At 34.1% G+C, this 118,079-nt stretch overlaps 7 protein-coding genes and 1 long non-coding RNA gene across 12 annotated transcripts; 6 read left to right on the forward strand and 2 right to left on the reverse strand.

The window, feature by feature from the left end:
• Positions 1–30,088: 30,088 nt before the first annotated feature.
• On the forward strand, positions 30,089–31,068 carry LOC108471438 (uncharacterized). Its single transcript, XM_017773054.1, has 2 exons — positions 30,089–30,571; positions 30,682–31,068. Exons 1-2 carry the CDS (start codon positions 30,089–30,091, stop codon positions 31,066–31,068), a joined length of 870 nt encoding a protein of 289 aa, XP_017628543.1.
• A 3,869-nt stretch (positions 31,069–34,937) lies between these two features.
• Positions 34,938–36,312, forward strand: LOC108471439 (receptor-like protein kinase FERONIA). The gene is made up of 3 exons (XM_017773056.1): positions 34,938–35,431; positions 35,522–35,956; positions 36,225–36,312. Exons 1-3 carry the CDS (start codon positions 34,938–34,940, stop codon positions 36,310–36,312), a joined length of 1,017 nt encoding a protein of 338 aa, XP_017628545.1.
• A 515-nt stretch (positions 36,313–36,827) lies between these two features.
• On the reverse strand, positions 36,828–40,428 carry LOC108471440 (cytochrome b561 domain-containing protein At4g18260-like). Of its 3 annotated transcripts, none has more exons than XM_053022340.1 (4): positions 40,184–40,422; positions 39,925–40,089; positions 37,949–38,097; positions 36,828–37,480 (listed from the first exon to the last, which is right to left on the reverse strand). In XM_053022340.1, exons 1-4 carry the CDS (start codon positions 40,313–40,315, stop codon positions 37,180–37,182), a joined length of 747 nt encoding a protein of 248 aa, XP_052878300.1. In that variant the 5' UTR covers positions 40,316–40,422; the 3' UTR covers positions 36,828–37,179. The 3 variants fall into 3 exon arrangements, with proteins under 3 accessions (XP_052878300.1, XP_052878302.1, XP_052878301.1); XM_053022342.1 differs by having other exon boundaries at positions 37,175–37,289; positions 40,184–40,427; XM_053022341.1 differs by having other exon boundaries at positions 37,322–37,391; positions 40,184–40,428.
• An 8,601-nt stretch (positions 40,429–49,029) lies between these two features.
• Positions 49,030–49,910, forward strand: LOC108473152 (uncharacterized). Its single transcript, XR_001869667.2, has 2 exons — positions 49,030–49,231; positions 49,514–49,910. It is a non-coding gene; the product is annotated as an uncharacterized LOC108473152 (long non-coding RNA).
• Positions 49,911–70,617: 20,707 nt separating this feature from the next.
• LOC108471441 (receptor-like protein kinase FERONIA) lies at positions 70,618–71,121 on the forward strand. The gene has a single exon (XM_017773058.1). The coding sequence runs from the start codon at positions 70,618–70,620 to the stop codon at positions 71,119–71,121; it is 504 nt and encodes a 167-aa protein (XP_017628547.1).
• A 9,573-nt stretch (positions 71,122–80,694) lies between these two features.
• LOC108474178 (plant-specific TFIIB-related protein PTF2) lies at positions 80,695–83,112 on the forward strand. Its single transcript, XM_017776100.2, has one exon. It carries the CDS (start codon positions 80,856–80,858, stop codon positions 82,434–82,436), a length of 1,581 nt encoding a protein of 526 aa, XP_017631589.1. The 5' UTR covers positions 80,695–80,855; the 3' UTR covers positions 82,437–83,112.
• On the reverse strand, positions 82,823–84,588 carry LOC108474179 (60S ribosomal protein L18a-like). Its single transcript, XM_017776102.2, has 4 exons — positions 84,421–84,588; positions 84,202–84,317; positions 84,056–84,119; positions 82,823–83,379 (listed from the first exon to the last, which is right to left on the reverse strand). The coding sequence occupies exons 1-4, from the start codon at positions 84,433–84,435 to the stop codon at positions 83,038–83,040; spliced, it is 537 nt and encodes a 178-aa protein (XP_017631591.1). The 5' UTR covers positions 84,436–84,588; the 3' UTR covers positions 82,823–83,037.
• Positions 84,589–90,390: 5,802 nt separating this feature from the next.
• On the forward strand, positions 90,391–103,226 carry LOC108473931 (rRNA (cytosine-C(5))-methyltransferase NOP2C). 3 transcript variants are annotated; one of them, XM_017775756.2, is made up of 13 exons: positions 90,391–90,680; positions 90,783–90,904; positions 91,215–91,566; positions 91,849–91,996; positions 92,762–92,899; positions 93,025–93,087; positions 94,514–94,635; positions 99,874–100,111; positions 101,002–101,213; positions 102,113–102,213; positions 102,435–102,516; positions 102,719–102,780; positions 102,916–103,226. In XM_017775756.2, exons 1-13 carry the CDS (start codon positions 90,588–90,590, stop codon positions 103,031–103,033), a joined length of 1,851 nt encoding a protein of 616 aa, XP_017631245.1. In that variant the 5' UTR covers positions 90,391–90,587; the 3' UTR covers positions 103,034–103,226. The 3 variants fall into 3 exon arrangements, with proteins under 3 accessions (XP_017631245.1, XP_017631244.1, XP_017631246.1); XM_017775755.2 differs by having other exon boundaries at positions 90,394–90,680; positions 90,777–90,904; XM_017775757.2 differs by lacking the exon at positions 90,391–90,680 and having other exon boundaries at positions 90,781–90,904; positions 91,258–91,566.
• Positions 103,227–118,079: the final 14,853 nt, after the last annotated feature.

The raw sequence follows: 118,079 nt of genomic DNA on the forward strand, positions 1-118,079 counted from the left end.
AAGTTGAAGGACTAACAGTGCAAATATTTTAAGGGTGGAATGATCTAGAAACTAATAAAAATGGATGAATTAGGATTAAATTGAATAGGAAAAGAATTATGAGGGACTAAATCGTAATTTTACCAAATTATGTGATGATTCAATGATGGAATTTTAAAAGATCACAAACGGCAAAATGGTCAATTGGAAGAGAGAAATCTAGAAAATAATGATGATGTTGATGATATTTTATAATTATTAATTACATAGATATTTTTTTATTTATATTTTCTAAGATATTTTATTATTTAATTATTATTTATTAAGTATAAAAGGATGGAAAGATGAAGAATTTTCATCATCTTTCCCATGAAAACCAACGTGAGAAGAAGAGAGAAAGAAAGAAAGTTTTCCTTTCTTTACAATTTGGTCCTTTCACCAAAAATCCACCATTTTCACCTAGAAATCAAAAGAATTTCTATAGCCATCAAGAGAGAAAGATCACAAGGAGACTATGGGGAGCTAGAATATTAAGTTATATTCAAGAAATAGAAGCTGGAGGAGAGTGAAAATCAAGTTAAAGATTGAAATCAATGGGATAAGGTAAGAACATCAAGATTTTAATATATTTTTAAGATTAATATTATTGAAAAAGAGTGGAAATGATGTTAATGTAGAGTTTTCTTATATATGGTTTTATGTTCTTGATATATTAGTGAAGAGAAAATAAGAGAAAGTAATGAGAAATAGTGTAGAGAAATAAAATAAGGGTGTTATAAATATGGTAAAGAAACATCTTGCACTAAAATAGTTTTGGACAACAGCAATAGGCTAACTTTGAAAACTCACCATAAATTGTGGAAATCGAATTAGAGAATTAATAAAATATGGAATTAAATCTTATTGAGTCTAGTTTCTTATAGAAGAAACTGTGTAAGCAATAGAACTTTTAATTCTGAGATATAATAAATTTAATGAGACAAGGTTAGAATAATTTCGGGTTCCCCTGTTCTGACTTTGGAAAATCATAAACAATTGGATAAAAATAATTAACGGCTTAAATTTATATGTTTAAAATCCTTAATGAGTATACTTTCAAGAGAAATAAGCAAGAACATCATCCAAATCTCGTACGATGAGATAATTAGTTTTTAGTGAAGAAGGGTTGGAACTGTCAGGCAACAGAACAGGGATAACTTTAAAGAATAAACTGTACTTATTGGCTAAACCAAAAATTTTGAAAATTTTATGTTAAGAAGATATGTGAGTCTAGTTTTAGGAAAAATTATCAAATCATAATTTGGAGTTCTTTATCTTAAGATAAAAATAATTTAGTGACTATGACACGGTTGGATAGCTTTGAATATACATATAAGTCAATAGTGAAATTATAGACAATGTTACTTATAAGCATGATATATACATCAAGGATGTGGAATGGAGAGGTGGAGGAGGAAAATATATATGAATATTCAGCTAGCATGGCTAATTTGCATGTTTTCGGCTCAGAGACTAAATTGAGTAAAAGTAAAACTTTATGAGAAATTTTGTAAAAATGTCAGAAGTGACCAAATTGCATGAAATGGATTATCTTATTATTTAAATTACAAAATTGAATGAAATTATTAATTTAGATCAAGATCGGGTGAAAACATGTTTTAGGGATTAAATTGAAAAGTGTTAAAATTACGGAAAATTTTGTTCTTTTACAGAATTCATGGACTGTTATCAATAAATAAGAATAATTAGGCTCGAAACAAGGATTAAATTACAAGAAATTTATTTTTCTGAGCCTAAGGATGAAATCGTCATTAATCAAAAGTTCAGGGGTAAAGTGGTAATCTTGCCTAGAGCATTAATTGAATGTATCAGAATATGAAACAAATTAAAATGAAGATCAAATTTATTTATAAAGGTCCAGGCTGCTCAAATATGAGACTTGAACGTGAAAAAGAAAAGTTTTCGGATTAGTGAAATTATAAACACAAACAAGCAACAAAGTAAGTTTGTGCAGCTTGAATTGAATTATTGAATGTTTGAATTGTAAATTTATGTGACATGAATGTGAATTGAATGTTTAATGTATGTTTTGGGCTTCGAGGGCCCAATTGAAGGACGTTATGATTATTTTCAAATATATGAATATTAAATTATTTGGAATTATCTGAAAATGTTCAGTAAACTCCGGTAATGTCTCGTACCCTATTTTGGTAATGGATACGGGTAGCAGGTGTTACAGTATTAGTTGTTAATTACTATTATAAGTTGCGTTCAATGAAATTCTCTATGTTTAATACTGATTAAATCTATGTTTGACTTGAAAGGATTATTAAATTCTGAACGAACTTACTAAGCTTCATTAAAACTTCCCTGTATTTTGCTTATTTTGTATATTACGTTTTGAAGGCTAAAACATCGGGTAAACGTTAGGAACCACACTATTTAGGAATCTTGGTAGACTTAATTTATCAGTTTTGGTATATGGCATGTACTAGGATCCTATGTATAGTTATGTCAAATACTTTGTTTTGAGTAACATGTTATGTTATGTTGTGCACTTGGATGATTTGTGATTTCCTACTTGTTACCTAAATGTGTTTTAAAGGTTATGATATGAAGTAATATGCTATGAGTTAACTTAAGCTTGTAATGGTATGGATGTTTGTTGTGGAAATAAAGATGTGTTTATGGTTACAAAGTTAGGAAGCAATGTTTGTGAATTTCATTAAGGTATTGATGATGATAAATGTATGATACATTGAATGAATATATGTGATCATGTTTGAGTGTGTTTTGAAGTTGAATTTCACTTTCTAAATGTGTATTTGAAAGTGTATAGGTACTTATGGAATAAGGGAGTGAAATTGAGCAAGGAATGGATCATTTTGGGTACACACGGCCTGAGACACGGGCGGATGACTTAGCCATATGCGGCACACGACCTTGCAACAAGGTCGTGTGTCATCTGAGAGTTCTTTTGTATGCAAGTCAGTGAGTTACAAGGCCTAACAAACAGCCTGGCTCACGAGTATATGGCACGGCCGTATGACACTAATCAGAGAGTTACATGGGTGAGGACACAGGCTAGGACATGGCTGTGTGTCCTTTTTTCGAAAGTTACATGGCCTAGGGAGGTTCCACACGGCCTGGCCACACAGGCGTGTGTCCCTTGTTTTTAAATTTTGCTTCTTTTTTCTAAACTTCATGTTTTCTTTCAAATTAGTCTCAAATTGCTCCCAAGCTAATTTTAGAGCCTCGAGGGCTCAATTTAGGGATGAAATGTATGAGAATGAATGGTTTATGATATTTTTGAATTTATCGAATGTTATGATGTTTAAAGATTTTAGTTGATCGGTAATACTCTAGAACCCTAATTCTGCAACAGATACAAGTTAGAGGTGTTACAATTACCAATCCTCACCTTAAGATCGCATTTTCTATCAATTTTTCTGAAGATACTTTCATTTGAGGTCATGTGGCTGGTACATCCACTATCTCCATCAACCTTTTGCGACTCTGTTTTTTTATGCAAAACTTGTGGCTGTAAACACTTGCTCCTTCTGAATGTGACCTCTCTTAGCTGCTTGAGCTTGCACATTCTGTTGAGGGGTTCCCCCTATTTTCTTGCATACCTTTTCCATGTAGCCAAATTGTTTACAGCTTCTACATTGAATATTTGGCTTGAACCAGCAATACCTTTCCAAGTTATAGAAGCCCAAATAACCCTAACCCACTAAACTAACCTAACTACCCACCCCATTACATCAGCCCAACCAAACCCTAGCCCAAGCAAAATCAGAAAAATAAAAAAAACCCTAGCTTTCCCCCCTAGGTGTGCTGCCCCTACCACTGCCACCACCACCTGCTCCACCTGCTCCACCGCCTGCAGCACCACCCTTGTCCCATCAGCAAGTTGCACCTGCAAGAAAAGAAAGGAAGTGACAACAAATAATAAACAAAAAACATGTACATGGCTATAAAAGCCAAATCAAAAAGTCAATGTAAGGGTTGACAATTTCTTGATAAAATACAGATACGAAATATTCAAAATAGGGATACAAACAACAAAAACACAGAGATTACATACAAAAGAATCAAATCAAAGTGTTAAAAGAGGTGGTTTTATTTTTTTTCCTATTTTCGATTCTGTTCTTTACTTCCCTTTTATTTTTTTTCGTTTCCTTTAAATATATTACATATATATATACTATTAAAAAGAAAAAAACTAAAAAAAATCTGACCTTTTTCGATTTTCCGACCACCGTGTACGGTGGTCGGCTGCGGCCGGCGACGGTCAGGTGACCGGCCCTGGTGCCGGAAATCTCCTCTCCCTCTCCCCTCTCTCCTTTTTTTTTTCTTTGCCCTGCACAAAATGAAGTTTTTTTGAAGATTTTTTTCCCTTTTATAGCCTTCCAAAACGACGTCGTTTTGGGGGCTGCTCTTTAACCCCAAACCGAGGTCGTTTTGACTTGGACCGGATCGACCCGACTGACTCGCCTAGGATTCGCATGTTTTTTCATTGGAAGGGCTAATTGCACTTTTAGCCCTTCCGCTTTTTTATGGTTTCGCAATCAGATTTATTGTGCTTTTAATTTGGCCCTACAATTTGTTGCGCTTTCCAATTCGGTCCCCAATGCTGCTGCGCGTTTTGGTTGGAGGGGTTTATTTCATTTTTTAGTCCCTCAACTTTTTGTGCGCGCTAAAATTGGCCCTTCCCTTCTTTATTTATTTTCAAATTGCCCCCAAACTTCCATTTTAGTTTCGATTTGGTCCTTTTTCGCCACAATTTGTCTATTATTATTATTATTTTTTTATTTATATTACTATTTATTATTATTATTATATACATATATATGTTTTTTACCATCGTTATTTGCATACATATATTATTATTTATATTATTATCATTATTATTACTATTTCTTTCATGTCTATTTTTATAATACTATTATTATTATCTTATTTTATTATTATCATTCTTATTAATACATTATTATTATTTTATCATATTATTATATATTACTGCTGTTATTAACATACTATTATTATTATACTTGTTAATAATATTAATAGTACTAATATTGACTTTCACTTAATATTTATAGGTGTATATACATGTACATATTTATGTAGTGTGTTAATAGTCTTTTTTATATTATTATCATTTCTAAAATATATATATATGTTTTATATATATTATGTATATGTTTTAATATTATTAGTTATATTTTTATATACTATTTCGTGTATATATTTTATCCTTATTATTATTAATATTATTATATGTTTTATCATATGTATATATCTTTAATATATATGTACATCTTTATGTAATATTATTGATAGTTGTTTTTCTTAACATTATTATTTCTAATATGTATATACTATGTAAATATTTTAATACTATATTATGTATACATTGTATATATATTATGTATATATATTTTAATATCATCCCATGTAAATACTTTCAATATTATATTATGCATATATTTTTGTCTATATATATACTTTTAATACTCAATACTATTATTATGAATATATTTTTGGTATATGTATATATATATATTTTCTTTTATTATATTATCATTATTTTTCTTCTTTATATTATATTATTTTTACGTATATATTTTTTATCTAGTATTACATATTTTATATATACATGTTCACTACTATTTCATGTTTATATTATTACTATTATTATCATGTTTAATACCATATGCATTATTATTGCTTTATCTTTGTTATCGCATTATTATCATGTTTTATATATTATTTGCTTCAGATATTCTTAACCTTTTATTATTATTTGTATGCATTTGAATTTAGCATATTAGTTCGCATCATATTTCAACATCAATACCAGTTTTCTTTTACTTTTATTTTTTTTATCTAGAAATAATTTCATTCATGTTTTTTTAAATTAATTTCAATAAATAAGGCAACGCACCGATTTAACATTAAGTCATCGATTTCATCGCTATGTTGAGTGAATATCAATCGGCTTGTGTTAAAAACGGAACGCCCTTCTCAAAAGAAATTGAAATTATAAAAATTCTCGTATTTTGATCGGATCATGATTAAATGTTACATTGAACTTGCATTTTTGAAAATTAAGACAACACATGTTTAAAGAGATACCAATTTTGGGCGTCGCGAGGGTGCTAAAACCTTCCTTGCACGTAACCAACTCCCGAACCCTGTTTTTCTCTGGATTTTCGCATAGACCCAAACTAGGCCTTCATATTTGTTCAAGAATAAGTTTTCTTTTCTAAAAAAGATAATTTATTAGGTGTCTGATCACACCTAGAAAAAAAGATCGGTGGCGACTCCCCTTTTTTTAATAAAATCGAAAGTCAGTTTTTAAATTTTCAATAAATCGACTCAATTAGCGACCGAAAACAAAATTTTTATGTTGCTACACAAGTGATTTGTCTTTTTTTAATGAGAGCATGGTGGGTTTTCTTCCTTGCCACCATCTCTCCATCTATCATCTTTCTTCTCTATCCAACCTTTCTTCCCTTTATGTTTCTGGGGTTCGCATCATCAATACTTAGGGCTCATAGTGCTTCTTCTTCTGTGCGCTCCCAATGCCTTGATGCTTTTCTTTGCTCTTAAGCATATAAGGCATTTATTAACTTTAAAAGAGAGATCGTCGAAAGATCCCTTAAGTCTTTGGGTGATGAAATCTTAGATTGATACCTCCTAAGAAGGGTTGTTATGACCTTTTCAACGACCTTGCTATTTGTGAACTCTTTCCCAAGTAACCTCATGTTATTTACTACTGTCATAATCCTATCTGCATACTGCTTTACTATTTCAATCATTCATCTTCAAATTCTTAAAATATTTTCTGACATTAATGAGTTATTATTGTCTGATTTTATCAAAACCTCGAAACTCCTCCTTTAACTTATCTCAAGCTTCTTTTGGAGTTTCATAGGACATAATACGTGTGAATATGACATATGAGATGCCATTCTTTATACAGGAGATTGCCTTGTATCTTTTAGCTCGCTCGTCATTGTGGTGTTTAATTTGAATGACTGTAACATTCTCCTTTAATGGTGCTAGCTCAATATTTGTATTCACAACCTCCCATAAGTTATAAGCTTGTAGGTAGATTTTCATCTTAACAGCCCATATATGATAGTTTTCGCCATTGAAAACAAACAGTGAAGATGGTGAAGAACTCACGAAAGCCATTTATAACACAGAAAAAACAACAATGACCCTTAAAAAAATAACTCTGCTACCACTTGTTGAAATTTCAATACTAAGGAAGAAAGAATTGCAAAGAAGGAACGAGAAAAATTTTAGCAACAAAATTGTTTGCTAAGGTTTTTATTATTTTTCACTCATCTATATTGAACAATGTAACATGGGTATTTATAACAAGAAAAAAATGCTAAATATGGAAAGAAATAACTAAGGTATTATGCTAATATATTATACTAATATATGCTAAATATATTATACTAATAAATACTAAATCTTTTAGAAATAAAATATATTTTGTTTAACTTGACTTGCAAGCAATCTATTTAAATTCAATTCATATTTTTAGTTTACCAAAGTAATGAGTTCGCCACTTTTTGTGAGTTCGCATCTTTTCATTCAATGTTCGTCATTGCATGGATGGCCACTTTCAAACAATTTCCCTATAGGTGGAAGTTGATCACATTTTCCACAACCTAATAACAAGATTTCAACAAGGTTTGGTAGAAGCAGATTCATCATCCAATATGGAAACTGAACACCTTGATAATATTTTATGCATAAGTTCTTCAAACTTTAATGAGGTCGGAGAAATCAAGAATCTCTTTATAATTTTCGTGTTGATGGTAAGAGCTTTCCTTCCTCTTTAGTTGCCAAGAAAAGGTTAACGAGCTTAAATTTGTTTCTTTATCAAATTAGCTTCGATTGAACTCTTCACGTTGCATAGTCTTGTGATGCTTAGTTCCCCCTCTAGGGCTTACTTTTTTAACTCATCAATGCCCCCACAACCATTACCCTTTCCCACAACAAACATGCTAAGCTTGTGTAAGCATGTTAATTATCCGAATCCAACACACATACAAGATACTGATTCGCAATTTCTGAGGTCCACATACCTAATATTTTTCAAGTGTTTCATACCTTTTGGTAACATTCGAATATTGTAACAAGATTGGAGATTTAACATTCGAATATTGTAACAAGATTGGAGATTTAGTGTTTGCAAGTTATGAAGGGAGCTTGTTGATTGAGGTGGAGTTTACGAAGATCATGAAGGCATAGATACCTCCGCTGTTTCAATTTTTCAAATGCAATATTGCTAAAACCGTAACCAAAATCCAACACCTTCAGATATTTTTGTTTACTAATCAAATGAGAATGATTAGAATGGTTACTAATACCATGATGGGTGAACTTGTTGCTGAGGATCAAAGAATGCAACGATTGTAAATTTCGATAAGTCCATAATGTTTCTTGATGAACTACTATTATGAATAAACAAGCGGCGAGTAGTTTTCAGTATTTTCGACGTTACGTTGGGTTCAATCATGTAGCATTCCTATCCCATAATTGATTTTGCAACGTCATGGATTAAATCATGCATTTTACATGTAACAATTCCATTAAAATCCTCTTTGACCTTTTGGAAAAAGAACCTTCGAGTCAATTCAAAGAATATTTCACAACTTGTATCATGCAAATCCAACGGTCCTTCAGAAGGGATAAATCCATTTGCTATCTATAGTCCTATAAGCTTGCCCTTTTTCATGACATAATCTTTTGGATATATTGTGCAAAATGAAAAACATTGCTTCATCTTTGGTGGAAGGTGCTCAAAACTCAAGTTCAACAAATCTAAGATTCTTTTTGCATCGTCTTGTAAATCACAAATCTCGCTGTCTTTGCAACGTAACCATTCACTTTCTTGAGTTTTAAAACACAGAATGCTTTCTATGGTCTTAATTGCCAATGGTACTCCTCCGCATCTCTGCACAATCTGCCTCTCAATCATTTCCAAGTTCATATACATTTATTCGTTCTCATTCCAAAGGCTTTTTGCTCAAACAAGGACCAAGAATCATCATCTAACAAGCATTCTGAGTGATGACAAGAAACTGTAGCCGTCCTAAGAGTAACTTTCTCTAGTTGAGTAGTGATAATGACTACACTTCCTCTCTATCCACTCTGTAGTATTTGCTTTAGTTTATCACATTTGTCATATTATTCATTCCATACATCATCTAATATAAGTAAAAATCGTTTTCCAACAAGCTTATCCACTAAGTGTGGTTGTAGAGGATCTAGCTCTTGCATATCACATGGGCTCCCTTGATTGGATTCCACAATGAATTTAGTCAACCTTTTTATATCAAAATCATCATATACGCACACCTAAGCTCTCAAATCAAAGGCCTTTTCCACATTTTTGTTGTTGTAAACCAATTGAGCAGTTGTGGTTTTCCCAAGACCTCCCATGCTGCATATTGCATGAACAGAAAGGCCACCGTGGTGACTCACATGGCCAAGTAATATACTATCTTCTCCTTCTCACTTGTTCTGCCTAATACTTCCAATTCTTTCACAAGGGAGTTGGTTTGCCTGTCTTCATTCCACTCAATTTCAGCTTCTCCCATGCCCTTTCTCAGGTGGGACTTGCTTTTCTCTCCAGTAATGGCATCTAATTTCTCTCTTGCATTCTTAAATTTATGTGCCATATTTGAGCAAAACACAAGTGGCTTCTTCTGTTGGGTTTTTGACACACTTTAACCGGGTAAAGTAAGAATTTCAAACAGAGCACCAGCAGCAACGTATTATACCCGGATAAAATATGAAGGAAAAATGCTTCAAGTTCAAGCTTTTAGCTATTGTTGGGGATTTTGACAGAGAGAACGGAGTAGAGGAAGAAATACGAGACGAGAACAAGGTAGTATTTTTACTTGCTCACAAATGTGCAGCAAGGGAGCTATGGCTTCAGCTCATTTAGCTCATTCATTCAATTAGAAAAACAATACATTTATAGATAAAACAAATTACCAAATACTACCTACTCCCACTTAGTAGCCTAGGGACTTGCTAAGCATTACTTGTACACATCAATAAGCTGAATTATCAGCTCAATCATCACCTAAACCCATCAAAACATCAATAACTAAGTTCATTTTCAACCAAACTAAACTAAATTGCAACTTCTAGCAGTCAACATGTTGTTGCGGCATGCAAACATGCATACAAGCCGTATGCACTCAACAAAAACATAACAAAGACATGGATGGCCAATTTTCAACACTCCTCCTTGGACTCCATGCTGCAAATGTCATTCATTCATCAAGTTTTTGAACTTGGCAGTCCTTAGATGCTTTCTTTCAAGCTGACCCTGCACAAGCACTTCATTTTCAACCTTGGCAAATGGAGTCTTCTCCTCCTTCACAGCCTTGGTTGACAACACATCTTGCCTTGTTCCCTATTACAGTCCTGCTTCTTCTTGCATAAACAGCTTGCAAGTATAGTTTGCTTGCCTTCAATCTGCCATTTTTGGCTTGCACCCACTCGGGCTTACATTTTGCTGCTCGCAACTATATACCTTTGACAGGCTCGCTTTTTTGCTTACTGTCTTCAACAGGTGTCTTCAACTTTGCTGCTTGCAACCATACACCTTTGACAGGCTCGCACTTTGGCTTACTGTCTTCAGTTGGTGTCTTCAATAGGCTCGCAACTACACTTCTTGCTAAGCTTGCAGCTTTGACATCTTGCTAAGCTTGCAGCTTGCACATTGGAAAGCTCACATTCTTTCCTTGAAACTCCTCCTTCAGTCTATCCCAGGCTTGTTTTGGTGTCTTCATTTTAACCACCCATATGTGATAGCCTTCTCCATTGGAGACTGGTGGTGCAGCTGGTGAGAAGCCTGATGAAGCCATCGTTTTTTTTTTAAAGTTTGCTAGAATAGGTCCCTTAAGAATGCAGCTCTAGATACCAATTGTTGGGTTTTTGACACACTTTAACCGGTAAAGTAAGAATTTCAAAGCGAGCACCAAGAAGAACGTATTATACCGGATAAAATATGAAGGAAAAATGCTTGAAGTTTAAGCTTTTAGCTATTGTTGGGGATTTTGACAAAGAGAGGAACGAGAGCAGAGGAAGAAATACAGATGAGAACAAGGCAATATTTTTACTTGCTCACAAATGTGCAGCAAGGGAGCTATGGCTTCAGCTCATTTAGCTCATTCATTCAATTAGAAAAACAATACATTTATAGATAAAACACATTACCAAATACTACCTACTCCCACTTAGTAGACTAGGGACTTGCTAAGCATTACTTGTACGCATCAATAAGCTGAATTATCAGCTCAATCATCACCTAAACCCATCAAAACATCAATAACTAAGTTCATTTTCAACCAAACTAAACTAAATTGCAACTACAACAGTCAACATGTTGCTGCAGCATGCAGCATGCATACAAGCCGTACGCACTCAACAAAAACATAACAGCAGCATGGATGGCCAATTTCCAACATCTTCTTTGAAATCATTAAGCACATCTTCCATATCATAAGCTGTTTGTTTGAGCTTTCCAAGCCAATTCTTGATAGCTTCACCCTTCCACTGCTTCTCCTCAGCATCTTGGAGAACAAATTAGATGGTAGTAAGAGTACTTTCTAAACCCTTGAGTTCTATTTTTAGGCTCCTAGCAAGGCCGATCTCCTCCAAGGAGAAGGAGTCCAAGTTGGCCAAGATGGTACTCATAAGAGCTGAAACAAATGTGTCTGCCATTTCCACACTCTTCTAAAATTTACATATACAGAAGAGGGGATATATACATATATTAGAGATAGAAGCAAAATGATGTTGCTATTTCAATCAAGTAATAGACAAGGCCAACCGTAGAAGGCAGACCATCAAAATCTGAAAGCAAAACCCATCAATTCTAAGGACTTTCAGCCTTGTTCTTATAGCAACAAACACCTTAAGTTGAATCTGATTCAACCAAAAGACCCTTTCGGCACCTCTTTTGGTCCAAGGTGCTGATTCAAACGCTGCAATTAGGATCAGAAGCCCTACTTATCAGATCTTGTTGGCAACAGAGCTAAAATTATACGCAAATAATATGAAAAATAATAAAAATATAAAATGAATATTACATGTAATGCATGAAAAGCAACGTAAAAATCTGAAATAAATTCATAATAATTTAGATATATAAAAAAACAATAACAACATATTTTTCTTTAAATCGAATACTATAATAATTTATACAAAATATAAGTCAAAATAAAACACGACATGGAAACATAAAATTGAATTTTCTTTTCTTGGATGTCCGATATTTTGAGATTGCTTTAATAGATAAATTTTAATGTACTTGTCATTATTCACCTTAGATTCTTGGATAAAATGAAGAATCGGTTTCAATCTATAAGCATAAGTAAAGTTGTGAATTTCAGATCAATTTTACCTTTTGTTTTCTTAAATGTCAAAATTATTATCTTTCTTTTACTATATTTATATTTGTTATTTTATTGTTCTTGACATGATTTATTTTCAATATTTTAAGTTTTATATTGTATGAATTCAATATATAATTTACCTATTTTTATTGGGTGAATTACATTAGTAATCACTTAATTATTAGTAAATTGCTTCTCCTTTTTTTTGTCACTCATGATAAGTTAAAATATGATCACTCAACTATTCAATTTTATCTTTTTGGTCATTGGTTGTCTAATGGTGACTACTTTTTAAATTGGCATAATAGCAAGTTTATCCTTCAACATTTATAAATTATGTCAATTTAGTCTTAATTCTAAAAAAAATTAACCCGCAACATTTACACATTAGGTATTTTGGTCTTTTCTTTTCTTTTCTTTGTGACATAGAATGTTAATTTTAAATGAACGAGATAAGGTGAAAATTATTATCTTGGATTTTTCGGTGTTTCTGTTTTTTGTATATTTTCAATCAAATTTAGCTAATAAATTTATTTTTGTAACTTTTTAGGTGAAAGGATCACAAAGAAAAGCAAAACTATAAGAAAAATTAAATTAAATTACATAAAGTGTAAATGTTGAGGGTTAGACTTTTCTGAATCAAGATTAAATTGACATGATGTGTAAATTTTAAGGGTTAAATTTGCTATTATGTCAATTTTAAAAGTTGCTAAATTAGTTAGTTGGTGACTAAAAAGAGAAAATTGAATAGTTAGATTACCATTTATGTAACTTTTATAATTGAGTGACCAAAATAGAAATTTACTAATAATTGAGTGACCATTTTTAACCTTTTATAATTGGGGAAAAAATTAATAATTTAGTTACTATTAATATATTTATTTTTTTATTTTGGTTAAATGTTGAAAGTGGTATCACTATTTTTCTTTTCTAAAAATAATACCAGTTACGAAAGAGAAGTTGAAAAGTTTGAAAAATAACTAAAGAAATGAAATGGAAAAAACTAAAGAAATTGAAAAAAATTTAGGCTAAATTACACCATTACTCACTAAACTATGGATAAGTTTTCGTTTTGATCTCTTACTAAAAAAGTTGCAATTTGATCACTAAATTATTCAATTTCATTTAAGTCATATGCTATTAAAATTGATGCTATATGACTCTCTCTATTCGGGTTACTTACACCAATCGAAAGCTCACTTTCCCATTCTCTTCTCCAGTTCAGTTCTATTTATGAAAAAATTTTGGACGTCATGAATTTACGAACTAAAATTCAAACAACTTTTTTCTTTTATCTCTAACATTGATCATTAGACCAACTTACCCATAGTTACCCATAGTTAAATGACCAAAACAAAAACTTACCCATAGTTTAGTGACTAGTTGTGAATTTATCCAAAATAAAAGAACTCTTTAGTTCTATCCTTAGATTACGCAAAGAAATCCAACAAGGTTTTGTCTAAATTCATCGAAACTCCATGAATAGTTGTATATCGGAAGATTTATGATGAAAAAATAACATGCAATCCATTCTCGCTATGAGATCATCGCCTTTCGAAGCATTCCATAGTCATTTTCGATTGCTAAGTGCTCAATCTGGAGGGTCTACTCCACTGCGGCCAACCTTAAGTGCGATAGCAAGTCTGGCGAAGCTTCCTCCATCTAGTAAGTATTCTCGTTTACCGTGAGTCCTTTCTTTGCTAGTAAATGAACTACAGTGTTTCCAAATATTTGAATATATGAGAACTTAAAGTATGAAATTGTCTGGAAATAATTTTCCCATCAATATGATATAAGCACTGGTTAAGGATCTATTATTTTCTACAGCTTTCGACTTCTGTAGAATTGTCAAGCTCTCTCTCTCTCTCTCTGTCTCTCTTTCTCTCTCGAGTTCAGCGTAATTGAAATCCATCGGAAGCAAACTGGAGCACTTGAATTCCTACTAAATCTGTTGCTGCAAAAAAACCCAATACGTTGCTATTTTTCAACGCACAAGCTACCATAACTAGTCATTCATGATTTTTAGATACAATCCTTATGAAAAATAAAATAAAATAAAATAAAGAACACACAAATTTTACGTGGAAACCCTTTCGGGAAAAAACCACGGGCAGAGGAGAAGAAAATTCACTATGTCGAAAAATTTGAATCAAATACAAGAGGAATAGACTATGTCTATTTATAGGCTTGCAAAGCCATATTCTAGTAGGATTGAAACACCTTATCCTAATCAATATAAAATAGATGGAGTTTAATAAGGTTTAAAAACCTTATTCTAAAATAAAATAAAAGAAGTCTAGTTCTATATGGATTTTACTTTTATTTTATTTTCCATCGTATTTTATTTAAATAAGAACTTGGGTCACTTAATTCTAACAATCTCCATCTTGACACAAATTCTCAATGAACAAGTTCTTCATCGCGAACTTTCAATAAACAAGTTCTCCACCTCTTCCATAAAACCCCTTAAGGGTTTAACTTCAACAATGAACACCAACCAAGTCTAAACAATGCTCAAACTTGGTTATAGGAAGTGACTTAGTCATCATATCTGCAGGATTTTCATGAGTACTAATTTTGCTCACAACAATATCACTACGAGCAATAATATCACGAACAAAATGATACCGAATATCAATGTGTTTTGTTCTCTCATGAAACATTTGATCTTTTGTAAGAAAGATGGCACTGATTGTCACAAAATCTTGTCTGATTTGAAGGTCTTCATTGAGTTCACTAAATAGTCCCTTCAACCAAATAGCTTCTTTACAAGCCTCAGTAATCGCCATGTACTCAGCTTCAATGGTAGACAAAGCGACTGTGGTTTGGAAAGTGGCTTTCCAACTAATTGTACAACCTCGATTGTAAAGACGTAACTCGTGAGAGATCTTCTTCTATCAAGGTCTCCAAGCAAAATCAGCATCAACATACCCTATAACTCCATCTTTAGTTCTTCCAAAGCTGTAAGCAAACATCAAGTAGTGCCTCGTCGGTATCTTAAAATCCATCGAATCGCTTTCCAATGTTCTTTACCGGATTTGCCATATATCGCTAATCGACCGTTGCATATGATAAATCTGGACGTGAACAAACCATAGCATACATGAGAGATCCCACTGCACTAGAGTATGGAACATGTGACATGTATTCAATCTCATCATCTGATTAAGGAGACAAAGCCGATGAAAGTCTGAAATGGGCTGCTAAAGGAGTACTAACAGGCTTAGCACCTGCATATTGAACCTGCAAAGAACTTTCTCAATGTACCCCTTCTGACTTAGGCACAATTTACTTGCTTTTCTATCTCTGAGAATCTCTATACCAAGTATCTTCTTTGCTGGTCCTAAATCTTTCATCTCAAATTCTTCACTTAATTGGGCTTTAACCTTTTTTATCTCTCCTTTATCTTTTGCTGCTATCAACATGTCATCAAATAAAGAAGTAGATACACAAAAGAACCATCACAGTTTTTCTTAAAGTAAACACAACTGTCTAAACTGCTTCTTTTGAAATCATGAGAAGTCATAAAGGAATCAAACCTCTTGTACCCTTGTCTTGGTGATTTGTTTCAAACCGTAAAGAGACTTTCTCGACAAGCAAACATAGTCCTCTTTTTCGAGACTATAAAACCCTCTCGTTGTTGCATGTAAATATCTTCCTCAAGTTCTCCATGCGAAATGCGTTTTACATCTAACCGCTCAAGCTCCAAATCATGCATGGCCACAATACCAAGCAAAGCTCGAATCGAACTATGCTTAACAACTAGAGAGAACACATCTGTGAAGTCCACTCCTGGAATTTGACTGTAACCCTTTGCAACAAGCCTTGCTTTATATCTGGGTTCTTCAACTCCTAGAGTCCCGTCTTTCTTTTTAAACACCCATTTACAACGAATAACCTTTTTACCTTTAGGAAGTTTTACAAGGTCCCATGTTCTGTTTTTGTTGAGTGATTCCATCTCTTATTGCATAGCAAACATCCACTTTTCTGAGTCTTCATAGCTAACCGCCTCAGAATAATTAGATGGCTTTTGATTCGCATCTATATCTTCAGCCACATTTAAAGCATAAGCAACTAGATCAACCTCAGTATACTTCTTTGGAGGTTTAATTTCTCTTCTAGTTCTGTTTTTGGCGATAGAGTATTGTGGTGAAGAAACAACTCTATTCTTAATTTTTGTTCTGGCTTGAGGAGTTGACTCTGTATTAATCTGATGTTCCACCTGCGTTTGATTTTCTTTATTGGAAGATTCTTTAAGAGATAAGTTAGGTAGCATAGCAGTTTCATCAAAAACAACATCTCTGCTAATCACAACTTTTCTATTTTCAGGACACCATAACTTATACCCTTTTACACCAGCTTTATAACCAAGAAAAATGCATTTAATAAATCTCGGTTCCAATTTTCCATTATCAACATGAGCATCGCAGACACCCAAAAATCTTTAAATCGAATAATTAGCGGGATTACGGACCATACCTCTTGTGGAGTCTTTTTCTCAATGGCAACGGATGGAGATCGGTTGATCAAAAAACATGCAGTAGAGGCCGCTTCTACCCAAAATGCCTTCGGTAAGTTGGCATTTGACAACATACATCGAACCTTCTCCATGATCATTCTGTTCATTTGTTCTGCAACACCGTTTTGCTGTGGAGTATGACGAATTGTCAAGTGTCTCATGATCCCTTCTGACTTGCACAATCTATTAAACTCATCAGAACAAAACTCTAAGCCATTGTCTGTGCGGAGGTATTTTATCTGTTTTTCCTTCTGTTTTTCAATCATAATTTTCCAAGACTTAAATACGGAAAACACATCGCTTTTCTGCTTCAGGAAAAACGCCCAAACTTTTCTAGAAAAATCATTAATAAAGGTTAGCATATAATTAGCTCCACCTCTCGAAGGCACTCTGGATGGCCCCCATAGATCAGAATGAATATACTCCAACATTCCCTTCGTGTTATGGATTCCTCTAGTGAATCAAACTTTCTTTTGCTTCCCAAAAACACAGTGCTCACAGAAATTCAGTTTGCAAATTCCTTCCCCATTAAGAAGTCCTCTTTTGCTTAATTCTGCCATGCCATTCTCACTCATATGCCCTAGGCGCATATGCCAAAGTTTAGTAATATCATCATTTGACAAGGAAGAGGAAGCAACAATTGCATCACCGATGTGATGAGAACCACATAAAACATATAACTTGGCAATCTTTCTCGCCCTTTCATCACAACAAGGGACCCTTTGAAATCTTTAAAACCCCACTTTCGGTGTGTGTATCATGCCCTTTTAAATCAAGAGTACTCAACGAAATTAAATTTCTTTTCAATTCTGGAACATGCCGCACGTCACTAAGTGTTCTGACAACTCCATCAAACATCTTAAATTTAATTGTTCCAACACCTACGATTTTACATGAAGCATTATTTCCCATCAAAACAACACCTTCAGATACTGTTTCGTAAGTTGTAAACCAATCCCGATTGGGACTCATGTGAAAGGTGCAGCCTGAATCAAGTATCCATTCCTCGTTTAATTTAGAATCATTGACAGAAGTGACTAGAAGTTCACAATCGCTGTAGTCTTCTACAACATCAGCTTCACCGGAATTTTTTGGTTGTTTTCCCTTTTAATTCGCAGCCTCCCTTTTAATCTTATTTTGTAGCTTATAGCACTCAGATTTAATGTGCCCTTTCTTCTTGCAGAAGTTGCAAGTTTTACCTTTGTTTGAAGACTTCGATCTACCCTTAGATTTACCACGAGGATTCTGTTCCTGTGTCCTACCACGATCATCATCAACATTCCGATCTTGTCTCCCACGAACAATAAGACCCTCTCCCCGAGAGTTGGGTTAAACCACAAGATGCTTCATCTTATCATACGAGGTTAAAGAATCATAAACCTCATCAACTGTGAGAGACTCGCGGCTATATAAAATCGTGTCTTTAAAGGTTGAATAAGACGGGGGCAACGAACAAAGTAGAATCAACCCTAGATCTTCCTTATCATACTGAACCTCCATGGCCTCCAAGTTTGAGAGAATTTCTTTAAACACTGTTAAGTGTTCGTGTCTGACGCACCTTCCTCCAAGCGATGAGCATAAAACGACGCTTCATATGCAACTTGCTTGTTAGAGTTTTCGACATACATATTTGTTCTAGCCTCTTCCATAATGCAGCGGTAGTTTTCTCTTTCATCACATCTTGCAAAATTTCGTTGGACAAATGCAGATGTAATTGTGTTAATGCCTTTCGATCCTTACGCTTCTTCTCTTCATTTGTTAATGTCGAAGGTATCTTATCTATCCCTAGCAGGGCATCCTCCAGATCCATCTGTGCAAGAACTGCTTGCATCTTAATTTACCACAACGCAAATCTGGTGTTACGATCCAACAGCGGAATTTCATACTTCAAAGACGCCATTACCATGATCGAGATGAATAACCCGAAAGCTCTGATACCAATTTGTGAAAAATAAAATAAAATAAAATAAAATAAAATAAAGAACACACAAATTTTACGTGGAAACCCTTTCGGGAAAAAACCACGGGCAGAGGAGAAGAAAATTCACTATGTCGAAAAATTTGAATCAAATACAAGAGGAATAGACTATATCTATTTATAGGCTTGCAAAGCCATATTCTAGTAGGATTGAAACACCTTATCCTAATCAATATAAAATAGATGGAGTTTAATAAGGATTAAAAACCTTATTCTAAAATAAAATAAAAGGAGTCTAGTTCTATATGGATTTTACTTTTATTTTATTTTCCATCGTATTTTATTTAAATAAGAATTTGGGTCACTTAATTCTAACAATCCTGATAAATTTGTTACAAGCTGAAATCCAACATCAAAATTATTTTTAACACAAGGGGCCACAAGGAGGGTTCTAACTCACAGTCCGAAGAGATGCAGAGGGTAATCTGAAATTGGTCAGTGCCTTGAGTTCCATCAGATAAGATTTAATGTTGAAGTTAGCCTCCATGCAACACATACAGTCAAGTAGTAGGCCATGATGCTCGAGCCATGCAGGCAGCTGCTTGCTGTCCATTTTGTACTTAGTTTTGTTACTATAAGTCATATTTTGTAACTTAGTTGTATTTGAACCAAGTGGTTGATGTATTAGTTGTATTTTGTTGACATTTTGAGCTGATAAATCAATTTTACAAAGAGTGCAAGTTAAATTAGCAAGTTTTAATGTAATTTAGTGGTGTTAGGTAGTTCATTAGGTGAAAACTTATTTGTATTGACCAGCTTGTCTGGTATATGTATTGGCTTATTGCCTTTGTTCATTAATTAATGAAAATTATCAGTTTTTCTGTAACACCCCCTTTACCCGAGACCATCTCCGGAGTCGAGCACGAGGCATTACTAAACTTATTTGAGCACTTAAACAAATTCAAACAATTTATATCACACTTTCCAGACAAGCTGTCCAACTGCGTTATAGACGCAAAAAAAATCATATCTTGAGTTAAAAAACTCGAAAACCAAATCTGTAAATTTTCTCCTAATCTAGGCTCATATATCTACTTACTAATTTTTTTATAGAATTTTTGGTTGGGCCAATTAGTACAGTTTATTAGTTGAAGTCTCCCCTATTTTAGGGTTCGGTTGCTCTGACCCCTATGCACTACGAACCAAATTTCTCCATGTACAGAATTAAAATAACCAAGCCGTTTATTTCTCTTAAAAATAGACTCAATAAGGAATCCATACATATATAGTATGACTCCTAATTAATTTTTTTTACAATTTTTAATGATTTTTACAAATTAGAACAGGGGAGTTCAAAATCACTCTGACCTTATCTCACAAAAATTAAAATATCTCCTGATATGAATGCCTTTTGCTTACACTGTTTCTTCTATGTGAAACTAGATTCAATAAGATTTAATTTCATATTTTATTCAACCTCTAATTAGATTTTCATGATTTATGGTAAATTTTCAAACTCAAACTACTGCTACTAACCAAAAACTGTTTTAGTACAAAATGTTGTTAACTTGTCTATAACATCTTTACTTCATTTCATTTAAACTCTATACATGCCATATAAATCTTTAAACATAACACAGAAGCTACTGGAATTGATCTGGATAGTGTGCCCTGTTGTGTTGATCCGATCTACCCATTTCACTTCAAGTCAATCTACATAAAAATATTAAACACACACAAGTAAGCTTATTGAAGCTTAGTAAGTTCATAGGTTTAAAAGTAATGCTTACCAAACATAATATTTCCAAACAATACCAAAAAATTTACTAAAGTTTCTGCGATTCACAACCATTGTTATAATAATTCACGAGTTCACTCAACAAGAACAACTACTCAATCTCTTTCATTTGGATCACTTCTCTTTTATTTCTTATAATCAAATTAGGAAACGGTTTACGAAATTGAGTACGTCGTTGTTCAGTGCCACGATTCATAACTCAGTATGGTTTTCCTCATTGAAATACCATACCTACATTTTACAACTCGGTATGGGCAATGCCATACCTACATTTCTTAACTCAGTATGGATTTGATAATACCATACCTACATATCACAACTCAGTATGGATGATACCATACCTACATATCACAACTCAGTATGGATGATACCATACCTACATTTCACACTTTTCCATGGAATAACCATGGTCTTATTCGTCAATTCATCACATGTCACGATACGAACGTACTCAATCCTGCGTTTTTCCTAATTTGCATTTCCACATTTATTCTTTCATTAACAAAATTTACACAATCCCACAACAAATTCATATATAATAACACATTACTTCAATCATTCACAAATAAAAATCTAAATTCAACCATATGAACTTACCCGGCTAATTTGTAGAAGATATTGAAATTTAGGGACTATTCCGCAACTTTTTCTTTTCCTCGTTCTTCTTTGGATTCTTGATCTATAATATAAAATATTTCTACTCATTACCATTTATTTGATTTCTATTTCACTTCACAATTTATGCTATTTAAATTTTGAAATTGCACTTTTACCCTAAAATTTACAATTTTCACAATTTAGTCCCTGCTCAATTCACCCATCAATTGAACTAATTTTTCTCAATTAACACTTTATTTTATCATTATAAACTATTTCAAAACCTTTTATATTCTTAATTTCAACAGCAACCTTCAATTCACAACTTTTTCACAATTAGGTCCTAAATATCATTTCCTATCAAAATCACTTAATAAAACCACCTTAATATCAAAATTAGAACTTAAATTTCATAATAATTCATCATAAACTTCCCTTATCCATCCAGGGTAACTTCCAATTTCACCCATAAAATCAAAAACTAATGAATTCTATAAGTGGACCTAATTGTAAAAGTCATAAAAACAAAAAAATTATCAAGACAAAGCAATAATTAAACTCACATGTTGTAAAAATATGAAAAACCAGCTTTATCCAGACCTTCTATGGCGTTTTGGCTGAGAAAATATGAAGAAATGTCTAGATTTTTCAATTACATCATTATTTAACTATTAACTTTTATTCTATTTCCAATTTTGTCCCTTGTTCACATTGTTTTCTTGCTTATTTCATACCCAAACCGTCCAGCCATTAACCTTTGGGTCTAATTGCTCTTTAAATCCATCTTTTTAAATACTTAAGCTATTTACTCACAATTTAACAAATTTTGCATTATTTTCAATTTAGTCCTTTTTAATTAATTAGCTATCCAAACGTTAAAATTTTCTAACAAAATTTAATACTAACTCAATGACACTCTATAAATATTTATAAAAATATTTATAGCTCGATTTTCAATTTTAAGGTCTCGATACCTCGTTTTTGACCCATTTGACCTAATAAATTCTTTTAATTCACTAATTTCACCATTTCAAAAATTCTTCTAAATCCTTACTTGACTCATAAATATTAAATTACTATTTTTTTCAATCTTATTTGTCGGATTTAGTGATCTCAAATCACCATTTCCGACACCCTTTGAAAATTAGGTAGTTACAACTCTCCCCCTTTAAAAATTTCGTCCTCGAAATTTGTTACTAAAATAGATTTGGATCTTGTGATCTCATTGACTCCTCTGTTTCCCAGGTTTCCTCCTCCATACCATGTCGATTCCATAATACTTTAACCAATGGTACTCTTTTGTTCCGCAATTCTTTAACTTCACGAGCCAAAATCTTCATTGGTTCTTCTAAATAAGTCATATCTGGTTGAAGCTCAATTTCAGTATGGGGAATTACATGTGAAGGATCTGACCTATACCGCCTTAGCATAGACGCATGAAACACATTGCAAATCTTCTCAAGTTCCGGAGGTAAAGCCAAACGATAAGCCACAGGACCAACCCTTTCCACAATTTCATATGGCCCTATGAATCTCGGACTTAATTTTCCCTTTTTACCAAATCGTAACACCCTTTTCCATGGTGAAACTTTTAAAAATACTCGATCACCCACTGCATATTCTATGTCTCTTCATTTTAAATCCGCATATGACTTCTGACGATCTGAAGCAGCTTTTAGACTATCTCAAATAATCCGGACTTTCTCTTCGGTTTCTCGAATCAAATCAACCCCAACTATTTTTGATTCACTCAATTCAGACCAACACAATGGAGTTTTGCATTTTCTACCATAAAGAGCCTCAAATGGTGTCATTTTTATACTAGACTGATAGCTATTGTTGTAAACAAACTCAGCCAACGGTAAATACCTTTTCCAACTGTCACCAAACTCGAGTATACTACATCTTAACATATCTTCTAAAATTTGAATCACTGCGTTACATTGTCCATCTGTTTGAGGATGAAATCTTTGTACTAAAATTCAATCGGTGCCTAAAGCTTCTTGCAATTTATTCCAAAATCTTGAAGTAAACCTCGGATCCGGTCTGAAATGATAGATACTGGAACTCCATGTAGTCTCACAATCTCTGACACATACAATTTTGCTAACTTCTTAAGTGAAAAATCTGTTCTGACTGGAATAAAGTGTGCTGACTTTGTCAATCTATCAACAATCACCCATATCGAATCTTTCTTTCTTGGAGTCACAGGCAATCTTGACACAAAATCCATTGAAATATGCTCCCACTTCCATTCAAGAATCATAATGGGTTGTAATAAACCCGTTGGCACTTGATGCTCTGCTTTAACTTGCTGGCAAATCAAACATTTTGCAATAAATTCTGAAATTTCTCTTTTCATACCAGGCCACCAATATGTCTTTTTCAGATCACCATACATTTTTGTACTACCCGGATGAATAGAATACATACTATTATGTGCTTCGGAAAGAATATCATTCTTTAAATCAAAATTATTTGGAACACAAATCCTATTATGATAGCGCAATATACCTTCATCATCAATACTAAACTCTGAATCTAAATTATCCCGAACCATTTGCCGTTTCAGCACCAATTTTGGATCTTCATTCTGCAGCTTCTGGATTTGTTGAAGAAACATTGGTTTTACCTTCAATTCTACTAATACAGCACCTTCTTCATTGAGAGCCAAATGAGCATTCATTGCCCGAAGTGCAAACAAAGATGACTTTCGACTCAGTGCATCAGCAACTACATTAGCTTTCTCTGGATGATAGTCAATAACCAAATCATAGTCTTTTAGCAACTCTAACCACCGTCTCTATCTTAAGTTCAGTTCCTTCTGAGTCATTAAGTATTTCAAACTTTTGTGATCTGTATACATATAACACTTCTCGCCATATAAATAGTGCCTCCAAATTTTTAAAGCAAAAATAATTGCAGCTAACTTAAGATCATGTGTAGGGTAATTCTTTTCATGTGGTTTTAATTGCCGTGAAGCATAAGCCACCACCTTTCCCGACTGCATTAACACACAACCCAAACCACTTAAAGATGCATCATCAGTACACAAGATACGGTATACACGATTCTGGTTGAGTCAAGACTGGAGCTTCTGTTAACATTTTCTTTAACTGATCAAAGCTCTGCTGACATTCATCAGACCACACAAACTCAACATTCTTCTATAATAAACGAGTCATAGGTGAAGCAATCATGGAAAAATTCTTTACAAAACGGCGATAGTATCTTGCTAATCCCAGAAAACTTCGCACTTCAGTTACATTCTTAAGTGTTTTCCAATTCACCACTGCCGAAACTTTACTTAGATCCACACAAATTCGTTCAGCTGATATAATATGACCCAGAAATCCAACCTCATGAAGCCAAAACTCACATTTACTAAATTTCGCATATAACTGCTTTCCTCTCAAAGTCTGTAGTGTGCATGTTCGGATTCTGTCTTTGAATAGACCAATATGTCATCAATAAATACCACCACAAATCTATCCAAATAAGACTGAAAAATTCGATTCATTAAATCCATAAATGCAGCAGGGGCATTCGTTAAACCAAAAGGCATTTCCAAAAATTTGTAGTGACCATACCGAGTTTGAAAAGCAGTCTTTGGTACATCACACTCTTTAACCTTCAGCTGATAATACCCAGATCTAAGGTCTATTTTTGATAACACTGCAGCACCTTTCAGTTGATCAAACAAAAAATCCATACGAGGTAATGGATATTTATTTTTAATTGTTACCTTGTTCAACTGCCTGTAATCAATACACAATCGCAACGAACCATCTTTCTTTTTCACAAACAAGACAGGTGCGCCCCAAGATGATGTACTCGGTCTGATGAACCCTTTATCCAATAACTCTTGCAACTGTGTCTTCAACTCTTTTAACTCAGCTGGTGCCATTCTATACGGTGTTATTGATATCGGAGCTGTACCCGAAATTACATCAATTGTGAATTCAACCTCACGATCTGGAGGTAAACCAGGTAATGCCTCAGGAAATACATCAGTAAACTCATTAACAACTTACAATTGTTCCATCTTCAATTCAGAACCCCGAGTATCAAGAATATAAGCTAAGAATGTTTCATTACCTTTCTGAATCAATTTTCGAGCTGTAAAGGTTGAAATAATTGTGACATCATTCTTTTTATCCCCAAACTCAGTTGAAACTATTTCCCCTGTTTGACATTTTAAATCAATCCGTTTTTCTCTACAATTCACTATGACATCATGTTTAATCAACCAATCCATTCCAAGAATAACATCAAATTCTCGGAAAGGTAACAACATTAAATCAGCAGAGAATTTACAGCCTTGTATTTTCAGTGGACAATTCCAAAATATTAAATTAACCAACACACTTTGCCCTAGTGGATTAGTGACTTGCAATTCAAGGTCAGTGGACTCAACAGTCATTTTCTTTTCTGACACTAATGCAGTGCAAATATATGAATGTGTAGATCCAAGATCAATTAAAGCATACACAGAATCATCAAAAAGATAGAAATTACCAGCTATCACATCTGGAGCAAAAGCTTATTCCCTTGCCCGGATAGCATATGTACGTGCAGGTGCTCTTGTCTCTGATCGAGCTGCAGTATCTCTCGTTCCCGAATGAACAGTCCCAGCAGCACTACTTTGACCCGAACATTTACCTTTCTGAGGAGTATTTTCTTGCTTCTCCCCTTGTTCTCTATCTTCTTTTAATAATTGAGGACAGTCCTGAATAAAATGATCAGTTCCACCACATTTATAGCAAGCTCCGGCTCTTCCCCAACACTCACCAATATGAAATCTACCACAATTTTTACATCTAAGTCTCGGAATATTTTGCACACTACTAACACTAGTTGCTGGTTTCTTAGTTACTCTGACATTTTGTTGAGTCGTTTTACTTTTATTCGATCGTTCCGAAATTGTAACAGGTCGACTAGAATCATCTCTAAACTTTTTGGCCAGAAAAGTCGAAGTTGGTTTAGAGAAACTTCTTTTGTATACCTCTTTACCTCTTCTTTCTCTTTGCATCTTTCTGTTATACACTTCTTCCATCTTTTGAGCTCGATCAGACAGAATCACAAATTCTCGAATCTCTGTACCTCCAATCATCATTCTGATTTCATTATTAAGCCCTTCTTCAAATCTAATGCACATTTCTTCCTCTGTCGGTACAACATCCCGAGCATATCTACTGAGATACACAAATTCTCTTTCATATTCGGCCACTATTTTATTCCCTTGTCGAAGATCAAGAACTTCTCTCTTCTTCTTATCTAAATATCTCTTTCCCACATACTTATTCTTAAATTCGTTTTGGAAGAATTCCCAGGTAAGTTTATCTGTAGGTACCACTGCCTCAATGGTTTCCCACCAATTATACGCTTCTTCTTTCAATAGCGAAACTGCACATCTCAAATAGTCCTCCGAAGAACACATCATCTGTTTAAAAACTCTCTCTAAACTCTTTAACTAATACTCTGCTTTAACTGGATCATCGTCCGATCTCCCTCGAAATTCTTCAGCTCTAAACTTTCTGAGTTTTTCAATCGGTGTTCTTTTGCTAGATTCATCTGTTAAAGGAGGAGCAACCGGGGTTGTAACTGGTGGTACAGTAGGGGGAGGAGGAGGTTTTTGTGCCTGACTTCTTCCTTGTATTGTTTCATGATACCACTGATTCATTAATCCGTAAATCATATTTTTAAGTTCTTCCTCTCTCATCAAAGAAATCAGGACATTACCACTTGTTCCCTGCTCAGAAGTCTGTATTTTACTATTAACTTCCTCTTCCTGACTAGCACCATCAGGTCTATCAGACATCTTTACAATCTATAACAAAAATTAGTAATTAGATCGGATCATTCACATCACACTATCATAGATTTATATGGCATGTATTTCTAAACACTTTACACATCAAATTTGTTCCGAGAATCGACTAAACCAAAGCTCTGATACCAATAAATGTAACGCCCCATTTACCCGAGACCGTCGCTGGAGTTGAGCACTACTAAACTTATTTGAGCACTTAAACAAATTCAAACAATTTATATCACACTTTCCAAACAAGCTGTCCAACTGCATTATAGACCCAAAAAAAAAATCATATCTCGAGTTACAAAACTCAAAATCCAAATCCATAAATTTTCCCCGAATCTAGGCTCATATATCTACTTAATAATTTTTTTCTAGAATTTTTGGTTAGGCCAATTAGTACAGCTTATTAGTTGAAGTCTCCCCTATTTCAGGGTTCGGCTGCTCTAACCCCTGTGCACTACGAACCAAATTTCTCCATGTACAGAATTCAAATAACCAAGCCCTTTGTTTCTCTTAAAATAGACTTAATAAGGAATCCATACATATATAGTATGACTCCTAATTAATTTTTTACAATTTTAATAATTTTAAAAATCGAACAGGGAGTTCAAAATCACTCGACCTTGTCTCACAAAAATTCAAATATCTCCCGATATGAAAGCCTTTTGCTTACACTGTTTCTTCTATGTGAAACTAGATTCAATAAGATTTAATTTCATATTTTATTCAACCTCTAATTAGATTTTCATGATTTATGGTAAATTTTCAAACTTAAACTACGCTACTAACCAAAAAGCTGTTTTAGTACAAAATGTTGTTAACTAGTTTATAACATCTTTACTTCATTTCATTTAAACTCTATACATGCCATATAAATCTTCAAACATAAAACAAAAGCTACCGAATTGATCTGGATAGTGTGCTTTGTTGTGTTGATCCGATCTACCCACTTCACTTCAAGTCAATCTACATAAAAATATTAAACACACACAAGTAAGCTTATTGAAGCTTAGTAAGTTCATAGGTTTAAAAGTAATGCTTACCAAACATAATATTTCCAAACAATACCAAAACATTTACTAAAGTTTCCTGCGATTCACAACCATTTTTATAATAATTCACATAGTTCAATTTCAACAATAACAACTACTCAATCTCTTTCATTTGGATCACTTTTCTTTTATTTCTTATAATCAAATTAGGAAACGGCTTACGAAATTGAGTACGTCGTTGTTCAGTGCCACGATTCATAACTCAGTATGGTTTTCCTCATTGAAATACCATACCTACATTTTACAACTCGGTATGGGCAATGCCATACCTACATTTCTTAACTCAGTATGGATTTGATAATACCATACCTACATATCACAACTCAGTATGGATGATACCATACCTACATATCACAACTCAGTATGGATGATACCATACCTACATTTCACACTTTTCCATGGAATAACCACGGTCTTATTCGTCAATTCATCACATGTCACGATACGAACGTACTCAATCCTGCGTTTTTCCTAATTTGCATTTCCACATTTATTCTTTCATTAACAAAATTTACACAATCCCCCAACAAATTCATATATAATAACACATTACTTCAATCATTCACAAATAAACATCTAAATTCAATCATATGAACTTACCCGGCTAATTTGTAGAAGATATTGAAATTTAGGGACTATTCCGCAACTTTTTCTTTTCCTCGTTCTTCTTTGGATTCTTGATTTATAATATAAAATATTTCTACTCATTAGCATTTATTTGATTTCTATTTCACTTCAAAATTTATGCTGGTCAAATTTCGAAATTGCACTTTTACCCCAAAATTTATAATTTTCACAATTTAGTCCCTGCTCAATTCACCCATCAATTGAACTAATTTTTCTCAATTAACACTTTATTTTATCATTATAAACTATTTCAAAACCTTTTATATTCTGAATTTCAACAGCAACCTTCAATTCACAACTTTTTCACAATTAGGTCCTAAATATCATTTCCTATCAAAATCACTTAATAAAACCACCTTAATATGAAATTAGAACTTAAATTTCATAATAATTCATCATAAACTTCCCTTATCCATCCAGGGTAACTTCCAATTTCACCCATAAAATCAAAAACTAATGAATTCTATAAGTGGACATAATTGTAAAAGTCATAAAAACATAAAAATTATCAAGAAAAAGCAAGAATTAAACTCACATGATGTAAAAATATGAAAAACCAGCTTTCTCCAGACCTTCTATGGCGTTTTGGCTGAGAAAATATGAAGAAATGTCTAGATTTTTCAATTACATCATTATTTAACTATTAACTTTTATTCTATTTCCAATTTTGCCCCTTGTTCACATTGTTTTCTTGTTTATTTCATACCCAAACCGTCCAGCCATTAACCTTTGGGTCTAATTGCTCTTTAAATCCATCTTTTTAAATACTTAAGCTATTTACTCACAATTTAACAAATTTTGCGCTATTTTCAATTTAGTCCTTTTTAATTAATTAGCTATCCAAACATTAAAATTTTCTAGCAAAACTTTAATACTAACTCAATGACACTCCATAAATATTTATAAAAATATTTATAGCTCAATTTTCAAATTTTAGGTCTCGATACCTCGTTTTTGACCCGTTTGACCTAATAAATTCTTTTAATTCACTAATTTCACCATTTCAAAAATTCTTCTAAATCCTTACTTGACTCATAAATATTAAATTACTATCTTGTTCAATCTTATTTGTCGGATTTAGTGATCTCAAATCACCATTTCCGACACCACTGAAAATTAGGCCATTACATTTTCATTCATATGCTCCAACATTTTCTTGTTTTCTCGATTCTGTTCTTATTCTTAAGAAAATTTCTACTCTTGTTTCTTCACCAAGCCACGAGGCTTGTTGCACAAGCTTTCAACTTTGCTTGCTCAACTTTGTTCAAAATACCAAAAATTGTTATCTAGAGCCATTGTCTTAGTGGACCTGTTGCATTTGAATCATAACTCGAATGGCTTCTTCAGGTTTTTCTCCAGCAGTTCCACCAGTCTTCAATGGAGAAGGCTTTCATATATGGGTAGTTAAGATGAGGACTTACCTGCAAGTATTTGATCTGTGGGAAGTTGTAAACACCGATGCTGATCCAATACCACTTAGGGCCAATTCCACAGTGGCTCAGATTAGACAACATGCTGATGAGAGGACCAAGAGGCACAAAGCCATGTCCTGCATTCAGAACTATGTGTCAGATGTCATATTTACAAGAATTATGGCTTGTAAAACACCAACACAAGCTTGGGACAAGCTCAAAGAGGAGTTCCAAGGCATAGAGAGGACAAGGCAGCAGCAGCTGTTGAATCTGAGAAGAGAATTTGAAAATTTGAAGATGAAGGAGGAAGAAACAGTGAAGCGGTATTCAAATAGAATTATGTTTGTGGTAAACAGCATAAGGTTGCTAGGAGAACAGTTCAGTGAAGCAAGGATCATGGAGAAGGTGCTCTTAACTTGCCTGAAAGATATGAGGCAAAAATCTTATACCTTGAGGATTCGAGAAACTTAGCAAGCATCTCATTAACTGAGCTTATTAATGCCCTCTATGCTCAGGAGCAAAGGAGAGCTAGCAGGATGGAAGAGCACCAAGAAGGTGCTTTTCAAGGCAAGGCCAAAGCTGCCTCGAGCACCACTGCCTACAAAGGCAAAAAGACTTTGAAAAACAGGCCTAAGCCTGATGCTGCAAGAAGAGGGGACCAATCCTGCAAGCACTGTAAAAGGCCTGGATATCCAGAAGAATGGTGCTGGTTTAGATCAGATGCACAATCTCAATATTGCAAGAAAATGGGGTATATTGAAAGGGTTTGTAAAAACAAAGGCGGACCTAGACAAAATCAAGCACAACAGAAAAATGTTAAAGCTCAAGTGGCTGAAGATAGTAGTGACCATGAGGAGCAGGCCTTTGCTGTGTCATGCTCAGCTGGTCAAAAGAAGAGCTGAAAATAATGGCTATTAGACAGTGGTTGTACTAACCACATGTCACCAGATACAACCATCTTTAAAACTTTAGACCGGAGCTGCAAAACCAAAGTAAAAGTTGGCAATAGCTAGTTTATAAAGGCTATGGGAAAATGGGATGTGTTAATATGCACTCTCACAGGTAACAAGATATCTCAAATGTATTGCTAGTACTTGAAATTGATAGGAACCTTCTCAGCATTGCTTAATTTCTCGAGAAAGGCTATTCAGTTGTGTTCAAGGGCAAGGAGTGCCAAATTGCTGATCCAAATGATCAAGCCTCATGTCAATCACTATGACTGATAACTGTTTTGAAGTTAACTGGCCAAGTGACTCACACTCAGCTTATGTTGCCTCAACTGAAGAATCTAATCTTTAGCATCAAAGGCTTGGTCATGCTAACTTCAGGTCGATGGCTCGAATGGTCAGTAAGGATTTGATTGAAAACTTCACTAAGTCAGTTCAAAAGGAGGATATTTGTGAAGTTTGTCAGATAGGAAAACAAGCTAGGCTCCTATTTCCTGAAAACACAGCCTGGAGAGCATTAAACAAGTTGCAGCTGGTGCACACTGATGTGTGTGGTCCTATGAAAATTGAATCACTGAATGGAAATAGGTACTTCATTCTCTTTATTGATGACTATACCAAATATTGCTGGATTTTCTTCTTGAAACACAAGTCTGAGGTAGCTCAAGTGTTCTTGAAGTTTAAAGTGGCTGTTGAAACTGAAGTAGACTGTATGCTCAAGACCATTAGGTCAGACAATGGAGCTAAGTATACCTCAACTCAGTTTTAAGCTTACTGTGATGATGAAAGGATCAAAAACCAGTTGACCAATGTCTACACACCTCAACAGAATGGGGTCAGTGAAAGGAAAAATAAGAGTTTGATGAATATGGACAGATGTCTTCTATTTCAGAAGAATTTGCCCAAGACCATGTGGGCTGAAGCAGTTAACACTGCTGTTTATATTCAGAACAGGCTACCAACCAAGGCATTGGACCATAAGACTCTATTTGAGACCTGGTTCGGGTTTAAGCCATCATTGGCTCATTTGAAGGTCTTTGGTTGCCTATGTTACAGCCATATACCAACTATGAAAAGGGACAAACTATCCAAAAGGGCCCTACCTTGTATTTTAGTAAGCTATAGCATGGTCAAGAAAAGGTATATAATTTTAAATCCTGCAACAAATAAAGTTCAAGTGAGCAGGGATGTTGTTTTTGATGAGAAAGCTCCATGGAACTGGGAAAGGAATGAACCTCAGGAAGTTTCTGAGGAACTCATAGCAGGCCAAATTGAACTTGATCAAGTTGGTCCAGAAATGGACTTTGATGATGAACCAGTCAGAGGGATCAGATCCTTGACTGAGATTTATGAGAGAGCTCAAGTGGCTATTGAGGAACCAAGCTATTTTAAAGAAGCTGAAGCTGATGAAGGGTGGAAGCAAGCTATGATAGATGAATTCAAGATGATTCAAAAGAATTAGATATGGAAGCTGACTGAAAGATCTACCAACAGAAAGACCATTGGTGTAAAATAAGTTTATCGAGTCAAACAAATGCTGATGGCAATTTGAACAAGCTGAAAGCTAAACTTGTTGTCAAGGGGTTCAGTCAAATATATGGCCTGGACTACATAGAGACTTTTGTACCAGCAGCCGGGCTTGACACAATCAGATTGTTAATTGCTTTGGCTACACAAAAGCAGTGGACCATTCATCAGCTGGATGTGAAGTCTGCATTTCTAAATAGCTTCCTTGAAGAAGAAATTTACATTAACCAGCCTCAAGGATTTGTTGTGTCTGGTAGGAATACATGTTGTATAGGCTCAAAAAGGCCTTATATGGCTTGAAACAGGCTCCTAGAGCCTGGTATGCCAGAATTGACAGCTACTTGGTTAGTCTGGGATTTGAGAGAAGCATCAGTAAGCCAACACTGTATGTCAAGAAGGAAGAAGCTTTGACACAACTTATTGTGTCTTTCTATGTGGATGACCTTTTGGTGATAGGAGGAGATCAAGCTGTGCTAACTGACTTCAAAAACAAAATGAAAGACATGTTTGAAATGTCTGACTTAGGGCAGATGACATATTTCCTAGGAATGGAGGTGCTGCAAACACAAAGTGGAATCTTCTTAGGATAGAAGACATTTGCTGTGAAGATCTTGAATAAGTTCTCTATGGAGAATTGTAAGCCAACTAGCGCATCTCTGGCTGTTGGAATGAAACTGTCAAGCCAAGAAAACTATGAACAGGTCAATGAATCTACCTACAGAAGTTTAGTAGGATGCCTGTTATATCTAACTGCAACAAAACCGGACATCATGTTTGCTGTTAGTGTGCTTTCAAGGTTCATGCACTGTTGCAATATGCAACATCTTCAAGCAGAAAAAAGAGTACTCAGGAACATCAAAGGTAACTTGAACCATGGAATACAATTTAACAAAGCTGAAAACTTGAAATTAGTAGGCTATACTGATAGTGACTGGGCTGGTTCAAAAGATGATATGAAGAGCACTTCTGGTTATGCATTTACAATTGGTTAAGCAATGTTCTGTTAGAGTTCAAAGAAGCAATCGATAGTGGTTCAATCAACAGCAGAAGCAGAATATGTGGCTACTGCTGGAGCAGTCAACCAAGCCATTTGGCTAAGGAAGATCCTGGCTTATCTGAACCTTCATCAAAGGGAAGCAACAGAGATTTATTGTGATAACCAATCTACTTTTGCAATTGCTAAAAATCATGTTTTCCATGGTAGAACAAAGCATTTTAGCATCAAGCTACATGTGGTTAGGGAAATGGAGCAAGCTCAAGAGGTGGAGCTGATTCATTGCAATTCTGAAGAGCAAATTGTTGATATTCTGACTAAAGCCCTTAGTGTGTCAAGGTTCATCAAACTGAGAAGGCAAATGAGAGTTTGTAGCATGGAGTCCAAGGAGGAGTGTTGAAGTTAGCCTCCATGCAACACGTACAGTCAGGTAGCAGGCCATGAAGCTCGAGCCATGCAGGCAGATGTTGAGGTTCAATGTTGCTGTCCATTTTGTACTTAGTTTTGTTACTATAAGTCATATTTTGTAACTTAGTTGTATTTGAACCAAGTGGTTGATGTATTAGTTGTATTTTGTTGACATTTTGAGCTGATAAATCAACTTTACAAAGAGTGCAAGTTAAATTAGCAAGTTTAATGTAATTTAATGGTGTTAGGTAGTTGATTAGGTGAAAACTTATTTGTATTGACCAGCTTGTCTGGTATATGTATTGGCTTATTGCCTTTGTTCATTAATTAATGAAAATTATCAGTTTTTCATTCATATGCTCCAACATTTTCTTGTTTTCTCAATTCTGTTCTTGTTCTTAAGCAAATTTCTGCTTTTGTTTCTTCACCAAGCCACGAGGCTTGTTGCACAAGCTTTCAACTCTGCTTGCTCAGCTTTGTTCAAAACACCAACAATTTAATTAAGGTAACCATATCTGAACCCGATTGACTAACACCCTCATTTACAAACTTGTTGCGAGAATACGAAATTGCCCATGTGGATAACACAAATCTTAGTACATTTTGCATTATCAAGTTGACTAAAACCATGCTCTAACCATTTGCCTCTATGTCTATATTATCTGATGAGGTCCAACAGTATCCAGTTGATCCCAAACTGGTTTGATGGATGTGCAGCCACCGATGGCATGGTTTAATGTTGGTCAGTGCATTTTTGAAGGAATAACATTAAACCACTACAAGGAGCAGATGTTGTAAGGTAAAACCTAGCGACGACCTTGATTTTAACCAATTCTCTGCTAGCCTCGTGAATCGCCATCCTCAATTCTCATCTGCCATCATTGAAGTTTCTTCAATGTCACTTTCACATTTCTTTCAAGTCTTTAAAAAAGCATTTGGCTTCGTTTCGCGACGGGGGAGTCAACCAAATTCCACACTTCCGGAGGAACTATGCATTCGTCAGTTTTCACTAGCAGAGATCAAAGCTGCGACTTCCAACTTCGATGAAGGCTTTATTATTGGTATAAGTAATTTTGGATCTGTATACAAAGGGGTTATAGATGATGGGACCTTTACAGTTGCTATCAGACGCGTGAAATTTAGTCTTAGTGCGTTCCGAACTGAAGTGGTATTCCTTAGCCAGCTGAACCACTTAAATGTTGAATCTCTTATTGGATTCTGCAATGAGAAGGGGGAAACAATCCTTGTTTATGAATACCTGAGCAATGGGTCGCTCTTTAATTGTCTCCATGGTAATGGTATCAGTTGTAATCCAATTCCCTGGGAAAAGAGGCTACAAATCTGCATTGGTGCAGCGCGTGGATTACATTACCTTCATACCGGAGTAAGGTATATAGTACTGCACCACAACGTGACCAGCAACACTATTCTTTTAGATCATGAATTGATTCCAAAGCTTTCTGGGTTCTTTTTGTCCAGGTTAGGTCCTCATAGCATGTCACAAGCTTCAACTAAAAAAGAGTCACTAGATGTGATGGCTACTTTAGGATACCTTGATTCAGAAAGTCTGTCAGGAAAAATTGATGTCTATGCATTTGGTGTTGTCTTACTCGAAGTAATTTGTGGTAAAACACCAGTCTTTGAAGCAAATGGTCAGAAAAGATCTCTGGCTGCCTGGGCAAATTGGTTTTTCAAGAATGGGACCATTTATCACAATATTGATCCATATTTAAAGGGGAGGATAGCCCCAGAGTGCTTCAACAAGTATGTGGAGATTGCTATGTCTTGTATCTCTTATAGCGCAGATGAACGACCATCCATTGGGGAAGTAGAGGCGACTCTACAGGATGCACTGGAACTGCAGAAGAAAGCAGACTCTGAAATGAAAAGTATAATTCCTCACAGCGAGGTCATGTATGAAGATGAACTATTTTGTGCACCTTAATAACATTGAAGAATGAAAAGCCATGAAGTGTGATGAAATTTCTGGCAATGATAGCACAGCAGTTGGGGATTTAATAGCCATTGAAGTATGAAGATACAAAACATATGTGCTTTTAGTTGATGTCTATGGGAACTACACAGTGTTCTGTTTGTTTATAGAAAGTTTCTTCTTCTATTGCTATTGAAGATCTTAACTCATATGTCTATCTATGCAAGCCATTTCTAAATTTGTTAACAGATTTAGTGCCCTTCTTATAGTAGAGATAACACAGCCCGGTGCTCCACTAGGTCTAATGAGCACAAAGGCAGGCAGGGCCGGTGACTGATCCCATTGTAGTACTGCTACGAATATATAAATCCATCCCTTTCATCAATCAAAGTCTAGGGTAGCTAGAAGGTCATCCACCGGTTTGGGGCAAAGAGCATTTTCCTCTGTTCTGCTATCTTGTCTTGTAATCACACTGCTCTCAAGTTTGCCTCATTTGGGGACTACACATCAGCTGATGTTCTTTAATACACATTGCTTTTAGTATATGTATTCGTAATATGCATCTTTTTAAAAAAAGGTAAGTTTTTGTTGTCTCATTCATTTTTACGTGGATTTGATTTGAGTTACGGGTACTGATATATATATATATAATGCAGTAAATTCAAAAAAAAAAAATTAAGAGCTTTTTCAGATTATATTATGTAACACACAAATACTAGACACATGCACTATAAGAATCCGTTGAACATAAATTTAATTAGTTAAACCGAGGACATGTTAAAACGAGTGAAAGTTAACCATCATGCCCAATGGAACTGTGTATAAATTTCAACTTACCTTGCTGATAATAACTTATATGAATGGAAACAATAGCAAAATACCCTCAATAAAAAGTCTGATAGAAATTTCTGTTTACAAGTCTTATTATGTTCTAAAGACCAATCCTTCCAAAGAAAAAAAAAATCCAAAATATAGAAGAGAAAAAATAACAAAATTGTTACTAAGTAACAACAGCCAAAGCTCCCTTCTATTATTGTTTTTATCCATTATTATCCAATACAAATTTAATCACCATTCATAAACTCAATTTACATAATTCATAAGTGAACCTTACATATATGAACGATGATGATCCATGTATTGGGAAATAATGGATTAGTTATTAACCCGTGATGATTACTTATTTTTTAACCCAAACCTTTTTTTAGTAGTTGATTCCACGACCATATTCTCTTGTTCTGAAAGGGTAGGGTCTTATAGGTTCACGGCGCACAAACGATGGTTGCTTTTGTGACTGTAAATACGACCATTTATCTTGAAACAGATAAATGAAAACAATCAAACAAATCTCAGCAGTCAAAATTATGGTCCAAAGCTTTGTGCTTGCTGATGTCTTTTCATGCAATGCTCCCAATCCTGTGTAAATGTTGATTACACCTAAAATACACACCGCAGTTCCTAGTAACCAATGTGCAATAAACCATGCACTTCTTCCCTTGGATCCCCTAAACATAATGCGTTATAAATGCTTCAATTTTACACTCTATATGCCAAAATGCAAGCTTATTTAGGGTGTGCTTGGTTGAGTAGAAAAGTGAAGGGATAAGAGGAGAGTGATAAAATGAGAAGAAAGAAAATAAGAGAAATAATCATTTTCATCTTAATATATAAAATTAATCCTTCTAAAATGAAATGATGAGAGGAGAGAAAATGAAATAGAAATGTATGTTAGTTCAAAATTATTCATTTTTCAAATATTTTATTTTCTTTCTTTTTTAACTCTACCGAGCAATGTATTGAAAGAAAAAAATATTTTTCTTTCCATTTTTTCATCCTTCCCATTAAGTACAGTTATGAAAAGAAAAAATATGTTTTCTATCACCTCAATTTTCCATCTTTCCAATTTTTTTACTACTCTATCAAACAAAGCTTTAGGGCTAAATTACAAGGGCAAATCATATACGAAGGTTTACCTGCATGAACGTAGAGCCCCGGTTAAAGCTTGCAACCATATGATACCATATAAAGCTACCCCTAGTCTTTGGTGATGATTGTTGAAGGAGTTGTTGAAATTTTTGATGGACATGATTGCTCCTATTGTAACTAGAAGTACAGAAAGTATCTGCTCAACATAAATTTTACTGTTATCCTTAATATTTAATATTTGTAAATATCAAAATTATAATAAAAAAATTGATCCGTGATTATATCAATAATCTTTAAATAATTATGCATCCGATTTAAATAACAATCACAAGAAGTTATTTTAATTTTATGATTTCAATTTTTCTTATGGTCGATATTTACCGTAATACTACCCAAATGGCTATGATTCATAGCGGTTAAACACGTGATGGTAAACTACATGTATATACTCTATATATTCTAACTTATGAATAATTTTATTTTATATCATAAATTATTTTTAAAATATAATTTAAAAATCATTTTTATGATTGCAATAACTGTGATAACACTAGCAAAAGAAACATGATTTAAAACATGTTGTACAAAAAATAACCATGTTCACATTGACGAAGGTAGGATTTTTTTAGTAAAATTAAATTATATAATTTTACGATAATAAAAAATATATTTTCATCATTTTAATAGCTTATATATTTATAATTTTTAAAGATTTAAATTAAATTTTATTATTTTTAAGGGTTAAAGTGTAATTTTATCATTACTAATTTAAAATTTTATAAATTATAAATAAATTTAAATTAATATTTTCTCATTTTAGGGGCAGTCCTTGCTAGACCCCTCATTCTGCCCTTCATATTCACAACAGCTATTTAAATTATCATACAAATATCTAGTCTATTTATGGATTTATATTATATTCAAGTAAATAACTAAATTCACCTTATTGAAAAATGACCAAAAGGCTCTACTATTTAAATTATCATATGAAAATCTAATCCATTTATTTTGGTTTTAAATTAATTTTCATAGTTATTATTATTTGTTACATTTTAGATTTTATTATTTAAATAATACAAAAAATTATTTAGGAAATTAGGGTGGGAGAAAATTATTTATATAAATGAGTTTAAATAAATAGTAAATACTGATATCATCAATTTGTCAGGTGACATCATTTAAAAAATTAATATTTTAATAAAAATAATTAATATAATTTAAAATAAATAAATAATAATATTTTAATAAAGAGTATCGCTATGCAGGAGTTTTAATTTTATATTTTTTAAAAGAGGGTGTTGTCTTCCTACATAGCTAGACTCTTAAATTAAAATATTATTTTTATAAGTTCATTTGACAGATTAATAACATCACTTCTTACAATTCATTTTAATCTATTCTCGTAAATAATTTTTTCTCACCCTAATTTTATAAATAATTTTACATATTATTTAAATAAAAAACTCAAAAGTACGATTTTTATTGTTAAATAATAATTATGACCTTTCAAAATAATAATAATAACTATGAAAACTAAAATAAATCTACAAAAGATAGATTTGAGAAAATTTTCTAAAATTTAATTTTATCATTTCAATAAAAATATTTTTACATAAAAATTAAATCAAATATTTGTAAAATGATTGGCCTGTTATTGCCACTCTCAAGTTAAAGTTTTCTTGGTTTTAATTGGATATGAAGAAACTGTGAGGGTAGACATATATCTTAATGCCACGAATCACGCTTCTTATACATAGAAATTCTCTTTTTGCTTTCTCTTTTGTTATCATTGAAAAAGCTAAAGGGTTATCCAAATTAAGCTTTGATACTATCATTTTCCAACTCAGCTGAGATACCATTAGTTGTAACACAAATTATAATATATATACGAGTTAATATTTCATTCATTAATATTATATAATTTTATGCATAATTAATAAATTATATTGCAATATATACAAAATTATATGCCAATAATGCATCATATATAAATTATATATCTAAACGTAAAAGATGAACTTGCCTGTGACACTGCATGAACATAGAAAAGAACTTGATGTCTCGTCCCACATTCTTCTTCTTTGTTCGACATTCTAATAGCAAGTATCCCAACAGGCACCAGAAACCCCATTGATGCCCAAAGGATAATCCCATGCAATATAATCTCAAACATCAGTTTATGACTCACCTGTGTGAATTCTCAAGCTTCAGACTAGGTGATTCCAAAGAGGATTAAACTCCATCAATTGAAAGCTTCAAAGTTAACAACATGAATAGATTACCTTAGGAATGTTGTCTTTATCGTTTGTATTGCTGCCATTAATGGATTCCACATGTTGTTGAGATGAGCTGACAAACGGTAGAACAAGTATGACTATAAGAGCTATAGACATGGTGAAAAAAACCAGTTGCATTATTGTTTTAACAAGTGAAAGATGAATGTATGTTGATGTTGAAGCTTCTGAATTTGAAGTCTGTGATGGGACATTAAGTAGCAGTGAAATACAGTGTAGGGCAATGGTGAAAAAGTGTCGTCAATGTTGTGATGATAAGCTGACTACTTGAAAAAGAATGTGGGGGAATGGGAATAGATTGCAACTTCAAATTTCAACCATGTGGGGGGTTCACTTCTAGAATATTATTATCATAATCGATCCTTGATTGGAACTGGTTTACCACTTTACCCTGAATGCATAACATTACTATTACAACGACTGCAAGGAGAAACTATGAATCAACTTCAATTTGATATTAAGTCGAGAAGATAACCATTCTGTCAAATCTCGTCGGTTAAGCTTCCTCTTTGTTAATAATTTGTTATTACCATAAATTCAACCGAGCTGTTAGAAGATCATATCTGCATCATGAAATGTGGAAAACTGGTTTGGTTTCGATGATTGCTTACAAATTCCAAAAGCAAATAGTAAATGATGTAAATGTATAATAATGAATGTTGGTTCGAATGATAAGAAGATAGATTTTAGTTCAAATTAATGTTGAAAGAATTTACTTCCATTTAAGAGTTTGACCTAATTCGATTTTAAATTTAGTTAGATTTCAATATAAACAAATAAAAATATATATATAAAAATTTGTATTTGATGCACTTTCTATAGATAAATTTATACGATACTATCATTTAAATGAAAGGAAGAATGGAAAACTACGTGTGGGTTGTGTTACATTGTGGCCCTCTTCATCTCTCTTCATCATATAGTTAATGCACTCAATTCCTTTAGGGCCCGTGATTATTATTTGGAACTTTTTCTTATTCAAAATAAACAACAGAAATACTAGCAGTATTAAGTACTGTGTTTTTTAGCTAGGGCCCTTCCTAAAGATGTGAAAAAGATGAGTTTGATGGAAGTCATTCAGCAAAGTCATGCAATCAGTCACAATAAGATGAAGCAACAATTTTTTCAGATAAATGTTGTTGATGAAACAAATAACAGAGGTGGGATCCAGTTCAATAAGGAGGTTAGAGATATTAAGTTGGTTAGTAAGAGAGACCATCACGAAGTTCCCATAATTCAACCATGTTTTATATTTATGAGTGAACCGATAAAACTTAAGAGGTGGTAGAAGAGTTGAGTAATTATGGTGAAATATATATATTTCCAGAACTTCCATTTTATAGACAATATCTTCCGTGGAATACCTTTTCATTTTTATAATAGTAAACTGTAGTTCTTGAGTAAATTGAGATAATTTTATTCTCAATTATAGAGCTAATTTCATCTGCATCAACTAAGGGCTTCCCATTTTCAAGCAGAAACTGGGAGTTTTTTGTTTTTTTGTTTTTTTTAACTAACCCAAAGCATCCAAGACTAGTAGATATGTTAAAACTGCTGAATCATACATGCATTGGTCCCCCAGCACCGCTTTAATGTTCTATTAACTTGGAAAGTGCTTCTCTTCGGACTAGTTAGCTTAGGAAATTGAAATAGATAATGATCTAACGATAAGTTGAAGTGTGAGAAATATTTGAATATGGTATATGGGTATAAAAATTTAATACCAAGAAACTTATACAAGATTGACCTAAATAAGTTATCTTCAAAATATTAATATGAAACTATTAAGTTTATAATGAAAGAATAGAATTGTTATTAACTTATGATTAATTTTAGCATGTTTCTAAGTATGTTTAATTTTCATTTTAATCCTTTTACTATGCTGAAATTTAAAATTAATACAATTATTTTAATTTGACATAAATTCATCCATAACTTTTATAATCAATTAAATATTTTTATTTTTTTCTCAAATTACATCATAAGTGACTTTAATGACGTAATTAAAGTATTATCAATTTACTTCTATTAATAATATTATAAAAATAAATTATCAAATTATATAAAATTAAAATAAATAGACTAAATTACAAATTTTAGCATAAAATGAATTAAAACCATAATTACATTATTAAACGTGGTGCCAATGATTTCCATTGTGATTGTAACATGAGCATGTAACTTACAATTATTCAACCAAAATTCAAAATTATATTAGATTTATCGAATTAAAATAAGTTATAATATTTAGAAGTATTTTAGTCTTTTTATTTTAACAAAACCAATTAAATTATGCATCTATTAAGATTTGAACCCGCACTAATTAGATTAATAAAACATTAAATTTACCACTCAACTAAAACTTCATTTTAATTTGTTTTATGCATTTTATTTTAATCTTGACAAATTATTATCGTCATTAGTTGCATATCTATACTATTTATGAAGTGTTTTAATGAGTTGGTGTCACAAGTCAAATTGACACTAACTCACAATTGTTGACAAAATCATGATATATAATTGTAGTGTATTTACTGTTATTTATCTTATGTATTTATGTATTTAAATTTTGTTTTACACAATTTAATCTATTTTTTATTTTAACATTGTACATATTTAATGTGTTATTATGACCAATTGGTTCCAAACCATACGTTTCATTATTTATTGCATGTTATTTTTAAACACACATCTATGTTCTAAATCCATAGTTTCCACACACGGGTGTGATAAGATTTCTAATCTTATGTTATGAACTTCTATCTAATCTTTTTATTATATATATACGTATATATATGTATATATATATTTCTTTTTTGTATTTTTCATGTCTGTTTTACTGTCATGTTTGGGGTTAGAGGTTGCTCCTTCCAACAATGTTATCTTCAAGTTACAAATATGTGTAATTTCCTTGAAAGTACAATATACTTTACGATTGTATCCAACACTTGATGGTCATACTCGTATGGCGTTGTGATGATGATCTGATCAAATATGAGAAATATGTAAATATGGGGTATATCAAATTTAATTCTTATTTAATCAAATTTAATAATAATAAAAAGTTATACAAGTTTTACCTAAATAATTCTCATCTAAGTTCTCTTCACAATATTAATTTGAAACTATTAAGTTCATGATGAAAGAACAGAATTGTTATGAACTAATAATTAATTTTAGCATGTTTCTAAGTAAGCTTAATTTTCATTTTAGTCCCTTTATTGTATTGAAATTCAAGATTAATACATTTATTTTAATTTGACATAAATTGATGCTCAACTTTTATAATATAATTAAACATGTTTAATCAATAATAAATTGACATGTTAGCCCGTTTAAATATATTATTTTCTAAAAATCACATCATGAATAACTTTAATGACGTAATTAAAGTATTATTAATTTAGATCTATTAATAACATTATAGAAATAAATTGTAAAATTATATAAGATTAAAATAAAAAATTAAATTACAAATTTTAGCATAATAAGTAGACTAAAACCATAATTACACCTTCTAATTATTACTCATAGTAACAATGACAAGTTGTTATATATCTATACTATTTATTAAGAGTTTTATTTAGTTTGAGGTGACACCAACTTATTAAAACACTTAATAAATAGTATAGATAATGTTGTTGATTGAGTTGGTGTCACAAGTTAACTCGACACTAACTCACAATTGATGACAAAATCATGATAAATAATTGTGGTGCATTTAGTATTTTTTATCGATGTATTTATGTGTTTAAATTTCGTTTTACACAATTTAATATATTTTGTATTTAAATATTATACATATTTAATGTGTTATTATGATTAATTAATTTCAAACCAGACGTTTTATTATTTATTGCATGGTATTTTTAAGCATACATATGTGTTCTAAATTCGTAGTTTCCACACGAATACTCGTGTGATGGAATTTCTAGTCTTATGTTATGAATTTCTATGTACTTTTTTTATTATATCTTTTATTGTATTTTTCATGTTTGTTTTATAATCTAATTATTCCTTCCAATAATATTATCTTCAAGATATGAACATGCGTTCATTCTTTTAAAGTACAATATATTTTATAACTGTACTTAACACTTGATGATTATTCTGAATAAAACACTTTTCGTCTTAACTAAACTCTAATTGAAATGGAATATGAGTTGTTGTATGATGGGGGGACAAATAAAATTCAACATCATTAGCATTAACATTCCACTCAAGGGTTTATTAACATGATTCAATCATAACTATTTTCTAACATTTGTTGGCATAGCTAGCATTGCCTTTCCAACCCATAATCATGAAGCTGAAAGAAAATGATACTGCACTTTTAATTGGGTAAGGAATTGAAATTCCAAAAGACAAATAAAGCTAAAAACTTTAACTTAATTCTAAAACTTTCCATAGATATAAACATTGCAAGATGCCGTATTATTAGTCGAAAAATACAATAGAATAAAAAAAAGGGAAAAATGAACACAGAATTTATGGAAAATTATAAAAATATAAAATATAGGAGCATAGCATAAGAAAATGCAGAAATACATGAAATATATTCATAATCATACAATGATTACTTAATTCCTTATGAGAAGTTATGATTATCGATTCTCTAGCTCCTTTGATTGGAACTGTCCAACTACTTGTAACAAGGAAGGTCTTAAGTTCAGCAATGAATGATGATAGTTGATAAGAAAATTATTAGTATGGCGACAAATAAGTTGATAGATTGTGTTTTTGGATTCATTAATGAGTTGAATAAATCAGATCTAAGGTTGGGTTAATTTTACAAGTCAATAACCTAATGATGACTCAAATGTAAATTAATCTAAATAAAAAGTTATAAACACAAATTAAACAGAAGTAATATGGGTACTATAAATAGTTTTTTTTTTTTTAATTTATAAAATTAGAGTAATTACTTTTTTACGCTTACATTTCCTAATTCCTTAGGAAGGGCTGTTTTAGTCTTGAATCCCATCACGGATTGATTTTACTTCTTGAAATTTTTGTCAAATCTCATTGAATTTAGATGTTGATCTTGTGTACATACGTTGCCTAAATTGTTTTAGGTGTTTGCCAGAAGCAAGCCCATATATTTAGCATTCTCTTGCTTGGGCTTCTAAAACACCCAACCCAACGCCAAACACAACGCTTCCATGAAGGATGGAAGTGAAATTTGTCTTTCAACAACCAAAAATTTATCAACTTTGCATTTTAGTTTTTCTATTGAAAAATTTTGGTAAATTAGCTCGTTAGATGACTGAATAAAATAGTTCCTCTATTAAAATTTGGCATTTACATATAAGGTATATAATAAATTTAGTCATCAATCTTTAAACATTTATTCAATTTGACCCTTACTCTTTTATTGGAAGTAAATTAAAAAAATTAATCTATTAAGCCTAAAGGGTCAAAAAGGAATTAGTAACAAATTTTAAAACAATCAATTAAGCCCTTTTAAATTTTAAAATTATTAAAAATCATAAAAGTTATAAACAAAACTTATAAATTAAAAAAGTTATAAATTTTTATAAAAATTAACAATGTTGACCCACTAAAATCTAATTATATAAGATTTTTAAAAAAATTGACCCTCATCTTTTTATTGGATTGAAATTGTTATTTTAATAAAAATTATAATTTTAAAATTTTATAACTTCTTTTTTATAAATTTTCTTTATAATTTTATGATGTTTTAAATAATTTTAAAATTTAAAAGTGCTTAATTGATTTTTTTAAATTATTACTAATTTACTTTTAAAATTTTCTAATTTATTCCCAATAAAATAGTGGAGGTCAAATTGAATAAATTTATAAAGGATGAAGACTAATTTTGTTGTTATACCTTATATATAAACAAGAAAACAAACATTTAAAGTGCAAATTTAATGGAGGAGCTATTTTGCTCACTCATCTAATGTATAGGGATAATTTGTTTATTTTTTTGTAGAAAAGTTAAAATGCAATCTATGGTATAGTACAACAGGGTTTGTAGTATTTTTTACCTATAAGTAACATGTTTAAGAGGAAAAAGCTTTATAAGTGAGAGAAAAAAAACCTTAGTATCAATTTTATTATTATAGTAGTGGATGTCCATTAGAATAAGAAGTTTGGTATACTTTAGAACTTCAATGTCACTTAGAAATAGAATTTTATATCATTTATATTTCTTATATTTATAAATATAGACTTCAGAGAAGCAATGTAAATATCACATCAATGAATAAATTAAATTCATTTTGCTCTATTTATTCTCATATTTCTATTGTTCATTACTTTCCTTCTTTATTTAAAACAGAACTTAAACTATTTTTCATAAAACTCGTGTATTTATTTGGGTTAGTTTAATAGTTTACCAAATTTCAGTGAGATTTTGACAACATTGATGGTACCAAAATGATATGTGTGGCATCCATTTTGGTTAAGTAATTTAAGAGAATAATTTTTGAACTTTTTTTTTGGGGGGATGGGGTATGACAGTTTCGAATAACCAACTTTGATGCACTAGAAATCCATCTTTAGGTGTTTATTTGTTTCAAAAAAATTTATTTTTTTTATAGTGCAAAGTTTGTACTTTCATTTGGTATTGTTATCTCGATTATATGAGTCCTATGTTAAAAGATATGAGACTCTAAAGTAGGTTAGTCGAAACTGTTAACCCAAATAAAAAAATCTATGCAAAATACGATGATTTCTTATATCTTCACTTTGAAACTTAGACTTTTGGTAACCAATTTTGACAAAACAAATTTTGAAGTTTTAATATTACATTTAATATTTAAATTCATGTGTCGAAACCATTTTTTAAAGGGAGGTTCGAAAAACAGTGATCGACTTTTTTAAAAAAACGAAAATGAGAGTCGCCATCAATCTTTTGAAGTGTGATTGGATCACTTTATAAAATGCTTTGGTCTACGAAATTACGAGAAGACAGGTTCAAGAGTCGGTTACGTTCGAAGAAGGGTTAGCACCCTCGTAACGCCCGAAATTGGTACCAAATTGAATAATTAAGTCTTAATGTCAGAAATTTGAAAGAATTTAGAAATGAAATTTCCTTAAAACCGTAATATTTTAAATTAAAAGTATCAAGATTCATTTGCTTCAAAAGAGTACAAACATCACATCCAGCATGATTGGATACGATATCTTTAAACTTTTGTAACTCAATTCATCTTGTGATTTGTAAAAAATTTGTTTAGAAGGATATTTTAGATATTTAGACAAATGAGAAATCGCAACCCAGCATGTTAGGATACTACTTCTCGAATTTCTAAATATCGAAACATTGCCTTACTTTTTTAAAAAAAATCCTTTTGAAATGAGATATTTTTTGTTTTGAGAATGATGATGTATTTTACATTTTACAAGAAATTAATATTTAATAAACCTAACTATATAGTACATGTTTTATCATTTTATGCAAATATAGTATAAAGAGTAATAAATAATGACATAAATTATACAATATACATTATCACTTTATGCATATATCATCGAAATAACATAAATATTCATGCATTATTATTACATGCAAAATGCAACATAGAACATTATGAATTCAATGATATAAATTGCATAATACATATATATATCAACATTTCATGTAAATGTACGTTAAATCAACATAAATGATTGAATTTCATGCAAATATACAAAAACAAATGATATTTGAAATTTAATTTACTAAACAATATCAAAATAAAAGAAAACAAAAAAATAAATGAGTAAATTAAAATCTATAAAATATAAATCAAATAAAAACAAGATATTTAGAAATCTATTGAATAATATAAGAAAGATTAAATTGAACCCCTTTTTAAAATGATATATACATATATAGATTATATTATAGGGTATAATAACTATATAAAATGTACTAAATATTGATATTATATTTATTTAAAAATATTTAAAATGTATATAGTTAATAAATAATAAAATAGTGTATACTTTATAAAATATATAGTGTATAACATAATTTACAAATCAAATATAATAGTATAAATCATATGATAAATAATATAAAATATATATGATAAAATGTATATAATACAATATATATATAAAATAAAGAAAGATATTATAAAGAATAATATATAATAAAATATAATATGTAATAAAAAATATATAGATATAATGAAATATAATATGATAAGAAATATATATAAAATATAATAATAATATAACAAGTATTTTACATATAAAAATATAGTAAGATAAATAATACATAATAAAAATATATAACGTATACTAAAGTATAAATATAACAGAATAAATAATATATATAAATATATTATAAAAATTTAAAGAAATGTGTAATAATAATATAATGGATAATAAAAATAATATGTACCATTTTATATAACTAATATTTTAAAAAATTAATATATAAAGTATTTAAAAAAAATTAAAATTGAATTTAATTGAAGAATCAGGGGTTAATTGCAAAATAATAAAATTCTGGACTTGATTAAAACACGCACTGAAGGTCGAGGGACTCATTGGGTAATTCGACCCTTATCCCAAAATGACGTCGTTCTCTAGAACTGATTTTAATGACCTTCAGGACTAAATTGAATTAAATATAAGATGTTAGGGCCAATTTAAAAAATAAAATAAAATGAATTAGAAAATAAAAAAAACACAGAAGGACCAATTGGGAAATTATCCCAATTTACAAAAACACGCGGATCCTCCCCGGGTAACCGGGTCAACATGCTGATCCTCAGCTATAATACGACGTCGTTTAAAGCTTATTGGATTAAGCTAAAACGGCGTCGTTCTGTTAAGGCTATATAAGCCAAACTTAAAGCCCTGAAATCATTTGAAACCCGAGCTTAAAAAAAAAATTTAAAAATCCTCTGAAAGAGGAGAGAGGAAAAGGCCCTCCGGGCTCTGGCCTCTGCGAGCCATGCTCCGGTCATCGGGCACACACGCGCCCACGCGCCCACGCGCCACCGCCAACGCCAACGCCGCCATGTGTGGTGGCTAGAATTCGAAAAGCCTCGACTTTCCGATGCGATTCCAACAGTAAGCTCGTTTTTTATTTATTTTTATAATATTTGCATGCTATTCAGAGAAAGGAAAAAATATATCACCTCTACTCTCGATTGACTGTTGGTACTGTAACTTTGTAAAAACTTATGCTTTTTATTCAATCTTTTTGTGTGCTTTCCAAAACTGTCAGAATCCCCATTAATATCTTATTTGACTCAGGCTTTTATAGCCACTGTTTACAACATATTTTAGGGAGAAATCTTTTATTTCTTCCCATTTTTGTTTATTTACTACTGTTTCTTTCTCTTTTTGCAGGTATTCGTGAGGACGGTGTACCACCGGCGTTGATTTGGCCGTAAACCACGGCCTGATTCGAAGCCTGCAATCTCAGCTCGAACAGGCGCGTTGATTGCAGCGTGATTCGGGGCCAGAGTCCCAGGGTGAAACGAAAAGACGCGACAGTTGGGATTTTGGCAGTTGGAACATCGCGAGACAAATCGACATCTGATTGCGGCGCAAACCCTAACTAGGGTTCCCTGATGCTGAAGACAGATTGGGCCAATTATGCCGATTAAGTTTTAGGTTTAGAGTATCAGGGGTAGGGTGTAAATGGGTCTGCTGGGTATTTTAAGTTTTGGGCCTACGGGCTATTGGTATTTGGGCTCTGTATACGGACTGTTTAAATAAATAAATATTTATTTATTTATTTTAATTTTTTTTGTTTTAAGGCCCGGATAAATTTTGGTTATTACATCATGTTTTTACATGGCCGAAGGATCAAGTAAATCATGAGTTTGAATGGCTATAAGTCAAACAATAAATTTCGGTTTGGATATACATTATTTTGTTAAAAGTCATATTAAACTGAGTTTTATTAATTTATTGAATTTTCTTAGACATATATATATTTAAATAAATTTGTTCTACTCAACTTTGTTGTAAAAACTTATAAAACACAATTAATAACTTTATATAAAATTGTAATTTTGTAAATTAATAATCCTTATCTATTCTATTTTATTTTTTTAGTATGTAATTTATTACTATATTTTTCTTCTTATTTTTGAAATATTACAATATCTATATATATTTAAATATTTTCTTTTTTCTAAAAAAATATTGAACAATTGTCACACAGTTGAAATGCCTCGGGAATACCACAGAAATTTGTACATTTTGAGCCTCTAATTTATTAATCGAATTCTGATTTTCATGTTTTATTCTTAAATTTTAGGCTACTAGAAGATTTGTGAAAATCGTTGTTTAAATATCAATTCAGTAGACCAAATAAGTGACTTGATACTCTTTTGGTGTTTAATTCCTCAAAAAAATCAAACTTCAATATTTTATGTCATATTTGGGATACATAATATTTTTATCCATGTTTTATGAAAATCGGGTTAAGCATGCTAGTATAATTATTTTTGGAGAAATAAGTAATCAGATTGTGCTTTTAGTATACTTATGTTACTCAAATTATGTTTTGGTGTATATATAATATGTTTTGAGAAAGTATAATATTGAATTATTTTTTTTATATGATGTTTTGTATAATTTGAAAAATTATGAGTAATCCAACTTTTATGATTTAGAATTTGCTTCTAATATGTTATGTTCCAACCCTGTCAATGGGGTTAAATGTTGGTCATGTCAACTTATATTTTGTATTTAGAGATTGGATTCAACCATGCCACCAGTTTAGAATAGTGGTTTTTGACCCATTGCCATTAGAGTGAATTGTGGTTTTTGTTTCAACCCATTCAATCATTGTCACCAATGTTAAGAGTGATATATATCTATTTATTGGTATTTTAAAAATTATTAATTTGTCTTTATTATAGTTTTAACATGAAATATACTTTGAATTATTTGTTATAGATTACTCATAAATATTGAAATTATATATTTTCAATAAAATATTGGCCTAAATGTTTTCCTACATGCTTAACCCCGACATGACAATTACTAAGTAATTAAACTCACTTCCTCTTTTAATACCATTTTTTTTTACAAGTTTTGACTTTGCTTGTGAACATAGGAAGTTTGGTGAGTTATGATTTAAGATATTATTGCATTTTTTAACAACTTTCAAGATATTTCAAAGTTTAAGATTTTCAATACTACTAAACCATTAAAAGTTTAAGTGGTATTTCAAGCTTTCTTAATTTACTACATAGCTTGAAGCTTATTTTCAAAATAAGAATTTTATAAATACTTTATAAGATTACCACCTTCTGATTTTTATTTTAAATTTTTTGGTTTATTTGAATTTTAGATAATTAGTGATCGCCTTACATATTCGAAAGGGCACATTCATGATGGATTTTATTTGATAAGGGCAATAGACTAAGATCGTATTCGAGTTGTTCAACTCGAAAAAAATTCAGATCTGACCTAAAAAAAACTAAACAAATTTGGAAAATAAAGAAAAAAAAATAAATTAAAAGAATAAATTCAAGAACAAGAATAAAGATTCAAAACAATAAATAAAAAATATAAATTAAAAAGTGGAAGATGGATCGAATAAACCGATGGGTATGATAGGTAGATGGGTAAATTTTCGATTGAACCTTTGAAAAAGATTTTTGACAAATTCAATCACTAGGTCTAACCAACCCCTTAGGGTCAAACCTTAATAAATTCGAGGGTGAAGAGTTCTCCTATGACTTCAAAGAGAAAACTAAGAAGAAAACTTACTTCTAAATAAACAAAAGAGAAATCTCATAAAGAGAAATAACTCAAAGAGTTGAAATTTTATTAATCAAGATGTATGTGAATCAATAATGAAGAGGCTTTTGTATAGGTTAGTTAATTACATAACTTTCTTGTTAACTAAGAAATATAAAATTTTAAGCGACTTAAAATACTTAAAAATCTTAAATTTTGAAATAAATAAACAATAAAAATATAAAATCTAATAGATACAATATTAGGCTAATATGTAGCCAAAATTAAACCTAAAAATCGAACCTAATATGATTTAAACTAGAATTAAAACCTGAAACTCGTAATTTCTCGTAATAATCTCATCCAGATATTCTGCTTGTGCAGTTTTCATTAAAACAGTAATAACTTGAGCTTGCGAACTCGAAATCAAGTGATTCAAAGTGTGTTTCGAGTCTAAGATATATCTCTTCGAACTTGTAACACCCCAAACCCGGCCCAGACGTTATGACCGGATCCGACATGCCACATCGAAGCGTTCAAAACATTTTATATTGTTGATCCAGAAAAACTTACTTAGTGTTTTAAAAGATAATTTCATTATAGGTTAAAGTGAATGGAAGCTGTGCACCAGGTAGGAACCGGAAAAGAGGTGGTGAGTCCATCGGATTGCTTAAGTACCAAGCTCCATTCGGATCCAATCCTAGACATGCATACTGCCATTGCCACACCTTAACGTCATGGATATTTCTAGGAAACCGATTTGATTAGGTCATTTTTAGGAAAAGTGATTAATTTTGGAAAATACTTTCATTGCGGAAGCTTTACATGTTGTCGTGTTATTTTGAAATCAATTGTTGTTTTTGAAAACGCGCCCCAAAGCTATCCAATTTCAACAGTTAAAATAAGTAATACCTATCTTAGTAATACATATTAAAACCATCAAAAATAATTAAGCGGCCTTATTACATTTAAAAACCCAAAACTTCAAACGTAAATAAAAGGATGTCCAGTTCACGGAAGAAAATCAAACTTTCGAGCGGGTGGCCACTCCAATTCCCTCACGACTCCAAGCCCACTATGGTTGGGGATTACTGCGTGGATGAAAATAAAAGGGGTGAGTTTGGGGAAACTCGGTGTGTAAAATAACCTAACCATAGTCTAAATCAACTCAACCCACAGAAACAGAATAAGTTGGCCTTAGCCCAGAACAGAAATTCAGAATAAAGCCCATAGGCCCATAATGAACAGAACAGATATTACATGTTTATGCAGAAACCCAACCCAGATTCATCCATAACACCCCCGTACCAGCCTTACACAATGTGGGGAGACTACTCGACCCACCCAACCGCTACACACCACGAAATCGCAGCGAGGTGCGGATATTGTGACAAAGTCACCAGATATGATATTGTGGCGAGCCACCGATCAGATATATGTGGCGAGCCAAGCAGATCGAGATAATCGTGGCATAGCCACGGAAGCAGATATATGTGGCGAGCCACCGGATCGAATAATTGCGGCATAGCCACCGGACGCTTCCTCCATAATATAACCCATGTCCCCATGCAGCAGATATATAATCATGGCATACATCATACGTAATCGATCGTCATGCTTTTCGGTCAAAATTAACCCTAGGGGTATAACGGTAATTTTGCACCTAGGGGTATAACAATAATTTTCCATATATAGGGGTATTATAGTAATTTAGCTGCTTTTAGGGTTTTCATGCATATCCTAACTAATTACGTACTATCAGAACACTTACCACGCATACTTACCGAATTGGGCCCGTTGGCCCATGAACCCGATCTTTGGCCCATTAAGCCCAAATTATCAAAATGTACGAAATCGCGTCTTTGCAGTTTATTACTTTAGATTACCAAATATACAAACCCAACTACCTTACGAGCATTCGCACACTCGCAAATTTCCAAAATCTCGACTTTTCGGCATTTCGCTTTTCGGCTTTTGCCAATCTAGTCTATGAGAGGTGTCGAGTTACACACCTATTTATGACGATATCGACGAGATCCACACACGAACGCCTACAATTGGATTACTAACACGTTAATCTAACTATTCAAATACGAACTACGATTAACCCCTTACAATATTCGCCAACCACACCTACAGATCGTAGTAAGCTTATAAGAAATCAATAAGCAACTCATTAACAATTTTTTTGTCAATGTTTACCACATAATCAAAATTTCACTGCAAGCTGTCTTCCTGAGCAACAGTCACTAAATCATTTATAACTGGAGCTACGAAACTCCAAATCAAGTGCCGTTAATTTTCCCTAAAAATAGACTCATATATCTTCTATCCATAAAATTTTCAGAATTTTTGGTTTAGCCAATCAATACCAAATTTTTCTCAAAGTTTCCCATGTTTCACTGTTTGACTAATCTGACCACTCTTCATTACGAATCAAATTTCTCATTGTACAGAATTCAAAATATGTTCTCGTTTATTCCATTTGAAACTAGACTCATTAAGCTTTAATTACATAATTTATGCAGCTTCTAACTCATCTCCCACAATTTATGGTGATTTTCCAAATTCACGTTACTACTGCTGTCCCAAGCAGATTTATTACCAAATCACTCTTTCACACCTAACTTGCATGCTTGTTATTTAAACATGTATATCACCAATCAATCATCACATATCTATGATTTTACTTAAGTATAATCTCCATTTCATCATTTTAAAGCACAACATGTTAGCCGATTTTTCCCCTTAGCATCTAAGGCACATGCATGCTCATTTGTTTGGCTCAACTTCACCTATCTTCCATTTTTCATCAAAAGAACATGAAACAACAACCATTTCCTTCATTTTAATTCATGACTAAATGCTCACAACACAACTAAAACTAAAATATGCTTCAAGAGTTAAGGTAGAATCAAGAAGAACTCATGAACCTCAAAATAAAAGCAAACTACCATGAACTTACCTTCAATTTTCTTCCCCAAGTGACCGAACATTCAAGAGCTTTCTCCTCTCCTTTCTCTTCTCTAACTTTCGGCTATGATGAACAAAGATGGACAAAACTTTGTTCTTTTCACCCCTTTTTCTTTTAATAAAATTTCATATTTCATCCATTTAATTCTTTAATACAAAAGACATGAAATTCTCATCATGGAATATTTACCTAACCCATTATCATGGAACATTTACCTAACCCATTATCATAAAACATTTACCTAACCCATTATCATAAAACATTTACCTAACCCATTATCGTAGAACATTTACCTAACCCATTATCAATTTGTATCAATTTGTACCATAAATTATGGATATCAAGTGCACATTTTGTCTACAACAACATGATGGCTGGCCACTTCATGTAAAATGGGAGGTTTGTCATGCAAATCCTCCTATTTTGCACTCCTATTTATTTGGCCACTTCAATTTAGCCTATAGTATTTTCAAACATTTTCACATAGGTCCTATTTAATAATTTCACCCCCTTTTTCTTATGGAACAAAAAAAATTAACTAAAATTGTCGGGTTCTATCTTAAGCTTGGGCCTTCTGGAGGCCCACTAACATAATTAAACCTATGCCAACATTCACAGAATTCCCGAAAATTGGGGTGTTACAACTCTACCCTCCTTAAAGAAATTTCGTCCTCGAAATTTACCTGATCCAACTAGTTGAGGGTATTGTTGACGCATAGTCTCTTCTAATTCCCAAATAGCTTCTTCCCTTCCATGATTACGCCAAAGTACTTTCACTAACGGGACAGATTTCTTTCTGAGAACCTTAACATCTCGAGCCAATATTTGCACAGGCTCCTCCTCAAAGGTCAAATCAGTCTGAACTTCAATTTCTGCAACTAGCAGGACATGAGCAGGGTCAGCACGATAACGCCTTAACATGGAGACGTGAAAAACATCGTGAATCCTGTCTAACTCTGGAGGCAATTCCAACTGATAAGCCACTGGGCCTACTCGCTTCAAAACCCGATAAGGCCCAATGAACCGCGGACTCAACTTGCCCTTCTTACCGAACCTTAATATCTTCTTCCAATGAGAAACCTTTGAGAAGACCATATCACCTATTGAGTACTCAATCTCCTTACGCTTCAAATCTGCATACGACTTTTGCCTATCAGATGCTTCTTTTAACCGGTCCCTAATTATTCTGACCTTATCCTCAGTATCAGCTACCAACTCTGGTCCAAGAACTTGTCGCTCTCCTAGTTCGGTCCAACAACTAGGTGTACGACACCTTCGTCCATACAGTACTTCATACGGTGCCATTCGAATACTCGCCTGGTAATTGTTATTGTACGCAAATTCTGCCAACGGCAAGTAATCCTCCCAACTACCTCGAAAGTCAATCACGCATCCCCTCAACATGTCCTCCAGAATCTGAATAACCCTTTCCGATTGACCATCAGTCTGGGGATGGAAAGCCGTACTAAAATTCAATCGCGTCCCCAACGCCTCATGCAACCTTTGCCAAAACTGAGATGTAAATCTGGGATCCCGGTCAGAGACAATTGAAACTGGGACTCCATGAAGTCGTACAATCTCCGCCACATACAGCTTGGCTAACTTTTGAAGCGAAAAGTCAGTACGTACAGGTATGAAATGGGCTGATTTGGTCAACCTATCCACAATCACCCACATCGAGTCTTTCTTTGATGGTGTCAAAGGCAACCCACTCACAAAGTCCGTGGTTAACCTCTCTCACTTCCAAAGTGGTATCTTCACCGGCTGTAACAGTCCAGAAGGTAATTGATGCTCAGTTTTCACTTGTTGGCATGTCAGACATTTTCCTACAAACTCCGTTACTTCTCGCTTAAGTCCATGCCACCAGTACAATTCTCGCAAGTCGTGATACAACTTATTCCCTCCAAGATGCATGGCACATAGTCCCCCATGAGCTTCCTTCAATATTGTTGCGCCTTAAATCGAGTCCTCGAACACAAATTCTTCCTCGGAAACACAAAACTCTATCACCATTTAAACCGAACTCGAAGTTTCCTTTCCTTAACTTGTTGAAAACGAGCAACCAAAGACTCATCTTCCAACCGCTTCCTTAATCTAGTCCACCCAGTTGGCCTTACTTGCAATTCACCAACAAGCGCCATCATCATACAGACTCAACGAGCAAACATTGCTCTCGGATCGAATCTGATTCTACGACTTAAAGCATCGGCTACTACATTAGCCTTGCCTGGGTGATACTCGATCGAACAGTCATAATCCTTAAGCAACTCAATCCATCTCCTTTGCCTAGGGTTCAGCTCCTTCTGAGTCAACAAATACTTAAGACTCTTGTAATCTGTGTATATAATACACCTCTCCCTGTACAAGTAATGTCTCCAAATCTTAAGTGCAAATATCACTGCCGCCAACTCCAAATCATGAGTAGGATAGTTCCCTTCGTGAGGTTTAAGTTGTCGTGATGCATATGAAACCACCTTACCCTCCTGCATTAACACGCATCCCAAACCCACGTGTAATGCGTCACTGTACACAGTAAAATCCTTTTCAAACGTCGGCTGAATCAACATAGGTGCTTCAGTCAGAACTTTCTTCAACTTCTCAAAAGCTTCCTGCTGCTTCTCAGTCCATACAAACAGTACTCCTTTCCTTATGAGTTTTGTCAGAGGTGCTGCCATTACAGAAAAACCTTCCACAAACCTTCTGTAGTATCCTGCCAGTCCTAGGAAACTCCGTATTTCCGACACTGACCTAGGCGGCTTCCACTCCAAAATCGCTTCAAATTTTTAAGGGTCTACCTTAATCCCCTCAGTAGAGACCGCATGTCCTAAGAAGGTTACCTCCCTCAACCAAAATTCACACTTGCTGAACTTCGCAAAGAGTTCCTTCTCCCTTAACACTCGCAGCACTATACGGAGATGCTCATCATGTTTCGCTTCAGTTTTAGAATATACCAGGATATCATCAATGAAGACGACTACGAATCGATCTAAGAATGGTTAGAACACCCGATTTATCAGATCCATAAATGCTGCAGGAGCATTCGTCAGTCCAAATGGCATAACCAAAAACTCGTAATGACCATACCGAGTCCTGAATGTCGTCTTATGGATATCCGCCTCCTTGACCCTTAACTGATGATATCCAGATCAGAAGTCGATCTTAGAAAATACAGAAGCTCCTCTAAGCTGGTCGAACAGATCGTCAATCCTTGGCAGTGGATACTTATTTTTAATCGTCAGTTTGTTCAACTGGTGATAATCAATGCACATCCGCATCCTACCATCCTTCTTTTTCATGAATAGCACCGGTGCTCCCCATGGAGACACGCTTGGCCTAATGAAGCCCCTATCCAACAACTCTTGAATTTGAGCCTTTAACTCTACTAACTCCTTCGGTGCCATCCTATACGGTGCGATGGACACGGGCGCCGTTCCAGGCAACAAATCTATTCCAAACTCAACTTCGGTTCGGAGGCAATCACGAAGCTCCTCGAAAAACATCTTGGAACTCTTTTACGGTCCTAACCTTATCCACTATCAGTCCCTCCTCTTCTGACTGACTTACAAATGCCAAATAGACCTCACAACCTTTCTGAATCCACTTTTCGACCCTTAATGCCGACACCACATTGGACAAATAATCCCTTCGCTCACCTATCACCATAACCTCCTCATCATTTGTGGTCCTTAACACTATTCGTTTAGCAGCACAATCCAGGGTCGCCTTATGCTTAACAAGCCAGTTCATTCCCAAAATGAGATCAAACTCTCCGAACGGTAACTCCATCAGATCTCCAGGGAAAATCCTACCTTGAGTTTCTAAGGGTACATCCCTATACAGTTTGTCTACCCTAACCGAGTGACCCAAAGGACTTAGTACAGATACCCCACTCACAATCTCCTCAAAGCAGTCCAAGTTGTCCATAATCCGTTCCGTGACCTCCAACCAATATTCCGCCACATTCGGGGCTATACCAGACACGCTCCTAAAGATCTTCGCTCCGTTAGCCCGAAGTCGTTCAGAAATAGATCCCCGAACTCCATTGCCCGTACTTGCCCCGGCAACCCTTTCTAGAACACGAAGCATTGCCTGTGACAGGGCATCATCCTCGGCACCGCGGTCATGAGACTCTACCTCTATTGCCAGTGGTACCGGTGCATCCACCGCCGACATATGTCCCAAAGACGAAGATCTCGCTCGAGCACTTCTTCAGCTCCGTCCACGGCCTCTTGTACTCATATTGTATTATCTTGATTACGAATTTTTATGCATCAATTAATATTCCAATGTTTATTACAGATGTTTTATGAATCGACATGAGTTCGAGTTTGTTTTCGCAGAATCAAGTCTAGCTACGCTTTGATCTCTTATCGATTTTCCTATGGTTTCAGTATCATCCTATCTAGAGTATCCTAATAGGGTTTCAGTACAGACAGATAATTTAGGAAAATATTCAGAAAAATTTAGAATAATACTTACAAGCTTAGGCCGGAGATTCGGAATGCCATCTTCTAAAGATCTAAATTTTGAAAATCGCGTTTTTCGTAAAAAAAAATTTGTTTTTGAAAATCTTTGTTTTTTTGTAAACCCATTCCACAGCAGAGTTGTTGCAACCTAGGCTCTGATACCACTAAATGTAACACCCCAAACCCGGCCTAGACGTTATGACCGGATCCGACATGCCACATCGAAGCGTTCAAAATATTTTATATTGTTAATCCAGAAAAACTTACTTAGTGTTTTAAAAGATAATTTCATTATAGGTTAAAGTGAATGGAAGCTGTGCACCAGGTAGGAACCGAAAAAGAGGTGGTGAGTCCATCGGACTGTTTAAGTACCAAGCTCCCTTCGAATCCAATCCTAGACATACATACCGCCATTGCCACACCTTAACGTCATGGATATTTCTAGGAAATCGATTTGATTAAGTCATTTTTAAGAAAAGTGATTAATTTTGGAAAATACTTTTATTGCGGAAGCTTTGCTTGTTGTCGTGTTATTTTGAAATCAATTGTTGTTTTTGAAAACGTGCCCTAAAGCTATCCAATTTCAACAGTTAAAATAAGTAATACCTATCTTAGTAATACATATTAAAACCATCAAAAATAATTAAGTGGCCTTATTACATTTAACAACCCAAAACTTCAAACATAAATAAAAGGATGTCCAGTTCACCAGAAGAAAATCAAATTTTCAGAATGGGTGGCCACTCTGAATTCCCTCACAGCTCCAAGCCCACTATGGTTGGGGATTACCTACGTGGATGAAAATAAAAGGGGTGAGTTTGGGGAAACTCGGTGTGTAAAATAACCCAACCATAGTCTAAATCAGCTCAACCCACAGAAACAGAATAAGTTGGCCTTAGCCCAGAACAGAAATTCAGAATAAAGCCCATAGGCCCATAACAGAACAAAACAGATATTACATGTTTATGCAGAAACCCAACCCAGATTCATCCATAACACCCCCGTACCAGCCTTACACAATGTGGGGAGACTACTCGACCCACCCAACTGCTACACACCACAGAAATCGCAGCGAGGCTGCTAGATATTGTGACGAAGTCACCAGATCTGAATATTGTGGCGAGCCACCGAAGCAGATATATGTGGCAGAGCCACCAGATCAGATAATCGTGGCATAGCCACCAGAACAGATATATGTGGCAGAGCCACCAGATCAGATAATTGTGGCATAGCCACCGGGACGCTTCCTCCATAATATAACCCATGTCCCCATGCAACAGATATATAATCATGGCATACATCATACAGAATCAGATCGTCATGCTTTTCAGTCAAAATTAGCCCTAGGGGTATAACGGTAATTTTGCACCTAGGGGTATAACAGTAATTTTCCATACATAGGGGTATTATAGTAATTTAGCTGCTTTTAGGGTTTTGATGCATATCCTAACTATTTACTTACTATTAGAACACTTACCGCACATACTTACCGAATTGGGCCCGTTGGCCCATGAACCCGATCTTTGGCCCATTAAGCCCAAATTATCAAAATGCGAAATCGCGCGTACTGCAGTTTATTACTTTAGATTACCAAATATACAAACCCAACTATCTTACGAGCATTCGCACACTCGCAAATTCCCAAAATACAGACTTTTCGGTATTTCGGCTTTTCGCTTTTGCCAATCTAGTCTATGAAAGGGTGTCGATTACACACATTGCTGACGATATCTTGACGAGATCCACACACGAACTGCCTACAATTGGATTACTAACACGTTAATCTAACTATTCAAATATGAACTACGTATTAACCCCTTACAATATTCGGCCAACCACACCTACAGATCATAGTAAGCTTATAAGAAATCAATAAGCAACTCATTAACAATTTTTTTGTCAATGTTTACCACATAATCAAAATTTCACTGCAAGCTGTCTTCTTGAGCAATAGTCACTAAATCATTTATAACTGGAGCTACGAAACTCCAAATCAAGTGCCGTTAATTTACCCTAAAAATAGACTCATATATCTTCTATCCATAAAATTTTCAGAATATTTGGTTTAGCCAATAAATACCAGATTTTTCTCAAAGTTTCCCATGTTTCACTGTTTGACTAATCTGACCACTCTTCATTACGAATCAAATTTCTCATTGTACAGAATTCCAAGTATGTTCTCGTTTATTCCATTTGAAACTAGACTCATTAAGCTTTAATTACATAATTTATGCAGCTTTAACTCATCTCCCACAATTTATGGTGATTTTCCAAAGTCACGTTACTGCTGCTGTCCCAAGCAGATTTATTACCAAATCACTCTTTCACACCTAACTTGCATGCTTGTTATTTAAACATGTATATCACCAGTCAATCATCACATATCTATGATTTTACTTAAGTCTAATCTCCATTTCATCATTTTAAAGCACAACATGTTGGACGATTTTTCCCCTTAGCATCTAAGGCACATGCATGCTCATTTGTTTGGCTCAACTTCACCTATCTTCCATTTTTCATCAAAAGAACATGAAACAACAACCATTTCCTTCATTTTAATTCATGACTAAATGCTCACAACACAACTAAAAACCAAAATATGCTTCAAGAGTTAAGGTAGAATCAAGAAGAACTCATGAACCTCAAAATAAAAGCAAACTACCATGAACTTACCTTCAATTTTCTTCCCCAAGTGACCGAACATTCAAGAGCTTTCTCCTCTCCTTTCTCTTCTCTAACTTTCGGCTATGATGAACAAAGATGGACAAAACTTTGTTCTTTTCACCCCTTTTTCTTTTAATAAAATTTCATATTTCATCCATTTAATTCTTTAATACAAAAGACATGAAATTCTCATCATGGAATATTTACCTAACCCATTATCATGGAACATTTACCTAACCCATTATCATGAAACATTTACCTAACCCATTATCATGGAACATTTACCTAACTCATTATCAATTTGTATCAATTTGTACCATAAATTATGGATATCAAGTGCACATTTTGTCTACAATAACATGATGGCTGGCCACTTCATGTAAAATGGGAGGTTTGTCATGCAAATCCTCCTATTTTGCACTCCTATTTATTTGGCCACTTCAATTTAGCCTATAGCATTTTCAAACATTTTCACATAGGTCCTATTTCATAATTTCATCCCCTTTTTCTTATGGAACAAAAAAAAATTAACTAAAATTGCCGGGTTCTATCTTAAGCTTGGGCCTTCTAGAGGCCCACTAACATAATTAAACCTATGCCAACATTCACAAAATTCCTGAAAATTGGGGCGTTACAGAACTCTATGAAGACATATCAACCCAAAAACGTCTAAATCCCATCCAAAAAGTAGCCACAAGTTGACTAATTTTTTGAACTTTAAAATTGTCAGCTATGGTGAATTGAATTAAATAAATGTCACTCTATTCGTGCATGTATCATCCCCTATTTAATTGAAAAGATTTGTACTCGACTCTTGTCTTTGATCGAACAAGAAAGAATATTTATCATAAGTGGAAATGTTTAATTGCACTCCTCTCAAGCGATCAACAAATTCCTAAAAGAATTAAACAAGTCTATTGGACAAATTTAAGTTAAGATTAGTGAAAACATAATCATTCATCTCTTTTGAATAGGTTCTCTCTTTCTCTGCATTCTCCTTTTCAATATGAATTGTACTGTTTAATTTTACATCGTATAAATTTTCACTCACCAAAGTTGTACCATTAAATTGATTTTTATCACTGTAGATTTCTTTTCTTTGGGTGTTTTTACATGAATCCTACCCACTTTCCTTTAAACCCTCACAAATTTTTTTAACTAATATGCTAAGAAAAGACTTATTGTATTAATATTGAGACTTGTTTCTGTTGAGATATTAGAATTTTCAATAAAATAAGTAGACATTTTTTGTTTCTTCTATTATTCTCCTATTTGTCAGTCTTTTCTTCCTTGGTAAGTGTCAAACATCCGCCTAAAGGGGTAAACCATCGTTAAAGTACATTTCACACTGCAGGACTAATAAAAATACATATTAACACCTCAAATAGAAATCAAGTATAGAGTTACGCCTCCCAACTCCTTTGCTGCTTATCTGCTTCCAACATGGGAGATCCTCTGTGTTTTCTTTCAAGTTTTTTCAATATCTTTAAGAAAGAAACAGGTAATACAAATTGAAATTAAGTGAGGGAGATGAGTAACTAGCTAGACTGGCTCTTCCTGAAGAAGTAGGCCACCGATTTTCTCTAGTTGAGATAAAATCTGCAAACCTACAACTTTGATCTAGATTTATTATCAGCGTATGTGGTTTTGGATCTGCGTGTTGGAAATATCTACTACAAAATAAAATTGTTAGCGCTGGTAGGAAACCAAACTGAGTGTAAACAAATAAAGAAATCATTGTGTCGTGGAAGGACCACTGTTTTAGAAGCAAATTCACCCTAGTCGACATAATCATGTAGTGGGCGTAGCCTTTAAAGGTTAACACAGTATTTCAATATTCATACACTTGAATAAAGAAGGTAGAAAACAATTAATATTACTCTTTTTGAAAAAAATTGAAATTGAAAAAACAAAAGTAGTTGATCGAAAAATAAAATGGAAGAAAACCGACAAAGCCACACTAGGTACAATTCAAATGAAAGATTGGAGAGGTCATAGATAGTTTTGCTTAAAACTCAATCTCCTAGACAGAATTTTCCTCTTGTGTAATTTCGCAAAACAACAGAATCTAAAGAACAGAAGGATGAGAGAAGTTGTTTTTCTCTTATTGTGTTCTATTTTTATTTATAGTTGCCATTATAGTAAGCATTGTTAAAATCGTTATTATTAAGAGTTTTTTATATTGATAAAGCTTTCTGCAATATTCAAAACATAATATTTGATGACCCCAAGATGACAGATCAACTATTGGCTCAAATCCATTTGAATGGATATATGTATTCGAATGAATGGAGTTATTTTCCAATCAAACATGACCTTAAGAGTGAAGCTTCATTAGGGAGCATGAAAGGAAGCATGAAAAGAAGGATTTTAAGAAAAATTTAAGCTAAAAGTGCTAAGTGAATATCCAACACGAAGTATAGATTCTTGTGACCTAGCAAAAGGGGTGTAAATGTTGGAAAAACAAGTTATGGAAAATAGTTTTATTTGCACAGAGAAATTTTAGAATTTTTCACAAAACTGGACCTTGATTGTGATATCTATAGTAATAAATTTCACCAAATTTAGTATTCATATTTTCAAGTTAAGGAGATTTGTTTAATCTTGGATTTAAAGTTAGTGTTTAAATCCTTCTAGCTTTCAAGCAAATGGTCTTCTACGCTATTATTGAACTCTCAGATACTTAAAAAATGAACTCTATTTAAGACCAAACACAAGATAAAAACCAAAACTTTCTAGTAAGAAAAGTCCACTTTCTCTAAGGGAATCCAAAAATGGAAAATTCATTGTTACAAATTTGAATTATAATTTTCAAAGGGCATGCAATTATAATCTCACAAATTTGTACTACAAGTACTCATGAAAAATAGAATTTATTGAACTTCAGGGAAATAACTCAAATAAAGTTTTCACTAAAATTCAACAGGGTATCATCTCTCTTTTCTTTTTTTTTTCAATTTCTTTGCATTACCAACATTGTGTACAAAGGGTTTTTCAATGATGGGAACTTGATTACTGCTATCAAATGCTTAGATCCAGAGTTTTCACAAGGATTTAATGAGTTCCAAACTGAACTGCTGTTGCTCTGCCATCTTCACCACCAACGTATAGTACCTCTTATAGGGTTCTGCAATGATAAGGGTGAGATGATAGTTGTGTATTAATACATGAGAAATGGGACACTACGTGATCATTGTTGGGAAGAAACTGAACAATCGAAACAAAGCGAAAGCACAACAGGTGTTCTTTCTCACCCTATAACTCCTGTCAAAAATTATGGCAAGCACAATAGCACAAAATATGTTCTCTAGCAACCTTAATCAACCACAAATCGACTAATGCAACCACAACAAAAATAAATAGAGACACCGGTATTTTTACGTGGAAAACCCCTCTAAATCAAGGGTAAAAACCACGGGACTTTAGAGTCCGATCAAGAGCTCTACTATCATCAAATGTTCAACTACAAGATCACAATATCAAGCCTACAACAAGCATTCAACTCCAACAAGGCTAACAATATGTAATCTTTAGCAAAAGAAAGAAAAATGAGAGAATATCACCAAAAACGCAGCTGCTGAAAAACAGGTATTTTCGATGCTACAAGACTCGGATGAAAAATCCGACCGTACAAAGTCAAGAACACCTTATCGCCTAGCTGCTGTCCAAAAATCAGCTCAATCGAACCACAGATGAACCTTCGATCGAAGAGTTGATCACTGCTGCACCAAACTTGAAAAACTGAAATTTTCTTCTCTCTTTCTCTCTGTTTTAATTTGAGATTTTTTTTTTTGGCTCTCAAAAATTTCTGCCCACATCACCTGTTAAAAGCCCCAAAAAATGGCTTTTGACAAAACCAAAAAAGAGACAATAAAATGTGGCTGAAATTATGGGTTTCCCACATAGTGGGACCCACACCCAATAAATTTCCCCCTCCAACTATGTGGGGAATGCCTCCATGCCGGAGGTCAAACAACATGCTTCAAACTTTCCTCTTGGTAAGGCCTTCGTCAACATATTAACACCATTATCATTAGTGTGTATCTTCTCAAGCTCTAACAGCTTAGCTTCAAGAACATCTCGTATCCAATGGTACCTCACATCAATATGCTTAGATCTAGCATGAAAAGTTGAGTTCTTACCAAGATGAATAGCACTCTGGCTATCACAATACAAGACATACTTCTCCTGAGTAAAACCAAGCTCATGCACAAACTTCTTCATCCAAAACATCTCCTTACACGCTTCGGTTGCTGCAATGAACTCTGATTCGGTGGTGGACAATGAAACACACTTTTGCAGTCTTGATTGCCATGCCACAGCTCCCCCTGCATAAGTGATTAAGTAACTTGAAGTAGATCTCCTCGAGTCAATGTCTCTGGCCATGTCTGAATCTGTATACCCAACAAGAACAGGTTTCTCATTGCCGAAACAAAGTTTCAAGTTGGAAGTGCCACGAAGATATCTCATAATCCACTTCACTGCATTCCAATGCTCTCTGCCTGGATTAGAAAGAAACCGACTAACTGTACCAACAGCATAAGCCAAGTCTGGTCTCGTGCAAACCATTGTGTACATCAAACTACCCACGGCTGAAGAGTAAGGAATTTTCTGCATCTCTTCCTTCTCCTTTTCTGTGGAAGGACCATGCTTAACACTCAATCTAAAGTGCATAGCAAAGAGAGTATTCACTAGTTTAGCTTTGTCCATACTAAACCTTTGAAGTACTTTCTCAATATACCTCTCTTGCGATAACCATAATTTCTTAGCCTTTCTATCACGTGTCAATCTTATGCTAAGAATTTGCTTTGCTGGCCCCAAATCCTTCATTGCAAAGGATTTACTCAACTCTTGTTTCAACTTCTCAATTCTAGAAGCATTCTGACCAACAATAAGCATATCATCAACATAGAGAAAAAGAATAATAAAATCATCACCAGAGAATCTCTTAACAAATACACAATGATCAGAAGTAGTCTTCTTGTAGCCTTGCTCCCCCATAACAGACTCAAACGTCTTGTACCATTGTCTTGGAGCTTGTTTCAAACCATACAAGCTCTTCTTCAATCTGCACACATAGTTCTCTTTCCCTTGTGCAACAAAACCCTCTAGCTGCTCCATGTAAAGCTCTTCTTCCAAGTCACCATGAAGAAAAGTTGTTTTCACATCCATTTGTTCAACCTCTAAGTCATAACAAGCTGCCAAACTCAGTATAGTTCTTGTAGAGGACATCTTTACAACCGGAGAAAATATTTCTTCAAAATCAACCCCCTTTTTCTGAGTATAACCCTTGACGACCAATCTAGCTTTGTATCGTGGAGATGAAGACTTCTCTTCTTGCTTCAACCTGTAAACCCACCGATTCTTCAAAACTCTTTTGCCCTTAGGCAATTTCACCAATTCAAAGGTATGGTTCTCATGCAAGGATTGAAGTTCGTCTTTCATCGCTTCAACCCACTAATCTTTGCATTCACTCTCCATAGCCTCTTCATAACATTCAGGTTCTCCCCCGTCAGTCAAAAGAACATATTCATCAGGAGAATACCTGACAGAAGATCGTCGATCTCTGGAAGACCTTCGAAGTGGAACTGCTGGTGGAGCTATAGGTGCTTGTTGTTGATCATTCACAACATCATCCATAGGAGTATCAAAGTCACCTATAGTCTGATGGTCACCACTAACATCATCATGCACATCATCCTGGATAGGATCTGGTGAAGAGTCTAGGGGAACCGGATTCATATCGATCAAGTTACCATTACCTTGTGAATCCATTTTTTCCGTCTTATCAATGTCATCAATGGTCTGATCCTCAATGAAGACAACATTTCTGCTTCTCACGAGTTTCTTCTGAACTGGATCATAGAGTCTATAACCAAACTCACCATCTAGACCATAACCAATAAAAATGCATTGTCGAGCCTTGGCATCCAACTTGGATCTTTCATCATTTGGAACATGAACAAATGCTTTACAACCGAATACACGTAGGTGATCATATGACACGTCTTTACCAAACCAAACTCTATCTGGCACATCACCTTTCAAAGGAACACTAGGAGACAGATTTATCACATGTGTCACTGTATTCAAAGCTTCAGCCCAAAATGATCTTGGCAACTTTGCATCTGACAACAAACATCTAACTCTCTCAATCAATGTTCGATTCATTCTTTCAGCTAACCTATTTAACTGTGGAGTCTTTGGTGGTGTTCTCTGATGTCTGATTCCCTATCACAGACAATACTCATGAAACGACCCTGTGTACTCGCCACCATTATCAGTACGAATGCACTTCAACTTTTTCCCTGTTTCCCTTTCAACTGATGCTTGAAACTATTTAAACACCTCAAAGACTTAATTTTTAGACTTCAAAGTGTAAACCCATAGCTTTCTTGAACAATCATCAATGAAAGTCACAAAATAAAATGCACCACCATGTGATCTTACTTTTATCGGACCACAAATATCTGAATGGACCAACTCTAGCAATTCTGATTTTCTATGAGGAGGATGGCTTCTAAATGAAACTCTTCTCTGTTTTCCTGCTAGACAATGAGCACAATTCTTCAGTGTAGCATTCTTTAAACCCGAAAGTTGATTCTTCTTCACTAAACAGTTAAGCCCCTTCTCACTCATGTGACTAAGTCGTTTATGCCACAACTCAGTTAAGCTGTCATTCACTGTCACATTCACCATTTCTCGAGAAGTCAAAGCTTGCATCAAGTACAATTTTGAGCTCTTCTTTCCTCGAGCCACAACCAATGAGCCTTTAGTCAGCTTTCACTGCCCCTCACTGAAGGTGTTACAGAATCCCTCATCATCAAGCTTTCCTGCAGAAATTGAATTCAAACGGATATCCAGTGCATGTCTGAGATCCTTGAGAGTTAACTTTGTTCCATTATTACTCACCAAGCTAAAATCTCCCATACCAATAACCGAAACCAAACCGTCATTACCCATATTCAATACCCCAAAATCACCAGGAGTATAAGATGTGAAGAATTCCTTCCTCGACGTGACATGAAGTGATGCACCAGTATCAATCATCCAACTAGTCTCGTCGCATGCTAGGTTGACCAAATTCTCATCACAAATAACTAACAGATCTTCACGAGTAATAGTAGCAACACGCTCGAATTTTTCATCGTCATTCCGATCGTGTTTATCACCACCACCTTTGTTCTCTTTCTTCCACTTGAAGCAATATTTCTTGATATGACCTTTCTTACCACAATGATGACACTTAAGATTCTTGTATCTCGATCTTGACTTGCTTCGGCTTTTATCTCTACCCTTTCCATCTTTGTCTCTGTTCCTCCCCCTGTTCTCGATAACCAACACCTCGGACTGTGATGTAGAACCCTAAGATCTTCTTCTAACCTCTTCATTCAACATACCACTCTTAGCCAAATCCAAAGTAATAATACCCTATGGGGCAGAATTAATGAGTGAGACCCGAAAGGTCTCCCAAGAGTCTGGTAGAGTAGCAAGCAACCAAAGTCCTAAAATCTCGTCATCAAATTTGACACCCATACCAAGCAACTGATTCATCACACTTTGAAATTCACTAACATGGTCAGCTATAGACATTCCTTCTTTATATTTCAATACCATCATTTTCTTCAAAGAAAACAACTTGTTATTGCCCGACCTCAAGCGCACAAGCTTTCAAGCTTCTCCCACAATGTTCGAGCATGTGTCTCCGATCAATGTGGTTGTAAACATTTTTTCAACAAATTGCGAATAAAGCCACACACTTGTTGATGCTCAAATTCCCATTCTTCATCACTTTTCGAATCGGGTTTTGAGTAGTAAAGACCTAAGATGCAAAGCCTTCACAAACAACAAATCCTTCATTTTATTCCGCCAAAGTTGATAATTTGTGCCATTCAACATAATCATCTTGCTCGTATTAATTTTCATAATTATCTGACACAATAACCAAGCTCTGATACCAGTTTATTGGGAAGAAACTGAACAACCGAAACAAAGCGAAAGCACAACCGGTGTTCTTTCTCACCCTATAACTCCTGTCAAAAATTATGGCAAGCACAATAGCACAAAATATGTTCTCTAGCAACCTTAATCAACCACAAATCGACTAATGCAACCACAACAAAAATAAATAGAGACACCGGTATTTTTACGTGGAAAACCCCTCTAAATCAAGGGTAAAAACCACAGGACTTTAGAGTCCGATCAAGAGCTCCACTATCATTAAATGTTCAACTACAAGATCACAATATCAAGCCTACAACAAGCATTCAACTCCAACAAGGCTAACAATATATAATCTTTAGCAAAAGAGAGAAAAATGAGAGAATATCACCAAAAACGCAGCTACTGAAAAACGGGTATTTTTGAAGCTACAAGACTCGGATGAAAAATCTGACCGTACAAAGTCAAGAACACCTTATCGCCTAGCTGCTGTCCAAAAATCAGCTCAATCGAACCACGAATGAACCTTCGATCGAAGAGTTGATCACTGCTGCACCAAACTTGAAAAACTAAAATTTTCTTCTCTCTTTCTCTCTGTTTTAATTTGAGATTTTTTTTTTTTTTGGCTCTCAAAAATTTCTGCCCACATCACCCGTTAAAAGCCCCAAAAAAATGACTTTTGACAAAACCAAAAAAGAGACAATAAAATGTGGCAGAAATTATGGGTTTCCCACATAGTGGGACCCACTCCCAACAATCATCTCTATGGTTCTGGGTATGATCCGCTTCCATGGAAGCAGAGGCTGGATATATGCATTGTTTTATTCGGAGTGCTGTGTGCTAGAAAGCCAATCGATCGCCAGCGTTTGAACGAGAATGAATGTCATCTAGCTTATTGGGCCCGTCAGTCAGTTTTAGATGGAACCCTTTGTAGTATCATAGATCTATATTTGATGGGGCAGATGGTGACAGAGTGCTTCTTTATCTTCATCGACATCGCCTATTCCTGTACTTGTCGAGAGGTAAATTCACGGCCTGTGATGGGTGAAGTGGAGTTGATGCTAGAGCGTGCTTTGGAACTTCAAGAGAAAGCAGATTCTTATAAGGCGTCGTTGTGTGCCTTTGTTCCTCAACACAAATCTAGAGCAGACAGTGACGGTGTAGAAGGTAACTCTGGAATATCTGCTATTGCACAATACATTTCTGATTAACCTATCCAATTATAGATAACAGTGATATTGAATCGATTGCAAGTTATGAATTGAAGGAATTAAACTGACTTCCTTACATTAAACTACTTGTTTATTCAGCAAAAGAAAAATGGAGTCCACTAGTCAGCTGTTTAACTTTGTTTTTAATTATGCACGCTTTGTGACAGTTTATGATGCTATTTCTTCATTTACAGTTAAAAATTTTGGTTATGGTTCTAAAGAATACGAGTTCATCGATTAGGAATAGAACTTTATTCAAGCATTCTTTTTATTTTTCTTCTTAATTTTATGTACACGTATGCTTGACATGACCTTCTATTAATATAATTGATACTTGCAAACCAAGCAACCTGAGGGTTCATCAAATTGCCATAAGATGCAGCCACTGTTGCCTACTGTTTTTTTCTTTCTTCTAAAGAAAAGTGAACTAAAAGAAGACAAAATGCGCATGAATCCTGAAGAGAAGAAAAGAAACACAGCTTTTTTTTCACGGGATTCATCGAGCTGCAATGAAAGTGAAGAACAAATTCAAGGTTCTTAAACTGCCTCTATATTCATTTTGACCCAAATCCAAATGCATATATCTTCTATCTCGTTGAAAGCAGTTTCCCCCGCTGGCACCAGATAAAGCACTCACTCTTCAGCTTCTTTGATAGTTTGGGAGTCATGGTTTCAGAGTAGTTGCTTATTACTGGACTCAGGTTTCTGAGAAGAGAGGGTAATGAGTGGGGCAGGGCGACCTTCTATTCTAAGAATTTACTCTGTGTCTCTGAAGGCAACTGCAAGCAGCATTAAAGCAGTTTTTGTATTGAATTGGGAAGTAAAAAGGGGGGAGGTACTGGAAGTGGATATTAGTTATGGGGTTGGTTTGAATACATGAATAAACAAATACCAGTTTCACTTCCATTCTTCTACAAGGCTTGTTTGTAAATAGTATCATTTTCCCCTAATGAGATTGCAGGTTTACTGTTATAGGATAATTGAGTTTCCTTCGTAAGAAGTATTGTTTGTTGTCCAGTGAGACCGCTTCAATTCTATGTACCATCAGTACTTTTCATTGTTACAGAACTATCGCCATTGGTAGGTGTCTTGAAGTTCACCTCTTAAAGCAAATTCATTATTACCATAAATTGCTCTACAGTCAACATCTTGATCTGAAAGCCATTTTCAGGATCTCCTTTTTATAAATACTGGGTATCATTTGAGGCTAAAGTCTGATATCAAATGGGCTAAAAAAAATCATAGTTCAAGGTAAACCTGTTAACATTATATTCAATTTATATATACATATATAGAGAGGAGAGCTAAGTTTCAAAGTTTCAGGTGGTTAAATAATAAGTTTATATCTTTGACTTTTGATCTATTTTTTGTAATTTTTTTTAAAAATTATATATATATATATATTTGTTACAGAAAAATTCTATTGGATGAAACCTATGGGACTTACGGAATGATAAAAGGAAATAAAATATGTCAACATTGAAAGCTTGATTTGTTATTATTTAATCAAAATTATATACTATTGTTAGAAAATATTAATTATCGTGATTAATTGTCTTTAGTTGCTTAGATTACTCAATATCAAAATTCCAAGTGATTGGAGAGGTTTTTTACCATGAGGACTTTGCTTTATAGCCCCTTTTTCCTTGGTGAATGTACTTGAAAGGTCCCTCTATCATAAGGACCTGATCAAATTAGTCCCTTTACTATTAACTAGATTAAGTTAATCCATGTACTTGTAAAAAGAATCTAACAAGATCAAATTGGAATAGATTTAACATTTATTGTTTAATAAACTTAATATTTTTAAAGTTTCTATGATTTTGTAAATGAAATTTTTATTTAGAATTGAATTGCTATTAAAAATAACTTTTAAGACATTTTTATACAAGAATTGTTAACTCGATACAATTTAGACTTATTTATTCTTTTAAATAATATAATAACTAAATTATTTTATTTAATAATAGATGGACCATTTTTATCCGGTCCCTATAATAGAAGGACCTTTTAGGTACTTTTAACCCTTTTGTCCTTTATTTTTCTTTTTTAAAGTACCTCCAACTCTCTTTTAAGTGTTATTTTTATGTCAAAATCTGCTATTATTCACTTAATTATCGTAAATTATAGATTTAATTTCAATATTTTAATTGGTCAATTTTAGTTTATGTGCTTTATATTTTTGAATTTTAAATTTTGTCCTAATCTAAACAATAGAATTAAATGTGTGTGGTTAAATTTTGCTATTAATCATGTACTATGTGTTAAGTTGTACATTTAATCCAAGTTATCCAATTTGATTACTTTTAACCTCTATGCTTCTAAATTTTAAATTTTAGTTTTGATATAAACAACAGTGGTTGAATCCAATAATTAGCTTTGATGTGAGCAATATGTATAATAACAAGTTGACATGTCATTACATGTGTGATAATATATTTCTCACATAAAATTTTGGAAATAGCATAATTCAAAATAATGAATCTATTGGCTATCATTTGGTCAATAATGAATTCTGAAAGGCTCTGTTTGGTTTTAAGAAATAAAAGTCTTCTTTTATTTTCATTTTCTTAGAAATTTGAGAACACTTGAGAAATCGTGTTTAGTTGACTATTTTAAAAATGATTTATAGAAAATGAAAAAGTGTAAAAATTAGAAAACAATAAAAAGTTATTTTATTAAAAATATTTTGTAAAAATGAAAATAATAATAAAAACAATGATCCCATATTCAAACTCATATAAATGTAAAAATATATTTTTAACAATTTTTAAATATTAAATTTGGTATCCTAGTTGACGATAAATATTTTTTTTATTTCCTATATTTCTATTATAGAAAAATAGTTACCAAATGTGTTTTATTGTTAAAATAATTCTTTTATTTATCAAACTTGTTTTTTAATTTTTAAAAATAAAAATTATTTTCTAATAAGGAAAATAAAATTAATTTTAGAAATCAAATGAAGCCTAAATCTATAACCTAGACATAATACAAAAATTATTAGGAGAGTTTAAAGTTTTGAAACAATTTATAGTCCGCAAATAAAATGTTTTTTCATAATCCAATAAAACTTTTTCCCTTTATGTTGATAGTAAGGTAGTCCATACTATAACGATGGGTACTATTTTTCTATCAGTACTAATATGTATCAATCCAGTTTGTTTCGCTATACTATTTTGGATTTATTGCTATTTTTAAAAAAATTGATATGTATATATAAAAAAATATTTACAAATATCAAATAATAAGATTAAATAAATCCCTAATATAAAATACTCATCAATTACGTAAAAAATAAAATATTCTTTAATAAGTTTCACAAATACAATCCACCATTAAACAATATTCTTTAGTACGTGGTCAATCCATGTGAGTTGACAGAAATCGCAAGTTTAAGGGTTAAAAAAGATAAAAAATTGAATGGAGGGCTAAAATAATTTTTTTTTTTTGTAAAGTTGGAAAGTCAAATAAGCCATTAAGCCTAAATTAAACAATAAGAACATTGGTAAAAGTATTATGGAGACCCATGTACTAGGAGTCAAATTGCATTTTGCCCTCTTTTATTCAAAAAATGAGCAAATTAGTTCTATAAGTTAGATAAAAGAGGAAACCAATCATTTTTGTAATTAAAAAAAAATCACATATTTCTATTATTAAAAATTGGCGTGGCTGTAACGATCCAAAATTTAATGGTGTCAAAAAATACGATTTTGAGACCTCGTTTTCATAAAATGAGTTTGTAAATATTAAATCTGGATATTTATGGAGTTAATATATTGATGAATTGAAATTTGGTTAAGCGATTTAGCTAAAATTGTGAATAATTAAGGTTCAGTGACTAAATTGTAAAAGTCCAATCACTATAAATTTTTAATTAGGAAATGGATTGAGGACTTAAATAACAATTACCCTAAGGACTAAAATAGTTATTAAACCAATTTTTTCAATTACTTAGTGTACGGTAATGATGAATGGTTTAAGGTTAATTTATTAATCAAAATTAGTTTAATTAAAGCATAAATCATGATTAATTAAGCTTAATTAAGGAGTTAATGTTAGTATATAAAGAAAACACTAGTGGGAAGTTGTCATCTTCCCCCTAAACCATCGAAAATATTAGAAAGAAAAACCTAAAGAAAAGCTTCAAAATCGTAAGCTTTTGACCATCAATTCGGTAAGTTCAATTAAGTCATTTTTCTTATAATTTTTGTAGATTTGAGGTTATGGGAGCTTGATTTAGCTAGCCCGTGTATCAATTTGTGAAATTGTTAAAGTTTTAAAAAGTTATCATTGTTTTCTTGAAGAATTAGGTATGAATTTGATAGAAATTAAGCTCAAATTAAAAATTGATTAAATTGATTAAATTGTAAAGCTTAATTGTTGATTTTGTACATTAGGGATCAAATTTAAAAAATTGTAAAACTATTATGAAATTTCAGTAGGAATAGAAAATAAGAGGTCCCTAATGAGTAAAGGTTTATGGACTAAATTGAATAAATTGCAAAATATGTATGACTTTGAATTTGAATGTGATTTGATATGAAATTTGGTATTGTGTTATTATTGAATTATTATTCGTAGACAAAGACGACGCAAGACTATCGAGAGGGAAATGAAAGGTGAGAGCCAACGACGAGTGACACGAGCTTTTGATTTGTATTTATATGACCCGAGATCAACCTAATTATTGCATATTCAAGACATTTTGCATTATATAATGCTGAGGTGAGTTATTAATGATTAATAAGTTAAAATGTTATGGTTGAAATTGAATATCGAGACAAAGACTAAATTGAATAGAATAGAAAGTTGTATGACTTAACTGATATAGGAAATTTATGTGAAATTGAGATGAATTATGTTATATTATATGATGAATTGATGTTGGATTGAGAATGATGAGATGTGAATTAAACTATGTGATGAAATTGAAAATTGGTTACTCTATTAACTGTACATGTTTATACTTCGATTTAGCAGATGATGCATTTACGTGCCAATATATTTGTTTTGGTTTATTTTATGATACACTTATGTACTAGTATAATTGCTTCGGTATATTCGATGATGCAAAAATTGTTGGGAAATGTGTCCATATTGTAGTAAACATGTAATTATTTTCTATGTATTTGAATGATGAATAAATAGATAAAGTTAATTTTACATTTCACTATTATATCTTGTGTGTTTTTGTCTTTCATGTTTTGCATATATAGCGGAATTGTGACAAGCAAATATTAGCTTATTGATTGTCTAAGTTCAAACTGATGATAAGTGGCACTGTAAGAACGTTTACATTACAAGAAAAATAACTTACTTCAGTAAATAATCTAAACGAGTTTATAATTCCGTAAAAGAATCAAAGTAAGCATTTGATTCAAATACTTAGAAGGATTATTATGTCGTCTACAATTCCAATTAGGGAGATGACTAGTCTTGGCTATCGGAGTAGTTAACTCCACGGGAAGAGATATAGATATACTCATTGGAAGAATGATACATTGGATTGAACCTAAGTTGAATTAATTCTGAATCGGTTTGTGAACTGATTCACTTCTAACGTTCATGGTATGACTTACCTAAATCCTGAGTTAGTCACTAACCATACGTATGTAACTCATGTGATTTGATAAAAGTAGAAGCTTATGCTCTAAAGATGATCGAGTCGATAACTAATATGTTGGGTACATGACTTGTGTATGGCATGGCTTTACTAGCAACAACGGAAGTCATAGCTTGATTAAAGAGTTTATGATATCCTCTCATTGGCATTGTGTGGATTGATAAATATGGAACGTGGTTACCGTTACTTGTTCTCAAACAAGTAATTTATCGCAGTCATTAGTTAACAATGATCATATTAATCATTAAGAAGACACAATGGTGACAATGAGATAAAACATGATTGTATTGAGTGAACGAATTCAACTCAAAGGAATCAAAGATATCATATAAATGTAACACATACATGACGAGGTCATTGGACAAAACAGTTGGATGAATTGTTTTCATAAAGAGTATACAATAAGGAGTTTTCAATCATAGTACTTCTTATGGACTGACTCAATGGTTAAGTAAATTACGAATTATTGGAACGATGCTTCTAGACGTAATTGCAATTACTCGAGTCTAATTGTATATGTTTCATTGGTTCTTCCATTAGCTTAATAAAAGCTTGATCAGACTACGTTTGAGTTAGAAGAAAATTCTATGACTTTGGAAATAATTTAATTGAGAATTTGTTCAACTAGAGAATTTGATAAAATAATTTTCTTGGAAAATTAATTTGGAAAATCTCAATGATTTTTGGGAAATTTATTTTTTATCAAGTAAAATTAAATTAATCAAATTAATTAAAATGAATATGATATTATTAGAAATTAATTTTCAAGTCAGACAATTGGCCTAATGGGTATTTGAACTTGAAAATTGGACTCGAGAACCAAAAACCAAGATTGAGACCTAAAATTGATTGAATCAGGCTCGGTGTATGAAATTAGACTAGATTGAACCAACGTAGTTGAACAAGCCAGGCCCATTCGGGCAAAATAGCGACGGTTCAGGGTGTCTTGGGAATTGCACCGATGATTTTCCAACACTTACATGCCAGTATATTTGCTTCAGAACATTTGATGATGCACTTACATATAAGCATGATTGCTTCAATTTGTCCAATGATGCACTATGCATGTCAGTATAATTATTTTGGTTCATCAGATGATGCACCTCGTGTGCTAGTATAATTGCTTCAGCTTGCTCGATGATACACTATGTGTGTCGATAACTTTCCTTTAGTATATTCGATGATGCACTACGGTGCTAAATTGAGATGCAGGTTGTCTATTCTGTGTATTCGTCTTGAAATTTGAGTTAGGTTAATAGGGGTCATTAATAATAAGTTTGGCAACTTATATTGAAATGAACTAATATGATGCTTGAGATTTTGAATATGTTCATATATGAATTTGAAAGGAGAAGTATGCATCTTATTATGCAAAGCAAATGGAATCGAGCCTTAGGGGCTGAAACGAATGTGAACGAGTAGGTAAACTCCAGAAACGGATTGACCAATAAGTATAAGGTAAGTAATGGAATAGATCATGACAAGTTGATTAAAGTAATGCCTTTGTTATGTATGAAATTGAAAGGTGGGCAGCAAAAGTATAGCTTTGATGAAAATGTTGAAATGTTAAGCAAATGGGCTTACCTAATAGGATATGCACACTTTCATGTATATATCTATATAAACTTATACAAGTTACAATTTGAGTTCACATACTTATTACCATACTTTTATACTAATTTATAATTTCTTGAATCATATAGGTACCACCGGGCAGGGGCGAAGCCAAAACAAATTTTTAGGGAGGGCCGGATAAAATTTTAATTTTTTATAATTTATATCTTTATAATTTGTAAAGGATTAAATCAAATTTTTATATTTTTAGGGGGGCCAAAGTACAATTTTACCTTTACTAATTTAAAATTTTTAAAAAATTTTAAGGGCCAAAAGAGCAAATTTACATTTTAGGAGGGTCAGGGCCCATGCTAACCCCCTTGGCTTTGCCCCTGCCACTAGGCCCTATTGTTCAACGTTCAATTTGTTTTATCTGTGCACAAGTTCAGGTATTCCTCAAACCCCCAGAACTTGAAGTCAACATCCAGACTACCATTTTTGACTCAAAAAAGTTTGTAAAGTGTTTCATTTTGGCCTTACGGCATGTACCTAGGGACATTTTGTTTAATATCACAAATGGTTAAGTTGTAAATGCATATGTGTTGATTTTGTGAATTGATGAGTGTTAATGTTTGAACCTTGTATTTTAGGCTTGCTTTAATGGTGAATGACTGAAATTGAAGTCCTTAGATTAGTGTATATTTTGTTGGTGAAGTTTTGGTATGATTCATTTAGGTACCAAATTGAAATTCTTGAATTGCAAGGGGTACGCCGTAGCCGCAACGAGAATCAGTTCAGGGCTCACATTGCGACGATGCAGCCTTAAAGTCACGACGAACCATATTCAGAGAGTCACGTCACAATGTGGAAACCCCCAAAGTCGAGACATCAAATTTCGTATCCTTAACAATTTGATCCAATTCGACCCTAGGTTAATAAAATAGATTTCGTAGGCTCGTATTAGGTCTGAAAATGATCATGCACTATTTAATTAGCATGAATTACTTGTATTTAAATGTATATTGATATTAAATTAGATGTTATCAATTGTAGTTGCTCTGGCAACGAATGTGACACTTTATAACTCGGACACAGCGATCAAGTCTAGTATTGAGGTGTTACAATGGTAAATGGAATAACCAAACAGTTAAATATAGCATGTCATATGTACCTCATGTTGACATATAGGGATCAATTTTTAATGGTAGAAATGAATGAAACTTTTAACGGAAAGCCCATTTTACTCTTTGATTTAACATTCAAGAATTAATTTATCTTTTTTTTATTAGTAAAGGAGGTTAAATACAATCTTACTCCTAATATAAGGCCCCTTAATACCTTTCCCTAAGATTGTCCTAAACAATGCATATAACAATCCATAATTCAACAGCAACATAAATTATAAAAAATAAATATATTTTAAATTGAATTTTTTTGTACCGACTAGTACACAATATTCGGACCGGTATGTATCAGTATAGCTAGTTCCAACCAGAATTTACATTGGAGTGAAACTTAAAATTTGTTGTCGATCTGAGCAATAACAGAATGGGATTAACAACCATGATTGATATCCCGCAAATAAAACCACAATTTAAAAGTTATGCTTTTGATATTTAGGTTTTAGGTATTTGAACGTGATAATTTATATTTAGTATTTTTTTTTCTTTTGACTTAATTGGTACTCAATTTTAGAAATTATAAGTCAATTTAATACTTCCATTATATACCTGACTAATATTATTAAAATATGTTGATGTAGCGCTAATGTGACGCTGACGATCAATAATATAATGACATGTGAGAACATTTCATTTTGACACATGGCAAAATTGATAAATTTTATTTTTATTTTTTACCACATGTCAAAATTGTTATGTGTTACCACTTACCATACTATTAATCAACATATTTTAACGACATTAGTGATGTACCTTAAAAATCAAATTGATTTATGATTTCCAAATTTAGATATCAATTAGATAATAAAAAATAGTTACAAGAAGGTATAAGTTTCCCAAATGATTCAATACATTAACCTTTTTTTTTTTTTCTTTTTTCTTTTTTTTTTTATTTTATGAGATAAACATTAAAATTATACATTAATTATGGTTTAATGTATAATTGTATATATAAATTTTAATTTTATGTAATTTTATACATGAAATTTTAATTTGATCTAATTTTTTGTAAATTGTTGACATAATTATTACTAAAATATTATTTTATATTTATATATTACATATATAAATAATTATATTTATGTAATGTAAAAATAAATTGATTTATTTATTTTTAAATTATATGATTAAATCAAAATTAAAATTTTAAATATATATTTAAATCACAATTTTCAAGTGTATAATTAGGTGAAATTAAAATTTATATATACAATTCTTCGTTGAATCAAACATCATTTATAATTTTGAGAATTATCCAAATTTTATTTTCAAAGTTTAGGGTATTTAGCCTACCCAACCGCCGTTAAAATCCACCCAGCTCTGCTTCTTTGCCGGACATCCAAATATTCCATTAGGAAAACCACCAAACCGAAATGCCGTGTAGGTGCGGAAGTCATTCGACCATTCGCGACGACCAGACGGGCGACCTCGTCTGCTCCAAATGCTACACCATCCTCGATTTCGACAACTACGAAGCCCAAATCGGCGGCATCACCGGTCCCACAGGCACCAATATCCACATCGGCTACGCAGGTACCGGTTCTCTCTTCTCTTACAAAGACAGGAAAATCTACCAAGCCAAAACCTTAATCCACGAATTCGCCTTGAGGCTTGACATAACTTATTCTGAAAGCGACATTACTTCTATGATCGATGAGATCACCGATGGGGAATTCGGTGAAGGCGATTGGTTTAATGTTCTAATCGGTGCTTGTTCTTATGTTGTTATGAGGAGAGATAAGAAGTTTTTTCCCGCCGCCGAGGTTGCCAAGGCTGTTGGTTGTGATATTTATGAATTAGGTAGGATGATTGCTCGTGTCGTTAAGTTTCTGAAATTGAGTTTGCCTGAGATTAGTATCGCCGGTTTGTTTGAAAGAGAATTCAATAATTATATGAATAGGAAAAATGTGGCTGAGGATAAGAAAGAGATGATGATGAAACAAGGGATTTTTTTGGTCAATTGTGCTGTCAAGTGGTCTTTGACCACAGGAAGGAGGCCTTTGCCGGTGGTGGCAGCAGTGATGGCGTTTGTTGCCGAGTTGAATGCGGTGGATGGTTTGAAGATCGAGGACGTGGCAGAGCATGTTCATGCCGTGGTGTCTACTTGTAAGTTGAGGTATAAGGAGCTCTTGGCCGCACTTGTCAGGGTTGCTCAAGTGTTGCCATGGGGTAAAGATATTTCAGTGAAAAATGTGGTCAAGTATGCACCATTTGTTATTCAGTATATGGAGCTAAAGTCGATGGAAGTGCCTGGAGGAGGAGGTGAGAGGGTTGAGCCTTTTGATATGGAAGATGTGATTAGTGAGTGTTTGCAAAAAGTTGCTGCATATGGGAATGATGAGAACCTTTCAAATGGTGATTCTCAATATTTTGAGGTAAGGAATAGAAGTGATTTTCCTACATTATCTAGTGATAATGATGGAAATAACCTTAAGCTTTCACATGAATGCTTGTCCTTGATTTATTCAACGTTTTCAAACGAGGTTGATGCTGAGAAGTTGAATGGACAAAGTGGACAGATTCATGTGCGAAAGAGGAGGGGGCTCGAGCCATATACATGTCAGGATTGGTGGAGTGGGAAATCAGAATTAAGTAAAAAGCTTCTTCTAAAGCAAATTTTGGAAAAAGAAGTAGGTTTTGATATGATGCCACCGTCTTTTATTGCCGGTTGCAAGGCAAATGAGAGGAGAAGGCAAAAGATTAAAGCCGCTAAGGTGCGAATCAATAAGATAGTGGATCCATCCTCTGCTGGTTCAGATGGTAGTGACAATCTTAACTCTTCAGAAGTTGCTTGTGGTGGGAAGAAGAGAAAGAGAAGACAAGCCAGTGAAATTGATTGGGAAGATTTTGTTATTGAAGCCCTCCTTTTGCATCGGGTTAAAGAAGAAGATATCGAGAAAGGGCATTATCGAGCTTTGCTAGGTTTGTATGTCTTTAACTCTGGGACGATATGAGAGCTTTTAGTCCAGAAGACATGTCTGAGAATCTTGCTTCTTCCTTGGACTAACTGGATTTTTGTATAGATTGTTTTGTCCACATCTGTATTTTTAGCTTTTTACAGCAACGTGAAACTTTTTGATGGAGGTACTATTGATAAAAATAGAAGGGAAATTTTGGGGCAGATCTTGAATTTTAACTCTTTAACTGGGAAGAAATCCAGTCACTTATTTCCATTTTTAGTGTACCTTTTACTTTGTTTACAGTATTTCTAATAGGGAAATTTGGTATTTAGATCTTTCAAAAATAATTTAAGACGTAAAGTTTCAACTGTAAAATTAGAAGTCATTTTTTATGCTTGTAGGAAGTATTTTGTGATAGCAAAGTGATAACCAACAGAAACTTCACCAACTAGACAATGGTCCAATATTATTATAAATAGTAATTCACCATGGTAATCAATTAAAAATAAACTTCTCAAACTACAAAATCTTCCAAGACATAAGGGACCACAAAAGTAAACATAAAGTGCTCAAAATCTGATGTATGCTATCCATCTAACACGACAAGTAATCAACCTAAAAGGCCTTTTACCCTACCATCACCAATTATGGACTACTACATAAACAAGTTGGGTTTGGAAGCCTTGTATGTTGTCTTAAGCTTCCTAGTAGGTGGCCTGACCTTCTTGAATACCAGTGGGAATTTGATCTTGGAGTTGTGAAATTGCTTGGTGCTGTCCCTCTTGCAAAGTTTTGCTGGGATAGTAGCTGTCTTGATGATTTGAATGCATGGAAACCTCACCCTGTGACGAGATGCCATCTCAGCGTACATCTGTTCAACTGCACCATTGAGAGTTGTGTCCCGGTATTCCTTGTACATGTTGTGATAACCAGTTCGACTTTGATATCGGAGCCAAATGCCGTAGTTCTTGATCTTGGTAGGGTTTTTCTCAAAAATCTACAATATAAAACATAGCATGAGAAAATATCAATATCTGTTAAATCACTAGATGTGATTCAAAATAATACTCAAGCATCTGGCTCAATGATCATAGCACAAATGTGATCCTGTTCCACCAAGAGGAAAACAAGAAGAATGCTAACTTATGATCACCAATCAAGTTTATATATATTTAGACAAGCAACCTTCATAACAATGGAACACAACTGAGCCACCCCCAGTGCACAAATGTAATGTATAAAACATTATTTTCTTCCCTGTACTCAACTGTCAACGCAGGTATATATGCATGTATGTTGTCTCCTACACAGGTATATATCAGCAGTGGTACTTGATTCTGTCCAATTAATGACCAAAGAGACAAAACTCAGCTGAATAACAAACTGCCACCTTCATTAGCAGAGTGCTTCCTTTAGATCTAAGTAAACAGATTGGTACATACATTTTTTAGATAGAATGTTGGATTCCGACTTCAAGCCCGAGCAGAAATTCACATATTTCTTTCGAAGACTATCGCTTATCCAACATGTAAATGTCACACTAAATAAAGCAACCAACTTAACTCGAGCAGCTAAAAAATTCAAACTACATCCAACATACAAATGAAACACCATTTCACTTATAGGGTTTAAAACTTTCAAAAGAGATCTAAAGGACAAGAAATGGTCAATACCTCATTGATTGCTAAAACTTGTCCATTGCTTTTCTTCACCTTCTTCAGCTTCCTCAGAAAATACCTAAATTTTAAAAAAAAATCAAATAAAGGGTAAAAAAAAACAAGAATAACAAATCTGATCAGCAAAATGTAATTTTACAGACCAAAACTTGGATTTGGCACGGACTTCATTGGTGGCCCAAAGCTTCATTCTGTAGATCTTAGGATGCTGATCTCCTTCTGTTGGGAGACCTCGCCCCACCACTTGGTACTGATGAAACTATGTTTTGTTTTTTCCAAATAAAAATCAAGACAAAAAATCCCATTACAGCTTTATAAAAAAAAACACAAATAATGGAAATGGGTATCGATTGGTAACTTACCCTGAAAGCAACCATTTTTGTAATAAAGAAGAAGATAAGCTGCCGCTCACTGCTATGGCCCGTTCCCTGGTTTCTCCCTGTACTCTTATGGCAGCGCAGTGGTAGGGATAAAAAACCCTACCTATTCTTTCTCTATTGGCTTTTTGTGGGCTTACGAGAGTGTTGAGTGACTTGGGGGTGGAGCTGAAATCCTAGGCCCATTTAAGCCCACAAAAAGTAGGATTTGAAGCCTTTGGTTTTTGAAGTTCAAATATTTTTCTCTTTATTTCGGAAAAATATAAAAAGCACTCGCATAATTATATTTACTATTTTTTAAAATGATTTTTTAATTATTTTTAATTGAATTGGTGACTTATTCACTCTTAATCAAAGAAGTTAATTCTGTATGATTTGAAACGTCTTGTTCTGGTAATAAATTGAAATAACAAAATTTAATTTCGTTCTAATTTAAATTTCATCTGTTGTATCGGTGTATTTTGATTTGTACTAGTACATACTAACTCATATTGATTGGTATAAGATTTTAATATTTTAAATTTTAAAACATCTAAAAGTATTGATATATTCAAAATGGTACAACAAAGCATACTAGTATCCGTATGTACCAATATAAAACAACTGTACATCCATTAATACAATCTTGATTATCTTACCTATAATATCAATTCAAAAGTTCAAATATATTATAAATATATATGATTAAAATAGTTTAAATATAATATAATATGTGGCATAATATGATATTGCAGTATAAATGTGCTAAAATTTATATAAAATCATTTATTAAATTATTTCAGGTTAAATTATCAAATTTTATATAGAATTAATACTACTTTAAAAATAATTATTACACATAATAAAAATCTCATTCACCATTGTTATAATAAAACCTACTAAATGACCAAAGCACATGTGCAATTATTAACACGATTAGTATGAATAAAAATACGGTTCAATTAATAATTTTATAATAATATTTTCATAAAAATATAAATAAATTTAACATTAATGATATATTTGGAAATAATCTAGAAATGAGTGGAAATTGTAGATATTAGGGTTGTAATTCCAAGTTTTATGATTATAAAGATTTTAATTTTCCATTATGTGTTTGGCTAATAAAATATATATTTTTGATATAAGTGTATTTTTTTTGTCAATGCCGACCTATATTTATACTAACATCCACTTCAATTCAATATATATTTAACACGTCATGATTTAATACTTATTAACCAAATCGAATAAAATGACGGATATTCAGATCAATTTACCTTTACACCAAATACGCACTAAAGTGCTAATTAGGCATAAATACACCAATTCCACTTACCACACTTGAATATGCTTGTACCCTTAGGGTATTTGAGCAGATGATATGTTTTCGACCCCTAGGGTATTAGAGAATTGTCTCATATGTACACACATAGGGCTAAATCTCCCACCTATCAAAACAGACCCTATGGCATGCCAACTATATCTGTGACTCTATTCGACAACGTTAATAAGGCAATTATCATTGTTATTAATCATATTTCATCAACAAGCATAAATACATGTATTCAACCAACCAAATGATCACTACTCACATAATCATGTATATACGTACCTTTCGAGTATTTTACATTATTAATGTGAAATGTGCCTTGCATTTATCAAACACGTTGTATGCACTTAAGATGAGAAATCGAAAAGGAGAAAAAAGCCATGCGACGCCCTTGGTAGCCAAGCAAGGTTGCGATGTCATGATGAGTAGGTAGGCCATGTCACAACGAGGCGATGTTTTTTGCTCAAATACAACCACGTTTTTTTACTCTCAACATGACTTATTCTCCCAATCAAACTCTATTTCCTATAAGGACATTTTAGTTATATTGGACCCATGTCCCAAGACTATTTAAAAGACCTTTTGAACCCTGTTTAGTAGAATCAGATTTGCATTATATATCTCTTGTGTGAGATTTGTTAAAGAGTTTTTAGGGAGAGCTTTTGTAGTTAGCATATTTAGTTTTTTTTAGGGATTTGTTCTTTGTGTTCGGGTTGAATACTTTCCATCGTTATAGTTTTTATTTGTTGCTTAGTGAAAAGCTGAAGCCTCATTTGCCCATGGTTTTTTATCCCTCGGCGAGGGTTTTCCATGTAAATATTTGTGTTCATTCATCTCTACTTTTACTATCTTATTGCTCATTCGGATCAATCCCTAACAAATTGGTATCAGAGCTTGGTTCAGCTTTCACAAATTAACTCATTTAGGATGGCAACAATTAGATTTGATATTGAGAAGTTTGATAGGATCACAAACTTCAGTTTATGGTAGGTTTGGATGACAACACTTCTAGTTTAGAATGGTTTAAAGGTCGTTATTGGTAAAAAGCTCGAAGGTATGAAAAAATCAAAATAGGAAGAGCTTGATGAAAAAACTCTATCCAGGATTCAATTATGCCTCACGAATAATGTACTATAGGAAGTACTCATAAAAAAAACAGCGGTTGCTTTATGGATGAATTTAGAAACCCTTTATAAGAAAAAATTATTGGCCAACCAATTGGTGTTGAAGCAACACTTGTACACGTTTCGTATGGACAAAAGAATGTCCACTAGGGTTCACATTAGTGAGTTCATTACACTTTTGAATGACCTAAAGAACGTTGAGGTTAATATAAATAATGAAGATCAAGCTATGTTATTGTTGTGCTCTTTGCCCTCTAAGTATAAATCTTTCATGGAGACCCTAATTTATGGTAGAGGTAGACTGTCATTTGAGGATGTAAAGGGAAATTTGTCGAGTAAGGAAAAACTCGACAATGAATTAGGTTCAAGCAGCAGATCTGATAAAAAAAGCCTCGATTTTAGTTGGTTAAGGCATGCAATAGTGTAAATTAAGGTCAAAATCGAGTAACCATGATAAGAGATGCAAGTACTGCAAAAAGCTGGGTCACATAAAGGCATAATGTTATAGTTTGAGAAATAAAAATAGGAGGGCTGCGGAGAGCGGCGAGGATGAATAGCAAAATGCTGAGGTAGCCAATGCTACTATGGCTGTAGAAAAAGGTGATGATTTCTTATTGGTGTCAACGAGTGAAAGCTCCAAACTTACGTCCGAGTGGGTCCAAGATTCGGGGTGTTCTTCTCACATGTGTCCCAAAAGAGACTAGTTCTCCACATACAGTTTAGTTAAAGGTGGAGTTGTACATATGGGGAATGGCTCATCCTGTAAGGTTATTGGTATTGGTGTCATTCAAATTAAGATGCACAACAAGACAATCAGGACACTATTAGATGCCAAGCATGTTCCTAATTTAAAGAGAAATCTCATCTCATTGAGAAATTTGGACTTACAGGGTTGTAGAATCAACATCGAGTCAAGCGACATTAAAGTGTCTCGTGGTGCTCTCGTTTTGATGAGAGGTCAAAAGAATGACAATCTTTGTATTCTGCAAGGATCAACGATAAATGATAAAACTGCAAGTTCCTTATTGGTTAAAGAGTTAGATTCGACTCAATTGAGGCATAAACGACTTGGTCATTCAAGCGAAAAAGGTATGACCGTTCTGGACAAGAGAGGTTCTCTTTCGTGTGCAAGAGTTAGAAAAATAAAGCACTACATTCACGAGATGAAAAAATAAGTCAGTTTCGATTTAGCAGTGCACAAGAAAAAGACTAGAAGCCTTCTAGTTTCAAACTTCAAGTAGATCTTGAACTTGGTTAGAATCCTGCAAAGTTTGAGATAGGCCCATAGTTGGCTTTGGCAAATGAAGCATGATAAATATAAGTCAATGTGGAGATTTGTGGGATGTGCCTTACATTTACCAGATACGCTGTAGGCACTTAAGATGAGAATCGAAGAAGCAAAAAGCCACACGACGTTAGGACAATGCGACACCCTTGGTAGCCAAGCAAGGTTGCGACGTCGTGACGAGTAGGTAGGCCACGTCATGACGAAACGATGTTTTCTGCTCAAATACAACCACGTTTTTTTACTCTCAACGGGACTCATTCTCCCAATCAAACTCTATTTCCTACAAGGATATTTAGTTATATTAGATCCACATCCCAAGCCCATTTAAAGGGCCTTTGGAACCCTGTTTAGTAGAATCAGATTTAGAGAATTAGATTTGTGTTATATATCTCTTGTGTGAGAATTGTTAAAGAGTTTTTCGGGAGAGATTTTGAATTTGGGATATTTGGGTTTCTTTTGGGATTTGCCCTGTGTTCGGGTTGAATACTCTCCATCATTATACTCTTTGTTTGTTTGATGCTAAACAAAAAGTTGAAGTTTTCTTTGCCTGTGGTTTTTTATCCCTCAGTGAAGGTTTTCCGTGTAAATACTTTTGTTCATTCTTCTCTACTTTTACTATCTTTTGTTTATGCGGGTCGATCCCCAACAATTAGATTACCATTTCAGAACATTTAATGAATCAAACATATATATATATATATATAATATTTTATCTAACGAACTCAAATTGTGAGAGTACAAACCAACATATCTATTTGTAAACAGCTTTGGATTTTTTGTTTTTCGACGTCTTGACATCGTCTTAGCTTATTAGATTAATGACCGAACGGAGAAGATGAGTGTTGCTCATTGTTTACTTTTCCAATCGGTTTGCAGAGAAGAAAATATGAAAACAAATGTTTTTTCTCTCCCCCGACTTAACATGCATATATATACACTTTAATTAACAATGTAATTTTGTTAATTAATCAACCTAATTAATTACTAATCAAATGATCTATAGGTAAAATATTATTTAGTGGAAAGTGATGACATTGATAATTAATTTGATATCATAATTTACTAATGGTCAATTTGCTAATATAATCTTTGCTTAATTGCCATTTAAGGCACTTGTCAATTTATAATCAATTTCGTTTCATTTTAGTCACTAATCAATTTAGTCTTTGTATTATTTTATTAACTGATTTAATTCAATAACACTTAATAACTTGACCTTCTCGATTCGTATTTGACTCGTAATTATTCTATTTTAATAATTTATTAACTCAATTCAATAAATCTAGTCCCAAATCAAATTTTCTAATATCGCTACAAATAGGGTCGTTACAATTACTCATTTGCCAAGTATAAATAATTAATAATAAAAATTATGTAATTAATTGAAAATTAATATAAATAATTTATATTAAAATCATGTAGGTCAAAATACATATAAAATTATTTCTCATAAATAAAAAATTATATTATTTAAATGAGATTAATAGAATAGTTATATTTTAAAAATAAACATAGGTATCAAAATTAGAATAATATTATTATTGTATAAAAAATACTTTTAAGCTTAAAGCATATATGTGTATGCTTGGAAAGCCATAAAACAATTCAATTTGAGTATAATTGTTTATAGTTACCCACATAATTACCATAATTCCTATATATCCATATTATTGAGTTGTTTATTTATACTTGATTCAAAGAAGCTAACTAATTACAATAATTATCTAAATATATCAAACACGAATAATTACAATAAATTACACCTAAAACCAAATACAACCGAATGATATATGCGTTGTTTTGAATCTCATGCAACTAACAACCTATCCATGTAAATAATAGTAATGAAGGATGATTCTTTTCTTTTTTGTTTAAACTTTTTAAATTAACCGTTCAATTGAAATTTAGTATTTGATTTAATGATGAAGGATTGTTCATTCACAAATATTGTTTCAAGATTTTTTTTTTGGAAAGCAAAAAATAAATTTTTTATTTAGGTAACTTCCTTTGATTATGTCCTATGGTATATGTAAGTATTAATATTTAAACTAATCACTCAATCGTTACATATTGTTTTGCATGATTTTACTTTTATTTTCTATTTTAGAGATAGAAATCTAGGTAGAGTGGTTCTTAAGTGATTGCCCATTTACCGTCTCAGCTGTCTGCTTCCAATCATCTCCTTCACCTTGATTGGCTCAAAGTTTATAGATGACTCTCACACAAGTACATCCCTATCTTAAACTACATGCTTAGGATGACCCAATTGCTTCATCAAAGGATATGGGCCTTTCCAGAAAATCAAACCAGCTCTGCTCGGGCTGAGTTTGCAGATATTGGAAAGTGGGTAGGGCGAGCCCACCTCTACTCTTTTCATTCTCTCTTTAGTGTCGACTAAAAGTTGGTATAACGTTGGTTCGTTCATTGAATGAGGAAGAAAAGGAGGGATTTACTTGCAGCTTTCCGTCAAACCTTTCTCACCCTCCAAAACATGACTCCCCAGGCTGAAGCTGAGGCTGAGGCAGGCACCCATACTCTCTTTCTAACTATACGATTCTAAATCAATCCATTTTTTTTATATATATGAAGGAATGCTCTGATTTTTTTATTTATGTAGATACAGCTGAATGCAGCATCAGCGCGTTACAGTTATAATCCCATATTGCGATGGAACCCTCAAGTCGAAGATTACTTCATCAAAGCATACGGGTCTCTCCATTTTGCTCAAATCTCTAAAGCCTTAACGTACGTTCTTTCTCATCAATAAATAACCTATAAGCTTAGCACCTCATTTACTCCTTGGCTTCCTTCATTTTTGCTTGTTAAGCCAATACTCTTTTCTTTATATATATACTTCTATCTCGGTGGTGCTGTACCTAATACTCTGACGTTGCCTCTTACTATATGCTTTTGCTTATTTTTTAATGGGATTTCAAGGGCAAAAGGCATTTAGCAAAAGAAAGCTTTTAAATGGATGAAAACATAGTCCATTGATTTTTCATGTTGTCTTTCATTCTTTTTTTTTTTGGTTATGCCATTATTGGTTATTGATTAGGCGGCCGTCTTGCTATTCTTGCATTCGGGTGAACACTCTCAAGTCAACAAGTGATGCTGTCATTGAGAAACTTCAGGAAATCATGAGAAAATCGGGGCCTCAAAATGATGTTGTAGGCATAAATTGGAAAGAGAATAAAGCAAGTAATGATATTGACTTGGATATGGTTGAGAAGCAATCGAGCTTACAAAATGAGTCCATCACTAAGTGTCAGATACCAGGTTTAGAATATGTTGTATTTGTTAAGGGTTCTGGACCACATGAAATTGACTATGGTTATTCGCCCGACAAACCACCTAAGGAGGTGCTTGTTAGTAGGAAATGTGCTGAAGCAGTTCTTCGAGGTGCTCAGGTACAGCGTGTTCCCTCTAATGTGTAATTAAGAGCTAAAGTTTTATTCATTTTTATCTGTCATTTAAATTTGGAATTAATGAGTTTCTTTGTATTTTGCATGAAAGCTCTGCATTTGGTTCTTTGTGTATTAGTTAAAAATTGAGGGTTTATCTTTTCTCTTTAAAAGTTATCAACAACTTATCTTAGGGATTCCAGAGGGATTTGTAGAATATTGTGTTGCTAGTACTCATAGTTGACTTAAAAATTCATCCTTTGTTTTCTCGTCTTTGTTTATCTGTAGGTATATGTTCCAGGTATAATGGCCTGCAGTTCTCATGTTGAAGAAGGGGATCTAGTTGCAGTTTCAGTTGCTGTGGAGCAGCCTTTTCCTGACGGCGGATGGGGACTTGGTATAACACGTGGGACTGTTCTGCAGGGACTGCCAACCGGTAAGTAGTATATATTTTGCTTTAATATCAATGCTTCACCATTTTGATCCTTTGGTTTTCAGCAATTGGATGCTACATAGATTTAGGATTTATTTTAACAAATTAAGAATATTATTGTCTTATTATTATCTCTCACCTTTTTTAAAAAAAAAATTAGTTGATCTTGTTTTGTAAATATGTAGATTGGAAGGATTAATTTTAGGTGGCTTTTAGAACAGATGTGTATGATTGATCTTGTTAGATATTTAGTTAAACTACTCTGTTGTCTTTTCTTAATGCATCTCAAAAGAGGGTCAAGATGTTGATGCTACAAATTTTAGGTGTTTTGGAAAAAGAAAGAGATATAAGGCTTTAAGACTGGATGCAAGGAAAAATAATGACACTACCTGGTCGCAAGGAATGATGTATCTGCATCAATTGCAATCCATTTCTCTAGACTAAAGTGTAATATAACCTAATCTGAAGTAAATATTAGGAAAAAAGGGTATTTGGGTATAAGAAGAGAAAGCAAGGTAAAGCCAAGCGCAATTCGCCGCACTTTTGATGGGGGCTTCTCATATTTTGCAAATGAGAAATTAAATCCTGAATCATTTTATTTTTCTGATCATCATATTGAACCCAAAGACTATGTAATTAGTTTGATTAAACATGTGTGTTACCTTATATAGCATTTCTTGTATATATGGTTTATATTTGACTGCATGTATCTTCTAGTGCTGTGAAATAGCTAAAGTTTCTTGAATTATATGCTATGATACACTGCAGATCCCTATCACTTTGAGCGAAATGGATTATACATTGGTCAAGGAACAACAATGTTGTCAAGAGCCGGGATCTTCCGTGCTTCTCAAGGAATTGCTGTTGATATGAATAATCGAGTATTTAAGTTGCCCTCATTTTATGGTATAATTCATCCCTCATTGAAAACATATGAAAATGCTTGAATGGACTTATGGAATTATGTTAAGTTCTGGATGATGTTTTCTGAAATTTTGGATTGCTCTTGTTATTATCTTTTGTTTCCACAGATGTTCTTGAGGGGGAAATATTTCTTCAAAACCTGCCGAGCATTATTGCTGCTCATGCTCTTGGTATCTACCTCCTAATCCTTTTCCTTTCTTTTTTGGCTTATTTACAAGTTCACTTTCTTGTCTAGTATTCTTTGTTTTTAAGCTATGCCATGTTATATATCTCTATGCTAGTTTCTTCATTTTTCTCAATTCTCTTTTGCAATATCTTTAATAGAGAACTATTACGTAGTGCTTTGTAAATGTTTTCTGGTCCTGGAACTTAAATTAGGCACTGAAGAACATTATGGTGGATGTTAATCTGTTATTGTGATAATGAAGTGGGATTGAATGCAGTAAGTTGAGGTGTTCTTATTTTTGTTGCCAGTTCAAGTGCCAAGGTATTCTAGAGGTTTGAATCTCAGACCTTGGTCCTGGAACCAAGGCTTTAACAAGTTATCGGGTACCAATTCTGGTAGGCTATATTTGATAATTTTTTAGCAGCCCATTGTCTGTTCCCAGCTACTGCGAGCTGATTCCTATGACTGAATAAAACATGCTTTAAGTGTCTTGAAATCTGACTCTTCTTCATTGGGTTTGAGGATTTCTATATATCTTTTTTTAATTTTATATCAAGTGTCCATTTTTTTATTCTTGATTGAGGTTCTGGTATTGTTTACTTTTTAATAAGCCAAAACTACTGAAGTTTTCAAATCAGAAGAGCATGGTGATTATTCATCACAAAGGTTGAAGTTTCAAGATCATCACTAATGCTAGCTAACATGCAATTAGAGTTAGTAAACCAATATTTTAAATTATTATTTTGAATGATGCTTACCAAAAAAGGTTCACAATCCTCCCAAAATGAAAATGGTTTCCTCTTATGACCGAAAGTTCAATATCCTCCATAAACACTACTGCTTTCCAATTATTATAGACCACCACGGGGGTGGAATTTTTCTGACTGGAAAAGAAAAAGTTTTATGCTTTTTGGATGGACAAGGAAGAACTATTAATAATAGAAACATTAAAGATGTCTCTGATTTATAGGTCCTAGATTTTCCAACTAGGAGTTCCTGAAGTCACCTTCTATGGTAGGTTTGAGTTGTGCTTGTCTGCACCAGCTTTTGTGACCTCAAGTATTCCGACAAAGGCAATATTGTAGATATTGAAGGGAGTCAAACCTCATTACTCCTTTTAGCTATTCAAAGGTGTAGTAGTATGGATGGTTGTTGGCAGCTGCTACCATGGCTTCTATTGTTTATATTAAGTGCTTGGTTGCCCCTTTTTCTTCTTTGGCTGAAATATATTTCTTAAAGGTGTGTAGATATAATCTTTGGAAATTGGAAAATCTGTCTACTTTTGTTTCAATCTTTTCCCTCTAAAAAAGATTGACTGGTTTCTCTTTTGTCTTAAGTATTCTTTGCTTGAGGAATTCTTCACATATATGCTGAATTGTGAACTTTTTGCCAAACATGGTCATTGTGTGTGTGGTCTTTTTTTGTCTCAGATCCTCAGAAAGGTGAGCGGATACTAGACATGTGTGCAGCTCCAGGAGGGAAGACAACTGCAATTGCTATACTTATGAAGGATGAAGGGGAGGTGATTGCAGCAGATAGATCTCATAATAAGGTGAAAATCTTATTCTAAATGAATTAGTTGATTATCATCTAGATTTTTACATGTGACTGTATAGTTTAATAGGTTTGCTTGATTGATTGGCTGTTGATGTTGTAAACAAATGACTTATGCTGTTTTCTTGAAAAGAGGCTGCATAAATTATATACTCTTTGTTGGGTTTCATCAGTGTAATCATAGTTGATTCTTCTCATACACTATAGTTTGCATACCAATGCTGTTAACATCATTTGCATAACTGATACTTACATAAGCATGTTACTTCGTGGTTACCTTTCTGAGACTTAGAGCAGTGTTTTAAAATCAAACTGGACCAACCAATTAAAGGTAAGAATTAATCATTCTCTTAGAAAGTCATTCTAGTTATACTGTTTCTTATGGCTTAGACTTTTTCTGCTAGGTATTCTAGCTGTTAATTTTCAACATGCCTATTATTTATGTTTTTTTCCCTTGGTAACTGAAACTCAATGTCACTTGAGTAGACTGTTTGTCTGGTGAGACCTCCTCCTATGATTAAATCAGTCGGTGGAACTGGGAGCTTATTTCTCAGGAAAGAAAGGAGTTTTGAACAAGTTTTAGGAAGAAGAATGATTCTCTCTTGTTACTTCTAATCTGAATACAGCCTTTTAAAGAATAGCAGGAAAAATAAAAAAGGAAATAATCTCTAGAAATTAGCCTATCCCTAAAAATTAGTAATTTGATTATGGCTAATAGTACAAGGAAATTCCTAGCACTAATGTAGAAAATCTGCTTAATTTAAGGAATTCCAACACTCCCCCTCAAGCTGGAGTGTAGATGTGAATCAAACCCAGCTTGCCCATAATTTCTTCGAACATTTTTCTTGAAATGCAACCCCTTACCAGGAGTCCCTTTTAAATATCTCAATATCCTGTAGGCAGCTTCCAAATGTTTCTCCGTTGATATCTCCCCTGTCTACTTCTTCTCCATCCTTATCAGTTCCTAATTTAAGGTTGGGTTCCATAGGAGTCTTGTCTATGTTCTTTGGAGTTTCTACAGAGTCAACATTAGAAACAAAGGCATTGTAGGATTTAGACAAGTTTCCATAGGATACAAACCGAGAAATGGGATGTTGAGTGCAGCTCCTAGTGCCCTTTCTTACTGCAATTGGAAGATGGATGGAAGATGAAGGAGGTGAAACTTCTTCCTCAGGACAGTCCTTGGGTAAAGATGGCATAGGCACTGCTGTTTCGGTCTCAGGCAGCTGATGTCTCCGAGAGTATACACGAAGTCCCTGAGTTTTTCCTTGTTGTTTTTCAGAATGAGTGGGCTGTTTTTCTTCATTAGTATGATTAATCACCCTTGTTTCTTGTTGCTGAACAGTGGAGATAGGAAAAACAGGTTCCAAAACAGGAGTAACAGTGGCTGTAGGATTTTCAGCAGGTTTTGTAGTTGTGGTAGGGCTGACAGGTTCCAAAACAGGAATAACAGTGGCTGTAGGATTTTCAGCAGGTTTTATAGTGGTGGTAGGGCTGATAGAGTCTTGAGGTATAATGAGAAGATTGCTCAAGGTCTCATCTTCACTAAGTATCTCCCCCTGAAGATGAGAGGCTGAAAAATATGGCTCGTTTTCGAAGAAAGTAACATCAAGGGACACAAACATCCGGTGCAAGGTTGGAGAGTAGCACTTGTACCCTTTTTGTGCAGGTGAGTAACCAATAAAGACACAAGTGTGAGCTCTAGGATCAAGTTTAGATCGGTTAGGTTGATGGTTGTGGACAAATGCTTTGCAACCAAATGTTTTGGTTGGGAGATTAGGAACACGAAACAAGGGAAAATTTTTTTGAAAAGTATGTAAAGGTGTTTGAAAGTTTAATACCTTTGATGGGAGTCGGTTTATAAGATAACAAGCAGTGAGGACAGCTTCTCCCCATAAATACTTTGGTACACCCATAGTAAACATAAGGGCACGAGCCACGGCTACAAGGTGACTGTTTTTCCTCTCGGAAACCCCGTTTTGTTGAGGGGTGTCAGGACAAGAACTTTGATATATGATTCCTTGCTCAGAAAGATAAGGACTTAGGATAGAATTAAAGTACTCTCTCCCATTATCAGTTCTAAGGGTGTGAATATTTGAATTGAACTGAGTTTGAATCATTGAATGAAAATTTTTGAAGACTCTAGAGATTTCGGATTTTTCTTTAAGGAGATAGTCCCAACAAACTCTAGTGTGGTTATCAATGAAAGTTATGAACCACCTAGCCCCTGTGATGTTTTTTACTCGGCTGGCTCCCCATAGATCGCTGTGAATTAAAGAGAAAGGTTGAGATTGAACATAAGGTTTCAAAGGATAAGGGACACAAGTGTGTTTAGACAGTTGGCAAACTTCACAGTTCAATGAACTAATTTTCTCATTTAGAAATAGTAGAGGAAACAGTTTCTTCAAGTACATGAAATTCGGGTGTCCTAGTCTACGATGCCATAGCATGATAGAATCGTCTTTTGATGTAGATAAGGCCATCCCTTCTTTTGAACTGTTTTTGTTCCAAACATATAAGCCATCATTAACTTTTGCAGTGCCAATTATCTTCCCCGATTCCTGTTCCTGAACCACACAACCGAAAGCAGAAAATTCAGCAAGTACTTTTTCATCCTTGGTAAGCTTGCTAATTGAGAGTAAATTACAGGAAAGATTTGGAACATGTAAAACTTTATCAAGGGAAAAATTTTCTGCCACCGGCGAGTAAGATCCATCAGCTATGCGAATCCGAGAGTGATCATGACAAGGTAAATAGGTGTGAAACAAACTTAGATTACCTGTCATGTGGTCGGATGCACCCGAGTCTAGTATCCAGGAAGTTGTGATAGGTTCGTGTGTAGTATTTAAAGCAGTACCCTGAATAGCTAGTGACCCACTGGCTGTAGGAGTCCCGAGTAGTTTATGAAGAGCCTCAAGTTGAGTTTTGGTTAGCCTAACATTCTGAGCATCTTCTTCAGTAGTAGATATCATTGCTGCCTTGTTTTCTTTCTGTTTTTTTTCTTCAGGATAGCCATGGAGTTTGAAGCATTTCTCCTTGGTATGCCCAACCCGATTACAGTGGCTACACCATGGCCTTTTTGAACCAGAATCAATTCCATCTTTGAACCTTTGAGATTGAGGGCCTCTTGAAATAAGAGCAGAGTTCTCGGAAGGATGATGACCAGCTACGGTCAATGGTTTTAATTCTCTTGCGTCTCCCAACATAATAAGACGCCGTTTCTCTTCCCTCCTTACTTCAGCAAATGCTTCTCCTATGGTTGGTAGTGTGGTTCTACCTAGTATTCGTCCTCGGACCTCATCAAGATCACGATTTAGTCCTGCTAGGAACTCATAGAGACGTTCTTTGTTAAGATGATCCATGAACTTGGTGTGTTCCAAGCCCTCGCCCCAATCAACTTCATAATACATGTCTAACTCCTGCCATAAGATCTTTAGGTTGTTGTAATATTGAGTGACTTCAAGTGTTCCTTGTCGAATATCTTTCAACTTTAATTTGATCTCGAATACTTGGGAAGTATTTCCAAGATCCGAGTAATTCTCCTTGATTGCATCCCACATTTCTTTGGCAGTTTTGAAAAAAAGATATGTTCGGCTTATATGACCTTCCATCGAATTTATAAGCCAAGCCATAACCATTGAGTTGTTAAGCTCCTAAGTTGCATAACCAGAGTCTGTTGATGCTGGTCGAGGAATTTGTCCATTAATGTACCCAATTTTTCCTCGGCCACGAAGAACCATAAGGACAGATTGTGACCATTGCAGGAAATTTTTTCCATCTAATCGATGATTTGTGATTATAAGAGAAGAGTTAAGGTCACCTTGTGGGATTCCTTGACTGTGATTTTGAGTTATTTGTGAGATCTCAGTCTCAGAGAAATTTTCGGTGTCACCCATGGGAGTAGGGTTTCTAACAGAGAAAAACAGAACAAGAGAAGAGAAGAAAGAGCAGGATCAAATGGATTCCTGATGCTCTTGATACCATGAACAAGTTTTAGGAAGAAGAATGATTCTCTCTTGTTACTTCTAATCTGAATACAGCCTTTTAAAGAATAGCAGGAAAAATAAAAAAGGAAATAATCTCTAGAAATTAGCCTATCCCTAAAAATTAGTAATTTGATTATGGCTAATAGTACAAGGAAATTCCTAGCACTAATATAGAAAATCTGCTTAATTTAAAGAATTCCAACAAGTTTTGTGGAGAATGTTGTGCTTGGTGAAAAGAGAAGAAGGTGCTCTATTTATATTGAGGATGAGGGGTTGTCATGGTGGTTGTGAGATACAAAGGAGGCTCAAAGGATGTGCCTTATTTCAGAAAGTATTGGTTCAAGTACATAAAGACTGGTTTAATGTGTTTGTTTTCACTTGACCTCTGGTCTTTGGTCATAATATTTGTTGTCTTCTTAAGGAAAATATGATGTTCATTGCTTGGTTTCTGCTTCATCCTTTCTTCATGAGTGTTTCAAAACTTGAATTTGCCTCCTACTTAAATTGGTTATGCTTGATTTCCACCATGCTTGAAGAAGATGACATGTGTTCTTACCAGAGATCAGGAAGACGTGTGGAATGAACCCATGATCTCTATGACCCTTTAATGAAGTTGTAGTAAGGACCCTAGGGGCAAAGCATAGAGCTTGTGACAAAAAGGAATTATCTTCAGACTGTCACATCATGCCAGGCTTTATGTGCTAGAGCTAGCACTTTCTGACATAGTTTGTCCTTACTCCCTCAAGCCTCCTTTGTGCCACATCTGTCTTGGAGCCCCCCTATCTTCGCGTATAGATAGGATATCTTTTCGCTTTTCACCAAACATTTATTTTGCAAAAAGTCATAACCTATCAATGAAAGGATCCCTAATGGTCAAAGACTAGCCAACCTCCTTGTATTTGTCTTGTAGGACTTGCCTTGTCAACTCATCTGGCATTTGATTTTCAATCCCCTTGAGAAAAAAAGCATGGTGGGGTCCTTGAATGGTCATATTAGTTAATTTTACTTAAGCATATGAAACAAATTGTTTCTCAGTTTCCATATTCCTAATGATTGACTGGTGGTCTTGTATGAGGATACTTGGCTTAAAAGTACAAATTATGCCACAAGAAACACATCCTTATTATTTTTTACTTGATTGCTAAGAAAAAAAAAAATTCTACTTTAATCTACTGTTAGGATAATCTATTATATTTGAATCTAGAATCTATAATCTCTTTGTTTGAGGACTCCAATTTCTTTATTTATAGGTGATTGATATTCAGAAATTGGCAGCTGAGTTGGGCTTGACTTGTATAACAACATATAAACTAGATGCTCTCAAAGCTGTTCGTAAAAGAAATGGTTCAAGTGATACGACAACTCTGTGTTGTAACAAGGATAACAATGATGTTGTGAATCAAAGGTCTGACTCAGGGCCTCTTGGCAATGGAGTGTCATCAACTACCATTGTAGGATCAAATGCTGATACAACTTTCAAGGAGAATGGTATGTAAATTCTGTCAATTGTTCATGTGAAAAAATATATATTTTCCCCTCTTTCTTCTTGTTTCTTTTTCTGTGGGGAGTATGGTGAAGGTGGGAAATGCGTCTTTTCCAAACATTATCTTCAGAGATTATTGGATTTATACTAGATCTATCTTAAGGCAGACTGAACCTTGGTTTTGTGCATTAGAGCCTCTCCTTGAGTGAATGGCAACTGCTGAAATGGTGTTAGGCTTTTGAGTGACAGCTTTTTGATATCCTTCCTGACGGGATTGTCTCTTCTTTGCCCGTGCCATGGAAAAAACTGAACCACCTTTTGGGTTATCTGACATGATTATTGATTTTTTTTCTGTTTGATTCTCAATAATTATGATTGTCTTTTTCAGTTTAGCATGTAAGTTTTTGCACCACTTTTATTGATATTCTGAGTTGCAGTAAACTCAATATTTTAGATCTACAAATGAAGTTTTTGGTGATAACTCCTTTAATCTATTATCAATGTTGTAAGATTTTCAGAACAATGGCTAATTTGCTTACATGCTTAAGTATGAATGACTGGTGTGAAGTTATAAGTTCAAATTTTCCACAACAAATAAATAGTCAATTACTTAAGACTTTTTTTCATCTATATGAAATTCAGAAATTCTATCGCTAGATTTGCTTTAAATGTGCATTTTATGCTTATATTTAGACTCTGATGGAATTGTTCGAAAAGATAACGAAATACATGCAAGTCATGTCCCTTGCTAAGAATTATAGACATGAGTTTTCTATATCATTTATAGCTTCTGAATTTCAATTCATTGTTAAATAATGCTTTCTCTACCATTTTTTGTTTTGCTCGAGTAGAAGGGTTAGAGTTACATATTTGTTTCTGATTCTCAATGTTCTAGTTAGCAATGAAAAAGCAAATGAGAGAACTTACACCAGCAAAGCTGACATTAGGAAGAACACGCGAAGAATGAGGAATGGCCCAGGGAGAAATCAAAGCCTGGGTGGTAGAGTTGAGAATTCGAAAGGCTTCCTTCCTAACAGCTTTGATCGTGTCCTTCTTGACGCTCCTTGTTCTGCTCTTGGTTTGAGACCTCGGCTATTTGCTGGAGAGGTAGGATATTATGTTTATACTGGTTACAAACTGACACTTGTTCTTCTTCCTGGTTATTTTGCTGCACTCTAAATTCTGTCCATTCCCATGCATAAAATCATTAGTGATGAAACCTATGTCCATGACATAACTGCATTTCTAAATTCTGTCCATTCACATGCTTAGCATCAATGGAGTGACGAAAATAAATGTCCTTAACTCAAGAAATGATTTATACAGTCTTAGAAGATCTGGGCTATAGAGAAGACAGCTGTTACACATAAATAAAATAAAAAATAAAATCTACATTTTGTATATGTATACACTGTAGACTTGTTTCCTTTTAAGGGATTGATTTATGTGAACTATGCTGGTATTGGAGTGTTGTTACCTGTAAATTAGTATATGCTTAGCTGCAGGAACTTTCTTCCAAATGTCCTTCAGTAACGGAGCATATGCTTTTACAATTTGCTTGTTTATCTTTCAACCTTTAAAGCAGATTGCTAAAATGTTCCCTATGGTTGCTTAGTTTTTTTAATGCGAGAACCAAGATGGTTATAAAGTAGGTGAACTTTACTCCAGTTGATCTTCCTCCAGAATATCATGAGCAAGCATTAGTTACTGCTGTTTCATAAATTAAGCCACTCATTTGGTGCTTCTACTTCTTTTTTTTTGTTTTTTTTATTATTTTTTTTTTTTGGGGGGGGGGGGGCTATATTAATCAGGTGTGACAGTCTGGTCTACTGGATAAACTCATTTTCTCAGTTTTAATCGTCTAAAAGTTAAATAATTTGTATTACTTTTAGTTCTTCTATTTAATATTCTTTAAATTATTTTGATTAAACAGAAAGAAAAGAAAAACCTTTAACTGAATCAAATAAAATTGTTTTGGCTGTTTGCTGTTTTTCTTTGGCATACAGGAAACCATAGAGTCATTGAGAAATCATGGGAAGTATCAAAGGAGGATGTTTGATCAGGCTGTTCAGCTAGTTCGCCCTGGTGGAGTCCTTGTGTACTCAACGTTAGTTTGCTTTCTTTTGACAAATTTATATTTCTTTATATAAATTATAAATCTATTGTTCTCTTAATAAATTATAAATGTATTATGTTGCTTTTAGACATTTCTGATAGGCTGAATTTATTCTAATATTGGAGGCTTTACTAAAATTGAGGTAGTTAGATGTTATTTACTGGTAAAACTGATGTTTGTTGTTTTTCCTCTCAATACTGAAATATTGTTAGATGTACAATCAATCCTGGTGAGAATGAAGCATTGGTCCGATATGCTTTGGACACATACAAGTTCCTGTCTTTAGCTCCACAGGTAATTTAACTTAACCTCTCCACAACACATTAAATTGTAAACTTATTGATTTTCATCATGGCTTTAGTAAATTTAAGGTGGGAAAACTCCAGAGAGAGTTGACTAACATTTGGATGGTTTTTATAAGGTTTTACCATTGGCATTACAATGATGTTATAGATTCAATTTTAGTTTAATTGTCTGATGATACACACTTTTCCAGCATCCAAGAATTGGAGGAGCTGGTCTTGTCGGTCGTTGTGAATTTCCAGACGGATATGTTGAGTAAGTATTTCTTGTTACTCGATCTTGTTTTTTTTAACCAACTGAAAAAGGTATTCGGCGATGCTGATCTATACTATATACTATACTAATACTAATACTAATACTAATACTAATACTAATACTGATACTATACAGAGAATGGCTAAAACCAGGAGAGGAGGAATTGGTTCAGAGGTTTGATCCCTCATCTCAACTTGATACTATTGGATTTTTCATAGCCAAATTTGCTGTAGGCCCCAAAGACAACATATAAACTCACTCAAGTAGTAACCATTTAACAAGTAGGTCTTTTGTTGTTGTAGTATTATTTATTTATTTATTCACTTTTAACTGTGAGATTTGAGGTTATGATTTTATTCTCTTTACTACTGCAATAATAATATGTATTTTGTAGGCTTCATATGACTTCAAGTCGCTAGTTTAATATACACAAAGCTTGGATGGTATCTGTGCATATGAAGAGAAATCATTACATTTATTATGTTATGGAATTTGCTAAAAATTTTAAGCCTTAATTTGGTCACATCACTCAAAACATCCCCCAACCTCTTCGTCCAATTCTTATAGTAAATAGGCGGTGGCGATGGCAATGGCAATGGCAGGTTAAAATCAGGTCTGGTCTGGATGGTTGGTTTTATTATTAAAAGATAATAAAATGTTTTTTTAAAATATTTTTATAACTAAATTTAAATAAAAAAGTATTTTTATTGATTAATAATTCAACTCAGATCGGTTTGAATTTGAAAAAAATTAAAAAAAGAAGAAGAAAAACTCGCTATTTATTTAACCCGTAATAGTTCTTAAAAGGGATTTTACACTTCTCTGTAAATCAAAGTAATTTTATATATTTTTGTAATTTTTTCTAAAAGTTAAAAGTTAACAATCCGAAGCAACTGTAAGAGGGTGGGTTAAAATTAACTGTGATGATGCAATGAACCCCGACAATAGTGAGGCACAGGCTGTGCTGGAAGGAGACAATGCCTTGGCCAATTCAGCTTGTTTTGAAACATGCGGAAGGTTCGAGTTCTTCTGGGTCTGGTGCATATGATGAGGGAGCGACGGTGCAAGGTATGTTTTTGTCATGTGCCTCGTGAAGCCAATAAGGCTGCAGATTCAACATATCGCCAGCAAGTGTTATGTCAGCTCTGAAGTTACGGTGAAAAGAAAAATGAAAAGATGAAAAGTTGATGGGGGTGAAAAATTAAAACGATGGAAAATATAATTTTTTTTCATAAGTATACTTGATAGGAGAGATGAAAAAAATGAAAAGAGAATGTTTCTTTCATTATTTGGTAGAGTTGAAAAATAAAAAAAAAATAAAACGTTTAAAAAATGTATAATTTGAACTAACATACACATCTCTCTCATTTTCTCTTCTCTCATCATTTCAATTTGGAAATATTGATTTATGCATTAGGATGAAAAATTATCATTCTTCCTATTTTCTTTCCTCACTTTTCTTTCTAACCAAACACACTCAAAATTTATTTTATTTTCACTTATTATTGTCTCCTTCCATCGCTCTATTTTTTCATCCAATCAAGCATACCCTAAATGTGGAGGAACTAACCTTTACCTGATGCTTATCTAGCTAAGGTTGATGTACTTAGAGAAAAATAAAATAAAATAATTAATAATTCAATCAATTATATTTCATGTTCTAGACCAAAATATCAATTTTGAGTGAATAAAATTTTATATTTGATTTCAATAAAAATTTCAATTGTTAAATATATTAATATAAATAGTATTTTATTAATATAATATAATATTGAATCAATTTAAAAATTATATGCATAAAAATATAATTATATTTATAAATTCAACAGTTAAATTATTAAAATATTAATTATAAAAAAATACAAAAATATGAACAAATGAGGAGATATTATAGGAATCAAAAGATTTTCTAGCAAAATAATAAATATATGTGTTGGACCATTTCACGGTTTTTTTCCCAATAATACAAAAGAATAAAAAAAATCAAACTAATATAACTTTTACAATATTTAACAAATTAGTACATGTTTTATTGGAGAGGGAAATCGGTTTAACCAAACATATTTTCTTTTCTTTTACATATTTTTAACTTAATAAAATTATATTTATTGATGGATATGATATGTCACGGGACTAGAATTTAATCTGGCAAATTGTTAGAAAAAATTTGGTTCGAAAACAGTTTTTTGCATAGTAGAAAAATAAAAATTTTAAAAATCGAGCCACTTTGTAATATGATAGCAATAAACTTTTTTCCTGAAATAATATCTGTGCTTTGAGCGAGACGGATCCTAAACGTTCTCGACTTTCAACCGAGTGACTTTCTTCGCTATTCTCGTACCATGAACTACCTTGAGTGTGAGCTCGAACAATTTCGAATCAAACATAGAACTGTGAATAATTTTCTTACTTTTAGTAAAAAAAGTAAATATCTCTTTTTTATAAAAACCGGTAGAATTGTTATTACAACTCACGGTATTGCAACTCTTGTTTTGCTCATGGCTTTAGCCCATACATAAATGAGAAAAATGCCTCATTCTCACCCAAATTAGAAATTTGGAGCATCAGCTCATTGAACTCATTCAAATACTCCATAACTGTGCAGTGTAGCAAAAGCTGATGCAACTTAGCTCGAGCCTCATCCTCGGCATACTCCGAGTAAATCTGCCCTTTGAGTTCACTTTGAAACTCCTCCCAAGTCCCAATAGCGATACCACATCGTTTCTCATCTATGGGCCTACGATGCCACCATAGTAAAGTGATGTCAATAAAATACATGGTAACAAAATTTACCTTGGTAGCATCATCCATGATGCCTTATGGCATAAAACTATTGTTCCATTCCACAAAAGAAGTTGTCCACATCCTTTAGGATCTCATCCCATTAAACTCTTTCGACTTTGGGACATCTACCTTAGGCTTGGGTGCCGCAGCCAACACCCTATTACCTAAAGCAACTTTGCAGATATTGAACTCCCCTTTAAGCTCTTTAATGTATTACTTCAAGGTCGACACCATTGCCTCGAGAGCGTAACTCTTCTCAGTCAACTCACCTACAACGATATTGAGGACCCCTTGCATTGAATCAATAGCACCGAGGGCCTCTACCACTTGTTCTTTTAGCTAAATTTTCCTCGATTCTAGCTCTGTCGTACATCCATCAACTTCCTCAAGGGTCTCTGTGACATCACTCATAGAACCCTCTAGTTTGGCAACCCTGCCTTCCAAAGCTGACAGTATATCCTTCGAGCTATTAGCTTTCTTGCCCTCCCACGGGTCTTCAGAGTCTCAATCTGTTCATCTACTCCCTTCTACATCTCAAAATCGTGCGACATTAAGCGATTTCTTTACTTTGAATTTGCCTAAGTGATAAACACATTAATTTACATAATTCTTGTGTTTAATTTGGTTTATTTCTGAATTAATCCCTGCTTAATTGGTGTTTTTATGATTTAACCTTGTCAGGGATGCAATTGGTCAAAAATGAGAAAAAAAAGGGCCAAATTTGAAAGACAAATCGTTGAGTTAGGGCCAAATCATAAAGATGGGAAGGCCAAGGATTTAACATCAATTTTGACTTTGTAAAAAGCTAAAAATAGAAGATATTATTTTATTCTGTTTTATTATTTTTTATTATTATTTTAGGATTAAGCTATTTTTAATTAACTCTATCTATATAAATAGGGGCTTTTAGTTCTTAGAAAATCATCTATTGTCTTTGTATTTCTACTTCTACTTGGAATAGAAATACTCTCCTTTTCCCTTTTCAAATTGGAGTTTAGCATTTTGTCAATTTTCATTTGGTTTTGTTTCTTTTGTCAAATTGGGTTAATTGCCTTCAAAGTGTTTTTCCTTTCCAATTTCCATCACATTTCACATAAATCCATCATCATCACTTTCAAGCATGAATAAATTCATGCTCCACTAAATTCTTTCTTAGCTTTAGGCCGGTGTTCTTTTCGGTCGAGAATTGTGAGATTCGTACTCGCGCGTAAAATCCTTCCAATCGGTATTCACCTTTTTTCTAAGTATCGGGATAGACCAATCATCCCTTAAAGTTGAATTCGATTTCAAGTTAAAGTGCACGTTGGGTTGGAGTCGTGTTTGCTTACAGTTAGAAATTTGAGTCGGCCGTGCTGTATTCGAATTTTTGATAACAAATCAAGGAAGAGGTGATCGGGTTTAAACGACCCATGCGGTTGAGGCCGTTGATTCGAGTTGGGTTCTTCAGAACGCAAGACTGTCGGAATCTTGAATCGGGAACACGTGTACCTTGGTTAGATAATCGGTAAGGGTTCGTTTGCAGGTCGTACCGAAACTAGCTACTAGAGGAAGAATTGGTGGTTAGGACGTTCTTAACCGCTATAACCAGCTTATCAATTGGAGGAGAAGATTAATTTTCGAGGATCAATTCTCAACACGGAATTGACCGAGTCTAAGGCTAAGGCTCATTACATTTGACTCTGGTACGTTTTGACTCGTGGGCACGACTCTAGCCACGACCCTTGACACGACATCCTAATCATAAGTCAAACTCAAAAGTTGATTATCGCATCCAATCCCTGTGGACTCGACCCTACTACCACTCTATTACTAATTAGAGCTATTTTGTAGGAATTATTTTTGGTGGATTCGACACCCATCAAATTTTAGCGCCGTTGCCTACGATTGGAGATATTTTCTAACTTTTGTTTGTCTACCTTATGACCAGATCAAAATCGAGAAATCTAGAGTTTGAGCCAGAAATTGAGAAATTGGCCCGATAACTACGAAGAGAGGCCATACGAAGTGGTAAACGGCCAAATCCCGGATTTGAAACTATATCTTACACCAAAGAATTTTTTGACGAACTAGACGAGATGGCTGAACAAACTATACGCCAGCTCATTGCGGCATCAGATGAACAACAGCCCTTATGTATAACCTATCAGCAGGAGGGACGCTGTTCGAGTTAAAGTCGGGTTTGATTCACCTACTGCCCACTTTTCGTGGACTATAAAACGAAAATCCACACACCCACCTTAAAGAGTTCCATATGGTGTGCACAAGCATGAAACTTCAGGGAGTAACAGAAGACCAAATCAAACTTTGTGCTTTTCCGTTTTCATTAGCCGACTCTGCTAGAGAGTGGCTATTTTATTTGCTTCCGGGATTTATCAACACATGGTCTGACTTGTCTCGTTTGTTTCTTGACAGGTTTTTCCCTGCAGCCCGAGCAGCCGAACTAAGGAGGGACATCGTAGGAATCCGTCAGAAAGACACTGAGTCGCTCTACGATTACTGGGAGCGGTATAAAAAGTTGTGTGCAAGCTGCCCACAATATAGACTGACTGAACAGTTACTATTGCAGTATTTTTATGAGGGTTTACTCCCGATGGAAATGAAAATGATAGATGCTGCAAGTGGGGGGCGATTGTTAACATGACGCCTCAGAGAGCGAGAGATTTGATTTCAACCATGGCTGCCAACTCTCAACAATTCTGATCGGTTACAGAACCCACGAGACGGGTTCATGGATTAAGTTATTTGTCTCTGGAAGATAAGATTGATAAGCTGACTAATGTTGTTCAAACTTTTTTTTCAGATAAAACAGGCCCAGCACGATTATGCGAAATTTGCGCCAAGCCAGACCACCCGACAGACTCATGTTCGATTTTATAGGAGGATTTAGCGAAACAAGCGAATGTTGTTGGGAACTTTTCAGGACTGCTCCAAATACGGTATGACCCCTACTCGAACTCGTATAATGTGGGGTGGAAAGATCACCCGAATCTTAGTTATGGGATGAATCCACGGTTCAATCAGTCGTTTCAACAGAGGCCACCGCAGAATCAACATATGCCACCCCCGAAGTCATCCTTGGAAGCCATAGTGGAAAGGTTAGCCAATAGTACTGAGAAATTCCAACAAAAAACTGACATGCATTTGCAGGAGTTAGACAAGCAAGTAAGCAAACTCGCGCTCACGGTTAGCCGTTTAGAGTCCCAAAGTAAGCTGCCATCCCAGACTGAGCCAAATCCACGACACAATACAAGCTCTATGACGCTAAAGAGTGGGAAGGTTTTGGAGCCTGTACCTGACATAAATCGCAGCCACGACACTAGTCGCGTCTACGGCGCAAGTCAATATAAGGAGAAACTTGACACAGAGGCTCTAGTAGAGTAGGCACCACAAAAGTCATTTGCAGTACCACCTCCGTTTCCTGGATAACTTGCCCAATGTAAGAAGGAGCGAGATGAGAAGGAGATCTTCGACACTTTTCGAAAGGTAAAAATCAACATACCTCTCCTCGATGCGACCAAGCAGATCCCACGATATGCCAAATTCTTGAAAGAATTATGCACAAGTAAAAGGAAACTTTTGGGAAATGAAAAGGTAAGCGTCGGAGAGAATGTCTCTGCCGTTCTGCAACGAAAAATACCACCCAAATATAAGGACAAAGGTATGTTTTTCATATCCTGTAAAATAGGTAGTGTTGGTATTAAAAAAGCAATGTGTGACTTAGGCGCATCAATTAATGTTATGCCTTTGTCAATTTATAAACTACTTAACGCGAGTCCTTTAAAGGAAACAGGTGTGATAATCCAACTTGCAGATAGATCTGTGGTACATCCAGAGGGAGTATTAGAGGACGTTCTTGTCAAGGTAAGCGAACTAATATTTCCTGCAGACTTCTATATTATCGACATGGAGGATGACAATTCGGCAAATTCATCTGACATACTTCTCGGGAGACCATTTTTGAGTACCGCGCAAACAAAGATTGATGTACGAAGTGGGATACTCACTATGGAGTTCGATGGAGAGGTGGTGAAATTCGATGTCTATGAGGCCATGAACCGTCCTAACATGATTTCTAACGTTTTTAACATTGATATAATTGATCCCTTAACTGAATTATGCTTAGAATATCATAATGAGGATGAATTACGGACCGTTCTATGCAGAAGTCTGAATTTAGACGCCATTAAGGAACTGGAGGAATGGATAAACTTAGAAGATTCGGTACACGAAACAGTAGCTCATATGGAGGCACAACAATGGAGGAACCCAAGTAAATTTTTTGAATTAACTCCATCACAGACTAAGCTCGTACCATCTGTTTTGCAGGCTCCAGAGTTGGAACTCAAACCACTCCCAGACCACTTGAAGTACGCTTTTCTCGGTGAAGGAAATACACTACCAGTGATAATCTCGAGTAAACTCTCGAGGGTAGAAGAAGAAAATTTGGTGCGAGTCCTTAGGGACTATAAAGAGGTAATTGGGTGGACAATAGCCGACATCAAGGGATTGAGCCCATCGACTTGCATGCACAAAATTCAAGTTGTCGATAATGCTGTTCCCAAAAGAGAGGCTCAAAGGCGTCTCAATCCACCTATGATGGAAGTAGTGAGAAAAGAGGTCCAAAAGCTACTTGACGCTGGAATGATCTATCCCATTTCCGATAGCAATTGGGTTAGCCCAGTCTACGTCGTCCCAAAAAAGACCGGAGTGACCGTAATTGAGAATTTGGCAGGTAAGATGGTTCCCACTCGGGTCTAAAACGGGTGGAAAGTCTGCATCGATTACAGGAAGTTGAATTCTTTAGCTCGGAAAGATCACTTTCCACTTCCTTTTATTGACCAGATGTTAGAACAATTAGCAGGAAAGTCTCACTATTGTTGTCTTGATGGTTACTCAGGTTTTTTTCATATTCCAGTGGCACCGGAGGATTAGGAGAAGACGACGTTTACGTGCCCATTCAGCAGATTCGCTTACAGACAAATGCCGTTCGGACTCTGTAACGCACCAGCCACTTTTCAGAGATGCATGGTAAGCATATTTTTGGACTACGTTGAGAAAATAATCGAGGTGTTCATGGACGACTTCATTGTATATGGTGAGTCATTCGAGGTATGTCTGACTAATCTTGCAAAAATTCTGAAAAGATGCTTAAAATTTAATCTTGTTCTAAATTATAAGAAATGCCATTTTATGGTAGACAAGGGATTAGTTCTAGGTCATATTATTTCTGCTGAGGGAATTTCTGTCGATAAAGCAAAAATCGACATCATTAACTCACTACTATACCCCACAACTGTGAGGGAGATTCGATCTTTCCTTGGTCATGCAGGTTTCTACAAACGGTTCATTAAAGATTTATCGAAGATTGCGCAACTTCTATGTCACCTATTACAGAAAGACAAGGAGTTCGAGTTTGACCAATCGTGCAGAGAAGCATTTGACACGCTCAAACATAAGCTCGTTTTGGCACCAATTGTTTAACCACCAAATTGGAGTTATCTTTTTGAGATAATGTGTGATGCTAGTGACCTAGCGTGGAAGCAGTCCTTGGACAAAGGATCGAGAAGGACCATATGTTATCTCCTATGCCTCTAAAACTTTAGACGCTGCCCAAGTCAATTATTCAACCACTGAAAAGGAGTTTCTAGCTATAGTCTTTGCCTTAGAAAAATTTCGTTCATATTTATTAGGAACTAAGATTATGGTTTTTTCTGATCATGCAGCCCTCAAATATCTGATCGGAAAGAAGGAAGCAAAACCGAGACTTATAAGGTGGATACTACTTCTGTAAGAATTCGATCTCGAAATAAAAGATAAAAAGGGACGTGAAAATTTGGTGGCTGACCATCTGAGCCGAATTCCTCCATCAAATGACGTAACACTACTTAAAGATGATTTTCCGGATGAAAACTTGCTTGCTGCTCAGGCGATTTTTCCTTGGTGTACAGACATGGTGAATTATCTTACTACAGGTATGGTCTCTCCTAACCTTTCTCGATCTGAAAAAGATAAGATAAAACGTGAGTCTCGATACTATATTTGGGATGACCCCTATCTTTGGAAGTATTGCTCTGACCAGGTAATGCGTCGATGCATTCCTAAAGCTGAAGTAACATCAATTCTATCCTTTTATCATTCTTATGCATGTGGTGGACATTTTGGCCCCAAACAAACTGCACATAAAGTACTCAAATGTGGACTATATTGGCCAAATATTTTTCGTGACGCATATCTGTTTTGTAAAACTTGCGAAAAATGTCAAAAGATAGAAAATTTGAGCCGAAAAAATGAAATGCCTCTAAACCCTGTACATGTCTATAAAATTTTCGATATATGGGGCATTGATTTTATGGGCCCTTTTGTCTCATCGTTCGGTAATGTTTATATTATACTTGCTGTTGACTATGTGTCAAAATGGGTAGAAGCAAAAGCTACCCGTCGTGCTGATACCAAAACAGTAGTCGATTTTCTGAAAAGTTGTATTTTTTCTATGTTTGGCACACCGCGAGCTTTGATCAGCGATCGAGGGACGCATTTTTGTAATAAAGTAATTGATACGCTCTTGAAAAAGTACGGAGTAGTGCATCGAGTCGCTACAGCTTATCACCCACAATCGAACGGTCAGACGGAGGTGTCGAATCGGGAAATCAAGTTGATTTTGGAGAAGACCGTTAAGCCAGATAAGAAAGACTAGAGTTTACGACTTAACGATGCATTGTGGGCATACCAAACAGCTTATAAAGGACCTATAGGTATGTCTCATTATCGACTAATTTTCAGTAAACCATGTCATCTCCCTGTTGAGCTAGAACATAAAGCGTTTTGGGCGGTCAAACTATGCAACATAGAATTGGAAGCTGCAGGTAAGCATCATAAATTAAATATCCAGGAACTTGAAGAAATTCGACGAGAAGCGTATGAGATTGCCCAAATTTACAAAGATAAGGGTAAAGCGTACAATGACCAAAAGAAAAACCGTAAACAATTTGTGGTAGGCCAAAAAGTATTACTTTATGACTCTACATTAAGAATTTTTGCAGGTAAGCTTCGGACTAAGTGGTTAGGGCCTTTTATTGTTACTCACGTATTTCTACACGGTGCAGTCGAAGTCAAAAGCGAGGAATCCGGAAAAATTTTCAAAGTCAACGGGCAACGCTTAAAGCTTTTTTACAAAAACTTTCAAGTCTACTTGGTTGAAGAATTAGTCCTTGAAGAGCCGGCTAAATAAATTTCCTGGTCGTCGAGCTAACGACGTTAAAAAAAAGCACTTTTTGGGAGGCAACCTAAATTTATTTTCATTTATTCTCTTTTATTTAATTTTTAGTTCAAGTAGAATTTAGGGTGTAAATAAATAATTTTTTATTTTAGTTCATTTTGATGTTTTCAGGAACGTAAGGGAGGATACGAATTTTCTTGGATAATGATGACGGCGTGGACACAACTTGCTAATTTAGTGATAGTGAAAAAAAAAACCAAATTTCTTAGCCTTTATGAAATCCCAAAACTAAATCCAAACCCTAAATTCAATAAATACCCAATACACCATTTACCCACATACTAAAATACCCATCCATAAAATTTCTAACCAACCCAATTAACTTACCATGCCCACTAACCCACCAACCCAAACCTAAATACAAAACTACCCATCCATCAACCCAATACCCATCAACCCAAACCAATTAACCTACCCACCCAAACAACCCACCATAAATAATACCCACTCTAACCCAATACCCAAGATTGGCCCAATCACCAATACCTAACCCAAATACCTCACCCAACCTCAAAAACCCAAATAAAAAAATAATAACAAAAAATAAAAATTTAAACACCCAAAATCTCTAACTTCCCAATCTCTTCTCCATCTTCTCCATAAACAAAACCCAACCTCCAAACAAATCCCCCAACCGTCGACCATCGCCGTTACTCTCTTAGCCGGTAGTCTACTATTGTCGTCGCACCTCGCCAGCCCACCTTGTACCGCGCCACCGTCGACCCCTCACCCACGCCCCACCTCCATTTTCTTTTTTTTTCTTTTCTTTTTCCCTCCCTCTTGCCACCACCGTCTGACGCCCTCCCCACCGCTGAACCACCACCGAACAGTAACCTCCCACTTGCGACACACTATTGTCATCGAACAGGGACTTCTACCGTGCGCCGCCATTTTTTCCCCCAACCCCTATTTTTTCCCTTTTTTTTTCTTCTTTGAAACACCAAAACCTCTACCCACCACATTAACCGACGCCAACATCGACACCCCACCTTCACCCTTCAAAAATCGGCCAAAATCGTACCATCTACCGCCACCGTCGCCGTGCGCCGCCGCTATCCAACACTCTCAAAACTATCTAAAACGTCTGTATCTACGACAGAAACCATGGTCCAAACCCGAAAAAAAACAGCTGAAAACTTTTCAGTTTCACTTAATCAAAATCGACATCAGTTCTCTGCGCCTCCAGTTGTCGATATCGCCGACGATGAACCTTATCAGCCTTCTCCTAGACAAACGGCCCCACCAACGAGAACTCGTCGCCCACGAAACCCGACTCTGATTATCATAAAACACTCAGACAGCAACCCCGTTCCTACCAAAAGGTCGATTCTTGAACCTCAACCTCCTTTGCCTTTACTAACATATTATGCAGGTAATTCAGACGAGGCTCAAACCTCTAGCGACCATGTCGAGGCTCTTTCGAACACGAATGAACGTGTTAGTCCACGTCAAACACGGTCTACTCGAAGCCGTCAACATTCGAGACGTGAGCCACCGACACCATCGAGCAGCAGTACTGACGCTGCTGAAAATTTAAATCTTCCCCCCTCGCCCGACGCATATGTTCGACCAACACGAAACAATCAGCGTAATAGACGAGGTCGTGGTAACACAATTCCTACCGAAGGACGATTACGAGGGTTTTTAGATTTTTCAACCCCAGAGCATCGCACATGATACGACGACATTTGACAACGTCCAATCCCGGTCTGTAAGCAAATCAATTCCACCACTCTTGATTTGTTAGATATTCATGATGCTGTAATTAATTATTTTGATGTTATTGGTTGGAGCTCATTTGCAAATATTTCTTGTCATGCATATTATGAGTTAATCTATGAGTTTTACACCACATTTAGCTTCAATGTTAATGCATTACAGACAGTTGAAACACAAAGCATTGTCTGATTTCGTCTACTTAGAAAGGACTTTCGAATGTCGATATCTGATTTTAATGTTGCCATGGGTTTCGTTGACCCTGATAATATTCAATCTGATTCCAATCATACTGCTCTGTTAGACATTCCGAGCGACTTTAATGCTCAAGATGCCTATCGTGTTTTAACCAATTCTAATCAACTTTATAATCCAAAAACCACAAAAGACTTATTAGTGTATGAACCTGTTTTAAGATATATTCACTGATTTTTGGCATTTAGTTTTTTAGGACGAAACTATTCATCCGCTGTTTTAACGAGAACTGAATTATTTTTCTTGTGGTGTATGCATTCCGGTTATAAAGTTAATTTAGGATATTGGTTTGCATGAAATTTTCATGCTGTTTTGCGTTGTAATCATCCTCTAATACTTGGGTCGTATATTACGAACTTAACCTCTATACTTTTTCCCTCTAAAATCGATTTCTCGTCCTTGACATGTGCGTATCAGATGGGCAGCCTAGATAAATATTGTTTGGATTCTATGTGTTTGCTTGTCGGCACCCCTACTGCGTGTTATTTTGTTCCTCCGGGTACACGGACTGCTCATGAGAATATGGTTTTTCGCCAATGGCCACATTTCGCTACTCGAGAACAAGAGGAACAACCTCTAACCGTAGAGGACCGTTTAAGCCAAATCGGGGCTCGTCTTGGAACAATGGAAACCCAAGTCTCCACAATCCTCGACATCCTACAGAATCGTTACTCCCAACACCAACAACGTCCTTAACATATGGGGAGTATCTTTTACTTTTTCTTTTTATTTAATTTGGGCTGCTGACTTTTCTTTCATATATATGCTTGAGGACAAGCATTGATTAAGTAGGGGGGATGGATGGTAAATATGCATGATTTTTGCTGCATGTCTCTCTTTTGCATATGTTCAATCTTATGTTAAATTCATTCGATAGTTTATTTAAACATTGAGCCTTTAATCTCATACTTAGTTAATTTGGACAAATTGGGAAAATTTTGAATTAAAATGTTCAAGTATACAGATAATCGATATTTGTGTTTTAAAGTTGATATATGTAGCTAGATTTTTCGTATAAATTGATTGTTTGGAAAATATATTTGCTTGTGCATGAATAAATAAGTAAATTAATAAAGGTTCAAGTTATGAGTGAAGTTTCAAAAATGTGACCGGATTGAGTAACCGGGGTAAGGTGTTTGGGTTGTCATCTTATCTCGCGTAAAAAGGTTCGAGTGACAAGTCGATAACTTATAAACATTCCGCTAGCTAAGCTTCCAAAAAAAAATAGAAATAATATATAATAAATAAATAAATAAAATTTTAAGACTGATTAAACTGAGTAACCGGGCTAGGGTGCTTGGGTTGTCATCCTAGTTCGCGTAAAAAAGTTTGACCACGTCAATAATTTTATTTTTCTAATGCGTAGTTAATTAATAATGCCTTGCAAGTTATTGGATTCAAACTCAATTTAATGAAATTATTTAGTTTGCATATTTCAATTTTACGACACTTGTTGATCAAACTTTATATCTTGAGCATTTATTTATTTTTGCCTAAGTTGTTTACATTGATTATGTATGCGAAGAAGAGGCTCGATTTTTGATAAATTGTAGAACAAAATTTAATGTTTGAAAGAACAAACATGCTTGAGGGCAAGCATGAGCTAAGTAGGGGGAGTTGATAAACACATTAATTTACATAATTCTTGTGTCTAATTTGGTTTATTTCTGAATTAATCCCTACTTAATTGGTGTTTTTATGATTTAATCTTGTCAGGGATGCAATTGGTCAAAAACGAGCAAAAAGGGGCCAAATTGAAAGACAAATCATTGAGTTGGGGCCAAATCATAAAGATGGGAAGGCCAAGGATTTAACATCAATTTTGACTTTATAAAAAGTTAAAAATAGAATATATTATTTTATTTTGTTTTATTATTTTATTTTATTATTTTAGGATTAAGCTATTTTTAGTAAACCCTATCTATATAAATAGGGGCTTTTAGTTCTTAGAAAATTATCTCTTGTCTTTGTATTCCTACTTCTACTTGGAATAGAAATACTCTCTTTTTCCCTTTTCAAATTGGAGTTTAACACTCTGTCAATTTTCATTTAGTTTTGTTTCTTTTGTCAAATTGGGTTAATTGCCTTCAAAGTGTTTTTCCTTTCCAATTTCCATCACCTTTCACATAAATCCATCATCATCACTTTCAAGCATGAATAAATTCATGCTCCACTAAATTCTTTCTTAGCTTTAGGCCGGTGTTCTTTTCGGTCGAGAATTGTGAGATTCGTACTCGCGCCTAAAATCCTTTCAATCGGTATTTGCCTTTTTCCTAAGTATCGGGATAGACCAATCATCCCTTAAAGTTGAATTCGATTTCAAGTCAAAGTGCACGTTGGGTTGGAGTCATGTTTGCTTACAGTTGGAAATTTAAGTCGGCCGTGCTGTATTCGGATTTTCAAAAACAAATCGAGGAAGAGGTTATCGGGTCTAAACGACCCATGCGGTTGAGGCCATTGATTCAAGTTGGGTTCTTCAGAATGCAAGGTTGTCGGAATCTTGAATCGGGAACCCATGTATCTCAGTTAGATAATCGGTAAGGGTTGGTTCGTAGGTCGTATCGAAACCAGCTACTAAAGGAAGAATTGGTGGTTAGGACGTTCTTAACCGCTATAACCAGCTTATCAATTGGAGGAGAAGATTAATTTTCGAAGATCGATTCTCAACACGGAATTGACCGAGTCTAAGGCTAAGGCTCATTACATTTGACTCTGGTACGTTTTTAATCGTGGGCACGACTCTGGCCACGACCCTTGACACGACATCCTAATCATAAGTCAGACTCGAAAGTTGATTATCGCATCCAATCCCTGTGGACTCGACCCTACTACCACTCTACTACTAATTAAAGCTATTTTGTAGGAATTATTTTTGGTGGATTCGACACCCATCACTAAGTCAGCCTAACTCCCGAAAAGTGAGAATTCTTTAAGAAATTCTCTAAAGCACCGAAAATAGAGCGAAAGCAACTCAAAAGCAAAGAGTAACGAAAAAGCTTGAAAAGCCACAAGAAAGCAATGCACAGCAAGTGTTCGAGTGAATGCTCTCAAATATATTCTCTAACTCAACAACAAAATACAATATGGAAGGCCTCTATTTATAGATCCAATGAGATGATCATAAAAATTGAGATTAGTGCCTATCTACAAGATAAGAGTCCTAACGATTTTAAACTCTATACATTTTTATCCCTTAGAATTTACATTAATTACCTTGATAACTCTAGTTTTACTAGAGTGTTTCATTTAGCCACCAAGACTTCAAGTA

The sequence above is a fragment of the Gossypium arboreum genome, chromosome 11 (assembly GCF_025698485.1).
Source record: "Gossypium arboreum isolate Shixiya-1 chromosome 11, ASM2569848v2, whole genome shotgun sequence".
NCBI classification, from domain to species: domain Eukaryota; kingdom Viridiplantae; phylum Streptophyta; class Magnoliopsida; order Malvales; family Malvaceae; genus Gossypium; species Gossypium arboreum.

Excerpts from the sequence above, each read along its gene's own strand:
- LOC108473931 (XM_017775755.2), top strand. The coding sequence starts at position 90,588 with ATGAGGAAGAAAAGGAGGGATTTACTTGCAGCTTTCCGTCAAACCTTT. Across the intron at positions 92,900-93,024 it reads TAAGTTGCCCTCATTTTATG|ATGTTCTTGAGGGGGAAATA; the intron begins GTATAATTCATC and ends TTGTTTCCACAG. Across the intron at positions 102,214-102,434 it reads GGAGTCCTTGTGTACTCAAC|ATGTACAATCAATCCTGGTG; the intron begins GTTAGTTTGCTT and ends AAATATTGTTAG.
- LOC108471440 (XM_053022340.1), bottom strand. The coding sequence starts at position 40,315 with ATGCAACTGGTTTTTTTCACCATGTCTATAGCTCTTATAGTCATACTT. Across the intron at positions 38,098-39,924 it reads ATGTTCATGCAGTGTCACAG|ATACTTTCTGTACTTCTAGT; the intron begins GCAAGTTCATCT and ends TATGTTGAGCAG. Across the intron at positions 37,481-37,948 it reads GGGGCTCTACGTTCATGCAG|GGGATCCAAGGGAAGAAGTG; the intron begins GTAAACCTTCGT and ends CATTATGTTTAG.
- LOC108471441 (XM_017773058.1), top strand. The coding sequence starts at position 70,618 with ATGTGGCAGAAATTATGGGTTTCCCACATAGTGGGACCCACTCCCAAC.
- LOC108474179 (XM_017776102.2), bottom strand. Across the intron at positions 84,120-84,201 it reads CGTGCCAAATCCAAGTTTTG|GTATTTTCTGAGGAAGCTGA; the intron begins GTCTGTAAAATT and ends TTTAAAATTTAG. Across the intron at positions 83,380-84,055 it reads AAGTTTTAGCAATCAATGAG|ATTTTTGAGAAAAACCCTAC; the intron begins GTATTGACCATT and ends TTTATATTGTAG.
- LOC108471439 (XM_017773056.1), top strand. The coding sequence starts at position 34,938 with ATGTCACTTTCACATTTCTTTCAAGTCTTTAAAAAAGCATTTGGCTTC. Across the intron at positions 35,432-35,521 it reads TACCTTCATACCGGAGTAAG|GTTAGGTCCTCATAGCATGT; the intron begins GTATATAGTACT and ends CTTTTTGTCCAG. Across the intron at positions 35,957-36,224 it reads ATTCCTCACAGCGAGGTCAT|ATTTAGTGCCCTTCTTATAG; the intron begins GTATGAAGATGA and ends ATTTGTTAACAG.
- LOC108471438 (XM_017773054.1), top strand. The coding sequence starts at position 30,089 with ATGGCTTCTTCAGGTTTTTCTCCAGCAGTTCCACCAGTCTTCAATGGA. Across the intron at positions 30,572-30,681 it reads AAGCAAGGATCATGGAGAAG|GAGCAAAGGAGAGCTAGCAG; the intron begins GTGCTCTTAACT and ends CTCTATGCTCAG.
- LOC108474178 (XM_017776100.2), top strand. The coding sequence starts at position 80,856 with ATGCCGTGTAGGTGCGGAAGTCATTCGACCATTCGCGACGACCAGACG.